The following is a 144,179-nucleotide window of genomic DNA, read 5'->3' on the forward strand; positions in this document are numbered from 1 at the left end:
ATCAGATCTTACTACAAAAGCATATACTCAACACAACTGGAGAATCTGGAGGAAATGGACAATTTCCTAGACAGATACCAAATACCAAAATTAAATCAGGACAAAATAGATCATCTAAACAGTCCCATAACCCCTAAAGAAATAGAAGGGGTCATAGAAAGCCTTCCAACCAAAAAAAAAAAAAAAAAAAAAAAAAAGCACAGGACCAGATGGCTTGAGTGCAGAATTCTATCAGATCTTCAAAGAAGACCTAACACCAATACTCTTCAAACTATTCCACAAAATAGAAACAGAAGGAACACTACCCAATTCCTTCTATGAAGCCACAATTGCGCTGATGTCAAAACCACACAAATATCAAACAAAGAAAGAGAACTTCAGACCAATTTCCCTTATGAACATCGATGCAAAAATACTCAATAAAATTCTTGTCAACCGAATCCAAGAACACATAAAAATGATCATCCACCATGATCAAGTAGGCTTTATTCCAGGGATGCAGGGTTGGTTCAATATACGGAAATCCATCAATGCAATCCACTACATAAACAAACTCAAAGAAAAAAAAAAAACACATGGTCATTTCATTGGATGATGAAAAAGCATTTGGCAAAATTCAGCATCCTTTCATGATTAAAGTCCTGGAAAGAACAGGAATTCAAGGCCCATACCTAAACATAGTGAAAGCAATATACAGCAAACTGGTAGCCAACGTCAAACTAAATGGAGAGAAACTTGAAGCAATTCCACTAAAATCAGGGTCTAGACAGGGCTGCCCACTTTCTCCTTATCTTTTCAATATTGTACTTGAGGTACTAGCTCAGGTAATTAGCCAACATAAGGAGGTCAAAGGGATACAAATTGGAAAGGAAGAAGTCAAACTATCATTATTTGCAGATGATATGATAGTCTACCTAAGTGACCCAAAATATTCCACTAGAGAACTCCTACAGCTGATAAACAACTTCAGCAAAGTGGCAGGTTATAAAATCAACTCAAGCAAATCAGTAGCCTTCCTATACTCAAAGGATAAGCAGGCTGAGAAAGAAATTAGGGAACTGACACCCTTCACAATAGCCACAAACAGTATAAAGTACCTTGGGTTGACTCTTACCAAACATGTGAAAGATCTGTATGACAAGAATTTCAAGACTCTGAAGAAGGAAATAGAGGAAGACCTCAAAAAATGGAAAAACCTCCCATGCTCCTGGATTGGCAGGATTAATATAGTTAAAATGGCCATTTTGCCAATATACAAAATACCAAAAATGGCATTTTCCTTTGCCAAAAGCAATATACAGATTCAACGCAATACCCATCAAAATCCCAACTCAATTCTTCATAGAGTTAGAAAGAGCAATTCTCAAATTCATCTAGAATAACAAAAAACCCAGGATAGCTAAAACTATTCTCAACAACAAAAGAAATTCTGGGGGAATCAGTATCCCTGACCTCAAGCAATAGTGTTAAAAACTGCATGGTATTGGTACAGTGACAGGCAGGCAGATCAATGGAACAGGATTGAAGATCCAGAAATGAACCCACACACCTATTGCCACTTGATCCTCGACAAAGGGGCTGAAAACATCCAGTGGAAAAAAGATAGCCTTTCAACAAATGGTGCTGGTTCAACTGGAGGTCAGCATGCAGAAGAATGCGAATTGATCCATCCTTGTCTCCTTGTACTAAGCTCAAATCCAAATGGATCAAGGACCTCCACATAAAGCCAGACACTCTGAAGCTAATAGAAAAGAAACTGGGGAAGACCCTTGAGGACATCGGTACAGGGAGAAAGTTTCTGAACAGAACACCAATAGCGTATGCTCTAAGAGCAAGAATTGACAAATGGGACCTCATAAAATTACAAAGTTTCTGTAAGGCAAAGCACACCATCAAAAGGATATATTGGCAACCAACAAATTGGGAAAAGATCTTCACCAACCGTACATCAGATAGAGGGCTAATATCCAACATATACAAAGAACTCAAGAAATTAGACCCCCTCAATTAGACCTTCAGCAATTATTAATTGCTCTATTCCTAGGCACTGTGCTGACTCTTTATGGTATGTATGTCACCAATTTTATAATAAATTATTCAATCAACAACCTTCCGAGTCATCATCAAATAAAGCATTAATTTCATGCCATCTTCATGTACTCATGCTCTATGACAGGTATTGATAGTTCATTTCTGACTAAAGTAACAGACATAAATAGGCTAAGTGACATGCTAATTTTGTGCATCTAAGGTTTGAATAAAGACGAATAAACTTTGTAGCCTCTAGTGTAAAAGTTCGAACTTACATGAGGTTAGAAAAAACTTTTAAATTACAATACATTAGAACCCCCAAGAAAATTAATTACTCTATTTTTTTTAATTTTTACATGTTTCTTTAGCTTCTTGTCTTTTATATTGAATGTCTGACCTCTAGAGAGTACCTTTTCCAAAGCTATTTTTCCTTACATCATTTCATTTCACATCCATGGCCTTTGTCTTGCATTCCATCATTGTTTGAACCTGCTTTGCCTAGATGTTATCAATGCCATGGGTTAAAAACATCACAGAGAATACAGAACCCAGATGTTCCTCAACAGTGGAATGGATACAGAAACTTTGGTATATATACACAATGGAGTACTATTCAGCTATTAAAAACAATGAATTCATGAAATTCTTAGGCAAATGGATGGAACTAGAAAGTGTCATCCTGAGCAATGGATGGAACTAGAAAGTGTCATCCTGAGTGACGCAACCCAATCACAAAAGAACACACATCGTATGCACTCACTAATAAGCAGATGTTAGCCCAAAAGCTAAAAACAGACAAGTTACAATTCAACCAGCTCAAGAAGAAGGACTGAAGTGAGGGTGCTTCAGTTCTTTAAAGAAAGGGAACAAAATAGTCACAGGAGCAATAAGGGAGACAATACGTGAAGCAGAGACTGAAGTAAAGGCCACCCAGAGACTGCCTTACCTGGGGATTCATACTATAAACAGCAACAAACCCTGATTCTACTATGGACTAAAAGAAGTGTATATCAAAAGAAGCATGTCATGGTTGTCTCCGGAGGGGCCCTGCCAGAGCCTTACAAATAACAGAGGCATATGCTAGCAGCCACTTATTGGACTAGGCATGGGGTCCCCAATGGAGGAGCTGGAGGATGGTCCAGAGGAGCTGAAGGGGTTTACAGCCCCATGGGAAGAACAATGATTTCGGCCACACAGATGCCCCAAGACTCTCAGGGACTGAACCATTAACCAAGGGGCACACATGTTTCCACCCAAAAATGTATCAGAGGAATGCCTTGTTGGGCATCAGTGGGAGGAATGGTCCTTGGTCAGGTAAAGGCTCAACAGAGGCCCGAACAAAGGGAAACCAAGGGATGGGGGGAGGAGGGAGAGTGTTGGGTGGAGAGGCATATAGGTGGAGGCAGGGGGAAGAAGCAGGGGGAGTTTGGGGGTCTTAGGGGAGGGGAGATATCAGGAAAGGTTTTACCATTGGCAGTGCAAATGAAGACGATATTCAATAAAAAAGAAAAAAGAAAAAGAAAAATTTGCCAGCAGAATTAAGAGGAAGATAGGATCCCACCCTTAAAAATGGATTAATGTTCTCATAGATGGGAATTAGTTATTGCAAGAAGGATTCATTTTTATGCTGGTCTCTTTGTAAAGCAATGGGCTCTCTTGTTTAGCCAGACACCCTTCTCATATTCCTCTCTACATACTTCCTTGGATGGCTTGCAGAACATATCAGCCCAGCCTTACTTCACACTGTTTATGAGCTGTTTATTCTTGTACCAACCAACCTTGAATGCGCTACTGACTTTGTTTTATCTCTTTATGGTAAGGGATATCAATTCCAAGGAACCTACAATCTCATAATAGGGAGGTGTTCCAGGGTCTGCTGTTATTGAAAGATTCTTAGTCTCAGTTGACCCTCTAGCTTGGCAACTGCATTCTGACCTGTGTTTTTAGTTGTGGATCAGTGGTTATCTGTCACATTTTTGGGGGTGGGGTGGGTGTTGGATTTGTTTTTTTTTTTCCGAGATAGGGTTTCTCTGTATAGCCCTGGCTGACCTGGAACTCACTCTGTAGACGAGGCTGGCCCAACACTGATATCAGCTAGGGTATGACAGTGAATTGGGATGGGAAACTTTATTAGGAAGTTGCCTTCTGTTTAGAACTGCATCAGGCAAGAGGAATAGGGTTTAAAATAAAATAAAAGGAGTAAACAACAACAACAATAACAAAAACAGATTTTATAAATATGAGAGAGAAGGAAAATAAATTTCAGAACTCTCCTAGGGACAGGAGGAAATCGGGAGACATCTTGCTTCTCTATGGAGCCCTACTGGAGATATTCTTATTACTGGTTGCATCAAGTTCTCTTCACTCTCTATGTGTCTTTGGCAGGCCAATCTGTCTAGGCCCATCAAAACGGACTGTTTTATGTTAAGTCTGTTTGTGTGTGTGTATGTGTGTGGTTTGCTTGAATGTGCTATGTTTCATGTTGCAAAGAGAAAATGGTAAAAACTTTATCTGCTGGATATCCATCTTTTGATTTAGTTTAGAAAGCAGTCTTAGTTTGCACAGCAGAGGCTGATTTAAGCTGCTTTGCACCCTTAGCTAGGAGTCAAGCACAGCTGGAGAAAAAGCTGCTTTTAAAAGGGGCCAGTGGTTTCTCAAGTTCTATGGCAAGTAAGATAATGCTCATTTCTACTAGAAAAATCTACAACTGTGATTATTGGGTTCTAAGTGCTTTTTCTCTTTAAATTACAGCTAGAAAAAGTAAAAACTTTACTTGGTCTAAATTTATAAGATGTATGTAGCCGTTTCAATTTTGTTTCTGATTGGTTAAAGGTATAAATACATTTTGCATGTTTTAGATATAGAGTATTGACTTATAAGTTATTGGGCGTGATTAAAAAGTGTAACATTGGAAACAATAGAGTTAGCTTAAAACTAATAAAGGGTTGGAATTATTTTAAACAACAACAGGTGGCATGAGCCAAGACAGGAAAAACAGGCCTCTAAAGATACTTCTAAATTGGCATGATATTTTATGTAATTCTTATCCTAGAAATTAGGCTTAAAAGGGATAAGATTCAAAACAACGTCTCTTTAATGAGGTATTAAAAGTTGCACTATCAGTGCATTCAGATATAAGAACTGGCAGCAAAATTGGTAATGGAAGAATAATGCTTTCAGTATTGATTTTAAAGACAATGGATTGTTTAAAATTGGGTTTTGCTTTCCAAAATTGTAGTTATACTCTAATATTGCAAGAGAAACTTAAAATTTAAGGAAAAACTACCAGTGTTCCACTGACTGCAGTTTGTAGTTTGGTCACAGGTTCAGGATTTTTAATTTGTCCATATTTGTAATTAAGGAAAAAAATCTATCAAGTGGAGGCTGCTGCTTTGCAGGAGACTACCATAAATATTTACATTTGAGTTAATGCAAAGTTCAGAGCTGCCTCAGCAAGAGTTGTGTGGCACTGCTTTGTCTTGCAAACCCTACTTAGGAAGTTTCAGACTGGAACAGCATTATTAGCAGATCTGTCCAAGTGTTTTTCAAAGTAAAGGTCAAACTTGAGATCTATGAAAGGTTAATGAAGCTATGGAACTAGTAGAGGCATTAAAATCTGGCCTACCTATTCCATATAGAATTATTATGGATTTAGAAGGATGTTTTTTTCCTTTGCATCCTGGTAATTGTAAAGGATTTGCTTCTAGTGAGCTAATTTTAAAGTTTTGCTTTTAGTGAGCCAATTTTAAAGAACCAAAGAAGCAATATCATTGTAAAGTTCTGCCTCAAGGAATGGCTAATAGTCTTATCATATTTGAGAAAATATGTTTTATCTCTGCTTCAATACAAGAAGTGAGGACTTTGAATCTTTCAGTGTATATTATTCACTACAAGCCTCTGCTCTTACAATGGGCTTTAAAAATTTTTGGAGTAGTTGTTGCTCCAGAGAAGAGTCAAAGGTAGTATCTTTTTCAATATTTTGATCATCAGTTATGTTCTAAAACAATTTGCACAAAAAATTCAACTAAAAAAAGATAATTTACTTACTCTAAATAATTTTCAAAAGTTGTTAGGATATATTAATTGGCACCTCTCCCTAAGCTCACTACAGGAATACTTAAGCCTCTGATGTTCTCAAAGGGGATGTAAATTAACTGACAAGAGACAAATAGCTTTGCAGATAGTAGAGGAAGCTTTTGTAATCAGTTACTCCTTGTTTATGTTATGTGTTCACAGCAATTCTTTGGCAAAGGGAGCATTAAGGTGGATTCATCCTTTTTTCATCTCCACATAAACTTTTAACATCCTATTATGAATCTGTTGCTGTGTTAATAAAGCATTATAGGATAGAATTATGAAAGTATTTTGAAAAGAATGTTTTAAGAACTTGATGAAACATTTTTTCCTTATTTTAAAAAACAATTAAATTGGTTATTAAAGAATGTTGATATTTGGCCCATTGCAATGCAAATTTTTTAGGCAAAATTGATAATAGGTTATTAAAATTTGCTTCCATTCATGCTTTTGAATTTCCTGTAGATTTATGCATGCATCCCATAAATAATGCATCTACTTTATTTATAAACATCTCTTCTATGCGAGAGAAGCTTATGTAATTGGATCACATGTTTCTTCTTTTGAGTTTCTCCCTGCTTCAGCACGGATAAGTGAATTGCATGCTGTAACTGCTATTTTTAAAATGTTGAAAAATCAAGCTTTTAATTTGTATATGATCCCCATATATATATATATATATATATATGTGTGTGTGTGTGTGTGTGTGTGTGTGTGTGTGAAGTCATAAATGTGGCAAAACGCTCAAATTACTTGTCTCTGTTGCTTATTTTTTTATGTATATCACTGTAAAGACATGAACTAAATACCATTAAACTTGCAGACTCCAGTGTAAGTTCCTTTGTTCCTTCCCCTCTGTGACTGTGGAAAGCCCTGTTCTTTTCAGCTTCTTTCTCTACTTGACTGGCAGCTTCTTGCTAAGTTCCAAGTATAAAGGAGAAAGTGTTTTCCAGGGCAACAGGACACAATTTCAGTGTGATCTTAAAGTAAGTGTTTTGTATGATTTGTTAACTTTTTACTGCTTACTTTTGGTAGAGTATTTTATTATAATCTGTCACAGTAGGAAGAGACTATCTAGAATTCTCTTTGTATTTCGAGACAGGGTTTCTCTGGATAGCCCTGGCTTTCCTGGAACTCACTCTGTAGACCAGCTAGCCTTGAACTCAGAAATCTACCTGCCTCCACCTCCCAAGTGCTGGGATTAGAGGCATGCACCACCACTGCCTTAGAATTCTCTTAATAATGAATTTATTTCATACATATTTGCTCATATGATAGCTTATTTTTGACACATTAACAGTGGTTTCTTTACAGAGTCTATGTTTTCCTTGATTATTGTTTTCTTGTATAATTTTCTTTTGATAAGAATATTATAAAAAAGAATATTATGTATTGTTATTCTAATTATTTTACATAATCAGAATTACATATAAGTAAATCTCTATATTCTTTCTTTCTTTCCTTCCTTCCTTCCTCTCTCTCTCCCTCCTTACCTCCCTCCTTCCTTTCTCTCTCTCTCTCTCTCTCTTTCTCTCTCTCTCTCTCTCTCTCCCTCTCTCTGTCTCTGTCTTTTTTCTGTCTTTTGAGATGGGGGTCTCACTATGCAGATTAGGTTAGCCTCCAATGTCTGTTCCTTATTAGAGGATTAGAGGAGTGTGCCACAAGATTCAACCTATATTCATTCCTTAAATTAATTAATTATTTTTAAAAGCTGCTTAAACACTTAACATTACTTATAAGTCTGTGTTGTGTGTTTTCAAATGCTCAGATGTGTGTGGATGTCATGTATCCAGAAGGTAGAAGTTGATGTTATGTGTGTTTTTTGACCCTTCTGTACTTCACTCACTGAGGCTGAACATGAGGATCACCAGTTCAGCTATCCTAAAGAGTCAGATTTCTCCGTGGATCCCTCGATGCCCTCCTGAGTGATGAGATATAGGCAGCAACCATACTCACCCACCTTCTTCTTTTTTACATTTATTTATTTATTTATTTATTTATTTATTTATTTAATATTTTTGTTTACTCACTTTACATCATGCTTTCTGCCAACTCCTGGTTACCTCCTTCCACAATCCTCTTCTTTCCCCTTCTCCTCTGAGTGATCCTTGATATTATTAATGATGCTTGCCCATGGGATGTGTCTCACATCGGGCCATTTCCTCAGTCTCTGCTACATCCAAGGTCCCTGCATTTCTCGCAGACAAGATAAATTTTGGGTTGAAAGTTTTGTGGGTAGGTTGGTGTCTCTATGGAACTCCAGCTCCAGTGGTGTTCCTGCCTGGCTACAGGAGGTGGCCTCTTCAGGTTTCATATATCCAATGCTGTGAGTCACAGGTAAGGACACCCACATTGATTCTTGGGTGTCCCATTCCCCCATATCCCAGTTCTCTGTCTCTTTCAAGGGATGCCCCCTACCTCCCTACTCCCATCACTTGCAGATTTGCCTTCATTCTCATAGCCATGTAGCCACCCCTTCTGCCCTTCCCCATACCTGATCCTGAAGAATCCCAATTCTCTCCCCATCTCTTCTCCAACCCAGTTCCCTCCCTCCATTTGCCTCTTGTTACTACTATTTCATACCCCCTTCTAAGTAATATTCAAGCATGCTTGCTTGTGCCTTCCTTCTTGTTTAGCTTCTTTGGGACTTTGGAGTATAGCTAGGTTTCCTGAATTTTATACCTAATATTCACTTATAAGTGAATGCATACCATGCATGTCCTTTTGGGACTGTGTTACCTCACTCAGGATGATATTCTCGAGATCCATCCATTTGCCTGCACAATTCATGATACCTTTTTTAAAAATAGCTGAATAGTATTCCATTGTGTAGATGTACCACATTTTCTGAATCCATTCTTCAGTTGAGGGACATCTAAGTTGTTTCCAGTTTCTGGCTATTATGAATGAAGCTGCTATGAACATAGTTGAACAAGTTTCTTTCTGGGATGGTGGAACATCTTTTGGGTCTATGTCCAGAAGTGGTATAGCTGGTTCTTGAGGTAGAACAATTCCCAGATTTCTGAGAAATTGTCAAATTGATTTCCAAAGTGCTTTTAAAAGTTTGCACTCCCACTAGCAATGGAAGAGTGTTCCCCTTGCTCCACATCCTTGAAAGTGTGTACTGTTCCTTGAATTTTATCTTAGTCATTCTGGCCACTGTAAGATGGAAACTCAGAGTTGTTTTCTTTTTTATTGCTATCTAATATTTTATTTATTTACATTCCAGAAGTTGTACCCCTTCATAGTCCCTCCTCCCCAAATTGTTCACCCCTCCCCCACACATCTGAGAGGGTGCTTCTCTACCCTTCCACCCACCCACCCACCTACACGTTATCCCCACCAGCATCACTCTTCCCTGGAGCATCAAATTTCCATAGGTTTGAGCACATTCTCTGCCACTGAGGCCAGACAAGGTAGTCCTCTGTTATACATGTGCCCAGGCAACAAAACAGCCCATGTATGTTCTTTGGTTTCTGGTTTAGTCTCTGGGAGCTCTAATGGTCCAAGTTAGTCAACACTGTTGGTCTTCCTATGGGGTTGCAATCTCCTTCAGTTCCTTTGGTCCTTCCTCTAACTCTCTCATATTGGTCCCTGACTTCAAACCAATCGTTGGCTGTAAGTATCTGTATCTATCTCAGTCTGTTTCTTATTTTTCTTATATGAGATTTAGTGTATCCTGTTTTATTTTGAGGTCATTGATCCACTTGGACTTGAGTTTTGTTCGGGATGATAAATATGGATCTATTTTCATTTTTCTATATGTAGATATCCAGTTAGACCAGCACTGTTTATTGAAGATACTTTCTTTTTCCACTGTATGATTTGACTTCTTTATTAAGTGTCCATTGGTATGTGGGTTTATTTCTGGGTCTTCAATTTGATTACATTAATCAACGTGTCTGTTCTGTTTTTATCAGTATTGCAGTTTTTTCACTGCTGCAGTTTTTGTCACTATTGCTCTGTAGTACAGCTCGAGGTCAGGGATGGTGATTCCTCCTGAAGTTGTTTTATTATTCAGGATTGTATTGGCTATCCTGATTTTTTATTTTTCCCATATGGAGTTGAGAATTGCTCTTTCAAACTCTATTAAAAATTGTGTTGGAATTTTGATGGGGATTGCATTGAATTTGTAGATTTCTTTTGGTAAGTTTGTTATTTTCAGTATATTAATCCTGCATATCCATGAGCATGGGGAATTTTTCTATCTTCTGATATTTTCTTTGCTTTTATTCTTTCAATTCTTGGAGTTCTTGTCATACAGACCTTTCCCCTGCTTGGTTAGAGTTATAACAATATATTTTATATTATGCATGGCTATTATAAAGGGTGTTGTTTCCCTAATTTCTCTCTCACCCAGTTTATCATTTGTGTAAAGGAGGGCTACTTATTTCTTTAGTTATTTTTTTTTATCTAGCCACTTTTCTGAGGCTGTTTATGAGGTAGGATTTTTGTGGTCACTTATATGTACTATCATATCATCTGCAAATAGCAATTTTTGACTAATTTTCAAATTTGTATCCACTTGATCTCCTTTAGTTGTCATATTGCTTTGGCTACAACTTCAAGTACTATATTGGATAAATAGGAAAAGAATGTGAAGCCTTGACTTGTCTGTGATTTTAGTGGAATCGCTTTAAGTTTCTCTCCATCTAGCTTGATGTTGGCTATTTCCTTTCCATATATTGCTTTGATTATGCTCAGGTATCTCTGATCTCTCTAATACTTTTAGCATTAAGGGGTTGGATATTTGTCAATGGCCTTTCACCATCTAATTAAATAATCATGTGAGTTTTCTTTCAGTTTGTTTATATGGTGGATTATGTTGACATATTTTCATATGTTGACTCATTCCTGTATCCTTGGGATGAAGGCTACTTGATCATGATGGATTATGTTTTTGATGGGTTCCTGGATTCAGTTTGTGAGTATTTTATTGAGTATTTTTGCATCTAAGATCATAAGAGAAATTTGTCTGAAGTTCTTCTTTGTTGAGTTTTTGTGTGGTTTAGGCATCAGACTAACTGTGAACTCATAGATTGAGTTTAGCAATATGGAATAGTTTGAGAAGTATTGGTATTAGCAAGAATTGTATGCTAAAACCATCTGGTTCTGGGTTTTTTGGGGGGAGGGACTTAATACTGCTCCTATTTCTTTAGGCTTCTAGTGCTTTTAGAATAGTGTATCTGACCTTGATTTAACTTTAGTAAGTGGTATCTTCCTATTAAATTGTACATTTCATTAAGATTTTTTCAATTTTGAAGAGTACAAGCTTATGAAGTAACACTGAATGATTCCTCAATGTCTGTTGTTATGTCTCCATTTCCAGTTCTGATTTTGTTTATTTGAATACTGTCTCTCAGTCTTGTGGCTAGATTGTCTAAGGGTTTCTCTATCTTGTTGATTTTACTCAAAGAAAAATGAGCTCTTCGTTGCATTGAGTCTTTAGATTGTTTTCTTTGTTTCTAACCAATTGATTTCAGGCCTCATTTAGATTATTTCCTACCTTCTACTCTTCTTTGGTTTGCTTGCTTTTTTTTTTTTTTGAGAGTTTTCACTTTTTAGTTTTAATTTGCTGGTATGAGAAAATTCTAGTTTCTTTATGGAGGTACTTGGTACTGTGAATTTCCTCTTACTAATGCTTTCATTGTGTCCTGTAAATTTAGGTATGTTATGCCTTCATTTTCATTGAATTTAATTTCTTTATTTCTTCCCTGACCCAGAGATCATTGGTAGAGAGCTCAGTTTCCAAGTGTGAGTAGACTTTCCAGTGCTTCTTTTGTTATTGAAGTCCAGCTTTAATCCATGATGGTCTGATAAGATACAAGGAATTATTTCAATTTTCTTTTATCTGTTGAGACTTGCTTTGTGAATGACTATATGATCAATTTTAGAGAATATCCCATGAGGTGCCAAGAAGAAGGTATATTCTCTTCTGTTTGCATGAAATATTCTATCTGTTATTCCTATTTGATTGAAATATATTTCCATTTCCATTAATGTCTATTAGTTTCATTGTTTCTCTAATTAATTTTTGTCTGGATGTCCTGTCAACTGGTGAGAGTAGTGTGTTGAAGTCTCCTACTATTAATGTATGTGGCTGGATGTAGATGTGTGGTTTAAACTTAAGAATGTTTCTTTTACAAATGTGGGTGCCCTGTGTTTGGGATATAAATGTTCAGAATTGAGATATTTTTCTTTTTATGAGTATGAAGTGTCCTTCCCTGTCTCTTTTGATTAATTTCGGTTGAAAGTAGAAACAACCCAGATGTCACTCAACAAAGGAATGGATACAGAAAATGTGGTACATTTACACAATGGAGTACTACTCAGACATTAAAAACAATGACTTCATGAAACCTGCAAGCAAATGGATGGAACTAGAAAATATAGTCCTGAGTGAGATAACATAGTTACACAAGAACACACATGGTATGTACTCACTGATAAGTGGATATTAGAAAAAAACTTAGAATATCCATGATATAACTTACAGACCATATGAAGCCCAAGAAGAAGAAAGACCAAAGTGTGGATGCTTCATCCTACTTAGAATGTGGAACAAAATAATCATGGGAGATAGAGGGTTGGAGAGACTTGGGAGGAAGAGAGGAGGAGGAGAGAAAAGAAAGGGGTCAGGATCAGGTATGGGAGGAGATGAAGAGAGGTGTACAAAGGGTTAAGAAATTGAACAAAGGTGTATATCATTGGGAAAGTAGGGGTAGCCAACAGAAAGTCTCAGATGCCAGGAAAGCAAGAGACTCCCAGGACCCAATGTGGATGACTTTAGCTGAAATACCCAACAAAGGGGAGGGAGAAACTATAGAGACTATAGCCAGCATGTTAAGCATGACTCCTGGTTGAGGGATGGGGCTATCCATCCTTCTCAAAATTTTAACCCAGAATTGCTCCTGTTGAAAGGAAATTCAGGGACAAAGAGTGGTGCAGAGATAGAAGGAAATGCCATCTAGAGACTGCCCCACCTGGGGATCCATCCCATATGTAGCCAACAAAACCAGTCACTATTCCCGATGCCAAGAAGTGCTTGTTGACAGGAGTCTGATATGGATGTCTCCTGAGAGTCTCTGCCAGAGCCTTACTAATACAGATACGAATGCTTGCAGCCAACCATTGGACTAAGCACAGGGATCCCAATGGAGGAGTTAGTGGAAGGACTAAAGGAGCTGAAGGGGTTTGCAACCTCATAGGAAGTACCACAATATCAACCAAACAGAACAGCCCCCTCCCCCGCCACCAGAGCTCCCAGGGAATAAACCACCAGCCAAAGAATACACATGGAGGGATCCAGGTGTCCATCTGCATATGTAGCAGAAGCTGGCATCAATGGTCCTGTGAAGGATTGCTACCCCAGCCTAGGGGAATAGTGGGTGGGTGGGTACGGGAGCACCCTCATAGGAATAGGAGGGGTGTGAAATAGGGGGTTTTCAGAGGGGAAACTGGGAAGAGGGATAACATTTGAAATGTAAACAAATAAAATAACCAATAAAAAATTTAAAAAACTAAAATCAACAACAACAACCAAAAACAAAACCAAACCAAACCAAAACCAAAGCCTATTTTATTAGATATTAGGGTGGCTACTCCAGTTTGCTTCTTGAATCCATTTGCTTAAAAAACTTTTTTTCCAGCCCTTTACCCTGAGATAATTTCTGTCTTTATGGCTGAGATGCATTTCTTATATGCATGAGAATGATGGATTCTGTTTTTGCATCCATTCTGTTAGCCTATGTCTTTTTATTGGGGAATAAATCCATTGATGTTGAGCGATATTGCCAGTGACTTATTTCCTGTTATTGAAGTTGATAGTATTAGTGTTAGTGTGCCTGTGTGTGTGTGTGTATGTGTGTGTGTGCATGTGTGTGTGTGTATGTGTCTGTGTGCATGTGTGTGTGTGTGTGAGAGAGAGAGAAAGAGAGAGAGAGAGAGAGAGAGAGAGAGAGAGAGAGAGAGAGAGAGAGAGAGAGAGAGTTTGTGATTTCTTTGTTTTTGTTTGTATGGAATAACTTTTTTTCTGTGTTTTCTTTGATGTAGTTTTCTTTCTTAGGTTGGAGTTTTCCTTCTATTATTTTCTGTAGGGCTGAATTTGTGGATAGATATTGTTTAAATTTGCTTTTGTTTTGAAATATCTTGTTTTTTCCCTTTATGGTGATTGATAGTTTTGCTGGGTATAGTAGTCCAGGGTGACACCTGTGCTTCTTTAGAGGTTGCAGTATATTTGTTTATGCCCTTCTAGCTTTTAGAGTCTCTGTTGAGAAGTTGGGTGTGATACTTATAGGTCTGTCTTTGCATGTTACCTGGCCATTTTTTGTCTTACTACCTTTAATATTCTTTCTTTGATCTGTAGATTTTGTGTTCTGATTATTATGTGCTGAGAGGATTTTCCTCTCTTGCCCAGTCTAGTTGAGGTCCTATAAGCTTCTTATATGTTTATGGGCATCTCTTTCTTTAGGTTGAGAAATCTTTTATTATTCTGTTGAAAATATTTTCTCAGCCTTGGAGTTGTGATGCTTCACCTTCTTCTATTTCTGTTATTCTTAGGTTAGGTCTTTTCATCCAGATTTCCTGCATGTTTTGTATTAGGAATTTTTTTGATTTTACATTTTCATTAACTGATATATCAACTTCTTGTATTGTTTTTTCTATTCCTGAGATATCTCTTCCATCTGTAGTATGCTGTTGGTGATGCTTGCATCCATCATTCCCATTCTTTTCCATAGATTTTAGATGTCCAGGATTCCCTCAGTTTGTGTTTCCTTTATTGCTTCTATTTCCACTTTAAACTCTTTCACCGTTGTATTTATTTGCTTCACCTGTTTAATTGCATTTTCCTGTATGTCTTTAAGGAACTTAGTTTCTCTTTAAAGGGCTCTATCATCTTTATAAGATTGAATTTAAGGTAATTTTCTTGTGCTTCAGTTGAGTTAGGATATCCAGGATTTGCTGTAGAATGGTAGCTGTCCTTTAAAGGTATCATGTTGCCCTGACTTTTGTTGATTGCGTTCTTTCGAGGGCCTTTAGCTTTGGTCCCTGAATTTTCATGTTGTAGTAGGTATTGGGAGGGAGGTTGACCTCAATGGTCCTTGTGTGGCAGGCCTCTGCTGGGTATGCTTGGACTTTATGGTTCCATATATTTAGGTCTGTATGATTCAGTAACTACAGATTCAATGAAGGTAGCTAGAGAGGTGGAAGGAGAATGGAGGTCTGCCTGAACTAGCAGGCTGCTCAGAGCATCTTGGGATGCCCAGAGGACTCAGAGAGCATGAAAGATGGGTAGGGGAAGGGAAGCTTAGCTGTATGGTTCAGGCCTAGCAGATCTGATGAAGGTGTGAGGAGAGCTGGGGAAGAATGGAGATCCCACTCAGATAGCAGACTGCTCCCCAACTTCTCCCTGAGGATTTAAATTTTGGACTTCAATGCAAGTTCACTAAGTTTACTAAGTCATTGCTGAAACCAAATTTCTATTTCCTTATAAATTATGCCCTGTACCAACCAAGGTTATATTCAACTTAATTTTGCTCCCTTCATTCTTCATGACTATTCCATTTAGTAAATTAACTTATTTTTCTTGGTTTTTAGATTTACACTTTAAAATGTGCCATGAATTCTCCCTAACACATTAGATTCAGTTGCCAAAAAAAATGTGTTTTACAAAATTGCTTTTTAGAAAAGGCAAATCTTCTGAGAACAGGGTTAGAAGAAGGTAACTCAAAACCTATGGAAACTACAAGGCTAATGAAAAAATAATTAGTTCCTGATGAAATAACTTAGAACAGAAGCAAGCAGCTGAAGGGCACCTAACACCATCACAGTGAAAATTTAAATACACAAAATAGTAACATTAGGAATGTCATTAGCACTTTAGTTCCAGTCTTTTAGGTATTGAGAGCATGTGGCTGGAATGGAGAGCGAATCTGTGTGCTGTTACTCTGTGTCTAGAAAGAGGCTGAGACTACACTCAGGGTGTAGATGCTCATTCTTAGCTTGTTCCATATGCCCGTGGGCTCCTAGTAGTAGGTTGTTGGAGAGGTTTTTATTCTTCTACTGAAATTCCTTTTTACAGTCTTATAATTCTCTTCATTGTATAACAGTCTATGTGATTTCCATACATCTTGTGCTATTCCTATAACTGAAGTTTTGTGGAAGAGTTGGGGAAAAGATCAAGGAACCCTGAAAGTATAGGGATTCCACAAAAAAGACTAACAACACTTGAGGGCTCCCAGAGACTAAAACACCAGCAAATGGCATACAAGCACTGGACCTAAGCACCCCGAATATATGTACCAGATGTACATCTTGGTCTTTATGCAGGTCCTGCAACAACTGGAGCAAAGCCTTACCCTGACTCTGTTCCCACCCTATGGATCCTGCTTCCCTAAGTGGACTGTTTTGTCTGGCCTCAGTGAGAGGATACTCCTAGTGCTGCAGTGACTTGAGGTGCCAGGGTGGATTGGTTTCTTGGGAGGGCCCTCACCCTTCTCAAGGGTGAAAGTGAGGTGGGGGGGGGGGGAGGAACCCTGTGAGGGGGAGAGGTTGGAGGAGAGGTTGGTGCTGCAGCCAGGTTTACATAAGTGAATGAATTAATTAATTAATGGAAAAAAACTATCAATCATCTCTTGGGGGGACTTGTCTTAGAATTATGCACTGTGACAGTATAATAGCATGTATGCCATTACTGCTTCAGCTGTCAACTTTAAGTGTTATTTTGACCTCCTTTTATTAATCAAACACATGAAAGGAAAGAATCCTACTTCCCAAATCTATTATGTCCCGTTCCCTTAACAATTAGCCCTTTAATGCCATTAGCATTGTTACTATATTATACAGCTTTAATTTTCATTCATTCCGTTATTCAACTTACAGTTACTTTCTCTACGTAATGTTCTTGGCTGACTGAATTCTATTTTCTCATACATTCTTTATTATGGAATTACAAAACTTGTAATTTTTGTATTATATGTGAAAATTTTGCATTTATGCTTGAATAATAGCATATGCATAAAATTTTTGAGCCTTATTTATTTTCCTAATTAATACTTGTAATTTTACTGCTTTCATCTTGTTTCTTGTTATAAGTGTGAGGCTAGTTAATTGTAATTCAACTTGTTATAAATTAAGTTTGGCAACCTATCATGGTCTATGTCCAGGAATATGTATTTTTGTTGATGGCCAGACATTTAATCTTTTATCTTTAAAACCCCATATTTTAACAGACTGTGTTTAACATTCAAACTGTCTGCCTTTCATGTCAATATAAATATATAACTCTTTCTTCTGTGGAACATTCTTAAGTAGAATACATTTTTTTATTCCTCATTATTTTGGGGTTTCATCCCTGCTTGAAACCCTAAGCAATAGGACATCTCTTCTTCCTCATTTTGTTTTCTCCATGGGGGTTTCTGATATATTATGAGGAAAGTAGCGAGTGGTTTCACTCTGGGGACTTCACCAGCTTTACTTCCTTCAGTCCCTGAATGAATGACATCTTTCCCTACCCAGAAACTTGTTCACTTTGTTGTTGCTGCTTGTTTTCGATTATTCTTTTGAAGGACGGGGCATTGTTATGTCTACTAGACTGACCTAGAACTTGTTTTACTCCTGCTCTGTCTCTGGAATGCTTGGATGATAGGCATGCACTTATAGGCTCAGAGGTGGATTTTACAATGTTCTCAATATCTCCTGCACTGGGTGTAAACCATCGTCAATGACTATTATGAGCCTTCTCCAAATTGTCCTTCTGAAATGAAGGCTTGTCTTCATTTCTATATAAAGCCCTAAGAACTTACGGCTTTATATAGAAACTATATAACTGTTATATAGAAACAGTTCTATAACTTTATATAGAAACTATAAAACTGTTATATTTCTATATAAAGCCGTAAGAACTTAGAGAAGTAAATGCTGTATATTAATTATATTTCAACAAAGTACTATGAGTGTTTGCCTCTAGCATATAATTTTATTTATCTCTTTTGGTTTTGAGACTGCTCATAGTCACCCTTTCCAATTATAGAAAAATATCAGAGATACTAAAATATCTCTGCCTTATGCAGTATCCAACTTGAGATAAAAGATATAGAAATTGGCTGGTTTCATTTATTTTATTGAGAAAAATAGATTCAACTTGTCTAGTTTGTATTCAGAAATCCTCTGCAAAAGACATCACCAATTACATATGGATATTGTCTACTTTCTTCAGTTGATTTTGAAAGATTCCATAGTTCGTGTAGAAAATTTGAAACTGGTATCACATTATATAGAACATACAACTAGACATTTGTGTATTTACACAAGGGGAGATCAGATTGTAACAAACACAGCATGCTTAGATCTGATTCCTCACTGATTAGGTATTTTTTGAGATCATTTAGTAATAAACAACCAAGCAAGCATGTTTAATTTTTCTCCCAAAGAACCAAAATAAGTGAGCTTTACCTAGTAGTCAAGTGTTCATATTATTTTTTTGAAACAAGAGCTTTCTCTGAAGCAATTTTTATTCAATGGAATAGCCAAAGGTGAGAAGAATGTCCGTACCAGTTTGCTTTAAGCATATTGAAGCAGCAGTAACAGACATGATTATGCTGGCCTTTTCATTGTGGAAATCCATACTGGGGCACAGAGAACATCAAAGGGTCAATAGGATAGGAGAGGTTTTGTGTCCCAACTTGTCTTATTCTCTTTGTTTTAGCTGATTCCCATCTGTCTCCAAGAACCCATTGTAGCTTCCTCTATTGTTAGTATTGTTCACAGGAACCTTAAGTAAAGATTAAACTTGTGGCTTCTTTTTCACATGTTCAGTCTGGTGTTAAAGTTAGATAGAGGAAATACATTCTAGTGTGCCACTGCACAGTAGAATGACTATAGATAATATTTCAGAAATGTAGAAAAATAACAGTTTTGAAAGTTTTTACCACAGGAAAAAATGATAATTGCTTGAGGATGTATAAATCTAAGCATTTATCATAAGATATATATGTATACATTTTTGTAAGACTTCATAGTTCATAATTTTGGAACAGGTATTACATTATATACAACATGCAACTAGATCTTAAATATGTATTTATATAAGGAGAAATCAGTTGGCAACAAATGATTCCACAATCATTAGATGATTTTTGTGTGTGTGCTTGTACACACACACACACACACACACACACACACAACATTTTTGAAACATTTTTGTAAAGTTTTACCACAGGAAAATGACAAATGTTTAAGGATATATATGCATATTATCTATATGTATGTGTGCATGTGATGTGCACGTGTACATGTATGCAAATGGTATATATCATATATATACATATATATGATAATACTTTACATAGTATAATATAAACTATTGTACTTAAATATAGTACAATATAACTTAGACTTAAACAGTACAATATAAACTATTGAAAACATCATGTAGTATGATATATGTGTATTTTGGGCATATTACTGAATTAGTTAAAAATGAGTTAAATATATGAATAAAAATTAAAATTAGCAGACAATTAAGATGCTTTTATAAATTATGTTACTCTATGTAATCCAGAATAATGAACACATTATTTTGAAATACCAACATTAAAAACATTTTATTTTGAGTTTATCTCCTATAGCTACATACAATTATTAATAGCAACTGTGCAGGGTGACTGTGAAGGTAGAGATTGCAACAACATGCAGAAGATGCCAAGTACAGCGACCGAAGAGCAACAAATCAAAGTTACAGTTGTTACAGCTAAGCTTCTGCCTCAATGAGCAGATCACATCGCTCTCAGTAAAAGATGTATTTTCAGATTTCAAAGAGGCACATACTTCTTTCTGCTTATTTAAATCCCAGGGCTGTAATTTCTGCATAATCATCAGTAACTGCTTCTCACATACTTTGTTATTTATCCCACATTTGTTTATCCAACATTTTCTTTAAAATTTTATGATGTGACAAACATAGGATAGAATTCTCCATTCTTGAGCATTTAGGTTTTGAATGATAAATCAGCATATATAGGAATTGAGATACAACTAGTCATTGGTTATCAGCATGCTTTTAGAAGAGAACAGTTTACACACTTTACTAGCTCCTCTTGAGGCATACCCATATTCTGAAAGAGGAGAGTCCTACATAAAACATACAGGTTCTAATGTTAATTAAACAATACATGCAAACCACCTTTCTTTTTTATTTATTTGCAATCATCGAATATACTGAAAATATTTTAGTACTTTGGTCACAGCCCAAAAGGATTGAAATGGACATTTAAAATATCTTTCAAAATTAAGCAAAACAGAAGTTAAATTTCTTTTGTGCTTTAAGAACAGCCTAGCTTTTTTCATTATTGTTAATGGGGAAGTACAAGCCATTTGATTGCTCTTTAACCTTTCACTATATTGACAATCTGTTACTGCCTTCTCAGAAGGTGGTTTGGCATTTTTGAGGTATTTTCAATCTAGGAAGATAAATCTGCTTCTCCATCTGGATTGACCAGATGAGGCTCCCTTCAGAGCCAATTAACACTTTACTGATGGGGTCATCTCTGCACAGTTGGAGGTGTTTTGTACCTCCAGGGCAACCATAAAGTGCTTCCACAAAGCCTCCAGATGCTCTAGAATTGGAAACCAATGAATCTTGGATTTAGCTGGTTAGACCTACCTTAGAGTCCCTGAAGACACACCAAGAAATGTCTATGACTTTCTAAGCAGGACCCTTTGAATATTATTTTGTCAGCCTCTTTATGGACTAAGAAAGACAAATATATATGACACAATTGAAAGGTAACCAAGGTTGGAATGAAGGCATAGATTCCCTGTTTCTCCAAGGTTTCGTTATAGGTACTTATTTGTTACCATTACTTGACTAGTTGGACTAGAGATTTCTTAAGAACCACAGTTATGGAGACTGGATGGACATAAACTGATATGGAAAGCCATCAATTTCTCAGAGCAGGAAAAGAGTTACAAGTGGTGCACCTGTGAAAACATAAAAGTCGGAGCCTGGTCACTGCTACCTTGGGAGGCTGCCTTGAGCTTCTTCTATGGTATTCTGGCTTTTATCTGAGATGTCTGTAGTTATTTGTGTATTAATTCAATTTAGGCCCATAGACATCCTAGGTTTTTCTACACAAGCATCTCATTACATGAAGCAATTCCCTTAACTCAGTGTTAGCTGGGAAAGAATGTAAATTAAATATTCTTTAATAGTAGGAATGGGGTAGATGGAGGAACAGGGGGAGGGAAGAGGGCTTATGGGACTTGCGGGGAGTGGGGACCCAGAAAAAGGGAAATCATTTGAAATGTAAATAAAAAATATATCAATAAAAAAAAGAAGAAGAAGAAAAAAAGCAAGCTGAAAAAAAATAGTAGGAATGGGAGGGGTAATAAGTGAAGGGGAAATAAAGAAAAATAAGTATAGAAGAACCCAGTGCAGGCGAGGAGCTCTCGCAGGTGACCGGATAACTAGCTCAGTCTCTGTGTAGACAGTCTGCCTGTGGGACAGAGCTCAGAGTCAGAAGAATGGTCGTCTCAAGAAGAAAGAGAGTAATTGTGGGATGCGTGTGATTAGTGTGGTAGCCAGAGAAATTAAACCAGAGTCCTGAGAATCCCCTCTTCTCTGTGGTACCTGCAGGGGGAGAGAAAAGACCTCACTGCATATTTCAGCTGGAGTCTACTCCCTGCCAGCTTGGCTTGATTGCTTTCTGGGTTACCTACTGTGGGGGTTCAGCAACTCGACCTTCCTTTCAGCAGAGCTATATTGTCCTGCTTTGAAAAAAAAAAGAAAGACAGATTAAGAATTTACAAGGATCCCTCCATCACTGGCCTCTGACAGGAGCTCTCAGGGAGCTGATTTTTCATGGTTCAATTTGTCTGGGGGGGTCAAGATTCTTATCAAAACGTATTCTATACATGTAAAGAAAGATTGGGATTTTCAGAACTATCTAACTTCCATTAAACTTGGTCATCTCTTCTGACAGTAGGTGGTATTCTTTCTGGGATACCAGACGAGAATTGTTATTCTTTGAGGATTATCTATATTGGGTTCAGGTTTATAGGTCAAGAGTAAATCCTGTGATTTAAGAAGTTTATAATTATTTTGTGGACAGTAAGCTATATTCTTATTGCTTCAAGTGTGAGTTATTCTCAGCATTAGCTAGGGTCTTTTCAGTTGCCTAATTTAAATATTTTTATTAAAATTATATGTTCACAGATTTGAAAAAATGATAGCTATTTAATTTCATCAAACTGGGAACAAATAAAATGATTAACTTTCTGTCAGTCTACTAGACTGCTTTAAAGGTCTCATTCAGACTGCAGAGAAGAAGGCTTAGTTGGATTTTTAAAATGAGTTTTGTTATTTAACAACTTTACACATGCAAATAATATAATCAGGGATAATGTTAAATACACACAAATATACATACATAGGTACATATTTTTAAATGCTTCTGATCAGGTTGAGTATTACTGTCATTTGTATTGCCTCTTTTGATTATAAGTAACTTGAAATTTAGATTTTGTTTTGTTTGTTTTCTTAGCATCCTTAATTCTATCAATACCAATAGTGTAACTTTGAGGTCATCATGGTAAATGACAGATTTGATACACTTGTTATTAGTACTTCAAACTTAGAAGTTATTCTTTAGTGCTTCATTTTCTCAGTTTTTTTCCACTGAGAAAGTAGAAATGATGATAAAGGGAGCTGTGATACCCTAGAAGGAAGAAGCAGCCCACCACTGTATTCAACTGAAATTGGTACTGCCTGGCAGACACCTCCACAGGAGAAGTCTTTACTAGCCCATGCAGCAAGGCTACTTGGCACTGGTGGTTCTCGATGTAATAAGAATCAATAAGTATAATACAATTAATATTTTCTGTCTACTTGGACAATAGATTGGGACTCACACATTCCAGTCCACTGTTGAAATCATTCATATAAAACACAGACATACCATTGTTTTGCATATGGTTACTTCATGTTGGAGGGATTCCATTGCACCCTGTTTTATTACAAGATTCTTAAACAAAATATTGCTGATTCCTGCTTTAGTATATGTTTGCTGATTTCAGATCTAGGGACAGTGTCTCAAAGAAAGGCCAAATGGTGTTCCTTGTCAGTTTGTCATCTCTCAGGCCATCTTTCAACTTTTTGTTCCTCTACACAATGTATAGAAGCTACAAGGAAGAAGGAAGTTGCCCCATTCCTTTGAATGACCTTAATTCATTCTTTAAATAAGTTATTTTCTGATATCCATTCATATTAAGTATACACAATTCAGCAGGTTTTCCGAATGAATTATACATTTTTGCCAAAAATGTATCAACAGATAAGGCTACCTTTCTTTTCACAGTCTAGCAGGTAAAACTTGAACTGTTTATATATTGAGATTGTTCAATAATACTTTTTTCTATTGTGATTAGATCATTTTAAGTTAAAGTACCAGAATCTGTACTATGATCTGTTTCTAGTAAAAAATGTCTCAGTGAGTTTTTGTGAGATGGAGAAAAACCAGGTGAATACAGTATTAATTAAAACTGGAATTTTGGTTGGTTGGTAATACATCATATTCAGAAGACAAAATATATTAGGTACAGACAGACACACAAGTATTCCAGATTACCTCTGTAGTGCTAAAGAATGATATTGGAAAACTTTCCAGAAGATAACATTGGAAATACTTATATTTCATGATCATTTTGTGAGGGGCGGGGGAAAGGAGCTGCTGAGTTGCTGCCAAGACCAAAGGAAGAATGGGCATAAACTCCAAGTTAGTCATCTGGAACAGACAGCTGTGTCCTGATGCAGAGCAGTGTCAGCATAATATGCTGTGATGTCGCCACTGTACAGCAGAGTGTGCTAGCATGATTAGAACTGAATTACACAGTGAGCCCAAGTCTGTGTTAATAGAACAGAACAGAGGAAAAAGAGAGTGAGCCAAGGGCCAGAAGGACAAATAAGGAAGCCGGCTGTTGATAGCTTGTGCACACTGTGTGCAGTCAGGGCTTTCTGATGTCTTAACTAAAGCAGTGTCTGCAGAAAATAAGGACACAGATAGACATTGATGTGTAAGTGACGCCATCATCAGAGCCAGAGTTCTGATCACAGCAGGGTTCAAAGAGACTCTAATCTTAGCCTGTTCACTTTTTTCATCCTAAGTTCTAGCCAGAATTGTAGGAAACACAGAGACACTTATTCTCGTCAGCTTTTCTTGCTAGGCCTGGAAACGGCTAAACAAAGGCTTCTCAGAATTCCTAGACTGAGGGACCAAGTTGTAAAGACATGGGCTCAGATAGATAAAAACACTTGGGAAATTAGTATTACACAGCTCTTACAAGGATCTTAGAGATATCCAGTGCTTTGAGGGATACATGATGCTGTGTCGACAGTTTATAATTAAACGTGGATTTATAAAAATGTTGTTAGAACTGTCCGTGAAAGGAGTAAGACTACTTTTCATTGCTCTGGAACATCTTTGTCTGCAGAGTCTCTCAGAAGTAATACTGACCTTGCAGAGATAACACTGAGCACTGTTTCACTGCCAGTTTTCAGCGTACAAGAAATGCTGTGTGGAGTGTACCTGCACGATCTGCTTGTTGCTATTTGAAATTCCTAGAGATCTTCTACATGCAGCGAACTGGGATTAGTGGTAGTGGTGTCTTACTCTCCTGTGCACAGGATAAGTCGCCTGGTACCTCACTGAGTATGATGAATATACTGGGAGTCAGGAAGTTTAGTACAGAAAATTCACACTGATATGTGGTGAAGTTCTCTCCCCTAAAATAAGGACCGTAAATTTGAATCTTTGCACATTTAAATTACAAGCGAGTATTACATGTTTATATAACCCAAACTAATTAGTATTAGAAATATCTGTTTTATTTCCTTTTCTCTGTAATTTATATACAAGCATGGGAGTGGCCAACAAGTGTCCTGTTCAATGTAAGCAGTGAGGAGCTGCCTCCTGTACTTTTCCTGAACTTTGTAACAGTTAAATAGGGCTATGTCCATCACGAACTTGCAAATAACTCTTGTAGTTTTTTTGTCTAGAGTGTAAAACTTTGTTTCATTTTTATTAATTGGTTATTTATTTATCAAGATTTTAAACGTTCCCCCTTTCCAGTCTCCCCTCCATAAATCCCCTTCCCCATTTTCCCTCCCCTTTGCCTCTAAGAGGGTACTCACCCATCCACCTACAAACTCCCTCCTCACCCCTGTAGCATCCCCTACGTGGGGCAACAAATCTCCATAGGACCAAGTGCCTCCCCTCCCATTATTGCCAGATAAGGCCATCTTCTGCTGCACAGATTGCTGGAGCCATGGGTCCTTCCATGTGTACTCTTTGGCTGGTGGTTTATTCCCTGGGAGCTCTGGGTAGACAGGTTATTTGATATTTTTTTTCTTCCTATAGGCTTGCAATCCCCTTCAGATCCTACAATCCTTCACCTAACTCTTCTTTTGGGGTCCCCAGGCTCAGTCTGATGGTTGGCTGCGAGTGTCTGCACCTGTCTTAGTCAGGTGCTGGCAGAGCCTCTCAGAGTACAGCCATACTAAGCTCCTGTCTGTGAGCACTTCAGCAATTGTGTCAGGGTTTGGTGTTTGCAGATGGGATGGATCCAAATGTGGGGTGTTCTCTGGGTGGCCTTTACTTTAGTCCCTGCTCCATTTTCTTTCCCCGAGTTTCCTTTAGACAGGAACAATTCTGGTTTAAAAATTTTGATTTCGGTGGGTGGCCCCATTCTTCAACTGGGGCCATGCCTATCTACTGGAGGTTGCTGCTTCAGGTTCTAGCTCCCCTTTGTTGGGTATTTCAGCTAATGTCATCCCCGTTGGGTCCTGAGAACCTCTCGCTTCCCTGGTGCCTGAGTCTTTCTAGTGGTTCTTATTTATCTTTCTACAACGTAACAGGTGCTTTAATGGACTATTAATATTAATCAAGTGTGACAATTTATTATCATTCTAAATTAACTGAGAACTCTCTCACTGTAGATCAATATATTAGCATCAGAATAGAACATATTCCTTACCTGCTACAGTATTGTAAGGCATTGTTATGGGAAATATTAAGAAGGACCGGCAGGCTTCCTGTGCTCCTTCCAGCCACTCTCTGTCCCTGTGTGGTCCCACTGGGCTACTCTCTGCCTGCCAACTCTCCAGTGGGGCCAGAGCTCCTGAGTTCCCTTTGCTGCCACTCCAGCCCCATGCAACAGCTGATCACCCTGTGGTCAGCCACCACAACACCCAGCAATCCAGTAGAAACAAAACTCTAGAAGCTTATGATTAACCAAACAGATTTATGTATCAATAAATTCTCAATTCACAAGATTCTAATACAATAATTTCATAACCAGTTGATAATGATAAAAGCAGCCCACCTAGATTAGACAAATTATCCCAATTATTCTGACCTTTATGATATCATAACTACCTGTGGCTATTTAATGCCATACTGGTTAAGGTTCTTCTTCCTGTCCATCTGTCTCCATCTTGGCCTCCTTTCTCTCCTGAGATTCTCTGTTATTCCAACTCTTAGCTCTGCCTCCTTTTCCCTGTCCAATCACAGGCCTCCTGCTGCACTAATATTTTCTTGTGATTGGACACTGAAAACCTGTCACAGGGCATTTGTAGAGATCTTCAGTAAAACTTCTCTACTCCAACTATTCAATTCTCAGCCTTGCTTTAGTTATTCATGGCAACTGTGTGGTTTTGTCTTTGGTAATATTCTCTCAAGAAGACTATATATAGATTACTTTATACATGCTAATCTAAAAGTGGCATAATGCTTGGTCAGAACTTTAGCTGAGCTACAACTCAGTAAGTCAGATGAAATATTCAGTGAACTTGTATAATATTTAGAAAAGGAAGAAATGGGAAGTTAAAATTAAAGTTCAATAATTAAGGAAAAGGGTCTTTGATAAGTGACAAAATTTGTGATAGTGTTCTCCAGAGAAACAGGACTAATGGGAGATAATAGATGATAGATAGATACACAGACAGGCAGACAAAAAATATGTAATAGATATTTATATGAATAACAAGGGGGAAATTTACTGTAAGAATTGGCTAATATATTGTGGAAGTTGATAGACTATTTGTAAATTAGATAATGATGAAATCTCTTGTATAATGATGTATGAGCCTGTAGGTCTGAAGAGAAAAAGCTGTGATGTATTAGGGCAGAAGATGATGGGTGGAGAGAGACAGAGACAGACAGACAGATGGGGGTTGAGAGAGAGAGGGAGAGAGATAAAGAGATAGAGAGATAATAAATATGTTAAAATAATTCTATTCCGAATCTTAATGGGTTGGAGGACACACATTCCTTCTGATGAATAAGGACAATCTTTCCCCAGTCTACTGATTCAATTGCTAGTCTCTTCTTGAAAGGCCTCAACCCTTTAGATATTTACAGGTTCTAAGTGGTCCTTAGCTGAGTAATGGCCACATAGAGAGTGTACTATTACAGAATGATACCTGTGAACCTGCTTCTTCCCTACTCACGAGCTTCCTGCTTTTGCTCTGTTCTCTAAGTTGATGTGTCATTGTGTAAAACTGCCCATGACAACTGTACTCTGACAAGTTCTTTTTCCCTTCCCGTTTACTTTCCTTTGCTCTCTCTTCTAATTCTGTGAAGTTAACCCAGAAAACATCCCTTGAACCTCCAGACTTATTTCTACATCTTCTTCATGCAAATTTGGAGGGTAGTTATGCATTGTCTAGGTAAGCGAGTGAACTTCAGTCTGCATAGTCTATCTACACTTGACAGAGTTCTCTAGTCCATCTCTGCCGGTCCATCTCTCTTATAAATTTGCATATATTCAAACTCAATATGCTTAGTAGTAAAAGCAGAAACATGCTGAATTTGTCATGTGGTATTTCTAATTTGAGTAGTTACTTAACTTGTCTCCCTATAAAAAATGAGACAAAAATAATCTTTGTTATTTATCTTGACTACCATTATGGCAATCAAAAAGACAGAAAGAATTTAAGAATTCTTGGAAGAAAGATAAATACAAGGATAAACTCTGTCCAGTTTTCCTGTAACCCTTCCTCACAGGGCCATCAAATGACTCTAGTTGCTCACACCAGGGGTGTGTCAGGGATGTATTTTCACAAGTGCTTAAATACTGAGATAAAAAGTAGAGTGTGAGTGGCAGAGGCGGAAATAAAGCTTAAGCTCTCCTGCTCACCAGTTTTCATAGAAGATGAATAGTTTTGCGTTGTAATAACAAAGGATCCCTACACCTCCAAGTCAGCTCTTCTTACACCTCAGGAAATTGATCTCAAGGAGGTCCCAGAGTAGAGGTGACAAGTTCTAATGATGGCTGAGTGACAGTTCTACTACAAAGACAAAGTGTGTCAAAACTCTGCACCGCCAACCAAGTTTTATACTATAGTTGATCTGAATTTGGAATTCCGTCTTACCTTGAATCTGTACAATTCTACCATTTATTTCAGCTTCCAGTTCTATTCAGGCCTAAAGTTTTTACAGTGAGTAAAGTCATGTGCTACCCAAATTCACTATGACAACTACAACAGAAAAATGTGACACTCCTATAGTTTATTATCATAAACCATAAGCCAACTAACTGATAGATATTTCTATGTGTTTTATCCTTTCCATATATGTATGTCCATTTTATTCTGTGGACAGAAGAGCTCAAAATTGCTATGATTTGGTGAACCTTCAGGTAAGTTTTCCATTTTCTAAATGCTCAGAATTTCTGTGTAACTATGAATGACAGATACCAACATGTGAAGACAGAATTTCTGTATAACTATGCTTGACAGATGTGTAAAGAAGTGTTATAAAAGTCTTGGAATTTAGGATTGTTGGAGAACAACTACTCCATTGACAGCAAAAATTATCCAAACTGGTTAAAAACCGATCAGACTTCTAAGTGTGCTAGGCATGTTGGTTGCATTATGTGCTGTCATTAAAAATTCTTTCCTTTGTAAGTAAGCATCGCCTGCTGGGGCATCTCTTTTGCTCGGCAGGACCCTGTAGTAACACATAAATTATGTGTTGTCAGCCAGAAAGGACTTCACATAAACATAATGATTATATCCTAGTTACTTCTTTTTTCTTCATCTGCTGTTTATTGACATTCAGGTGGGTACTATAGCAACAGGCTTGGAGAGTCTGCAGAATGCAAGGTGAAGAGTGGAGTCTCTGCAGTGACAGCAGTGGAGTGCACAAGGAGTGGGGAGGCCAAAGCTGTTGGGAAAGAAAGTCAGGTCCAGGGCCAAAAGTCATCTACGCTGGGACCCTGGGCACCACGCCCTCAGACCCTACTCTTGCCGTCTCCTGACTCCAGGCTAGGGAAATTCTCTGGACAACTTTCTACAGGAGCAAAGTACACAGAAAAGATGCTGCCCTTCTTTGATAAAGTCAGAGGGTTTCTAATCCTGCATTCCTCCTTCACCCCTGGCTCATGAAGGGCCATGAAAAATAGCTGGGCACTATTGTAAGTTTCAGGGGCATTAATTTTCCCTGGTGTCCCAGCCCACCAGCGCCACACTATGGCTCAGAGTAAACACTACAAGCGTTGCTGGCCTAATGAATAGAATAGGGGAGGGGAAGGGACAGGGGCTAGAAGAGGAGCCCCAGAGGGTCATCATGGTGCAGGCACTACAGGCATGGTATTGATGAAGCCAGAGCTAGGGTGTCACCGGCCAGCACAATGACCACATCTCTCTTCTTGAAGAAGCCTCGGGCCTGCCGACATCCATGGCCAAGTTTATATGAAGGTCAACATTCGCAGTACAGCATCCTTACACAGCACGAGGAAGATGCCATGGTATAGATGCACCTGGTAAGCAGTCCGGGGATTGCACGTCACAGCAATGATAGGAGCACGAGGGCGGTTCCTGGCCACTTGTTGAGAGCACTCCTGCCAGACTTGGTGAGCATAATAATGGCCCCACTGCAGCACTTGAATGAGACCTCCATAGTGTCCACGGTGGCAGCTTCTGTGGGGTCTCTGGTAATGGGCACCAGGCAGCCGAGGTCCTTGAATAACTCCAAGTGGTAGATAGCAGCTTCTGCCTCTCAGGCAATTGGGTGCTGCAATGAACAGCCTCTAGAAGGTAGTCCTCCTTGGCGGTTTCTCTGGACAGCATGATGCAGTATGTTCCATCTAGGACTGACATCACAGATGTCAGGCTTCACAGCTCCGTTGCATCATCCTCATCATCTGAGCCCTGAAGACCTTCTCTACAGGCATCTCAATGCCCAAGTTACCACGAGCCACCATGATCCCATCACTGACCTCCAGAATTTCATCAAACCTGCGGACACTTCATGGTTCTCGATTTTGTGGATGATCTTGATGTTCTTGCCTTTCTATCCCAGGACCTTCCTAACCTCATGCATGTCAGCTGACTTGCAGACTTCAGGTCCTGGATGTCCTTTTCCAACATGGCGGCGAGGTCCACAGCAGTGCCGGGCAGGTTCACACCCTTCTTGTTGCCCAAGGAGCTGCCATTGTCCACCTCTGTCACCAGGTAGTCAGCAACTTTCTCCACCTTCAGTGAGATGAGTCCATTGTCCACGAAGATCTTGCTGCCCACCTCTACCACCTTGCAGATGTTCTTAATCCAGCCATGAGATAGTCTCATCACCTTCTCCATGTAAGCGTTGTCCAGGGTGATCTTCAGGGTGGCTCTCTTCGCCAGCTCCACCTCTGCAGTGCTGCTGCCCTTGATGAGTACAGTCCGGATCTCAGGTCCCTTTGTGTGAAGAGCCACTGCAAGGGGATGCTAGAGAATGGGAACGGATGCAAAGCTTTGTGTGGCTGCACAGACATTCTTGATGGTCTCAGCATGGTACTCTCGGGTTTCATAAGAGAAATTCAGCTGAGTCACACTCATTCCAGACCTAATCATCTCCTTCAGCATCTCCACAGTTCGGGAAGCAGGGCCAGGGGTAAAATGATGCCAGTGTTGCGGGCCATGATGGGCGCGGAGCCAATTTCCAGGTGGCACTTGTGCTCCGGGAAGGTGTCAGCTATGACTGCATGGATCTACTGGGTCTGAATGACGGCAGTCCCTGCTTCACTGTGTGGTTTCAGCACGGTTCCTGAAGTCCTTGGTGTACTTCGGATCCTGCTTCGGTACCAAAAGCGGGCATTTGTTGAGTCAGGATGCGCTGCTGCTATGCCCTAGTTATTTTTCAGTAAGGGCGTGTGTTTTACTCTCATGACTTGTGTTATACGCTGTGGATTCTAACTGTGGTAAAAAAGAAAATGAAACAAAGAAACTGATCAGAGTTGTTTTTCTTTCCTTCCTACTAAAATCTTATGACTGAGGAAAAGTATGAAGAAGAAAACAAGTACAAAAAAATCAAACAAAAAACAAAAAACAAAACAGGCCCCAAATTCTGAGACGCTGGGTGATTTCATGTTGATTAGCTTCAAGCTTTTAGGATTACCTTGAAAACTATGCACATGGTTTGATCGCCCTGCTTTTCCTTTTGCTTTGAGACCCTGTCTTTACACTCACCAGAGTGCACTTAAAGAGTGTTTGTAGGGACACCAAGGCTGAATATTCTCAGACTGCTCACCAAGACATGCAGACAGAATGAGCCTGTATTCACACAGATCAAGACAGGTTTTCTTTTTCTTCTCATCTTTTTCTTTTTTCTCTTCTTTTCTTTTTTCTTTATTCTTTCTTTCTTTTCTTTCTTTTGTTCTTTCCTTCCTTCCTTCCTTCCTTCCTTCTTTCCTTCCTTCTTTCTTTCTTTCTTTCTTTCTTTCTTTCTTTCTTTCTTTCTTTCTTTCTTTCGTTCTTTCTTCCTTTTTTTCGAGAGCATCATTAAAGAAAAGCCCAGCGTTTTTTGAAGTGAAGACTGGCCGAACCCACATCTTTTCCCAAAGCTTCTGACTATGGCAACAATTGAGAGGCTCTCAGTTTCCTGTCTAATGTGTTGTTACTTATTTTCTGTGTTTGTAGAGAAGCTGTAACTTCATTTTATGGGGTAAGTATATCTCTAAAGAAAAACAAATCTGTGAATTTTGAAAAGGAAGTTGAATTTTGTCTTGGAGATTATGTGAAAGCAGACTTGAAGCTTAATCACATATATGCAATTCTGCTTCTTGCTTAATTCACTGATTGTCTGCATTTTTATTCTAGTTAGTTTTAGGGATAATTTTATAAACATTATAGTTGATATTTCTCTGATTAAAGAAGGAGGCCTCTTTACCTGAAAAATTTACATAATAGCATGGTGTATGTGTGTGTGTGTCAGTGTGCTTATGTGTGTGTGTGTGTGTGTGTATGAGAGAGAGAGAGTTTCATGCTAGTGCCTTCCTCTGTTTTCTCTCTCCTGCATATTTTGCCTCCAGTTTTTGAAGATGTTCAACACATCATTTCCAGTGAGACCATGTCTTACATCTTAAAATAATGTGAGAAGGCATACCTGAACAAAGAAACTACGCCTATTATTGAAAACATGAGAGTTGTAGTAGTAAAGAGTTGTAGTAGTAAAGAGATAGGAAACTAATTTGAATTAACCTCAAAGCAAGAGCTTCAGAGAATACTGGCCCAAGTCAGATTTCATTTTCCTCTGGAATACGAGAGACAACATTTTGCCTATTTGAAGTACAGTTTGCTGACAGCCCATCATCCCTAACACAGGAGCACATCTTCTAGACAGCCTAGCTCAGCACACTGCTGTGACTTGGGGCTTCCTGTTAGCATTCCACTTCTCATGGTTCTTCTGAAGGGAAAAGCAGAGATTACTAAGGAATCTTATATGTACATCTCAATGTCCCTTTGCTACTAAAGATTAATTATGACTTGTGATTTCCTGGAAAAGATATGGGCTGAAAAAAAATTACCCCCAATTAGAAAAACAACTCTAGAGTAAATTTTCTCCTTAGTGTAACTTCTTTCAGGAAGCCTCAGATTTCGTTCTTTAAAATAGTAATGGTTCTATCTCACTTGATGAAAACAGTTCTTGTATGGTAATTAGCGTTAATTTGAGTGTTTAAACGTGCACTGCTGTAGCTCAGAGTTTCGTCTAGCCTTGATACTGCTGTCACTTTTGCTGTTAGACCTGATTTTATATTTCATCAGAATTCATGAGTGAGATGTTTCTCTTTCCAGGTAGAATATGAATAAATGAACATGTCCTTCAATTTCCCCTGTAATATCAATGGCAGTCACAAGCCTTATTGATGTGATTAGGTCTCCCGTATTTTCTCCAGACAGGCGGTTCACTAGTTTTCAACAGAGCTGAAGGCAAACTTAATCTAGTTGTCAACTGGTGGGTCATTAAAATAATTTTTGATGATAGATCACCATGCAAATTTTGGCATGAGGAGCTGACATGGGTCAAAGAGTTCTGACATTACTGTGAAAATAACCTTTACACTCTTATATTCCTTTTTGTTAAAAACTTTTCTTGGTATTGCTTATGAAAGTGGAGAATAGGAAATAATTGATGACATGGCTTGTTTCCTTCTGGGGGAAAATAGCTATTTATGCAATGCTGAGTCAATTGCAAAAATACTCTCTCATCCATCAATCGTGGCTACTTTTGTTTAGTAATTATTTGTCAAAATTCTTAATATAGGTATTTTCACAGAATCAATACTACTAGTATTAACACCCCAATGCAAAACAAATATTTTTCACCTTAGAAAAATAAATGGGTTCCTTCATATTAGCATTTATTTTGTTTAGCAATCCAATCTATTATATCAATAAAGGTTTTCTAAGCATGAAAAATGATAAGGTAAAATTATGTTGGGGAAATGGATTCTAGTTAAGTTCTAGATGCAACCTAACAATATAAAGAACATACCTACATTTATTCAGGGTGATAAGTTGGCATATGTTCCTCTCAAGTCCTATTGTCTATCGTTGGATAATGTGGAAACCTTATTTTCAAAACCAAACGTATTTTTCCAGATAGTGCATCTTTCTCAATTATTTAGATTCATAACTAATTGAGGTAGGATGTAAGGTACTTTGAGGACTGTATTCCAAGGTGGACCCATCTTTGGTTATGATCACAACAGATATGTGCATTGGCAGGCTTATTCTCACATTGTGTTTGCACCGTTGTGAGAAATATTCTTTATATGAAGTAAAAGGAAGACAAGCAAAACACATAATGGACCACATTTTTATTAATTTAAAATAATAGCAATTTTATTGAAACCCTGGGTAGAACAATCTACACAATAAAGGATATTTGCTTTAAAAAGCAGAATATGTATGTCTCAAGAATAATAACATAAAAATATATTTGGATAACTCACATGATGGTTAGTATTTTATATCATGAACAAGAGTGACAGAATTTCTTCTCTTAATTTGGATTATTGATACACAATAAAAAGGTACAAGACATGTGCAATGGACTTGCATACTATAAGTAAAAACAATCATGGCAGTGAGGCAAAGAACACTGATTCTGCCTAAATGTTTTCTGCCTAAATGTTTCTAAATAGGAGGTGTTCTTCTGTCTCCATACATTATGAGGAAAAGTCCTGGACTGTTCTGGAACCTTAGATTACAAATGTATTAATAGGCATTAATAAGAGCACAGCTGAGTTTACATTCTCAGAAAAAAATTAAAAAGCAAGAGGAGGACAATGAAATTGGAGGAGAGTGGCAAAGAGCAGAACTAGAGAAGACAAGACACAAAGGAGTTCCTACAAGAGCACCATAAGAGATTTACTGGGCATATAAGAACTTTGAAGTTGTTCTGAATGAGCTGGAGTCATGTGATAATGAGATATTCCAGATTTTTGCTATGTAAGAAATAGATTATGAAAGTGACGTATCTAAATCAAGGTCACTGTGATTCTTACAGTAGTAATGAATAAAATCTCAGCCAGACTGATAGCTTTATACCTGACCAAACATGTCAGAGTTCAGGAGAGATTTGAATAGTATATCCAGTGAGAATTTTTAAGATGTAAAAATAGATGGAAATAACATATTTATGCACCTCTTCTTATGCATGTGTGGCTTTGATACAACACTTATGACCAACTATACCAATGGGTAAAGGAAATGGCTGTGGTGGCTCTGAAAAGAATTGACTCTAATTGAGAGTACATTCAAACAGGGGAAGTTACCAAGAAGTGACTGAAATTAATATAGCTACAAGATAGCAGCCTAGTCATGGATTATAATCAACAGAGAAGATTGTGTCCAAGTTTGCTCATGTGACTTCCTCTTAGCACTAAAATATAAAATGTGATGATGTGAGGTGCCCTTGACCGTTGCCTTAAGAAAATAATTGAAGTCTCCATGTTCTCATTTCCTGCCTTCTGGCAGAACCAGAAAATTACCGAACTGATAACAGAACTGGTACCCAATTTTAGCATCTTCCAGAAACTGATATCTTATAACTAGGAAACAAATACCTATTGCATGTGAAATTAATTTTTTACTGCTACATTTACCTAGACAAATTAGTACTGGAATATAGTTGATATTTTCAAAACTATGAAGCACTAAGTTCAACACTGGGTAATAATAAACACTGACATTAGAGTTTGGGAAAAATAAATGTGTTCAGAGTAGCATACTTTCGATAAAACAGTTCCTGTTGAAAAATTAGTTCATGCACTTTAAGGCTGTCACTCAAGGACCAGAGGTTGGAAAACAGAATATTGTAGTTTCTGCTTATTGTTATTCTTATAGTACTTTATGATCCAGTGCCAGAAAGGGATGACTTCAGATAAGAATTCTTAACTTCGAAAGCTTGAATAAAAGGAAGTATATTAAACTCCGAAATATAAAGGCTGACAAGATTGAAAATATCTTAATGCAGGTGAGCCAAAGATATCCCATAGAACTACCAGCCATGGAAGTATCCACTACAATGTACAAATATGTGGTGGATATATGGATGAGAAAGAGAGGCAGAATAGTTTGAGCATTATGAAGAGAGGTGGAACAGAAACTGGAGATGTGATGGTAGAGAGGGATAGACTGTTGTGAGTAGACTTCCCTACCACCTAAGGCCATAGTAAAGTTCCAGCCTATGTTGCTCCTGAGGGCCACATCTGAGTCCATTACCATGCAGCATCAAGGGTTTGTGTCAATGTCCATGACTCATCCCACTAAAGACCATGGTCCATCTAGGACCATCTAGATGTCTAAGGTCTGTACTTAGATGGGTCCACCATCACTGGCTACCACACTCTAGAGAGCTGGTCCCACCTCTCTCTTGGGATGCAGTACTTGGGAGACAGGGCCCTGCATCTTGCCTTGGTAGCATAGTACAGCTGGACACCATGGTGCAATTTGGGTGACTGAGCCTAGAAGGTGTAAGCTTAGGAAAGCTAATCTCACCACTTGTCTGCTATGAGGTGATACAGTTTTGGGGATAGTGCCCTCCAGCCCTGCCTCTTGCCAGCCACCTGTGGCAGTCAGCAGTTGGAAGAGCTGACATCAGGATCGTAAGAGTGGGAGAGCTGGCCCTGCCCTTCACCAGCTGTAGCACTCAGCAGAATCAGTCCTGAACTTTGACTGGCCAGCACAGTAGAACCAGATCTGGTGGAATGGGTACTAGTAAGCCAATACCAAGGGCCTGAGAGTGAGAGAGCTGATCCTGCCTACTGCCAACTGTAGGACTGCACCATTGGGTGATCTAGCCAGAGCAGTGATGGAGAGCTCTCCCTGTTGGTGTGCCTGTGGAAAGCTGGAAGACCAACCAACTCAGGTACCATATAGGCCCAGATCCAGGGTTTTGCGTTGGTCCATCCCAAGCAGCTACCTCAGTTATGATGCTGGAGTACATGAAAGGGCTGGTCCCAAAGATTCAAAGCTACAAGAGATTTCTATGCTTTGTTTTGTTAATTCTTTTACTTTTGTATTTTCTCTGGGAGGGAGGTTGCAAGAGCAGAAGACAGCAGACAGAACAGGGATATGAGTGGGATTGGGATGCTCATGTGAAATTCACAAAGAATCAACAAAAAGTTTATAAAAATATCTTAACTCTAGAAGTCAGTAGTATGAAATAGAACTGGGAAAAGCTTCATTGAAGCACTACTCTGTTCAAAGGAAAACAGGGCCAGTGTCATTACTGATTCAGACAGTTCTCTCGTAGATCAGAAGTATGGGAACTTTGAAAGAATCATTTTGACATGAAATTTTAAGTCAAAGGCTTATCATAAAGCTTTTGTCATTGCCCATATGTACACCTTTCCTGGCAGAATTTCATTAGCAAAATGAAGCAGGACTGCCATGTACTACTATACAGTCTATTCTTTGTCCACTAGGTGTTTGTACAGCAACTCTTCTGTCCCTGAAGCAACATTGCATGTTGTGTAGCATGGTATGGAAAACAGACATTTATTCACCTTGTGGTTCATGGATAAATAGACTATCAATAACTACATATGAGTGTGCTGGAGAAAATAGCATATGGCTCAGAATTGCTACAGTTTGAGCCGGGTTCTATGAATGGATCAAAGTTGATATCGCATAGTCTAGGCAGGAAAGGATGTATAGAAAGATATTTAAACGCCAAAAGATTTGGCTGGCAGTGATGGCTAGTTGTTGTCTAAACATATTTTACCTTTCCACACTGCTAAGTTAAAACGTAGGGGGAAGAGACTTCAGAAAGACCTACATCTGGCCTCTCCAGATCTATGTGCAGTGTAAAACTAATTTGACATAAGGGAATATCTATATCTATACCTATATCTATCTATCTATCTATCTATCATCTATCTATCTATCTATCTATCTATCTATCTATCTATTGATAGATATTATATAGATATAGATATGACATAGATATAGATATTCTCAATCAAAATAGACCTTACAATAATGGAACTCTATATCATTTTCTGATAGACTTGGGTCAGGGGAGTCATCGGATTTTTCAGATGTCTTTGCTACAAAATGCACACAAATTTTGTTTTTCAGTTATTATTATGAGAAAACAAATGCACCATATAACAGAAAGAGTGTGTATTGAATAACACCAAATAAGTGTACTGGATATTAAGGCACTGAATCTGAAGACTAACTATTGCTACAATTGACAGTATTTGATTACTTTTTAATAAATGTGCTCATACATGGGCTGAGAAGAGCACTTAGTTCATAAAGTACCTGCTGCTGAAGTATGAGGCGCTAAGTTTGGATTCACAGGACCCATACAAAACGCTGTTATTCTGTCTTCTGCCACTCTCTAAACGTCCCATCTCTGTCACTCTGCCCAGCCAATAGACACTGGCAACTTTATTTACCTATCAAAGCCAGGTTGGGGCAGGAACCCTTAGCATCTTACATGCAGACGCTCAGGTTCCCCTGTAATTTTGGGAGCTAAATTATCACAAGTAGAATTAGAACCAGTCCCAAAACTATACACTAATACTGTGTTATGTGTTCATATCACTAGCCAAAGATAAATAAAGTATCCCATTTTACTTCATAAATTCTTCTCTTTATTTTGGATGACTCATATTCTGAAAATCATTAATTGGCTCTTCCTGAAATTTAATCTTCCAAGTGGGAAATGGCTAGACTGAGTTTTATGAGTACATCTTTATTAAAAATAAAAGTTCATTCTACAAGAATTTTTCTGCAGTACTTCCGTGGTAACCATTGTTTACATTGTTACTCTTCAACATTGAGGAGATACCCTAATCCTAATGCTTGTCTTTTGAGTTTTAATTTTTCTCCTGAAATAATGACATCTTACTCTACCCTTCTGTATAGCATTGATCACCTGACTTGGTCTTTCTGAAAGGGGTCCTGGGTCAGAGTAATAGCACGTACCAATTGTTCCATGCCTTCATCGCAGATCCCAGACCTGCAAAAGTCATGCCAAGCTTTAGGCTTTATTTGGAGAAACTATTTGGACTGTCCGCTTTTCAGCAATCCTTGACTACACTCTGTGACACAGACTTTACGTAGACTCCCTTGCATAACTCATGGGTCTCAACCTTGGACTTTGTAGTTCTTGGTTCTAATGGATCAGGACTCACTCTGATCACATCACAGACCTCCAAAATTATTACCAAAAATGTAAAATTCTCTTGTTTCTATCCCTAAGAACTGTTGCTGGTTTCTGAGGAAGCATTATCTCTTTCAAATCTTACACTTGCCAATTTAAAGACTAAATTTAGAGAGCTAGACAGTGTGGTACATTCCTTGTAAATCATAGCATTCTGGATCTGGAGGTAGAAGGATTGGGAATTGAAGACCAGCTATGAATTCCAGACCAGCCTGGGCTGTGAGACCTGATCTCAGGGAAGCAAGCAAGCAAACAAACAAAAACCACCAAGGTAATAATAATAACAATAACAGAGAAACATGGTTTTTACTGAGCTTTCCTCACTTAAAAGTAAAGGCACCTCAAAGAGATATAGGAAAATGCTGTTTCCAAAGTGATTTTGTATCTACTCAAGTTGGTAACAAAGCTTAGCTATCATAATGAGCAATTTTAAAATAGGCTAGAAATTCCCCTGTAGCAAGCACAGCACTCCCATTCTCTTGCCATTTCCACTGGCTTTCTATTCTGTATCTTTTATTCCCTGAAGTTTTGTATGAAGCATTCCTCTCCTTATGTCTTCTAAAGATATCTAACAAAATTGAGATGTGTAAGCCTCTCTTCAGTTGAAAAAACATCCAGGGAACTCTTCAAGTGTCTAAATCCTGAATTTAATTTCATATTTCAAGTCATTTAAAAAAAAGATAAGGTAATATTTATATATCTGTAATGGCTATTCCTGCTTGTCAACTTGATTATATCTTGAATGAACTACAATCCAGAATTGGGGGGCTCATTTGTGAGCCAAAACTTGAGGTGGAAGATACAAGTTTTTGACCTGGATCTTGGCATGAAAATCTTGAGGCATAGTGGCCACAAAACATGTTTAGGATGAGACAAGGTGTTCAATCCCAGGAGACTGAGGCAAGGATATCTCTGAGTTCAAGGTCACCCTGGGTCAAAGCAAGTCCAAGATCCAGGCATGGTGGTAGACACCTTTAATCTGGGCCATACCTTCTGCTGGAGACCTACATAAGGACATTGGAAGAAGGAAGACTCACTCTTCTCTGCCTGCTTGCATTTACTTGCCAGCACATCTGTTGGAATCTACCTCAACAGAAGCCTGCAGAAACAACTACTCTGATGGGACTGAGCAACTACTAAATTCTTGGACTTTTCATTCACAGATAACCATTGTTGGGTTAGTTGGACTACAGACTAAATCATCAAAAAGAATTCCCTCAATATAGAGAGATACTCTATAAAATTCTGTAACTCTAGAAAACTCTAATTAATACAGAAGTTGGTATTAGGAGTGGGGTACTGTTGTGATAGGACTAACCATGTTTTATTTGGAAGAATGTGGATTTGGAAACTTTGGATTTGGAAAGCGTTGGAATGCTTTAACTGCGGCTTAATGGACTGACTATCCTAGAAGGAATACGGAAGACTTTATTGCTGTGAGTTGTTTTGAACTATGCTGACTTGGCCCAAGAGGTTTCAGTGGAGAAGAATTTTGGTATGTGGCATAGAGACTGTTTTTGTGTTATTTTGGTGAAGAATATGTCTGCTTTTAGAAATTGTCTGAAGAGTCTGCCTGAGGCTCAGGTGAACAGATTTAGATTAATCACTTTGAAAAAGGAAGTCTCAAAACAGCCTGATGTAAATTCTGTGGTATGGTTACTAAGGTTCACTCTTATAAAGAACATTTTAATGAAAAGGAGCAAGTTGAGAAAGAAAAAATACAAAATATATGGCTCAAAGGTTCAATTAAAGGGTCACTAGGAAAGAGAATAAAACTGAATCCTATGTTTTAGAAGATACCAGATTAAGGGAGCAGGACTTTGGGAGAAGATCCTACCCAGCTAAGTTTAGAACCAGACATGGTAGTACACAGCTTTAATCCCAGGAGTTAAACCAAGCAGACTTCTTGAATTCAAGGACAGTGTTGGATATAACCCTGTGGTCATCAGTCACATAGGGACAGAACCTTTGTGTTCTGGCTGGACTCCACCCCCACAGTCACCTGACTACAGCCTGGTTTTCCCCACCTCACAGTTACCTGGCAACAGCCAAGGAGCCCACTATAAAAGGGACTGTTTGGCCCCTCCTTAGTCTTTCACCCTTCCCTCTTGCCCTTTTCTCTCCTCTCTCTTGTCTTATCTCTTTACTTGTCTCTCATTCATCTTTCTCTTTTCTATTCTCTTCTCCCTCTTCCCATGTGGTCATGGCAGCTTTTACTTCTCTACTTCCCCTCTCTCACTGTATTTCTCTACAATAAAGCTTTAAAGTCATGGGCTGTCTCTTATCAAAACCCACTGTGCTGGAGCAATGGAACAGGTCTCATAGTGTTCCCAGCTGACAGAAAGGACCAAGGACTCCCTGCTCAGCCGGGATTCCTCTGCAGGTACTCAGGCCTTTACCCCATTGGATCAAGTCTGGATCCCCCATAGCTGAGAGGCCTTCCTCTACAGGTACACAGGCCCCCTCGACATCCCTGGGCATCCCTACCGCCCAGCCTGGGAAAGAGCAAGTTCTAGAAGGTGAAGAAAAGCTGGAGTCCAAGCATTGTGGTTCACACCTTTAATCCCAGGAGACAAGCATGAAGATGTCTGAGTTCAAGGTCCATATACAAAGCAAGATCCAGGACAGCCAATCTTAGGCAGTCAAGGAATTGGAAAACAGAAAGCTAGCGACAACATAATAGTACATAAGGAACCAGGGAATGTAAAGTGATAACTTGCATATGTTTGGCCGAGAGAGTGGCACTATTTGGAGGGTGTGGCCTTGGGAGTAGGTGTGTTACTGTGGGAATGAGCTTTAATACCCTAGTCCTAGCTGCCTGGAAGCCAGTCTTTCACTAGCAGTCTTCATATGAAGACTCTCATCTGAACTCTCAGCTCCTCCTGCATCATTCCTGCCTGGACACTACCATGCTCTTGCCATGACAATAATGGACTGAACTTTTGAATCTGTAAGCCAGCCCCAATCAAATGTCTTTATAAGAGTTGCCTTGGTAATGGTGTCTGTTCACAGCAGTAAAACCCTAAGACAACACCCAACAGCTTATCCATTGGTTTCTTTAGGTATTCCTAGTCACTCTATTGTAAAAATATTTTCTTGTTACAGTGCTTAAACTAAAATTCAGAAAGGTTAGGGTAATTTCCAGCAGTCCTATGTCATGTAAGGTATGTCTACACCTAATTTTTTTCTTTCTTAATATGTTAATTTTGTTTGTAAATTCTGATCAATATGAAAAATAAATATCACACTTACCAACATTGACAATTAAGAATTGGCTTAAAAAAATTAACTTCTAGGAAATTCTTTCTTGCTTGCAACACAAATTTCTCATGCAACCCAACTCTATCGCCCTTTTTTCATTGTCTTGAAAACCGAGTTCACTGCATGAATGGTGACTGTATCTCCTTTGTTCTCAGTCTGTTCCTGGGATTTTCACTATAATTCGACTCTAAAACATGGTTTTAATCCATGGCAGACAGTTCAAAAAACATTCTATTGCACTGACCTCTCTCCTGAGTTTGGAATTCTGCATTTAAGTGATGACATTTGCTCTATTAGACTAGTATACAATAAGATATCCAAAATAGAGCCTAGAAAATAGCCACTGATAAAATATGTATGCTTTTCATTTTCATTTTCCTTAAGTGAGACATGTCAAAAGATCATTTTAATTGACCAACAGGAAGTAGTATTGTGCTTATGGATTCTGCTGAGTTTCTTATGCGCCATTTACATTGTCAAGGTACTCAGAAATTAGTTAGATAAGAATACCAGTCAGGAAGCTGGGACGAACAGGGCATACCCACGAGCAGACACACACCTTCGAGGACTTCAGATTTCTTGCTTTCTTTACCCTTTTCCTGTTCAATCCTGAATGTGGACTTTTCAACCCTATGTTACCTTTTGTAAGTTTGGGAACCAGGAGGCTTCAATTTATTATTTCACCAAATACAAAGGTTTGTAATCTCAAATCAACAGCTTTGTTCTGCATTGACACACAGAAACACAACATGAAAATAGTTTTTTGTTTGTTCAAAGAAACATCCATGACTTACTGAAAAAATAATTGTTTTTAACTACTTGCTCTTTTTCTTTCACTTTGGAAAGATCCTGACCTTTCTGGGACTTGTATATTATGAGCAGAGGCCCTGTTACTTATAAGGCTTGGGAGTAACAGCTTGTTTTCATGGAAGATTCCATAACTGAATGTAGCTTTGTGACTGATGGAGGGGCCTCCTTTCCCTAGGGTGCTGAGAAAGTATTAAGCATTGTTGAAATATTGTTAAAATTACTGTTGATGCTGAGTTTTGATTGTGAGCACTCCATGCCTATTTGCTATAAACAAACAGAGATATTAAGTACTTGTTGATTTGTCTCCTTAGAAGTAGCTATAAGGATCTCTTTTGTTGCAGAGTTTGAATCATTGGCCTCAAAGACAGTAAGACAAGCCTTGTGCCAACCACTAAGAACACACCATGAACACATCAGTACGAGTGTGCCCGGACTGAATACCATCACTGTCAAAGGTGTAGCCTTTGCCAGGGCTGTTTAAACAATTTGTACCAGACATTTCATGCTATAAATAAGCCTTAAGGATTTCTAGATAACTCTGTAACAGTGTCCACCTTGACAGAATGGGAGCATGTTCTTTATGAGAGACTAATGATAAGGTGCAAGTCTATGATTGGCCCAGACAAGTGCCAAAGCAAATGTCTGTGATTGGCCCAAATACCCCTTTTTCAGGCCAGGCAATCTGGCTGCATAGGCTGCCTCCCAGAATCATCTGGCAGACACTGCTGGGTTAGCTTAGTCAGGTTGTTAGCTCAGGTTGTCCCCTCTTGCCAACTTTTAGTAATGTGATCTGAGCTGGATCAGCAAGAAACAGGGGTCAGCAGAAAGCAGAGGTAGTACCAAGAACACTAAGACAAGGACAATGACCAATGCAGAGACAACAGGAATAGTAGCTGCTGCAAAGCAGAGAAAAAGATCCCAGTGATCTCACAACTTGGGCTGGGTTCAAGTTGACAGTGGTGGCCTCCTGATGTCTCAGGTGTGAGCCTTAGCTTGCCAGCCAACACAGTCTGCTGTCAAACTTTTTTGGACAGCTGAACAAGCATAAGAGTTCTTAGTATGGTTGCCTAAACACAGAACAAGTGGCCACCTGGTGATGGACCTGTGTGCCTATAGTTACCACAGGCCTGGGTTCACTCATCTGACCATGGGCAGCCATGGCAGAATGATTTCTGAATGGACCCCTACGTCCTGAGTGGGTAGATATTTTGGCTCCCAACTTGATTCCACTGTGTAGTCCACACTGTGGCTGCCAACCCAGTCATGTTGTCAGGATGTAGGAGTTGCCTGATAGGAAGAAAAGAAATAAATAAAAGTAAAAAATAAGAATCGAGTTTAGAGAGTTCTAGCAGAATTAGACTTAAGTATGGAGAATGGCTTAAAGAAAGACAGCCTGAGAAGCCACAGAAGAGGACTTGCAGACCTTGTTTGCTACAAAACTCAAGAACTCAAGTCTTCATAACCAAGGATCTCAGCTACCAAGATGAGAGTGGCTGTACCTCTAATCCCTGGTAGTGTCACTGATTACGTTTGTCTACAGCAGAGTACTGCATGTGGGGCAGGGGGATCCTGTAGTCCTTGGGAGAAAATGAACCCACATGACCCAGCCAATTCCATGCACACACATCCCACGGCATCATCTCCCTTATGGCTGATGCTCTTTTGACCCTTCAGATTTCATCATCTGCTTCTGTAGTACATGCCACTACTTTCCCACAACTTCCCTCAGCTCTTATTGAATAGGATCTACAGAATACACATATTCTGAAAATGTCAAGACACAAATTACAAAAATTGTCTATTGCCATGGCCAAAAAGAAAAAAAAAAGAAAGAAAAAAGAAAAGAAAAGAAGGCAAAAGAAAAATACTTGTCTTTATCTTAGAAATTTCTCTGATGTTTTTAATAAGGTGGTTCTGCACTGAATTTGGCTTCAGGTCGCAGATGCTCTCAGGTAGCGTCTCCTTCCATTGCTGTTATATATGACACTATTGGTGCTGCTGTGTTACTAACAAATGCAGTTTATGTGCTAGATGTTGAGTGAACAGCAAGACAAATAATGTTTCCAAAATGAGTGGTTTTGGCAGGCGCCTGGCCTAGCCATCATTACTAGGAGAGGAAAAACTTTCTCTGAGTTGTTCTGCTTTTATGAGAGTCTCCTTCTTCTAGCTCTTTTTTTTTATTTATTTTTGGTATGTGTTGAAGTAGCCTTGTCTGAGACATTGAGTGGAAACTTTGGCTCGTAAAGAATAGGAATTCTTTCCTTCACTTGTTAGATATGTTTATGAAGTAGAAATTATTTGTTGGGCTGTTAGCTTTCATTACATATAACATATAACTGAGTTAATTTGAACCATGGACTTAAATAGCACTTGGGTGAGTGCCCAGGTGTGAAGAATCCTTTGGGATTAAGGGTCGATGATACTGAATTCACAATAAACTTTGTCAGCTAAAAGGGGCTTTTAATTCCTCAGGACACATTCCTAAGTCTGTTTAGTAACTATTTCATTCTGTTGATAAACATTTCAACAGATTCAGAGTTTATGCTTGAAAAACAACTCCCCAAATTTAGCACTCTTTTATCTTAATGCTGATTGGATCTATTTTAGATACATCCATAGCAATAACTTTTCCTTCTTCCTAACTTCACAGAGTACAAATTTCTTTCACAAACAAGCCTCTGGAGTGACAGATGCAGTTTTCATGTGAACTCATCATTGTCCAAAAATCAGGGACACTAAAATGACAATGAGGACAGAATTCATCTGTGTGTAGTGGGGTCAAACTGAATTTCTTTTTTTTTTTCCATTTCTTTTTTTTTTTATTTTCGATATTCTTTGTTTACATTCTAAAAGCTTTCCCCTTTACCAGCCCCCCCCCAAACTGAAATTCTTAATGTCTGATTTTGTTCTCTTGTATACATCACTGTATGCCATCTGTATTCGGCTGAGCAGAAATAAATTTGTTACTTTGATTGTGATTAACTTGTCTTATTTCATGAGTATTTTTTAAATGGAGAATATTAAAATATCATCCCTAAGACCTGTATTTTGTTAAATCTAAAATTGCTCAGTTTCCAGGAACTGTCATATCTGTGATCTTCTAGGGCCATAGTTTTCAGGGGAGAAAATATTAGGATAGAGAAAGAAAAGATAGTAAAAGTTGAAGTGCTCAGGTGGCACAGTATAAAGTCTAAGTCATGAAAGCTTACTGGTTTGTGTGAGGGCAACCTTTCCTGTGGCTGGTTTGGCAAGGCTCTGATAGATTGTGATCCAAGGCTCCCAGAGGAGCTGACAGAGTCGGCAGTACACATGGGATGGCAGACAGTGAGCAGAGAAACCATAGGACAAAGCCAGAAGCTAGAATAGAACACAGTGAGGTTACATAGCAGGAAGACTAATGGATGTTGCTACTAGGTTTAGGAAGGACAGACATTTCTGTCATATGCCTATGATAATTCTGGTACTTGATGTAAAAAGATGTGTCAGTGGATTGGTAACCATTGACTTTCAATTCAGAGACCCCAACACAGAAAGCTATCTTGGGTGATCATTGCACTGTCTCTTAAGGAAATCTCTAGTTTGCTATGGAGAGGAATGTCATACTCTCCCCAGAGATATGAGAAATGCCAGCCTGAACTGTGGAAAACACCTCTCTATCTCCATCAGTGGTGAAGTCTCTTTAATACCATTTATGTTTGGGTAATTGAAAGAGATCTTGAGCATCTATGAGAGAAAATTAGTAGGAATTGTGTAATGTGAAATTGGACAATGAAGAATAAAATAGGGCCTTGTGGGGGGAGGTCTAGGAGACAGCTTTCTTTGCTCATTATGTCTTTGTGTTTGTTTTTTTTTTCCTTGCCTGCCACACAAGATTCATCATTTGTATATTTGATCATTCTGTCAACCAAATAAATGTCCATGAAATTTATGTAGAGTATGCCTCACTTTGACAGGATGGGGGAAAATAGTTGATTTGCTTATTGGATAAATTGTTATCAATAATAATCTCAAATTGGATCTAAACAAAACATTCCAGGCAATTATGTTTTGGATATGGATACATTTTGTATATTTTGAATAATATTTCAACTTTTGCTATGCTCAAATAATGTATAAGTATCATTATGGGATGAGTATCAAGTATTTTGAGAATATTAATTTGATCATTAAATACTAGTAGTTCCTCAGATAATAAGTATTTATGTGATTTCAAGATTTGTTACTGCACTTTTTAAATGCTTTATTTTTACAAAAGCATTATTACCTTTAACTCTAAAGATATCTTTTTAAAATTTCAAACCTTTATTTTAATTTTATCTTAGGCTCTAATTATCAGACAGGTAGTTTTCAATTATTTAAAATTTATTTGTACTCCAGGTTTTTTTAAAACTAGGATTTAATGACTCAATTATTTCAGTTAATCATTTGATAACTTTTTTCCAGAAATGTGATCTGTAGATATTCCAACAATCAATTTAGACTAGTTTCTCAAAATGTAAGTCAACTGAATAGAATATGTTACATTAGGGATTCTAATATCCTGCTGCTTGTGGGTTTTCCATGTCAATGTGTGCCAAAGCTGGGCTGGATTAGTTTTGTTTTGTGTTTATATACTTTTTGTTTTGTAGTTACATACTTTTCTGTTCATAGTAAATTTATATTAAACCTTGTTGTGGCTGTCCAGCAGCTTTGGTTGAACTGCATATCTGAAAGGGAGGCTGGAAATGAAAAAGGATGGGTGGGTGAGAGAAGGATGAAGCCAAGAGAAAGGTTTCTGATCAAGGCTAAAATTTTAATTTTCAGATCTGAGTTTATACAGGGAAAACCCACAGACTGATCCTTTGTTTCAGCTGGATTGAGTTGCAAAGCAAGCTCAGCAGGTGGTCAACTCCTCAGAGCTCAGGTAGGAAATTGCAAATACATTGAGGCTAGGAGACTCCCTCTGGGTTATAAACCCATCTTGGCTTTGCTTAGCCTACTCAAGGCTGAGGAAAGGGCACACTTGTGTTTTTAACAACACATTTTTTTCAGTTGGATTTCTTTATGGAGAAGAAATGTGTGTGCTTTTAAAAATACATATTCAAAATTGAATCTCATTTTGTATTCTTTTATTTATTCATTAAACAGATGTCTGTAAGTTTTCAGGAACAGAGCTTGGGAGGGAGGTCAAGGCTGAATAAAAATTGTATTATTTCTTAATGAAGCATTTGTTATTGGGAATACCACCAAACATCACAATGAACAGATATCTTATCACAATGAAGAATTATCCAGTGCCACAGACAGCATGCTATGATCTACTCCCTGGGGTATCTCAGAAGATGGCTCACCAAATATCATATGAAAAAATGTAATAAACCTGCATCCTCTGTCTTTTCTTGAGTAACTGATAAGACTAAAGCACAAATCTCAGTGGCACGGTCACTAGACAATTCATTGGCTACATTTTTTTTCCACACTAAAAAATATGAAAGCATAGCTTTCAATAAAGATCCAATTCACTTAATCCATTCTGATGACATTTCTTTTTCTAGTCTATCACTTGTTAAAATACATTGTCAAATTAAATAAATAAATAAATAAATAAATAAATAAATAAATAAATAAATAAATAAAAATCATCAAATGTTTTCCTAAAGTCAGTATATATTTCACAGGATACACAATGTATTTTTCTCAAAGTCTGCTGAAATTGTTGGATCACTGTCCATATGCAGGCAGATTTTAATTTTTAAATATTCCCATTGATTTAAGTTTTTTTAAATATCATCTTCTGAAGTGACTTAATGCCTTGCCTTTAGATAGAATTTGTTACTGTAGAGCTTACATTTCAATGACAGGTTCTACTATTCAATGACTAGAATAGGAAAATAATTGAGAAGCATCTAATACATTTATAAATGATGCACAGAGATAGAATCCAGGTCTCCAGGGGATATCAGACAAACCTAGTTATAAGAGAAGATAGGTTAATTGACCATCCAATGAGAAATGCTTTTTCTTAATACTAATCATTCCTGTTATTTACATTTCAAATAATCAAATAATGGTATCTCACTTCCTAGTTATTCTCCACAACTCCCATCCATCTGCCCTCCCCCACTTTGTCTTTGTGAAGGTGCTCCACCACCCACCACACCAACCCCACTGCTCTAGCATCCACCTACACTGGGGCATCAAACCTCCACAGGACCAAAGGCCTCAGACTACCCTCTGCTACATATATATCTGAAGCCATGGATCCCTCCTTGGTTGGTGGTCTAGTCCCTGGGAGCAGTGGGTGATCCAACCAGCAGATATTGTTCTTCTTGTGGGGTTACAATCCCACAATCCTTCTGTCAGCTCCCCTACTGGGTTCCCCAAGCTCAGTGTGATGGTTGGCTCCAAGCATCCACATCTGCATTGGTCAAGTGCAGGCAGAATCTCCCAGGATTCTTGTCAGCAAGTGCCCCTTGGCAACAGCAATAGTGTGGGGTTTGGGGTTTGGTGTCTACAGACAGGATGGGTCCCCAGGTGGAGCAGTTTCTGGTTGGCCCTTTCTTCACTCCCTGCTCCATTTTTTGTTCCTTTTTTCCCTTTTGACAGGAACATTTCTGGGTTAAAAACTTTGAGATGGGTGGATGGCCCCATCCCTCAACTGGTGTACTGGCTAGTTTCATGTGTCAACTCGACACAGGCTGGAGGTATCACAGAGAAAGGAGTTTCAGTTGGGGGAAGTGCCTCCATGAGATCCAGCTGTGGGGCATTTTCTCAATTAGTGATCAAGTGGTGAGGGCCCCTTGTGGGTGGTGCCATCCCTGGGCTGGTGCTCTTGGGTTCTATAAGAGAGCAGGCTGAGCAAGCCAGGGGAAGCAAGCCAGTAAGTAACATTCCTCCATGGCCTCTGCATCAGCTCCTGCTTCCTGACCTGCTTGAGTTCCAGTCCTGACTTCCTTTTGTGATGAACTGCAATGTGGAAGTGTAAGCTCAATAAACCCTTTCCTCTCCAATTTGCTTCTTGGTCATGATGTTTGTGCAGGAATAGAAACCCTGACCAAGAGAAATGGGGACCATGCCTATCTACTGGAGGTGACCTCTACAGGTTCTATAGCTAGACAATGATTTTGTGTTTCAGATGTAACACATGCTACATGAATAATTGGCATAGCATGTAGTTTTAGGTGTGTTTAGAAAATATTAGGCAATGTAACCAAAAGTTTGTAGGTTGTCAGAATGAATAGGATGCAACCATCCTTGTGTCATGTTTGTGACATTTAGGATAGCAGTAACATAATTCATCCTCATGCTGCCCACTGCATTGTAACACTTACACTGTCAAAATGCAAATACAATATTTCTCAAATGAAATTTCCAGGAGCACTAACAGTGAGTTCAATCACATACAGAGAGATCTGGACAACGGTAATTTCATTATTTATGAAGTGGAATCCTATGTTAAAAATGTTCATACTTCTGATAAAGTGACTTCCTATCTTAAATGAGTACAATAACACATGCTTCTGAAAACTTTACAACAGATAGTGAAATTTGGAATCAGGGTAGATCTAGAAATGTGATCTGTGCATAGAAATATCCTTTGCCAATCCTTTGGAAGACATTAGTATAATCCATTGGAGACATGAGAATGTATCTATGCCTACATACTTCTTGATATGTATGTGTTTTAAGAGCATTTGGTGAATAATTTGCTATGCAATAGACTAGCACAAGCTTTGGTTTACTTCCATTTTAATCTACTTAATATATTTCTCCAAATTTTTTTGAGACAGTCAGTCTGTCGTTCAAGCTTCTTTGGCCCTCACCATGTAACTCAGGCTGTCTTCAAACCCTCAGCAATGTACCTATTATAGCCACCTATTGTATCCAAGCCACTGTTGGAATGCTGGGACCCTTCTTTACCTATGTCAGTGCAGTAGTAAGTAGCCTACAGATGGCACTGGGGATTCAGATTGTGGAATATATCAGTGTTGTTACTTTTCATAATAAATATGGCTGGACCTAAATAACAAAAGACTGTTGAAGAAATGAGGACCTGTGACTTCAGAAGCTGGTTTAAGAAGACAGTGTTATTTCATCTTTATTCCTCCAAAATGAGTTGGTGATGTTGCCATGCAGGAAGCTAGATAGCATATCATAATAAGAATGTTCATAAATCCCCATGGAGATATCTATGTGGTGAGAAGTTGTGGGCTAATTCTACCAGACAGCATTTTATGTGGTTACAGCTCTGAAGACATCTTTACTGCACATTCATGAGTCAGAAACACTCTGTAAAGACACTCCCAAATATTTCACACACAAACAAAGAGTTGGTGAGTGTTTTTCATTTGTACGTTTCAGGGTAGTTTGTTATGCAAAATACAATAATTTATGTAACTCACCTGTTAGAGCCTTGTGCAGAAGAATTCACCATGAGTTAGACATGTAGAATTAGAATTATATAGAGAAAGATCCTGCTATACCACTCCTGGGCATATACCCAGAGGATTCCCCAGCATGTAATAAGGATATATGCTCCACTATGTTCATAGCAGCCCTATTTATAATAGCCAGAAGCTGGAAAGAACCCAGGTATCCCTCAACAGAAGAATGGATGCAAAATATGTGGTATATATACACAATGGAGTACTATTCAGCCATTAGAAACAATGAATTCATGAAATTCTTAGGCAAATGGCTGGAGCTGGGGACCATCATACTAAATGAGGTAACCCAGTCTCAAAAGATGAATCATGGTATGCACTCACCAATAAGTGGATATTAGCCTGGAAAACTGGAATATTCAAAACATAATCCACACATCAAATGAGGTACAAGAAGAACAGAGGAGTGGCCCCTGGTTCTGGAAAGACTCAGTGTAGCAGTATAAGGCAAAACCAGAACAGGGAAGTGGGAAGGGGTGGGTGGGAGAACAGGGGGAGGGAAGGGGTCTTATGTGACTTTTGGAGAGTGGGGGACCAGAAAAGGGGAAATCATTTGAAATGTAAATAAAAAATATATTGAGTAAAATAAAAGAAATAAATGCTCAACTTATACAACCTAAAAAAAAAAAAAAAAGAAAAAGAAAAACGTCACGTTTACATTTCAAGAAGACAATGTCTCAGGTCAAACAATAGTCTCCTATCTACTTCAATCTATTTCTGAATAACAATAATAATACCATTTACAAATGTATCATTATTATTTAAAATTGTCTTTTATGTGGTGATGGATTTAAAGTATAAATACTACTCGGATGTGGTTTGCATTTTCATATTATTTTAACCATTATATCATGAATATTTCTATATAGTTTTATAAGCAGATACTGAATGCCTTATTCCCTCTTATAGGTCCTGTTTGATACCGTATCATAATAAGGATGTTCATAAATCCCCCGGAGATATCTATGTGGTGAGAAGTTGTGGGCTAATTATAAATTTTTTACCTTTCTTTTACTTGGGTTAGTCCCAGACCAAGCTCTGTATTACATATTAGAAAAATGGGGATGGTTTACTTTGTACTAAGTCCAGTAGAAGATATGTATTGCTTCTGAAATGGGTTACTGTTTTAGAATGTTTCTAAAAACAAAATAAAACACACACATAGGCACACATACTGCATAGTACATACATGAACACATATACAACACACATATATACACATATCTATCAACACAGCTTGTATTTTGTTTTAGGGAAAATCATCTTCATTTGAGTTCAAGAATAGAAGCATTTTTTTTTTTTTTGGTTTTTTGGATTTGTTTTTTTCAAGACAAGTTTTCTCTGTGTAGCCCTGGCTGTCCTGGAACTCACTCTGTAAACCAGGCTGTTCTTGAACTCAGAAATCTGCCTGCCTCTGCCTCTTAGAGTGCTGGGATTACAGGCGTGTTCCACCACCACCCGGATGAAAAGAAGCATTTTCTGGAAAATGTCAAGAAACTAACTAAAAACATGAACAATAAATACCAGAAATGAGCATTTGACCATTTTTTTTAAAAGAAACTATTTTAAAAATTTATAATGAAGGCCTTGGTTTCAATGAAAAGAATAATTTGATGTGCTCTAAAATGAAAATCTCTTTTCATGTTTACCTTGGCTTCTCTTGTAGTTGAAGAGAGTATATGGGATCAACTGGGTTGCTTCATTATCACTGGTACCCCAGGCTCAATCTGTATCTCTTCCTCCAGAAAATGACTCCTAAAGCATTCCACTCACAGTGTTTGTGTCTGCTTGTCTGTTTGTCTCGTGTGTGTGTGTGTGTGTGTGTGTACACGTGTGTGTGGTATATGTGTGTGTTTTACATGTGTGTGTGTCTGTCTCTCTCTCATGTATGTGTATGTACATGTGTATGGTATATGTGTGTTTGTATGTGGTGTATGAGTGTGTGTGTCTGTGTCTATGTGTGTCTGTGCATGTGTGTATGTTTATTGAGTAGAAGCTAATCTACATTATGGGATATTTGAGTACAAGTGACTATTATGAAAAATGAAACACCAATAAAATGGAGAGCTGATGAGACAGCTGTCTGATAAGATACAGTTTATAGGGCACCAAACTGTGTAAGACATCTTGATTTTCTGATGTTAAATTATTCTGTCTGCTCCAAGTACTCTTCCCACAAAAAGCTGGTACGGTGTTGCTGACAGGTCATTTATGAAATCTTACCATGAGCCCCATGTCTATGCTTCTGGGATGTGAATTGCATGTGCAGTGTCAACAACAGCACTGTAGTAAAATAATACTTATAACAATCTGACAGGTTCCTCCTTTCTTTTGTTCTCTTACTCAGACTGCACAGACTGTATTTAGTCACACATGACTTGTTATATTTTTGGTCGACAAGGCAAACATAGAATTTTGTACACATGCGATTTTTTCCTACAATTCTTTTGCTTTGTTGCCAATGAGCAATTTAGTACCAAATGAGGTTGAACTTGCTCTATTGACTAATATATATTTATTGAGTCTCAATAATACTTGTGTTATTATATAATACTAATATTATGTAATACTAATATACAATATATAATATATAATAATAAGTGTTATGATAAGTGTGTGGATGGTGATGGAGGGTTACTTCTTGTTTTCCTTTCCTTTGTAAAGTTTAAAAGTAGTGGAGGAGACATACTAAAATGTAAGTGTTATAAGTGGAAAATTTAGAATGATATGTATATAGGTGCAAAGAGAAAAGGAAAATTTGTAAGCTTTAAGATTGAAGCTTACTGATAATAGGTAAAATGTTCTCATGTTTGTTTTTAAAAAATAATTAAATGTATTCTTTGTCAAGTTAATGCACATATTTGAGACATACTGATTTATGTATAGGAATCACAATGTGCTTCAGGCATAATAATGTGGTTTCAGGCATAATAATGTACTAACTAATGCAGCTTATGCCAGACTGTGTAATGGTAATGCCCTCTATCTGTTGGGCATGATTATCCAAATCAAGAAGTAATGTGGAATTCCTTCAGTAAGACCTTTGAGAATGATTCCCAAGCTGACTGAACAATAGTATTAACGCCCTTGGGAGTTTTTGTTTGTTTGTTTTGTTTTTAATAATCTGATGCCTGAGATATTCTCAAAACCAATAGAATCAGAATCACCAGGGTGTGTGTGTGTGTGTGTGTGTGTGTGTGTGTGTGTGTGAAATTTAGACACCATCATTCCTTACAGTTCCCAGGTCAGTTCATGGTGAGGCTACTTAAAGCCCTCTGGGTTACAGACTCAGAGATTTCCCTCAATTCCCTACAAGGACTGCCAACTCTACCACTTTCAGAGAAGAAAACCTTTCTGTGATTATTTTAGCTAATTTGCTTGTTGCTGTGATAAAATGCATGACAAAAGTGTCTGAAAGAAGCAAGAGTTTGGGTTCACAGTCTGAGAGTCTAGTCTGTCACTACTAGGAAGGTATCATAATGTGTACCTAGAAGTGAGGTACACTTCTAGGCAGTTTATTGCTTTGTCTGTATTCAGAAATATTCAAGGAATGAATCTTGCCTGGATTTATTTTTCCTTTTTATTTCTTTTTATTTCAGAACTGCAGTCATCTGAGTGGTGCTGTCTACACTTAGGGTGTATCTTTCTACTTCATTTAGCCTAACCTCCTAACTTCCTCACAGCCTTTATTGTATCTTGGGTGATTTTGCAGCATGTGTAGATGGCAATATTAAGCATCACAGCCATTATGAGATGTTCTAAAAATAATTTTTAGGTTAAGTTATAATTATCTACAAAGATGCACAAGTCTTGAGTGTAGTTTTCGTGAATTTTGGCAAAGCATAATCCACGTAACCAGCAATGGCTGGTTATACAGAGCATTTCCATCAACACAGAGGGTTCCCTGGAGCTTCTTCAATTCATTCTCATACACACTTCATTGAGGAAAAAATTATATCTACTTTTTTCTGATAAGTCTTTGAGATTTTTTGTGTGGGTTTTTTTTTTTTATCATATTTACCTTTTGTTTCTCAGTTTCTTCAAGATCTCCCCACTTGCCATTAATGTCCTCTAGAAAAACAAACAAATGAACAAACTAAAAATAAAAACTCATCAAACTGAATTTTTGCTGCTCCTATACTGATATATTCATGTATGCATCCACTAGAGAATGTCTGACTTAGCAAGAACTATGCAATTAAAGAAAACCAACTAACCTACTGACCTTCTTGCAGAAGGTAACAATTGTCAGCAGCTCCTTAGTTATGAATGTGACTCATTGCTTTCCTCCTATTTCCATGGTGGGATTTGGTTCAGATTGATCTTGAATGGGTCTTAATAATGCTGTCATTGCCACTGTGAGCTCATGCATGTACTGTCCTGCATTGTTCAAAATACACCATTCTCTTATAGTCATACACTGTCTTTGGCTCTTCCATAATTTCATCTCTTCTTCTGCACTGATCCTTGAGCATTGTAATAAGGGAGTGTGATGCAGATGCCCACTTAGGGGTGAACAGTCTATATTCCCTAATTATTTCCAAAATTTTAAGTTGTGTGTCCCTGTGTTAATCACTATTATTGGACACAAGATTCAGAGAATTAAGAAATGCATTAATCTGTGAGTATGATTATAAGTTATCAGGAGTGGGTTTAAAACTATGTTCATTTATCAAAAAATAGTGGGAGTAGGATCTCCTTTACAGTCTATGCCCCATCTAGCCATAGGGCCAAGTATGGGTTTCATCCTCTTGAGTAGGACTTCAATCCAAAATATGTTTGGTTGCTCCCATAATGCTTATGTCACTACTGCACTAGTGGATCTTCCAGAAATCTGTTTTTACCATTTATCAGACTACAACAATAGCATGCATTATATAGTCCTTTGTTCTGAAAAAAATTTTGTTTGTGAACAATGTTTCTTCATGCAGTCGATAAAACAGATGTTTCCTCCACGTTATTCCTAGGTGACACTCTACTGATGGACAAACCACAACATTTTTGTGCTCCTATATACAGATACTAGTTCTGTTTTCAATTCTTGTAGATGCACATACGCCTCAGTGAGCATTCCAGAAGAAGTTTGTGTGTTTATATTTTTTTCATCTTTGTAGATATCTAAGGATGGATTTTCTGGATCAGTATAGTTGCAACATTAGAAAACTACCAGTTTCTTCCTGTGCTTGTATCATTTTTATATGCTCACTAGCACTGAATGAGTGAGCACAGCTGCTCTGAGTTCTCCCAGCCTTTTGTGTTGTAACTTCGTTTTAATTATCCTCTTAACTTCAGCTATTTTGTCATGGGTGTATTTGATATTCACTGTGGTTTTATTAATAGTTTCCTGAAGATTAACAGCATTGGCATCTGTATGTGTTTGTTTACTACTACATACCATTTTTACTGAACTTTCTGTCAAAGAAATTTCCACAGTTTTGTATTTTACTGGTTTCTCTTATGAATGTGTTAAAGATTGTTCAATTATCTTGATCAGTTATTTGAAGATGTAATTTCTTTCAGGTTAAATTTTGCTTTCCATTTTTTCATGGCATAGATAAACAAGAGCATTTAATTTTGATGAAAGACTAGTTAATGTATTTTTCCCATTACACTCATTGATATCCATGCCTTTTAAAGGCAATATTTCTTTTTATCTCTAGGATAAAATGTTTTCCCATAAAAGCATGTCTATTTAATATTACATATTAAATCTGAAGACTGTTCTTTTTATCATTTATTTCTGTTAATTATTTATTATTGGTCAATGGTAGCAAATTTTCTCTAAGGAAACAAAAGCATACAGGGAATGATTTTTCAACATGCTAGAGTAGATCAATAAGGGCCAGTTTTTTAAACTGACTTTGTAATTAAGGTTATTAGAGATGGGGCTGTAGTTTTGTATTTTGATATCAGATAATGGCATATCTTTTCAAATGAAGCACATTTGGTGCATGCAAAAGCAAGATAACCTTTCATCTTCTAGTAATCTGCAGTAAATGTCTAGGTTACTTGAGCAATAGAACAAAAACAAACAGAGAAGAGCCAAGAATTTAAAAATGTTCTTTCAATGCTTAAAATATGACTTATAATAAAAAATAATCTGAAGTAAAAGATGTATACTCTCAAAGTGAATACATCTTTAAGGCTAAGACATCGTTTCTGGTTAGAAAAGTGAGAAAAAAATTTACATAGAAAATTTTATAGTAATTAGTCAATCATATTTTCTCTTATTGATGTAGGCATTTGTTACCAGTTAATATTAATTTCCATTTAAGAATTTGAAGTACTTAAAATTGGAAAATTACTTAAGAATTAGATTTAGGGAGATGGTTCAATGGTTCAGAGCACTTGTTGTTCTTGCATAAGACTCAGGTTTAATTTGAAGCGCCCATGTAGTGGTTCAAACCCATCTGTAACTCCAGTTTCAGAGGGTATGATATCTTCTACTGCTGATTGCTGATACCAGACACCTCATATGATACACATATTTGCATACATGCCAAACACTCATACATGTAAAATAAAATAAATGCATCTAAATAAGAATTCAAAAAGAAAAAGAGTATACCAATAACTAAAGTGGTACAAAAGAAATTGTTCTTTATCTATTATAAAATATTACATTTAATATTTTCTGTTCTGGGACCTTCCTCATGCCACATTTTCAAGAAGAATAGTGACTTTTGTTTCATAATTGACATATAATCTAGCAAAGATAAAAAGACAAAAGTATTTATCCGCATATTCTTTATTTGCTTGCCTAATATGCTCAAATAAAATAAATTTGTCACAAATTATACTTGAATGTAATTACACTGCATTTTTAAGAGTCTATAAATATTCACTATAGTCAACTAGTTTTATGATTTTGTCAAATAATGACTGTTTTGTCATCTAGCAGTGTATGCATATTTAGAGGATGATTGTGCCCTAATGATTACCAAGAAAAAAACTCTTGCTGATATAGTAAGTCAAATTCTTATGTGATAGGTTTTATACAGTATCAATAAAAAAACAGACGAGGCTCTGATAAAGTCCAATGGGCCCATACAAGAAAGTCTGGCATTCAGGAGCTCAAGTGTATAGTTCAAGTAAGTTTTCCTCTTTCCCATAAACATTGAAATATTACTGTCAATATTTTCTGTTCTGGGACTTTCCTCATGCCACATTTTCAAGAAGAATAGTGACTTTTGTTTGGCAATTGGCATATAGTCCAGCAAAGATAAAAAAGATAAAAGAATTTTCTTAAACAGCAGCAGCAGCAAAAATAACATTGTCACTAGGTTAAAAAGTTGTAGGAGTGGAAAATACCAACATATGGTGATCCAGGCCATGTTCTCGTGTGTGTGTGTGTGTGTGTGTGTGTGTGTGTGTGTGCATGTGTGAGTACCTTCATGCATGTATATGTACCATGTGCCTGCCTGATACTTGTAGAAGACAGATTTCCCTGGAACATGAGTTTTGGGCACTTGTGATTCAGGGTGTTGTTGCTGGGAACTTAACCCAAGTCCCCTACAAGAATACCAAGTTCTTGTAACCAGTCAGTCATTTTCCCAGTCTCCTACTTGACTTTTAAAGCTTTCTTATAAAATTATTGCTTAAACTTTTAATTTAGTCTATTTCAAGGAAAAGGGGAACCTTGGGGAACAGTGAGTTTTTGTAAAAAAATAAAGGGGGTGGGGCATTACCATAAAAGCAGAGGACAGGGACCCAAAGTCAAATACGTTTTACCATTACTCCTTATCCCAAAATTTCAGCCCAAGGTTCATTATTTGGATAAGATACACATGTTGCATAGTTGGTAGCATGGGTATGCCCCAACAAAACAACAGATTGTTGTCCATTTGCATGTAAGTGACTTAAAACTTTGAAAGAAAATTTTGCTATAGAAAGTATTATAGTTGGTAAGTGGTTCCAACACAGTCTGCAAAATCCTACTTTTTCAAGCGTTTTCCAAAATAGCAAGTGTAACTACTTGGTTAGAAGTAAGATTTTAGAGGAATTTTAAAAAAGAGTGTGTATTAAAATGGAGAGTACTTAGGTTCAAATTTTGCCTCTCATGCCATCTAACTATTCACTTTGAGTGAATTCAGTTGTCCTTTATAAAATAAATTACTGATAATACCCTTATACAATATTGTTAAAAGGAAAATGTTTTTAAAAATCACTTGGTGTTAAATTAAGTCTCTTTTCTTGATTAATAATATAATATGAAGTTATTTTATGTTACACTGGTAAATATGGATTAGATACTTAACTGCAGGAGAACACTTGCTTAGAAAAAAAAATGACAATTTGAAGTGGGAGTCCGTTTCGTGGGGTCCAATCAAAACCAATTTCTGTTGATAAGATACTGTAGGCAGAAAACATGACCTAGGTTTACACACATGAATTTCCTGCATAGTAAGTAGGAAAGCATTCAATGGCTTTATCTAGAATTATCATTGACGTAGTGAGGGATATAGGAAGCAGATTCCAACAAAATCACATCATACAACAGGTCTCCCATGGAAGGTTTATTAAGAGGAAGAGGTAAAAAGGCTGCCTCTTGGGGGCAGGAAGGGAAGAAGAGGTTAATGAAGGGAAAACTTGACCTTTTATCAGGGCTATGGTGCATATATAAGAGGACATAGGACAGGGTAAGAATGGTCACCTCTGGGCAGCTAATATTGAAATGTCTTTTTATTGTTGGTTCCCTCAGGAGCTGGCTGTAAAGACAACTGATTGTTGTAGAGTCCCTTTCAAATGTCCATGGAGGTGCCTGATTGATAACATTCCTCTCTTTTTCTTCTCATAAAGAGAAGTAAAAAAGTGGAGTAATGGTGAGGCAGGGATAGGGGCAGCATATTTCTTAAACTGTTTTCTGATATCCAGGATCATCATCAATTTGGGGATGCAACTGATCCTCACCATCAGGACAATAAAATTTGTTGGCAACAGGCTCCTCTGTAGCCAGTGGTACATAATGCTATAATAGGAACCAATAGAAATTGGCTCAATCATTTTTGGATTTGTTATTGGAGGAATGTGGAGAAGAGTTTGATGAAACAGGGCACACATAATAAAAGCAGAAAAATGAGAAGAGGGTTCAGGAAGGGCAGTATTCATATCCATATGGGAGTTTTCAAAAGGACCATGGATCAGAGGCATTGATTTGTTCTTTATGGTTTTGAAGTTGTAGGATTTTGTTCTTTAATATACTTGACTGGTTAACATAGAAGCAGCATTCATTCTTCTTGGAGAAAAAGGCAAAGTCTACCCTCTTTAACTGTAAGAAGGTCTAATCCAAGTTGGTTTTGAAGAAACACTGCTACCAGGGAAATGATCTGTCATTGGAGAGTGAGTATGGTTTGCACCACCTGTTGAAGATTCTGGATAAACTTGGAAGAGACCTGATGGTACTAGGTTAGTGATGTGGCCAGTCCTCCTGTTCCTGTGGCAACACCTGAGGTTATTCCTGCAGCAGCCAAGTGGGACAAGATTTGAATTGTCTTTTTGTTATGCCGGGTGGATATTGAGTCCATAACTGGGATTGTTAGGGGTTTTTCTTCCTGTTTCATCCCTAATTCAAGGAAGAGAAACACCAATGTGCTAACTCCTGACAAATGGTCGGTAGACTATAATAGACCTGTGTACCACAAAGGATCAATGTGTTTTGGACTGTTGGGCGCTGTCGTATAGATGAGGCATCGAGAGTTATAGATTTGTAACAGTCTCCGGAACATAATGTTCCTATAGAATGTATCCTGGATGCCTTGGAACAGTCTGCTATGCCAAAGAAGGTGATATAGAAAAGGTAGAGGGTCAGGGCAACACCAGGGTCAGGGCAACACTGATAAAAGGTGAAGCAAGTATATTTGACTGAGTCACTGGGGAACCTGAAAATGGCAATTGTGAGTCTATTCCACGGGTCACACACAGCTAGAAATGTCCAAAGTAGACATTTTGGGTGATGTTAAAGAGCTGATAGAGTGCAGAGCAGAAGAAAAAATGACAACTTTGTACTGTTTAGGAGAAGGGATGTTAAAGAAGAAATGACCTCGAAGGAGTGTTTAATTATTTCCCCTATTTCTCTGATCTCTATGGGTTGGATAATTGGAGTATATTTTCTCTGGATATGAATCATGCTCATTGTGAGAACAGGTGTGTTGGTACAGTTGTTTACCGATAATGGTCATTTCATACTTGAAATTTCATGGGACATGGATATAGAAGAAGCAATGGATAGGGTTGGACAAGATGTGAGATAGTCTCCATTATGAATCAGTACTGAATGAATAATGCATTGTTAAAGCAAACAATGGAATTGAATCTGCACAAATTTGAGTGAGAAAGAAACTACTTACAAGAAGAAATATATTAAGTTGGAAAATATGGTCTAATCAATAATTGGGATTATTGGTTAACATTTTAAGTATTAAAAGCTGTCAGAACTGTGGATTTTATACAGTGTGATAAGTGTACTACAGACTATGGTGTCTGAGACAAAACATAGTTGCGTAAATATATGTGTTTGTAGACAACTTCCTGCATCATGCAGTTTTCTCCAGTTCTGTGTATGAGATAGGCACATATTACTTTTGGGCCTTCACATGATACAATATTCATGAAAATACTTAGCTTATATTTAGGTTGGACATTTGCATTGAGAGAGCACATTAGCTCATATTTTCAGTACTTGATACTTTTATGACCATGTCAGATAGAAATATTGTGTATCATGATCCTTTTTTAATTTATGCACAATAATTTTGAGTGACTTATGTAAGTTTACACTACTGCTAAGCAGTTAATCAAATCCTTAGAGCTTTTTTTCTTTATGTTTATGCTTTCAATAACTTTGCATGATACTTCCTCCCCCTTTGGTGCTTTACTACAAGGCAACAAAAGATGCTGTTTATTAATGAGCAATGTGAGTTTAAAAGTCACATCAATGTATCTGGTTTTATGTGGAGGTCTTTGATCCACTTGGTCTTGAGCTTTGTACAAGGAGATAAGAATGGATCAATTTGCTTTCTTCTGCATGCTACCGGTTGAACAAGCACCATTAGTTGAAAAGGTTACCTTTTTTTCCACTGGATGTTTTAGTTCCTTTGTCAAAGATCAAGAGAACATAGGTATGTGGGTTCATTTCTCAGTCTTCAATTCTATTCTATTGATCTATGTCCCTGTCACTGTACCAGTACCATGCAGTTTTTATCACTAGTCCTTTGTAAGACAGCTTGAGGTCAAACATGGTGATTCCCCAAGAAGTTCTTATATTGTTAGGAATAGTTTTAGATATCCTGGGTTTTTTGTTATTGCAAATGAATTTGATAATTCTTCTTTCTAAGTCTATGAAGAATTGTGTTGGAATTTTGATGGGGATTGCATTCAATCTGTAGATTGCTTTCGGTAAGAGTGCCATTTTTACTGTGTTAATCCTTCCAATCCATGAGCATGGGAGATCTTTCCATCTTCTGAGATCATCTTCTATTTCTTTCTTCAGAGACTTGAAGTACTTGTCATACAGATCTTTCACTTGGTTACTTAGAGTCACACCAAGGTAATTTATGTCATTTATGACTATTGTGAAAGGTGTTGATTCCTTAATTTCTTTCTCAGCCTGTTTTTCCTTTGAGTGGAGGAAGGCCACTTACTGATTTGAGTTAATTTTATATCCGGCCACTTTGCTGAAGTTGTTTATCAGGTTTAGGAATTCTCTGGTAGAATTTTTGGGGTCACGTAAGTATACTATCATATAATCTGCAAATAATGTTATTTTGAGTTCTTGCTTGCCAATTTATAGTCCTGTGACCTCCTTTTGTTGTCTAACTGCTCTGGCTAGGACTTCGAGTACTATATTGAGCAGGTAGGGATAGAGTGCTCAGCCTTGTTTAGTCCCTGATTTTAATGGAATTGCTTCAAGTTTCTTTCCATTTAGTTTGATGTTGGTTACTTGTTTGCTGTATATTGCTTTTATTATGTTTAGATATGGGCCTTGAATTCCTGATCTCTCCATGACTTTTTAACATGAAGGCATATTAACTTTTGTCAAATACTTTTTCAGCATCTAATAAGATGGTTATTTGTTTTTTCTTTGATTTTGTTTGTATAGTAGATTATGTTAATGCAATTCCATATATTGAACCATCCTTGCGTCCTTGGCATGAAGCCAACCTGATCATAACTCATAAAATTTAAAAGATGTAAGCAAAAGAATGCTGTCATCAGGACAAAATAGATATATGCAGACTGGGAAATGATCTTCACCAATCCCACATCCAATAAAAGACTAATATACAATATATTCAAAGAATTCAAGTAGACTCCAGAAAACCAAATAACCCTATTAAAACATGGGTTACAGAGCTAAACAAAGAATTGTCAGCCAAGGAATATCAAATGCCAGAGAAGTACCTAAAGAAATGTTCAACATTGTTATTCCTCAGGGAAATGCAAATGAAAATGACACTGAGATTCCACCTCATACCAGTCAGAATGGTTAAGAGCAAAACCTCAGTTGCCAGCAGATGCAGGCAAGGATGTGGAGAAAGGAATATTTCCCTTTTCTGGTGGGACTGCAAGCTAGTACAACCACTCTGAAAGTCTTTCTGGTTATTCGTCAGAAAACTGGACATAGTACTCCCTGAGGACCCATCTATATACATCTACTAAACATATATCCAAAACATGCTCCAAGATATAACAAAGACACATGCCCCACCTTGTTCATAGCAGTCCTGTTTATAATATCCAGATGCTGGAAACAAACCAGATGTCCCTCAACAGAGGAATGGGTACAGAAACAATGACTTTATGAAATTCACAGGCAAATGGATGAAACTAGAAAATATTATCCTATGTGAGGTAAGCCAGTCACAAAATAACACACATGATGGATAATCACTGATAAGTAGATATTAGGAAAAAAGCTTGAATACCAATCATACAACTTACAAACCATATGAAGTTCAGGAAGAAGGAAGACATACTGTGTCTGCTTCAATCCTACTCAGAAAGGGGAACAAAATAATCATGGGAAGTAAAGGGTGAGAGGGACTTGGGAGGAAGAGAAGATAGGGAAAGAAAAAGTGATAGGTAAAATCAGGTATGGGAGGAGATGGGGGAGATGTACAGAGGGTCAGGAAATTGAACCCAGGTGGAGGGTGTGGAATTGGGTGTAGCCAACAGAAAGTTCCAGATGCCAGGAAGCAAGAGGCTCCCAGGAGGATCTCACACCTGTGACCTCCATAGGCATCTGCACTCAAGCAAACATTCACATGCACACAAACTTACAAATAATTAGAAATATTGGTGAATATGTTTTTCATGACAGAGACACCACTGTAATTTTCCACATCTTTCCAAAAATAGTATGTCTTCTACTTTGTTTTGTTTTTATCTTGTTTATAATGTCCTGGATACCATTTTTTTCATTTTCATTTTTTTTATGGTTAGTGAAGTTGCCTTATATAGTGGCAACTTCACTAACTTATATGTCTGTTAGTTTGTTTCTCTGTTTAATTTTTGTCTCGATGTCCTGTCAATTGGTGAGAGTAAAGTCTCCCACTATTTTTTTGTTTGTTTTTTGGATTTGGTTTTTTCATGACATGGTTTTTCTGTATAGCCCTGGCTGTCCTGGAACACACTCTGTAGACCAGGCTGGCCTCAAACTCAGAAATCCTCCTGCCTCTGCTTCCCAGAGTGCTGGGATTACAGGCGTGTACCACCACTGCCCGGCAAGACTCCCGCTATTAATGTATGGGTGTTGTGTGATTTAAGCTTAGGAATGTTTCTTTTACAAATGTGGGTGCCCTTGTGTTTGGTACATAGATGTTCAGAATGGGGATATCATCTTGTTAGATTTTTCATTTGATGAGTATGAAGTGTCCTTCCTTGTCTCTTTTGATTAATTTTGATTGAAAGTAAAAATAATCTGGATGTCCCTCAACAGAGGAATGGATACAATGTCTTCATGAAATCTGCAGGCAAATGGATGGAGCTAGAAAATATAATCCTGATTGAGATAACACAGTTAGAAAAGAGCACATATGTACTCACTCATGTGTGGATATTAGGAAAAAATCTGAGACTATCCATGATACAACTTGCAGACCTTATGTAGCCCAAGAAGAAAGATCAAAGTGTAGATATTTCAGTCCTTCTTAGAAAAGGGGAACAAAATAATCATTGGGGAGAGAGTGTTAGAAGGATTTGGGAGGAAGAGAGGAGGGGGAGAGGAGAGAAAGGAGACAGGATCAGGTGTGGGAGGAGTTGGAGGTAGATGTACAGAGGATCAGGAAATTGAACAGAGGTGTGTAGCAATGGAGGTTGTAGCCAACAGAATTGGTGGTAGCCAACAGAAAGTCCCATATGCCCGGAAATCAAGAAGTTCCCAGGACCCAATCGGGACGATACTAGCTGAAATACACAACAAAGGGGAGAAAGAACTTGTAAAGACCATATCTAGAGGTTAGGCATGGCTCCTGGTTCAGAGATGGTTCACCTACCCTTCTCAAAAATTTTAACACAGGATTGTTCCTATCTAAAAGAAATGCAGGGACAAAAGTGAAACAGAGATTGAAGGAAAGTTCATATAGAGACTGCCCGACCTGGGGATCCATTCCATATGCAGCCGTCATTCCATATGCAAAACTGTCAGTATTGCTGATGCCAAGAATTGCTTGCTGATATTAGCATGATATGCATGTCTCCCAAGAGGCTCTGCCAGCACCTTACTGATACAGATGCAGATGCTTTCAGCCAACCATATGACTGAGCATGGGGACCCCAAAGAAAGAGTTAGGGGAAGGACTGAAGGAGCTGAAGGGATTTGCAACCCCATAGGAAGAACAACAATATCAAACAACCAGGAACTCCCCCTCCCCCCAGAGCTCCCAGGGACTAAATCACCAACCAAAGAATACACATGGCAGGACCCATGGTTACAGCTGCATATGTAGCAGAGGATGGCTTTATCTGGGATCAGTGGGAGGGGAGGCCCTTGATCCTGTAAAAGCTTGATACCCCCAGCCTAGAGGAATGGTAGGGGGGGTGGGGCATGGGTAGGTGGGTGGATGGGGGAGCACCTTCATAAATCAGGGGGAGGTAGTATTTGAGGAGGGGAAACTGGGAAGAGAGATAACATACAAAATGTAAATGAATAAAATATCCAGTAAAAGATTAAAAAACTAAAAACCACATCAAATTGTGGGCCTTGTTATGAACTATAACTTGCTCTTCAGGCCATTGGCAAATTGCAGTTTTGGCAAAGTAGAAGCCAAGTCATGAAGTTAAATGTAAATGCTGGAAGGAATAAGATCAGCATGGTAATTCTTGTTTGTAATCCCAGCATTTGTTGAGGCAGAGAAAGGAGGATCAACCTTAGCTATAAGATCAACAGGTTGGGGTAAAGATCATTTCTCAAAACAAACAAGCAAATAAACAAACAAACAAAACAAAACAAAACAAAAACCAAAACATCAAAAACTAGTAAGTCTCTTCCTTATTTCCAAAATATTTAGTTTTTTAAATAACAGAAGTTGACTCTGTAACACTAAATAATGAAGGCCTACTGAAATGTCTATACCATGTATTGCAGGGTGTAGTCTTCCTTTTACCTGTGTACTCTAGTTAAAATGTTTTTGCATGATATATAATTATATAGTAATGTGCCAGGTCAGCGGATTGAATAGAAGTAAAATGCTAGTTGTACTTTCAAATTTTATTTTAAGATAGAGTTTTGATGTAAGGATCAAATCTTTTAGATTGGCTTCATTCATCTGTCCACTGTGTTTGTTACATTCAGTGATTGAACAGTTTCATATCTACAGATATTTTGGTGTGAGATAGGCTGTCTTGTTGTATCCAGGGACAACTGAAATTCACACTTACTACTTAATACTTAGTACTCTAAATGGACTAGAATGGAGTTTGGACTAAATATCCATAAGTTCATAGAATATAACATTCATTCAAATTGCTATACAAACACACATTAGCATAAAGTCAGTTTTGCTAGGCAATAGGCTAAGTGCTTTTGGAATAGAGAAATTAACTAGAGACAATATAAACTTCCCATCTCCAAGGAATCAAATATATGTTTGGAGTCATTATTTAATACTGCTAAATGATTTTAAACACAAAGCTAATAAATAGAGAGTAAGCCCTTACTGTACTCACATTTGGCTCAACTTTTATATTTCTCTGCAACCTTCTATTCAATCTACTGACCTGGCACATTATGGAAAATTATGTATCACACAAAAATAGAAGACATTCTGAAAAAAATGATGATAGGTGATTTCATAATCACTGGAACATCATAGAGTAGATTATTGGAACTTGTATTGCATAATCTACTGCATAGTTGTGATATATGGGAGCACTGGGAGATATGCAACTTTATACTAGTTAAAATGTCATCATGTGGCATATAAATTCAGCTTGATCCTATGCTCTACAACCATACATGCTTACTGCAGAAATACAATAAAATAAGATAAAATAGGCTATATCATTTAAACAATTGCTAATTATTGAGCATCATTTTTAAGTACAAGAAATATTCTGCCTATAGTTTCTCTATGTTCTTTATTTGCCTTATATGTTGAAATTCTATCATTTAATAAAGAATATATAAAACATATCAGTGCAAAGAAAAGATGATGTATTTACTACTATGACTATTATGACTACTACTATTACTATAGAAGACTTAAAACTATTAGATATACCTAGGAAACAATAGTTAAAACAACAGAAATTAAATCAATTACAAATAATTTTTACAAGACAAATGATAAAGATAATGTTATTCAAATAATGTCAAGATAAACATAATATATTGAATCAAAATAACTACAACTTTTTACATACTACTATTGAGAAAAGGAGAAATTGGATTATAGTCTAATTCTATCATTTGTTTGTGTGCTTGTACTTATAATATTAAATTTATATTTAAATATTTGTTTTATTTAAACATTTTAGATTTAATTATCTTAAATATATTAATTTTTGAGTAGAGAAACAATTTATACTTTAATGGGACTAGTTTGTGAACTGGATTGTGACAGTTTTAATATTTATGGATAATGTGTAAAAACAAAGAAAATCAAGCAAGTGTTGGATTCATTCATATTCCATCTCTTTTAACCCATTGCTGATCTATCTGAGGCCACAATGAAAATTTAAATATATTATCCAATAGCATAAAAGTAGTAAGTGATAAGGCTGGGGTAAACCAGGTCGTTTATGTCACCCAAGGCAGGATTTTCTCCCAATGCCCCTCCAGGATGTAGGGTGAAGATTACGGAGTGGAAAAAACTAAGGTTTTAAAATTAATGAAATGATGAGTCCCATGGAATATTATGGAAGAGAGGACAGAAAAAAATGTAAGAGGTGGAGGGCAAGAAGGAGTCTCTTGGATACAATAAGGTCCTTACAATCATGAATAAGATGCAGTTATCATGCTTGCCTTCCATCAATGAAAGGGGAGGACTCGGAAGGGTGCTCCCTCTGAGTAGTCATTGGCAGTAAGCATCCTTGGGAAGGCGGAGTTATTTTCTTCAGCGATATAGTAATTTTTATGATGGCTGAGTGTTTTTAGAAATAAGCTCTCTCCATGTCCATGTAAAAAATGGGATTGAACTCACTGAGTCACATACAAGGAGACAGCAGTAGATAGAAACGCAGAGGAAGAGGTTCATGAGGAGTAGGAAGGGGAAAAGAGAGGGCAGCGTGGCTTACAAAAGCTTAACATAGTTTACATACATATGTGAAATTACGAAAGAGTTAAAGTTGTGAAAGATATTATGTGCTGAGCCTCATATTGGTGCTGAACCATGTAGAGGGGGAATGGGCAGAAGGCAGGGAGGCTTGGTACAAGAATGTGTGCCTTTCCTCAGGTTATTCATGTAAAATATTCAATAAAATTTTAAAAGTGGCTGAAAGTCACTTAAAGAGAGTGTAGAGTTAAACATCTGTGAGGATAAGCAGTCATACCACAAAAGCTCAACTGGGTGCTGGTCTATTTTTTGCTCTGGGGTTGCTTAAACTACATATCTTGGGGATAATTTCTCTAAGTCTTCATCTGATAGGTATGAGAGAGATATCAGAATCATACATTTTAAAAGGGGACATATATACATTTATGTGTGTATTTACTTACATACATACATTCATACATGTGTGTGTGTGTGTGTCTATCTGAATATGTTGAAGCCAAAAGAGTATACCTTTCAAATATTGAAGTGTAGTCAGTATTTTTCTTATGTTCTCTTTATTTCCCTCATGAGCTAGCAGAATGGGCTCCATTTTTAGGAATTCATTATTCTCAGAATATATACAAAATATTTGACACAATTTATAGCATTTTTAAGTAGAAGTTACATTTCATAGTTAACAAATACATAGGTATATATATATAATATCTGTATTCATTAATACATAGGTATATATATATATATGTATAAAATATATTACATGCCTGTAAGTATACATGTATACAGGTATATACATATATACATGTACATGCACATATGAGTGCATAGATTGATATGTATATACACCCTCTTTTTCTATTATAATTATATCACAAGTGTTAGAAATAATGATAAAAATATTTGTATTTAAAAGTAGCTGGTAAAAGCCTGGCAATGGTGGCTCTCACCTTTAATCCTTCCTGAGTTGAAATCTCAGGCTTGTTTTGATTTGCATTTTCCTGATGACTAAGGATGTTGAACATTTCTTTAGGTGCTTCTCAGCTATTCAGTATTCCTCAGTTGAGAATTGTTTAGCTCTGTACCCCATTTTTAATAGGGTTATTTGGTTCTCTGGAGTCTAGCTCTTGAGTTCTTTGTATATATTAGATATTAACCTTCTGTAGGATGTAGGGTTAGTAAAGGGCTTTTCCCATTTCTTGGCTGCCATTTTGTCCTATTGACAGTGTCCTTTACCTTACAGAAGCTTTGTAATTTTATGAGGTCCCATTTGTCAATTCTTTTTTTTTTAAATACTTATTATCATTACTTTTTTACTTTATTCACTTTTTTCGATATAATTTATTTACATTTCAAATGATTTCCCCTTTTCTAGCCCCCCCACTCCCCGAAAGTCCCGTAAGCCCCCTTCTCTTCCCCTGTCCTCCCACCCACCCCTTCCCACTTCCCCATTCTGGTTTTGCCGAATACTGTTTCACTGAGTCTTTCCAGAACCAGGGGCCACTCCTCCTTTCTTCTTGTACCTCATTTGATGTGTGGATTATGTTTTGGGTATTCCAGTTTTCTAGGTTAATATCCACTTATTAGTGAGTGCATACCATGATTCACCTTTTGAGTCTGGGTTACCTCGCTTAGTATGATGTTCTCTAGCTCCATCCATTTGCCTAAGAATTTCATGAATTCATTGTTTCTAATGGCTGAATAGTACTCTATTGTGTAGATATACCACATTTTTTGCATCCACTCTTCTGTTGAGGGATACCTGGGTTCTTTCCAGCATCTGGCAATTATAAATAGGGCTGCTATGAACATAGTAGAGCATGTATCCTTATTACATGGTGGGAAGTCTTCTGGGTATATGCCCAGGAGTGGTATAGCAGGATCTTCTGGAAATGAGGTGCCCAGTTTTCAGAGGAACCGCCAGACTGCTTTCCAGAGTGGTTGTAACAATTTGCAACCCCACCAGCAGTGGAGGAGTGTTCCTCTTTCTCCATACCCTCTCCAACACCTGCTGTCTCCTGAATTTTTAATCTTAGCCATTCTGACTGGTGTAAGATGAAATCTTAGGGTTGTTTTGATTTGCATTTCTCTAATGACTAATGAAATTGAGCATTTTTTAAGATGCTTCTCCGCCATCCGAAGTTCTTCAGGTGAGAATTCTTTGTTTAACTCTGTACCCCATTTTTAATAGGGTTGTTCGGTTTTCTGGAGTCTAACTTCTTGAGTTCTTTATATATATTGGATATTAGCCCGCTATCTGATGTAGGATTGGTGAAGATCTTTTCCCAATTTGTTGGTTGCCGATTTGTCCTCTTGATGGTGTCCTTTGCCTTAAAGAAACTTTGTAATTTTATGAGGTCCCATTTGTCAATTCTTGCTCTTAGAGCATATGCCACATGAAGGACATACTTAAAGAAATTCAAGAGAAAATGGATCAAAAGTTAGAAGCCCTTGCAAGGGAAACACAAAAATCATTGAAAGAAATCCAGGAGAATACAAAAGCCAACAAGGAGGAAATGCAAAAAACACTTAAAGAAATACAGGAGAACTTTGGTCAACAGGCTGAGGTCATGAAAGACGAAACACAAAAATCTCTTAAAGAATTACAGGAAAGCACAAACAAGCAAGTGAAGGAGCTAAGCAAAACCATCCAGGATCTAAAATCAGAAGTAGAAACAACTAAGAAAACTCAAAGGGAGACAACTTTGGAGATAGAAAGCCTTGGGAAGAAATCAGGGGACAGAGATGCAAATATCAACAACAGAATACAAGAGATAGAAGAAAGACTCTCAGATGCTGAAGATTCCATAGAAACCATGGACTCAACAGTTAAAGAAAATGCAAAATGCAAAAAACTTGTAACCCAAAATATCCAGGAAATCCAGGACACAATGAGAAGACCAAACCTAAGGATTATAGGCATAGATGAGAGTGAAGATTTACAACTTAAAGGGCCAGCAAATATCTTCAATAAAATTATGGAAGAAAACTTCCCTAACCTAAAGAGAGAGATGCCCATGAATATACAAGAAGCCTACAGAACTCCAAACAGACTGGACCGGAACAGAAATACTTCCCGTCACATAATAATCAAAACACCAAATGTACTAAACAAAGAAGGAATATTAAAGGCAGTAAGAGAAAAAGGCCAAGTAACATATAAAGGAAGACCTATCAGAATCACAGCAGACTTTTCACCTGAGACTATGAAGGCTAGAAGATCCTGGGCAGATCTCATGCAGACTCTAAGAGAACACAAATGCCAACCAAAACTACTATATCTAGTAAAACTCTCAATCACCATAGATGGAGAAACTAAGATATTTCACAACAAAACCAAGTTTACCCAATATCTATCCACAAACCCAGCCCTAAAAAGGATAATAGGAGGACAACACCATTTGTCAATTCTTGATCTTAGAGCATAAGCTATTTGTGTTCTGTTCGGGAACTTTTCCTCTGTGCCATGTGCTGAAAGCTCTTCCCCAGTTTCTTTTCTATTATTTTTAGTGTGTCTGGTTTTATGTGGAGGTCCCTGATCCACTTGGACTTGAGCTTAGTACAATGAGATAATAATGGATCAATTTGCATTCTTCTGCATGATAACCTTCACATTAGTTGAAAAGGCTATCTTTTTCCACTGGATTGTTTTAGCTCCTTTGTCAAAGATCAAGGGACCATAGGTATGTGAATTCATTTCTCAGTCTTCAATTCTATTCAATTGATCTACCTACCTGTCACTGTATAAACACCATGTAGTTTTTATCACTATTGCTCTGTAGTATTGCCTGAGGTCCAGGATGCTGATTCCCCAAAACGTTCTTTTACAGTTGGGAATAGTTTTCGATAGCCTGGGTTTTTTGTTATTCCAGATGATTTGATAATTGCTCTTTCTTACTCTATGAAGAACTGAGTTGGAATTTTGGGGATTGCACTGGATCTGAAGGTTGCTTTTGGCAAGATGGCCATTTTTACTATATTTATCCTACCAATCCATGATCATGGGAAATCCTTTCATCTTCCAAGGTCTTCTTCATTTCTTTCTTCAGAGACTTGAAGTTCTTGTCATACAGATCTTTCACTTGTTTGGTTAGAGTCACACCAAGATACTTTATATTGTTTGTGACTATTCTGAAGGTTGTCTTTTCCCTTAATTTCTTTCTCAGCCTGTTTACCCTTTGAGGATAGGAAGGCTACTGATTTATTTGAGTTAATTTTATATCTGGCCACTTTGCTGAAGTTGTTTATCAGCTGTAGGAGTTCCCTGGTGGGGTTTTTGGGGTCACTTACCTATAGGATTGTATCTGCAAATAGTGATAGTTTGACTTCTTTTCCAATTTGTATCCCTTTGATCTCCTTTTGTTGTCTGATTGCTCTAGTTAGAACTTCAAATACTATATTGAATATATATGGTGAGAGAGGGCAGTCTTATCTACTCCCTAATTTTAGTGGGATTGTTTCAAGTTTCTCTCTATTTAGTATGATGTTGGCTACTGGATTTCTTTATATTGCTTTTACTATGTTTACATATGGGCCTTGAATTCCTGATCTTTCCAAGACTTTTAACATGAAAGGATACTGAATTTTGTCAAATGCTTTTTCCAGCATCTAATGAAATGACCATGATTTTTCCCCCTGGAGTTTGTTTATGTAGTGGTTTACATTGATTGATTTCTGCATATGCATATCAAACCTTCCCTGAATCTCTGGAATGAAGCCTACTTGACCGTGGTGAGTGAACATTTTGTTGTGTTCTTGGATTTGCTTGGCAAGAATTTAATTGAGCATTTTGCATCAATATTCATAAAGGAAATCAGTCTGAAGTTCTCTTTCTTTGTCGGATCTTTGTATGGTTTTGTCATCAGTATAATTGTGGCTTTATAGAACTAGTTGGGTAATGTTCTGTCCATTTCTATTTTATAGAATAGTTTGAAGAGTATTGGTATAAGGTCTTCTTTGAAATTCTAATAGAATTCTGCACTAAAACCATCTGGTCCCATGCTTTTTTTGGTTGGTTGACATTCAATGACTACTTCTATTTCTTTATGGGTTATAAGACTATTGAGATCGTTTACCTGATCCTGATTTAACTTTGGTAATTGGTACCTGTCTAGAAAATTCTCCATTTCATCCAGATTTTCCAATTGTGTTGAGTGTAGGCTTTTGTAGTAGGATTTCATGATTTTCTAATTTCTTCAGTTTCTGTAGTTACGACTTCCTTTTCATTTCTGGTTTTGATAATTTGAATACTGTCTCTGTGCTGTCTGATTAGCCTGTCTAAGGGTTTATCTATTTTATTAATTTTCTCAAAGAACCAGCTCCTGGTTTTGTTGATTCTTTGTATAATTCTTTTTACTTCTACTTGATTGTTTTCAGCCCTGAGTTTGATTGTTTGCTGCCATCTACTCCTTTGGGTGTATTAGCTTCTTTTTATTCTAGAACTTTCAGGTGTGCTGTTAAGCTGCTATGTTTCAGAGCTATGAGTTTTCCCCTTAGCACTGATTTCATTGTGTCCCATAAGTTTGGGTATTCTGTGCCTTTGTTTTCATTAAATTCTAAAAAAAAAAAATAATCCGTGATTTCTTTCCTTATTTGTTCTTTGACAAAGTCATCTTTGAGTAGGGCATTGTTTATCTTCCATGTGTATGTGGTCTTTCTGGTTTTTTGTTGTTGTTGTTGTTTGTTTTTTGTTTTTTGTTTTGTTTTTTGCTTTATTTTATTTTATTTTATTTTATTTTATTTTATTTTATTTTTGCTATTGAAAATCAGCCTTAATCGGTAGTGATCTGATAGGAGGCATGGGATTATTTTAATCTTCTTACATCTGTTGAGATCTGGGTTTTTTTGGTGCATTATATGGTCAAATTTGGAGATGGTACCATGAGGTGCTGAGAAGAAGGTATATTCTTTTGATTTAGGATGAAATGTTCTCTTAAATCCATTTGTTCCATAACTTCTGTTAGTTTCACTGTGTCTCTGTTTAGGTTGTGTTTTGCTGCTCTGTCCATTGATGAGAGTGGGGTGTTGAAGTCCCCCACAATTATTGTGTGAGATGCAATGTGTTCTTTGAGCTTTAAAAACATTTCTTTTATGAAGGTGGGTGCCCTTGTATTTGGAGCAAAAATGTTCAGCAAAAATTTAGAGTTCTTTTTGGTAGCTTTTTCCTTTGATGAGTATGAAGTATACTTCATCTTATTGATGACTTTTGTTTGAAAGTCAATTTTTTTATATTAGAATGGCCATTGCAGCTGGTTTCTTGGGACCATTTGCTTGGAAAATTGCTTTCCAGCTCTTTACTCTGAGGTAGTGATTGTCTTTGACACTGAGGTACATTTCCTGTATTCACCAAAATGCTGCGTTCTCTTTATGTTTCCAGTCTATTAGTCAATGTCATTTTACTGAGGAATTGAGTCTATTGATGTTAAGAGATATTAAGGAATAGTGATTGTTGCTTCCTGTTATTTTTTATGTTATTTTTATGTTTGTGTGGTTACCTTCTTTTGGGTTTGTTGAAAGATTACTTTGTTGCCTTTTCTAGGGTATAGTTTCCTTCCTGGGGTTTTCCATCTATTATCCTTTGTAGGGCTGGATTTGTGGAAAGATATTGTGTAAATTTGTTTTTTGTCATAGAATATCTTGGTTTTTTCCATCTATGGTAATTGAGAGTTTTGCAGGGTATAGTAGTCTGGGCTGGCATTTGGGTTCTCTTAGGGTCTGTATGACATATGTCCAGGATCTTCTAGCTTTCATAGTCTCTGATGAGAAGTCTGGTGTAATTCTGATAGGTCTGCCTTTATGTTACTTGACCTTTTTCCCTTACTGCTTTTAATATTATTTCTTTGTTTAGTGCTTTTATTGTTTTGATTATTATGTGACAGGTTTAATCTATATGGAATTCTGTAGACTTCTTGTATGTTCATAGTCATCTCTTTCGTTAGGGAAGTTTTTTTCTATCGTCGCTGTCTTCTATACCTATAATCCTTAGGATTGGTCTTCTCATTGTGTCCTGGATTCCCTGGATGTTTTGGGTTAGGATCTTTTGGCATTTTGCATTTTCCTTGACTGTTGTGTCAATGATTTATATGGTATCTTCTGCACCTGAGATTCTTCTATCTCTTGTATTCTGTTGTTGATGTTTGCATCTATGTCTTCTGACTTCTTTCCTAGGATTTCTATCTCCAGAGTTGTTTTCCTTTGTGACTACTTTATTTTTTCTACTTCCATTTTTAGATCCTTGGTGGTTTTGTTCAATTCCTTCACATGACTGGTTGTGTTTTCCTGTAGTTCTTTAAGGAAATTACTTATGTACTTCTTAAAGTCTTCTATCAGCATCATGAGCTGTGATTTTAAATCCAAGTTTTGCTTTTCCAGTTTTTTGGTGTATTCAGGACTTGCTGTTGTGGGAGAACTGGGTTGAGATGCTGTCATGTTGCCTTGGTTTCTATTGGTAATATTCTTACATTTGCCTTTTGCCATCTGGTTATCTCCGGTGTTAGCTGGTCTTGCTGTCTCTGACTGTGGCTCATTTGTCCTGCAAGACTGTGCATCAGTACTCCTGGGAGACCAGTTCTGTCTGTGAACACAGATATGTAGGCACCCCTGGGATACCAGCTCCCTTGTGATGGTATTTGTGTATGTAGCTATGTGTCCCAGGATCATCTCTAGGCACAGATAGAAATCAGAAGACACCTGTCTCTGGCTACCCCTGTGTTCTTGTGTCCTGAGGGTTTCAGGCCTGTTCCTCTGATCAGAAGGGGTGGTCCTACCTGCACTCTCAGGCCTCTCCACACTCGTGGAAGGCTATCTCCCTGTGCCACCTGAGTATGTAGCTCTGTGGCCAAGGATGGTATCCAGAAGCAGACTAGGAACATTGTTATAACAGCAAATGAAATCATAACACAATGATAGCAACTTCCAGTGAGATACACTATAAATAAATGCAGCTGTGTCAGTATAAGAGCCAAAAATGTGACTCTGTCAAATCTCCAAATTACCTTTTCAATTTTTACTTATGTAATTCCTATAACTAAGATAATTAAGTTTTATATATTATATTGCACCTTAAAAATCATGTGTCTGAATCAACCCTTCTTCAAAATTTGCTCCCATTTTACTTCAACCCTTCTTACGAGGCCACTGTTTATCTACTCTTCTCCAATGGAATCCTCTCTTTTCTTTCCTTTTGGACCCTTTCATCATGCACGTATCAATGGGTTTTGAAAAGTCACTTAGTTCAGTTGAGTGAAAAGGAAATTGGTCAAGTCAATTGCAAATGGCATTATTTAGACACAGCCTTTGCAGTTTGGCCCTGTTCTCTTTATTGAATCTACTTTTAGTACTTCTGTGTTATGTTTCTTGGCATTCTTCTAACTTCTTCCTTTCCTGCTGGATAGCTCACACAATTCTATTTTTAAGCACATTCTTCAATTGATCTATATGATATGTGTTCTAACTGCTTTAGCACAAAGTCTATAGGCTATTTATCTTGATACCAAAGTCTATGCTCAAGTAACCTGAGTTAAAGTTTGAATTGGAATAAGACTCAAGGCCATGTGTACTAACTTGTTTACTTTTAATATCTCACCCAGGTTTTGGTATTTATAGAAACATGTGCATGATAACTGAAGTAAAGTAAAGTCAATTATCAAATACCTGGTACTAATACCTAATGATTTCCCTTCTTCTTTTCCTGAGATGCTATATTGCAGTCATGAGATTCCTATTTGATCAAAGCAGGTGCCGATTTGACAATTCTTACGTTCTAATTGAACAAAGGCAGAAAAACTTAGCTAAAGTAAAAGACAGAACTCAATTTAAATCTTGAAAAGGTATCTCCCATGGCCAGAGCATCAGTTGTCTATTGAATTCATGGTCCTGTATTTTTTCCTAATGTCTTCCCAAGCACTTCCTTTTTGACATGCATCAGATGACCTCTCAAAACAGTGAAAGACATTCAATCTGATGAAAGTGAAACCATGTTGTTATGTCATCAGCCCTCCAACACCCAGCATTAGTGCCACTTGCTCAGCACATATGCAGTGATCAATGGGGAACTGTGACTGTACCCCTGCTGCTCCATAGATTCATAGTCTCCGTCCCTCAAAAGCTTTGAGCCTATTAATGTATACCCCTTCCTTCACACTTGCACCATCAAGCTCTATTCCCTTAGTATCACACACACACACACACACACACACACACACACACACACACACACCCCTAAACATCAGCCAGTTTTTCAAACCCAAATGTATAGACTATCTTGACTCCATACTCTCCTCTGGCTACTGAACTGATTTCTCTCTAACTTTAAAATTCTCAAAAAGACTACTTTTATTCCAAAGTGATCTGATAGGAGGCATGGGATTATTTCGATCTTCTTCTTTTTTTTTTATTCGATATAATTTATTTACATTTCAAATGATTTCCCCCTTTTCTAGCCCCCCCACTCCCCGAAAGTCCCGTAAGCCCCCTTCTCTTCCCCTGTCCTCCCACCCACCCCTTCCCACTTCCCCGTTATACTGTTTCACTGAGTCTTTCCAGAACCAGGGGCCACTCCTCCTTTCTTCTTGTACCTCATTTGATGTGTGGATTATGTTTTGGGTATTTCAGGTTTCTAGGTTAATATCCACTTATTAGTGAGTGCATACCATGATTCACCTTTTGAGTCTGGGTTACCTCACTTAGTATGATGTTCTCTAGCTCCATCCATTTGCCTAAGAATTTCATGAATTCATTGTTTCTAATGGCTGAATAGTACTCCATTGTGTAGATATACCACATTTTTTGCATCCACTCTTCTGTTGAGGGATACCTGGGTTCTTTCCAGCATCTGGCAATTATAAATAGGGCTGCTATGAACATAGTAGAGCATGTATCCTTATTACATGGTGGGGAGTCTTCTGGGTATATGCCAAGGAGTGGTATAGCAGGATCTTCTGGAAGTGAGGTGCCCAGTTTTCAGAGGAACCACCAGACTGCTTTCCAGAGTGGTTGTACCAATTTGCAACCCCACCAGCAGTGGAGGAGTGTTCTTCTTTCTCCACACCCTCTCCAACACTTGCTGTCTCCTGAATTTTTAATCTTAGCCATTCTGACTGGTGTAAGATGAAATCTTAGGGTTGTTTTGATTTGCATTTCTCTAATGACTAATGAAGTTGAGCATTTTTTAAGATGCCTCTCCGCCATCCGAAGTTCTTCAGGTGAGAATTCTTTGTTTAACTCTGTACCCCCATTTTTTAATAGGGTTGTTCGGATTTCTGGAGTCTAACTTCTTGAGTTCTTTATATATATTGGATATTAGCCCGCTATCTGATGTAGGATTGGTGAAGATCTTTTCCCAATTTGTTGGTTGCCGAATTGTCCTCTTGATGGTGTCCTTTGCCTTACAGAAACTTTGTAATTTTATGAGGTCCCATTTGTCAATTCTTGCTCTTAGAGCATACGCTATTGGTGTTCTGTTCAGAAACTTTCTCCCTGTACCGATGTCCTCAAGGGTCTTCCCCAGTTTCTTTTCTAGTAGCTTCAGAGTGTCTGGCTTTATGTGGAGGTCCTTGATCCATTTGGATTTGAGCTTAGTACAAGGAGACAAGGATGGATCAATTCGCATTCTTCTGCATGCTGACCTCCAGTTGAACCAGCACCATTTGTTGAAAAGGCTATCTTTTTTCCATTGGATGGTTTCAGCCTCTTTGTCGAGGATCAAGTGGCCATAGGTGTGTGGGTTCATTTCTGGATCTTCAATCCTGTTCCATTGATCCTCCTGCCTGTCACTGTACCAATACCATGCAGTTTTTAACACTATTGCTCTGTAGTATTGCTTGAGGTCAGGGATACTGATTCCCCCAGATTTTCTTTTGTTGCTGAGAATAGTTTTAGCTATCCTGGGTTTTTTGTTGTTCCAGATGAATTTAAAAATTGCTCTTTCTAACTCTGTGAAGAATTGAGTTGGGATTTTGATGGGTATTGCATTGAATCTGTATATTGCTTTTGGCAAAATGGCCATTTTAACTATATTGATTCTACCGATCCATGAGCATGGGAGGTTTTCCCATTTTTTGAGGTCTTCTTCCATTTCCTTCTTCAGAGTCTTGAAGTTCTTGTCATACAGATCTTTCACATGTTTGGTAAGAGTCACCCCAAGATACTTTATACTGTTTGTGGCTATTGTGAAGGGGGTCATTTCCCTAATTTCTTTCTCAGCCTGCTTATCCTTTGAGTATAGGAAGGCCACTGATTTGCTTGAGTTGATTTTATAACCTGCCACTTTGCTGAAGTTGTTTATCAGCTGTAGGAGCTCACTAGTGGAGTTTTTTGGGTCACTTAGGTAGACTATCATGTCGTCTGCAAATAATGATAGTTTGACTTCTTCCTTTCCAATTTGTATCCCTTTGACCTCCTTATGTTGTCGAATTGCCCGAGCTAGTACCTCAAGTACAATATTGAAAAGATAAGGAGAAAGGGGGCAGCCTTGTCTGGTCCCTGATTTCAGTGGGATTGCTTCAAGTTTCTCTCCATTTAGTTTGATGCTGGCTACCGGTTTGCTGTATATTGCTTTTACTATGTTTAGGTATGGGCCTTGAATTCCTATTCTCTCCAAGACTTTAAGCATGAAAGAATGCTGAATTTTGTCAAATGCTTTTTCAGCATCCAATGAAATGACCATGTGGTTTTGTTCTTTGAGTTTGTTTATGTAGTGGATTATATTGATGGATTTCCGTATATTGAACCAACCCTGCATTCCCGGGATAAAGCCTACTTGATCATGGTGAATGATTGTTTTGATGTGTTCTTGGATTCAGTTGGCAAGAATTTTATTGAGTATTTTTGCATCGATGTTCATAAGGGAAATTGGTCTGAAGTTCTCTTTCTTTGTTGGATCTTTGTGTGGCTTTGGTATCAGCGTAATTGTGGCTTCGTAGAAGGAATTGGGTAGTGTTCCTTCTGTTTCTATTTTGTGGAATAGTTTGAAGAGTATTGGTGTTAACTCTTCTTTGAAGGTCTGGTAGAATTCTGCACTGAAGCCATCTGGTCCTGTCCTTTTATTGGTTGGAAGACTTTCTATGATTCCTTCTATTTCTTTAGGCATTATGGGACTGTTTAGATGGTCTAGTTGGTCCTGATTTAATTTTGGTATTTGGTATCTGTCAAGGAAATTGTCCATTTCCTCCAGATTCTCCAGTTGTGTTGAGTACAGGCTCTTGTAGTAGGATCTGATGATTTTTTGGATTTCCTCAGTTTCTGTTGTTATATCTCCCTTTTCATTTCTAAGTTTGTTAATTTGGATACTTTCTCTGTGCCCTTTGGTCAGTCTGGCTAAGGGTTTATCTATCTTGTTGATTTTCTCAAAGATCCAGCTCCTGGTTTTGTTGATTTTTTGTATGGTTCTCTTTGTTTCTACTTGATTGATTTCAGCCCTGAGTTTGATGATTTCCTGCCTTCTACTCCTCCTGGGCGAAATAGCTTCTTTTTGTTCTAGGGCTTTCAGGTGTGTCATTAAGCTGGTAATGTACGCTCTCTCCATTTTCTTTTTGGAGGCACTCAGGGCTATGAGTTTTCCTCTTAGCACTGCTTTCATTGTGTCCCATAGATTTGGGTATGTTGTGTTTTCATTTTCATTGTGTTCTAAAAAGTCTTTAATTTCTTTCTTTATTTCTTCCTTGACCAAGGTATCATTGAGTAGAGTATTGTTCAGTTTCCACGTGTATGTGGGTTTTCTGTTGTTTCTGTTGCTATTGAAGACCACTTTTACTACATAGTGATCAGATAGGAGGCATGGGATTAGTTCTATCTTTTTATATTTGTTGAGGTCTGTCTTGTGACCAATTATATGGTCGATTTTGGAGAAGGTACCATGAAGTGCTGAGAAAAAAAGGTATATTCTTTTGCTTTAGGATAGAATGTTGTATATATATCTGTTAAATCTAATTGGTCCAAAGCTTCAATTAATTTCATTATGTCCCTGTTTAGTTTCTGTTTTCCTGATCGGTCCATTGAGGAAAGTGCAGTGTTGAAGTCTCCCACAATTATTGTGTTAGGTGCAATGTGTGCTTTGAGTTTTAATAAAGTTTCTTTTACGAAAGAGGGTGCCCTTGCATTTGGGGCATAGATGTTCAGGATTGAGAGTTCTTCTTTTTGTATTTTTCCTTTGACCAGCAAGAAGTGTCCCCCAGAGTCTCTTTTGATGACTTTGGGTTGAAAGTCAATTTTATCTGATATTAAAATGGCTACTCCAGCTTGTTTCCTGAGACCATTTGCTTGTAAAATTGTCGTCCAGCCTTTTACTCTAAGGTAGTGTTTGTCTTTGACCCTGAGGTGTGTTTCCTGTAAGCAGCAAAATGTAGGGTCCTGTTTACGTATCCAGTCAGTTAGTCTGTGTCTTTTTATTGGGGCATTAAGTCCATTGATGTTAAGAGATATTAAGGAATAGTGATTGTTACTTCCTATCATTTTTGACGTTATTTTTTAAATTTGATTGGTTAACTTCTTTTGGGTTTGATGAAAGGTTACTATCTTGCTTTTTCCAGGGTGAAGTTTCCCTCCTTGTATTGGTGATGTCCTCCTATTATCCTTTTTAGGGCTGGGTTTGTGGATAGATATTGGGTAAACTTGGTTTTGTCATGAAATATCTTAGTTTCTCCATCTATGGTGATTGAGAGTTTTGCTGGGTATAGTAGTTTTGGTTGGCATTTGTGTTCTCTTAGAGTCTGCATGAGATCTGCCCAGGACCTTCTAGCCTTCATAGTCTCAGGTGAAAAGTCTGCTGTGATTCTGATAGGTCTTCCTTTATATGTTACTTGGCCTTTTTCTCTTACTGCCTTTAGTATTCTTTCTTTGTTTAGAACATTTGGTGTTTTGATTATTATGTGACGGGAAGTATTTCTGTTCTGGTCCAGACTGTTTGGAGTTCTGTAGGCTTCTTTTATATTCATGGGCATCTCTCTCTTTAGGTTAGGGAAGTTTTCTTCCATAATTTTATTGAAGATATTTGCTGGCCCTTTAAGTTGTAAATCTTCACTCTCATCTATGCCTATAATCCTTAGGTTTGGTCTTCTCATTGTGTCCTGGATTTCCTGGATATTTTGGGTTACAAGTTTTTTGCATTTTGCATTTTCTTTAACTGTTGAGTCCATGGTTTCTATGGAATCTTCAGCATCTGAGATTCTTTCTTCTATCTCTTGTATTCTGTTGTTGATATTTGCATCTCTGTCCACTGATTTCTTCCCAAGGCTTTCTATCTCCAAAGTTGTCTCCCTTTGAGTTTTCTTAGTTGTTTCTACTTCTGATTTTAGATCCTGGGTGGTTTTGCTTAGCTCCTTCACTTGCTTGTTTGTGCTTTCCTGTAATTCTTTAAGAGATTTTTGTGTTTCCTCTTTCATAACCTCAGCCTGTTGACCAAAGTTCTCCTGTATTTCTTTAAGTGTTTTTTGCATTTTCTCCTTGTTGGCTTTTGTATTCTCCTGGATTTCTTTCAATGATTTTTGTGTTTCCCTTGCAAGGGCTTCTAACTTTTGATCCATTTTCTCCTGAATTTCTTTAAGTATGTCCTTCATGTGTTCCTGTACCAGCATCATGACCAGTGATTTTAAATCCAAATCTTGTTTTACTGGTGTGATGCGGTATCCAGGACATGCTGGTAGAGGAGAATTGGGTTCAGATGTTGCCATATTGCCTAGATTTCTGTTAGTGACGTTCCTGCATTTGCCTTTTGCAATCTAGTTCTCACTGGTGTTAGTTTGTCTTGTCAGTGCTGGACTCACCAGTGCAAGCTGCCCCTTCCCCGTTGGCCTCTGGTGCACAGCTTACCCCCTGTACTGCCTGTAGACAGGGTGCTGCTGCCCAGGCTGATCAGATCCTGAAGCAGGCACCTGAAGGCTCCCGCTGGGGCCTGCTGGATTCACTGGAGCACACTGACTTCTCCCAGCTGGCCACCCGGAAGCCCAGCTAGCCTCTGGCAGGACCTGGAGATGTGGTGTGGCCGCCCAGGCTGATCTGGATCCGGAAGTGGAGAGTTGAGCTGAGGGCTTCTGCCTGAGGCCTTGCCCCAGATTGTGGACCAGATGGAGCCCGTGTGCACCTGCAGGGAGTGCCGACAGTGTATGCTGCTGTGACCTCCCCTGTGTTCTGCTCACTCCGCTGGGCAGCCGATTCCCCAACCGGGCTGGTGCACACAAGGTTAGCCTGGCCGCCCAGTCCCTGAGTCCAGGCAAAAACCTGGGAGGCCAAGGTCCGAGCAAAGCTCCCCTAGGGCTATGACTGTTAATTGGGTCTGCCAGGTGACCAGGATGGCGGCGGGCATGCACGCCTGCGCTCCCTGAAAGCGCCAGGAGAGTCTGCTGTGCTAACAACCTCCTGGGCGGGTTGACTCACAGATGGCCCACCAAGCCGCCCAGTTCTTGGGGTCAGTCCTGTGCCTTTTGGGGCCTAGACCCCCGCTTTGTTAGCCTCAGACTATGCCCATTACGGCTCTGCCCGCCAGAGCTCTCTGTTGTCCTGCAGGCAAAATGGCGGCGCGCGCGCAGGCCCGGGCAAAAAAAACCTCCTGGCTGGGTTGGCACCCCGATGGCCCCCCGATCAGCCCAGGGCCTGGGTGCAGGCCAATGCCTGTCGGGCTCAGACCACCGCGGTGTTGGCCTCGGATTATGTTTGTGTACCTCAGTCTGTCCAATCCCTGGAGTCCGAAACCAAGATGGATGAACCTCTCCTGACTTGTGGGAGGCCGAGTTCTGAAGAGGCTTCCGTGCAGGAAAGTCGCCGCACAACCGCAGCTGCTTGCTGCCCGGCTGGTCAGCGAAGGTCAGTGGTCGTGGGCGCAGGGCCTAACTGGACCCTGTGTCGCCTTGGTTCCACTGCTGATGGCCCTTCAGCTGGACCAGCCAGTTATTTCGATCTTCTTATATTTCTTGAGGTCTGTCTGGTGACCAATTATATGGTCGATTTTTGAGAAGGTACCATGAGGTGCTGAGAAAAAGGTATATTCTTTTGCTTTAGGATGAAATGTTCTACATATATATCTGTTAAATCCAATTGGTCCAATGCTTCCATGAGTTTCACTTGTCCCTGTTTAGTTTCTGTTTTCTTGATCTGTCCATTAAGGAGAGTGGTATGTTGAATTTGACCATAATTATTGTGTTAGGTGCAATGTGTGCTTTAAGCTTTAGTAAAGTTTTTTTTACAAATGAGGGTGGCCTTGAATTTGGAGCATGTATGTTCAGAATGGAGAGTTCTTCTTGGTGGATTTTTCCTTTGACCAGTAAGAAGTGTCCAGTGGACAAAACAGCAACCAATAAATTGGAAAAGGATCTTCACCAACCCTACATCTGACAGAGGGCTAATATCCAATATACACAATGAACTCAAGAAGCTAGATGTCAGAGAGCCAAATAACCCTATTAAAAATGGGGTATAGAGCTAAACAAAGAATTTTCACAGGAAGAACTTCAAATGGCTGAGAAGCACCTTAAGAAATGTTCAACATCATTAGTCATTAGGGAAATGCAAATCAAAACAACCCTGAGATTTCACCTTATACCAGTTAGAATGGCTAAGATTAAAAACTCAGGAGATAGTAGGTGTTGGCAAGGATGTGGAAAAAGAGGAACACTCCTCCACTGCTGGTGGGAATGCAAGTTGGTACAACCATTATGGAAATGAGTCTGGCTGTTCCTCTGAAAACTGGGCATAGCACATCCAGAGGACCCTGCAATACCACTCCTGGGCATATACCCAGAGGATTCCCTAGCATGCAATAAGGACGCATGCTCCACTATGTTCATAGCAGCCCTATTTATAATAGCCAGAAGCTGGAAAGGACCCAGATATCCCTCAATGGAGGAATGGATACAGAAAATGTGGTATATTTACACAATGGAATACTACTCAGCAATTAAAAACAATGAATTCATGAATTCTTAGGCAAATGGTTGGATCTGGAAAATATCATCCTAAGTGAGGTAACCCAGTCACAAAAGAACACTCATGGAATACAGTCACTGATAAGTGGATATTAGCTCAGAAACTCTGAATACCTAATTCACATAATCAACTGACTCCCAAGAAGAAGGAAGGAGATGTCCTGGATCCTGAAAAGGCTTATTCCAGCATTGTAGGGGAGCACCAGAACAGAGAAGTCAGAGGGGGTTGATAGGAGAATGGGCGGAGGGAAAAGGGCTTAGGGAACTTATGGGGAGGGGGAACCGGAAAAGGGAAAATCTTTTGGAATGTAAACAGAATATAGGGGAAAAAAGTTAAAAAAAAATAAAGAATTCTATTAAGTGTTTAATGGAATTTAGTCAAAAATGTATGTATCTTATTTCAAAGTATATTACTGGGTAAAATAAAACGCTCAAAAATAAAAAAGTTCTCAAAAAGTAGATTATTACACCTCTGTCTTTGTATTGTCTTACATTCATTCTTAAGTCTGTTATTTTTTCGTTATTATTTATAGAGAATCACTGAAGCAGAAGCAAGTTGGTTAAATGTTGATTAGGAAACAAAGTGTAAAGAGTATTTAAAATATTTTTTAAGTGCTAGAGAGATGGTTTTGAAGTTAAGAGCACTTGTTGCGTTCCCAGAGAATCTGGGTGTGGTCCCCAGCACCTACATTCAGTGCTTCATAACTCTTATAACTCCAGCTTTCAGGAATCCAATGCCTTCTTCTGGCCTCCATAGGAACCTATACTAACCTGGCAGTCACAGAGGCACACACACACACACACACACACAAAACTAAAAATAAAATAAATCTTTTAAAACTACATTTCTTAAAATGTCCTGTAACACAATTTCTTCAGAACATATTCTTCTTAGCTGAATGTTCTAGAAATATTCTTTTCTAAGAAGTAAAGCTCTCCAGAACTGTCTTGCAGTGTTATCACAGTATAGAAGGGCATTTTACAACTGTTTCAATAAGACAGTGTGTCTATGGTTCTTGTGGAAAATATGTTGGTATGTGAAGAGTACATTTTTTCCCACATGATTTTAATGTTAAGTAGGTTTGTGGTAACCCTCTCCATGTTCGTCCATGTCCCCAATCTTAAATAACCTTTCTGAGTGACTGTCAAGTTCAAGGAGTCCAGAATACTTACTGCCAGATTTGTAGAAGAGTGGTTTGGAAAAGAAAAAAAAAAACATGAAACCATGACTGTTGTTTCTGCCTTGTTGAAACAATACTTGGTAATGTTCTCTGTGTCACAGGCCACATGAACATGCTGCAGGTCCTATATCCCTGGCTGTGGTATGTTTTCTTTCTTATTCTAAATCTCATCCTCCATCCCAGAGGTGGTCATTAAACATCTTCATAGCAGGTTCCGAGGAAGAATCTCCATTGCTTTCACACATTCAGCATTGCAAGGACTGCGCTTTCTTTAAGTACTTCCACTAGGCAGGGGAGGATGTGGACCTACCTGTGGACCTTCCTCATTTCTCATTTGACTTCTCTTTTGCCTGGTGTAAAAGTAACTCTTATTCATCAAATGCAATTGTTAACTTAGAGGCTTAATCCTGAATATACTTACCCTTTCTAGTTTGTTTGTTTGTTTGTTTTTCCTGAACTCTGACTTGCTGGTTCAACTCAATTTGTTCTGGCTCAAAATTTTCTTCTGAGTGATTCAAACTGGCTTCTTTTGACTTCTCTCTCTCTATCTCTCTTTATTCAATATATTCTTTATTTAAGTTTCAAGTGATTTTCCCTTTCCTGGATGCCCCTCCCCAAAAGTCCCATAAGCCCTCTTCCCTCCCCCTGTTCCCCAATCCACCCCTTCCCGCTTCACTGTCCTGTATTCCCCTACACTGCTGCACTGAGCCTTTCCAGGTCCAGGGACCACTCCTTCCTTCTTCTTGGGCATCATTTGATATTCGAATTGTGTCTTGAGTATTCTAAGCTTCTAGGCTAATATCCGTTTATCAGTGAGTGCATACCATGAGTGTTCTTTTGAGATTGGGTTACCTCACTTAGGATGACTTCTCAATGAATTTCTCTGATTTGCCTCAACCTAACTCTGTCAATCTGTTCTAATCTTCTGGTTCCTTCTCGTTCTCTGGCATTAACTGACTCAACTCCACTGGACTATACTCACTGGACCGACTCCCAACCAATGCACCAAACTCAGCCCCATTCAGTTGAACTAACTGAACTATTTCCCTAAGCTGCTGTTAAGTATTGTTACACCAGAGAGTTGGTTAAGTTCTATCTCTGACTCATTCTGTCAAATCTTTATCTGATTCATCACTTTTGATTTTCAAACATGGCTGCTTCCTTCTACACACTAGTTTTACTTTACAGGTGTGTACCAAGGGAATGTCTGTATTCCAGCAAAAGAGATTAAAGGAGTGTGGCATGTCTGCATTCCAGCTGAATCACACAGACACAGGTTTTTGGAAGTGATTCCTTGTCAAAGAGGCCATGTTGCTCGATTAAAATTCCTCTGCAGTCTGGCACAAGTAATCAGCAGGTGCTGCTCTTTTCTGAAATGGGATTCATCTTGCCTGGATTTCAGACTGTGTCCTTTATTCTAATAAGCAATCTAGAGCTTTAATTAGACATGCATGTTGAAAGAGAATTATGTGGGAAGAGGAAGAGAAGTAGAGGTAGTAGAAAAAATATACCAGAAAAGGTCATGGATAAATATGATCAAAGTTCAGTATATACACACTTGAAATATCTCAATGCAACAAATTATTTTGAACAATTAATACATGGTAATTAAATGTTAAACAACACACAAAGAATGTCATTCAAGTAGTCCAGTTTATGTTCAATGTAATGTAGTACTAAAGAAACATTACGGACATCTTGTATGAGTATTTACAAAGTTTTTCCCTCCTAATTTTTTTTTCCTGACTTACCTGCAATTTCTCCATGAGCTGCATGGTGTCCTCTTTCTTTCTTTCTTTCTTTCTTTCTTTCTTTCTTTCTTTCTTTCTTTCTTTCTTTCTTTCTTTCTTTCTTTCTTTTTTTTGAGACTTTTTTTTTTTTTTTTTTTTTTTTTTTGGTGCAGCCCTGGCTGTCCTGGAACTCACTCTGTAGACCAGACTGGCCTCGAACTCAGAAATCCACCTGCCTCTGCCTCCCAAGTTCTGGGATTAAAGGTGAGGTGTGCGCCTGTGCGCCACCACCGCCTGGCATGGTGTCCTTTTACAATTGTCAGTGGTGTGCCTCCATGCCAGCCTTCCATCAGTCAACTGGGTCACTTGCTGGTATTACTTCTATATCTCCTTTAAAGTTCCAGCACTACTGCTTCTATTTATGCGTGTGTGTGTGTGTGTGTGTGTGTGTGTGTGTGTGTGTATACCTGTGAGAGTGCATGCAGAGTTCAGTGATTAGCATCAGGTGTCTTCTATTCCTATTTTTTGAAACAAAGCTGTTCCTCTCTCTGGGAACCGAAAGTTCATGGATTAAGTCAGAACTGTTGGACACCAAGCTCTTGGCTCTGAACCTAGTGCTGGATTCACATGCCTCCATGAGTGTTGGGAATCTGATCAGTCCTAATTCTTACCCAGAAAGTGCTTTATTCACTCAGCCATTTCCTTAGCCACTAGCCCTGCTTTTACATTGCTCTAGCTTTATAAGCAAGGTCGTATTATTTAGCTTCAGGGAGAGCACTTTGCTAATGTAGATTAAGAGGACATTCAGCTTGTTTAGCTCCATTTGCTTGTTAGCACAGATACTCTACTTGTAGTATTAGTGTGCAGCAGACTAGTGCTTGGAAGACCAAAGCATGAGCAACTGATCAAAGTGTGGTGTTGTTCTGATCATTACAGGAGGCAATGCTGTGTAGCTCCACAGAGGCATGGTTCTTGTACTTCCACAGCGTGGCTACTTCAAATCTGAAATGAGATAATGAGGATCCCGATCTATTAGATCTATTGAAGTGAGACAAAGTAATAGATATGGTACCAGAAGAAATATTCCCCTAGGTCTTGATAAAAGGCTCAGTGGTTGCTGTGCAGTCATAAAGTCCATAGTTCAGATTTCCACACCCATGTAACAAACTGAGTATCTCGAAAACACCTGTAATCCAGCTCTGTGGGATACCAAACCCTCCTCTTGCCTCCACGTGCAAAGATCTGTGAGCATGCATTAATTAATTAATTAAATTAATATTTTTAAAAAGGAATATTATGTATTAGATACATTTATCTTATGGAAAATATTCACCAGGTTTGCACTGAAAAGGATTTGAAAACTGTGTTAGATGTGTATTTACAATATTGAGTTGTTTAAGTATATTTGTTCTTAGGGAAATAGCACAGTAAAATATATATTATCATAATTTTGTTCCTTGAAGTTGACCCTATTCATTGACTCATATGTTCTCAAATTGAATTGGCATTATTTCAAGAATTTGAGACTAAAATGCATTCTACATGAATATTTCAGCCTAGGTTGTCATATACAAAGTGGATGGTCCAAAAGAACCCTGGTGCTTATTTTTTTACTTAATCTGTAGAGTAACAGACACATACATACACACCCACCCTACCCCCATACACACACACACACACACACACACACACACACACACACCACTGGCTTATAGTAAAGTAAGGTACATTAAAGTTAGTCTAGATTGCCAATGTAATCATATTTTTTACTTTAAATGTAAGGTCCTAAGTATTTTAATGTAGAGCATAAAACAACAGTAGTCCTATGCTCTGAATTTACTAGAATTTCTTGATTAGCTAAGGCCCTTAACTTCTCTGCCAAAACAGTCAAGGAAACATAGTCACAGTAAATACACGGATTTTCAGGCCTCATAAACAACTTACCATTTCCTAGTATACAAGTATTCAAGATCCTGTGAAATTTTAGTATTAGTTATTCAAAAAAGCAAGAGTACCGGATCTATTGAATCTTGACATAGTCTCTGAGTAGCAAATATGTTAATATGCTAAATGAGACTCCCAAGAGAGTCTGGGATTAGAGCAGAGCTTGTGCGGGGTCTCCTAGGAGCTACTATCACAATAATAACACACTTTTGTTACTGCACCATCCTGAGCTGACCCACCAACAGCTATATTTGAGAACATATTGTAACTGTCAAAAGCAGAGTGAGCTCTTTCTAATGGTGGAGAGGTCAGCTACAGTGCAGTTCAAACTATTAGCAGTAAATAAACACTATCCATTCTGGAATAAATTCTACTACCATCTACTAAACATTATGAAACTGTCTGTCTTATAAATTTGGTGTCATAGTTGTCTTATAGAAAGCAGCTTTCCTGTTGTATGTGGCTCAGCTTCCAAGAAGGTGAAACCTTTACTTCCTCTCTCAAACAAACCAATTGTGGAGTATTATTTGAGTCTATGAATCTCTGTGAGTTGACAGTGAGATTTATTTTAACAAAGTGAGTCATTTAATTTCAAAATTCTTTGACTTAATATTTTATGACTATCTGAGAAATGACAAACCAAATGATTTCAGAGTCCATCTCTACTACATAGCCATTTGGGATTTTTTTCTTTGATACAATGAAGCTTGCTAAAAGAAATGAACCAAAGGCCATTTGACTAAAAGGCTGCCCTAATTTTCTCCTGAATACAGACTATTTACTTTCATATGTGGAAATGAGGAGCAAGCAAATTCTGTACAGACCTGAACTCACATTTAAATCATTTAAGTAAAACAAAAGTTCAAGTATTTTGTGATAACAGATAGCCAAATAAATGAATTTATAACATACTCCATTATGAAGAGAAGGAGATTATTTTTAATATTTAAATTCTTGTGTTACTACATTATAGATTCCATGAGGAATGATTAATATTGAGAGTTAGTCTTGCATAGGGTTTTAAAGCCAGCTATAATAAATGATGAGTTAGAAGCAAGAGATATTGCTGTTTATTTTACTGTCTTACCATAGAGAACTTTAGACTAGTAAAGCTTTTGTAATTTGAAAAAGTCCTAATGTAAAACTGAGCCAAATTTATGCCCTGCATTTGACAGTCATAATCTTCCCATGAAGTTTCCCAGGTCATCAGGGTAGCAAGATCCCTTTTAGCTTTCTCCATTCCTCACTAACCATCATGTCTATCCTTTCATTTCCTCCACCTCTACAGTCATCAGCAAACACATATTATAGGGTTCCTGGGTAAAGCTAGTACACAGTATAATTTGGTGCATTAGAAGCTAATACTGTCATGAGTCTTGATTTGTAATTTTTTTAAACATGCAATCTAATATCCATAATAAACATTAAGCATGAGAATGTCTATGTCAAAGTGTCAACTTATTGGTTTTCTACTACACAAATGGAATTTATTTCATTATTGAACAGAGAAACAAAATCAGTGGGATGAGAGATGCGAGAAAGGCGGTACTCATTTATTTAGAAGGTAGAAACAAAAATTTGCTTGACTATCTACCACATGGACCTGAGAGCCTTGTTAACCTTCTGACAGTTAACACACTTCTCAAGTAAATTTTTTCTGATGCTCAGTGTCTTCATGTTTGCTTCTTCTACAGGGATATTTGTGCCTTCATTTTTGTGTGGGATGAAGTTATAGCTGGGAAAAACATCATTTGGCTTCATCGAGACGTCTAGTATCTGCCTCTCACTGAGTCTCTCCTCTCCACAGATGTGCTTCTCCTGTTTCTCTTCAGGAGAAAGCAGGCCTCCCAGCGACATCCACTGAACATAGCATCTCAATCACCATATATGGAGAAACTAAGATATTCCCTGACAAAACAAAGTTTACCCAATATCTATCCACAAACCCAGCCCTACAAAGAATAATAGGAGGAAAACCCCAATACAAGGAGGGAAACTTCACCCTGGAAAAAGCAAGATAGTAACCTTTTCTCATCAAACCCAAAAGAAGTTAACCAATCAAATTTAAAAAATAACATCAAAAATGACAGGAAGTAAAAATCACTATTCCTTAATATCTCTTAGCATCAATGGACTCAATGCCCCAATAAAAAGACATAGACTAACCGACTGGATATGTAAACAGGACCCTACATTTTGCTGCATACAGGAAACACAGCTCAGTGTCAAAGACAAACACTACCTTAGAGTAAAAGGCTGGAAGACAATTTTACAAGCAAATGGTCTTAAGAAACAAGCTGAAGTAGCCGTTCTAATATCAGATAAAATTGACTTTCAACACAAAGTCATCAAAAGAGACTCTGAGGGACACTTCGTGCTGGTCAAAGGAAAAATACAACAAGAAGAACTCTCAATCCTGAACATCTATGCTCCAAATGCAAGGGCACCCTCATTCATAAAAGAAACTTTATTAAAGCACAAAGCACACATTGCACCTAACACAATAATTGTGGGTGACTTCAACACTGCACTTTCCTCAATGTACCAATCAGGAAAACAGAAACTTAACAGGGACACAATGAAACTAATTGAAGCTTTGCACGAATTAGATTTAACAGATATATAAAGATCATTCTATCCTAAAGCAAAAGAATATACCTTTTTCTCAGCACCTCATGGTACCTTCTCCAAAATCGACCATATAATTGGTCACAAGACAGACCTCAACAAATATAAGAAGATCGAACTAATCCCATGGCTCCTATCAGATCACTATGGAGTAAAAGTGGTATTCAATAGCAACAAAAACAACAGAAAACCCACATACACATGGAAACTGAACAATATTCTACTCAATGATACCTTGGTCAAGGAAGAAATAAAGAAAGAAATTAAAGACTTTTTAGAACTTAATGAAAATGAAGACACAACATACCCAAATCTATGGGACACAATGAAAGCAGTGCTAAGAGGAAAACTCATAGCCCTGAGTGCCTCCAAAAAGAAAATGGAGAGAGCATACACTAACAGCTTAATGACACACCTGAAAGCCCTGGAACAAAAAGAAGCTATTTCACCCAGGAGGAGTAGAAGGCAGGAAATCATCAAACTCAGGGCCGAAATCAATCAAGTAGAAACAAAGAGAACCATACAAAAAATCAACAAAACCAGGAGCTGGTTCTTTGAGAAAATCAACAAGATAGATAAACCCTTAGTCAGACTAACCAAAAGACACAGAGACAGTATCCAGATTAACAAACTTAGAAATGAAAAGGGAGATATAACAACAGAAACTGAGGAAATTCAAAAAATCATTAGATCCTACTACAAAAGCCTATACTCAACACAACTGGAGAATCTGGAGGAAATGGACAGTTTCCTAGACAGATATCCAACACCAAAACTAAATCAGGATCAAATAGATCAACTAAACAGTCCCATAACACCTGAAGAAATAAAAAGGGTCATAGAAAGTCTCCCAACCAAAAAAAGCACGGGACCAGATGGCTTCAGTGCAGAATTCTATCAGACCTTCATAGAAGACCTAACACCAATACTCTTCAAACTATTACACAAAATAGAAACAGAAGGAACTCTACTCAACTCGTTCTATGAAGCCACAATTACGCTGATACCAAAACCACACAAAGATCCAACAAAGAAAGAGAACTTCAGGCCAATTTCTCTTATGAATATTGATGCAAAAATACTTAATAAAATTCTTGCGAACCGAATCCAAGAACACATAAAAACGATCATCCACCATGATCAAGTAGGCTTCATCCCAGGGATGCAGGGATGGTTCAATATAAGGAAATCCATCAATGCTATCCACTACATAAACAAACTCAAAGAAAAAACCATATGATCATCTCATTAGATGCAGAAAAAGCATTTGACAAAATTCAGCATCCTCGCATGCTAAAAGTCTTGCAAAGAAGAGGAATTCAAGGCCCATGCCTAAACATCGTTAAAGCAATATACAGCAAACCGGTAGCCAACATCAAACTAAACGGAGAGAAACTTGAAGCAATCCCACTAAAATCAGGGACTAGACAAGGCTGTCCTCTCTCTCCATATCTTTTCAATATAGTACTTGAAGTTCTAGCTAGAGCAATTAGACAACATAAGAAGGTCAAGTGGATACAAATTGGAAAGGAAGAAGTCAAATTATCACTATTTGCAGATGACATAATAGTCTACTTAAGTGACCCGAAAACCTCCACCAGAGAACTCCTACAGCTGATAAACAACTTCAGCAAAGTGGCTTGTTATAAAATCAACTCAAGCAAATCAGTTGCCTTCCTATACTCAAAGGATAAACAGGCTGAGAAAGAAGTTAGGGAAATGACACCCTTCACAATAGCCACAAACAATATAAAGTATCTTGGTGTGACTCTAACCAAACAAGTGAAAGATCTATATGACAAGAACTTCAGGTCTCTGAAGAAGGAAATTGAAGAAGACCTCAGAAAATGGGAAAATCTGCCATGCTCGTGGATCGGCAGGATTAATATAGTTAAAATGGCCATCTTGTCAAAAGCAATCTACAGATTCAATGCAATCCTCATCAAAATCCCAACTCAGTTCTTCACAGAGTTAGAAAAAGCAATTCTCAAATTCATCTGGAATAACAAAAAACCCAGGATAGCTAAAACTATTCTCAACAACAAAAGAAATTCTGGGGGAATCAGTATCCCTGACTTCAAACAAGATACAATAAGACTAATTATAAACCCTCATATCAAGGGTGGTGATGGCAACCCAGTAGGAGGAAAGGAGCTTCAAGAGCACATGGAAGTGAGAGCAACCACCTTTCCCACTGTTAGGAGTCCTACAAAAATACCAAGATACCAAGCATAACATATATGAAAAGATCCTAGCTCAGGCTCTTGCAGGTGTTTTGATGGCAACTTCAATGTCTATGAGCATTGCTTAGGTGATTCTATGTACCATGTTTCCCAGGTGTCCTCGACCCCTCTGGCTCATACAATCCTTTCTCCCCCTCTTCTCTGATCCCCTATCTCCAAGTGGAGGGACCAGATGGTGATCTCTAATTTAGACTCTTTCCCCCTAATGTTTAGCTGTGGATTTCCACATTTGTTCTCATCAATTACTGGTAGAAACCTCTCTGAGAACCATTGGGCTTGACACTGACGAGTATATATTAACATCAATTTTAGGAGAAGCAAACTCACCTTTTACTAGTTTGGAAGTACTTTCAACTCAGTCTGATATTTGATGCAAACAATGTTTTCTATAAACTAGATAACCAGATATTCAGCCTGAATATCTTAAGCAAATACTAGAGCTTCTGGTACAGTGATTGTTCTTTGTTGTAGGATTTTTATATATTTAACTCTAGTTTTTAATTCTTTTAGAGACTTATACAGAAACACTAAATTCCACATTTCAGAAACTTGATCACATGATAGGCACTGAAGAGAGTCTAAGCAGTGAGGACATTGTCTGCAATCTTTTGCAGGGTGAAGATGAAGCAGTAATTACCTTGTTTTGGGATAGTATGGGAATGCTGCTGTGCATCGTTATGAATATGCTAATGTTGTAGTAATATGCTGTAGTGACTTAAATGTCATTAGATTAGTCTTTGGGGTATGCACAAAAGACAGGAATTTTCACTATTACAAAGAATAAGAAATTACAGAGAGAATAAATGTCCCTCAGTCATGCTTTCAAGAGAACTGCAGTTAGGCTACAATTGTACAGGATTCTCTTAAACAATTAATTGATTATTTTTTTCTGAGAAGGTCTGCTCTCTCAGCCCATTACTCCCTTCCTTCCCTGGTCATTCAAATGAATTGACCAGGAAAATATCTTCAATGAAACAGCCTGGGATCAATTGTTGCAGAGAAAGGGAGCACTGCGATTCCAAAAGGAGACAAGAACGTGGTTGGTATGAGGGAGGAGAAAAGCTATGAACCATTTTCTTCTGTTTATTTATGTAGATTTTTCTTAAAGGAGCCTAGATGCTTAGGATCATGTTTGATTTGGTGGGTGAGACAATGAAGTGCCTAATATAGTAAATAATTAAGCTTGAGAAAGATGTTTTTATATCAGTAAAAATAAATGTTTTGCCAGAAAGTTAGTCTATATCAGTATCATGAGGAGATTATGTTTTAGTGTAGCAAGTTCAGAAAAGGATATGCAAATAAGATAATATAGAGTTATAAGAATAAATGGATAATGGTTAGACTGAGTCCTGGAGAAAAGAATATCTGGAGTTTGGAAAGGAAGACATGGTATTACATAGGAACCTTCTTTCCTAGAAACTTTATGAGCCACCTCAGGGTAGCAGTAACAGAAAACTTTCGTTTTTTTGAAGATCTGGGAATGTGGTTGTTGCTTTCATTCTCCTTGTGGGAATTAGCATGTGTTTGTAAGGCTTATTAGAGGTGCATGTGTGTGGGGGGAAATGAAATGAAACACAGTGTTGACAAGAGCTGTCTGTAAGTGTCTAGGTTTGGATTGGCTCCCTTGCTCTTGGCTTCAGACCTCTGGCATACTCAGCACAGGTCAGAAACAGTTGCTGAAAGGCTTAAAGCAACAATTCTTAAACAAGAAAACTACAAATACACTTGATCAGTTAAAATAGGAAGTGATTTACATGAAATGTCTCGGTGGCTTCTTGATTATGTGAATGTTATAGTAAGATGTGCAGTGCTTTCAGACTGATAATGTTCATGTTTCTAAGATTAGACCTCCAGCCTATGCTGGCCAAGAACTCTCTATGTAGCTAAAAGATGACCTTGGCCTTCTGGCTATCCTGCCTCTATACCTGGAAGGTTGGAATTTTGTGAAATTATGAGGATTAAACTAGCACATCGACATTCTCAGCCCATATGGAAAGCCTCTCAGGCATTCTGAAAAGTAGTGGTAATCAGCGGGAACAAAGGGAAAGCAAGCACTCACCACAGGTCTCTCCAAATGCAATGTCTGTTAAGGTTTTGTAAATTTGTGAGCACATGTTTATCCAATAGACATCTACCGTACCAAACTGAGAACACTTTCATTTGGGAAGCTGCATGTTTGTCAACAAAAGGGTTTTTGAATAGAGTAGAAAGGAAAAAAAATGTGTGGTTCTCATATATTGAAGCTATGAGGATTTTTTTTCCTACAGAAAATCTTTATAACTATCCTTATCAAACTATTAACAGCTCCATATAGAGGGAACAAATAGGGTAATAAGAGAGAACACACACACATACACACACACACACACACACACACACACACACACACACACACACACATAGACATACCCCTTCTATTTAAAACATGCCAAATTACTTCTCATAGTAAAAATAAAACTCAAAATCCAAGACCTAAATCCTCTTGATTGTATCTTTAATTAATTCAATATGAAAATAAATTACCAACTAAATAGCTCTACATAATAATTTCTATACAAATAGCTAAGAAGTAGTTACTTTACTTTGAGAATACTGGAAAAAATTGAAAAGTGTGTGCAAAAATGATTGTGTATCACCAGGAAGTTAAAGTGACTAAATTGAGACTAAAACAAAAAATGGGTGAAATGAATTTTGTTTTTATGTGGTTGATTGTGCTTCTGGCTCCCAGGGGTGATGTAACTGTGACGTGCTAGATACGACTGTTTTTTCAGATGGTTTTTAAGAAATGAAAGTAAAGCTATTGTGGCTTTTATGTAAAGTAGCAGAAAATATAGACCTTATTATTCTCTCCTATTTGAGATTGACCAAAACATATTATAAGCATTCTACAATTAGTTCCAAGAGCCTAACACAATTTTAGGCCATGTGGGTAATGACTGAATGTCATGCTTGAGCAAAAGGCCAGGCATTTTACAGTCTATAGACCTCTTGAACTACTTCACAACAGAAAGATGCTCAGTCACTGATTCATTAGAATCAGTACCTTACTTCTTTCTGTTCAGAGAGAAAAATAATTTATATTTAAGAAAGAAAATTTAATAATGTTAATATGATAAAGATACAAAAGGGTCAAAGAGACAAGTCTGAATTTTATAAGGAAATATATGTATAGCTAGAAATAATAAGATTATATTAATAGTCAAATTTACGAAGAAATAATTTGCTGATTATAAAATGCAAAAAATAAAAAACCCATTGTCTTAATTACTTTCCCATTGCTATAATGAATTGCCTGAGAAAGGCAGCTTCAAGGAGACAGATTATTTTCATTTGAAGTTTCAGAAAGATAGAGTCCATCTTGGTAGGGAAAACATGGCAGCAAGCAGGAAAGGCATAATGGCAGGAACAGGAGACTATTTTCACTTTTCACCTCCAATCAGAGAAAAAGCACGAGAGGAGTCAGTCTGTAAAGCCTCAAGGCCTATCCTGAGTTTCTCATTTCTTTTTTAATATTATTAAATATTTTCTTTATTTGCATTTCAAATGTTATTTCCTCTCCACATTTCCCCTCCAACCCCCCCATTCCCCCTCCCCCTTCTCACTAACCCACCTGCTCCCACTTCCCTGTCCTGGCATTCCCATACACTGGGGAATCAAGCCTTTATAGGACCAAGAGCTCCTCTCATTGATGTCTGACAAGACCATCCTCTGCTACCTATGTGACTGGAGCCATGGGTCGCTCCATGTACACTCTTTGGTTGGTGGTTTAGTCCCTGGGAGCTCTGGGGATACTGGTTGGCTCATATTGTTGTTCCTCCTATGGGGTTGCAAACCCCTTCAGCTCCTTGGGTTCTTTCTCTAGCTCCTCCACTGGGGACACTGTGCTCAGTTCAATTGTTGGCTGAGAGCATCCACCTATATATTTGTCAGGCACTGGCAGGGCCTCTCAGGAAACAGCTATATTAGGATCCTGTCAGCAAGCACTTATTGGCATCCATGATAGTGTCTGGGTTTGGTAACGGTATGTGGGATGGATTCCTAGGTCAGGCTGCTCAGTAGGATGGCTCCTTGGTGTCTCTGGCAGATTCTCCAGAATGAGCTTTCTGCATTCTGTCTGTAGAGTTGCCAACAAGTACATTATCATCTTCATTATCCTCTGAAAATGTTTAGTTTTCCCACCAAATTTAAAGTGTTAGGTATTTAGTACTAATCTCAGATTTGATAAAAATCACTTGTCCCTGACAGGTATGGTGGTATAAATCTTTTTTATTCCAGCACTCAGGAGGAAGATGTGGACAGGTCTCTTGAATTTAAGGCTAGTCTGTTCTAGCTGATACAAGTTTGGCCAGTTCAGACCAGCTAAGGGTATATCATAAGGAATTCTGTTTTAGCAACAACAACAACAAAAGAATAAAACAAACAACAACAAACCTTGTTTCCCAAATTTTGGCAGAGATGCTGGGGAAGATAAAGAGCGTGTTCTCCAAAGCAAGGGAGAATGTGCATTCTGGGATTTCTTTGTTATTAGGTTAGGATTAAGAATCAGCTCATGAAAAATGGACTCAATGGACTCTAAATGAAAGAAATATTAATATATTTATACTTAGTCTTTTATCTCTGAAAGACATGTATAGATTGAAATGATTTGAAAAATATAATGTGTACTAAATGGGATGAACTGCATCTGTTAGGAAACTGACAATTCCCGTACATGGAGGCTCAAAAGCTTTTTAAACTAGCTAACATATCTTGACTATATTTTAGATTTTGGAAACAATTCCAGGAATGTAAAAAGAAGAACAAATATGAAGAATAATAGATAATAGATTTGCTATTCTTCTAAATCTTAAAATCTTACCAGCTGAAATTGTTCAAAAGTGTTAGTAGAGTCAAAAGAACATTAAATTGGTTACGTGTTCATATATATATGTATGAAAGATCTAGGTGTTTATAATATGTAAAACCACTCAAAATGTTTTAATACAACATTATTATTTTTTTTTTAAAGCAAAGAGGTGAGAGGCCACAGCTCTATGGCAAAGCATCCACCATTTTTTTTAAAGATTTATTTATTTATTATATGTAAGTACACTGTAGCTGTCTTCAGATACACCAGAAGAGGGCATCAGATCTCATTGTGGGTGGTTGTGAGCCACCATGTGGTTGCTGGGATTTGAACTCAGAACCTCTGGAAGAGCAGTCAGTGCTCTTACCTGCTGAGCCATCTCTCCAGCCCCCTTAATACAACATTATTAAATTAATAATATTTATAGTCATTGTGTGTAATACCTATAATCATATACTGCAGCAGGCTGACTGAGAAAGATAACAAGTTTAAGACTAGCTTGGGATCCACAGTGGATACCAGAAAAACCAGTGCTACACAGCAAGACCTTATTTCAAAAACATAAAAATAAAGTGAGAACAAAACAATACATGTCAAAATATAAAACTCATTCAACAGTCCATGTTACTCACATATTTACATATGTGAACTATATACAGATTGTCAGATGAAATTCATTCCATTTACTATATATATATATTTCACTCAACTCATATATATATACCCCAAATAGAGTTTATAACAATTAGGGGTTTTTATTGGTTTGGTTTTTCAAGACAGGGTTTCTCTGTGTGGTCCTGGCTGTCCTGGAACTTACTCTGTAGACTCATATATATATATATATATATATATATATATATGAGAGTATACTTGGAAGAAATATTAAATAATATTTGCCAATATTAATGTGGCTGCTTCTGTATGACAGTTATTACATGAGATATTTATTTTATTAAATATATATTTTTCTAGACCAGTTATCAATGTTCATTTCTGAAAGGAATGTTTTATAATTTGCGTCAGTAACATATTTTATTTGACTATTAGTGACCATTGTGGGCCCTCACTGGCTTAGGAATGAGAGGGAATCGTGACATGGTCTCTTATGTCATAGAACTTACTATGCATGGGAATGACAACAGAGAACATTTGACAAAAGCTCATTTTATCAACTTGATAATAACAAATTGTTATAAATGTTGGGCAGTGGTGACACATGCCTTTAATCCCAGCAGTGGCATTGGATTTCTGAGTTCGAGGCCAGCCTAGTCTACAGAGTGAGTTCCAGGACAACCAGGGCTACACAGAGAAACCCTGTCTTGGCAAACAAAACAAAACAAAACAAAACAAAACAAAACAAAACAAAACAAACAAACAAGAAAAAATTGTTATAAGATCTATTTGGGACATGTAGTCAAAAAATAAGATCAGTTGTATGTCAATATTTAACTGATTCTCAGAAATAAATGCGTAAGGAAGCAAATAAGGTCACATATACAGGATTTCAAGTTTACATAACTCAAGTACTACCAAGGCATGTATCAAGCTACTCACCTGTGGTGACACAGTATGATTCTGAGAATAGAAGGTAACCACCCAAAGAGAGGAGCTTATGCGTGCAGCCCCAACACACAAATAAATGAGGAACTATAGGGTGCCGTGCTCCACAGTAGGAAGGAACCTGGAAAGTTTCTAAGAAGGTAACAGATAGATGAACCACTGAAGGTAAGTGAGAAATCCTGCAGAGACGGTAGTTAGAGAGGTGGTGAGAAGAGAGGCACCGTGCTGAAGGTTGTAGGAGGGAACAGGTCATGTTAGAGTCTGTATGACTGTACTGGGGTGGAGTGGATATTGTTGAAGAGTATGCCAGACATATTTAAGTTATAAAAACAAATGCTGTCTATCTGCTTATCTGTCTGTCTGTCTGTCTGTCTGTCTATCTATCTATTATCTATCTATCTATCTATCTATGTATCTACCTATCTATGTATCTATCTATCTATGTATCTATCATCTATCTATCTATCTATCTATCTATCTATCTATCTATCTATCTACCTATCTATCATCTATCAATCATCTGATTAATGGATATGTGTATTAATGGCATGAGCTAAGGAACCTAGATTATGAATTTATTTTGCCTTAATTGCATTTGAAATGTTTCAAATCTGAGCATTTAGTTAGAATGGCATATGGATACAAATGTGGAAAAGAAATGAGAAATACTATTGAAATACTTTTACAAATATTGAATATTTTTACAAATATTGAATATTAAATATTGAATATGTTAAAAAATACTTTTACAAATATTGAATACTTTTACAAATCACTCAAAGGAACTCCAGTTTTTGTATATTTACAGCCACTTTGAAAGAGGTCAGTATTGTATACTTGGCACCAGAAAAAGGAATATTAAAGAGAAAGTGACTGTCCACTCTAAACAGCACTCAGAGCATTTGTCCCACATCTGTCCTCACACTCAGTTGCTCTCTGATTCTTGTCCCTTCTCTCCAGCACTTTTTCTAAGATTGGCTTCTCTGCCAACTTCGATATGATAGATTTTGTTTCAGCTTATTTTATTTTATTATATTTTTAAATGAAAGAATGAATGAATGGAAACCTACCTACTATTTAACAAGTTCCATGACAGGGAGGAATACTTAGTGAGGTCCTGTCAAAAAAAGAAAGGGAGGAAGGAAGGAGAGAAAAAGAAAGGAAGAGGGAGGAAAAGAAGGTTTGTAAGAGAGCTCCTTGGGTAAAAGTGATTTCTTTATAGTTTTAAACCAACTACTTAATTGCCCTCTGACCTCCACCTTCCTCCCTCCCTCACACACACATACACACACACACACACACACACACACACACACCACACCACACAAAATCACATGAATAAATAAATAAATTTAAAGAGAGAATTGAATAAAAGTTTGACAATAACTTTCCTCAGCTCCTAAACTTTCTAGATAAGAAAAGCAATTTCTCTGCCACATCCTATTTCATTAACAGTGGATGGATTTTAGAAGCTACTTTGTTACTTTAGGGCAATTCTCCCTTAAATGAATGTAAGAGCAAAGCTTCTCTAAGTTCAAGTTCAGGGCATGTGTAGCCCATAAGAAACAACCCCAAGCTTTAGAAGTACTGTGGAATGAGCTGCAGCAGGCTGGGATGCTACAGTTGTGGAGACTAATTACAACGGGGTGCATCCGACCCTTTAACACAGTGCCTCCTATTGTGGTAGCCCCCAACCATAAAATTATTTTTGTTACTACTTGATAACTATAATTTTGCTACTATTACAAATTGTAACAGTAATAAATATCTGGCATGCAGAATATAGGAGACACAATTCCCAACAGGGTCATGACTCACAGACTGAAAATCGCTCAGAGGCTTCTGTAACTTAGATAGGGGTTCAGAAATTTCAAAGGATTTCCAACTCTCCCATAATTTCAGACTCCTCTACTTGTGTTATATTGAGCCAGTAAGGCAGGAGTGTGACGACCATTATCTCTACAAGGAACTGAGGAATCAAATGGAAAACTTTCTTCTGATATTTAAGTTTCATGTTTGGACAGAGAGGAACATGATTGATTACGATGACAACTCAAGGTGATACAAGATAGATTTCAAGCACATTCTATTTTTATTTTTACAATCCTTTAACTGTCAAATTTTAGTTATCATGGACAATCTAAAAATGTTTCCACACTTGGGTTTGATAAAGATCTTGAAGACCAAAACAGTGTTACTTTCATATTATTTTCATCAGACTCAGAAGGCCTTTAATTATCTTCCTGAGTAGATCCTGTTGTTTAAAACAGTTTTTACTCTAGCATGTTGATTTAGGGACAACTAGTCCAAACTGTTATTTGACAACACTACTTCCTATAGTATAACTAAATTAGTCATTTCTATTAGTTCACTATTTTCATACACAAAAAATTGTAGAATGAAATGGGAAAAATCATTGGACAACCCCAAATCAGAAAATCCCAAGAAAACAATGAGACTGGTATTGGAAACAGGCATGGGTTGGCCCTTTATTTTGTGCCAAGCTTAAATAGAGCAAACTATGTTATAAACATAAATCATACATGAATGATTAGGTTAAGCCAGGGTCTGTATAATTCAAAACAATATTGTAAATAAAGAGAATCTTCTGGTTGTACTGCAAGTTACTACTGTGAATACTAAATCATTGTTAGCAAGAGGGATATTCACAAGAGGTATGTGGTACTATACATCTTTATTGTGGTCATGTGATATTTTGTGTGCAAGGAGTTGGAGTTTTTGAAGAACACATGAGAAGTTTAATAGCTAGTTTTAGCTTGAGCTTTCTGGAAGTTGTTGAAACCTCAACTGGAATAAAGTAATGTAAACTCTGGAATTTAAGTTTTTTCATTGTTATTACTTGAGGGGGCCCTTATTTTATCATGCTAAGCTTAAAATAACTACATGAGGGAAGGCAGTAGGAGTAGACTTGATCTTAATATGAGGAGGAAGAGGGAAAAAATGCCATGCTTCTAAGCTGTCCATAATATGCAAAATATCATTAGGCTCTTTAGGGGGATAATATTACTAAGATTATTTGGTTTTATTTTGCTTGTTAATTTTTAGCTGCTGTGTTTTAATTTATATCCATATGGTACCTCTGATGTGACCATAAATTACCCTGGAGCATATTACTTGCACTGTAGACACAAATGCAGGTACCATTAGTTGTTACATAAGAATAGCTGATGTAATCATATTGTGATGTCCCATTTCCTATCAGTGTTTTGCTAAAAGTACGGACTTGTAAACATCCATAATGTCCATGTATGGTACTAACTATCCACTAGAACATTAAGGTTTATACGTGGGGATGTGTGGATTTTACAGTGAACTATAGTTATTTCCCTGTAGTCGTGGATAATCATCCAGCCGTACTTTAGGTGTGATATATCATGTTGGTTGTAGAAACTTTTTCAACCAGCAGAACACTACAAGTCATTTACTCTGGACTTGGTTATATAAAGTTTTCATCCATTAGGCACTAAATATATTATGAAATGTGTAGAAATAAATAAGATATTTTACTACAATCAATAAGTGTGATTTTTTTTTATATTCTTGTATCTTTCAGTTGCCTTATTTTTTATTACTTTTATTCTTTTACACTTCAGTAGTTGCCCCACTCACAGTCCCCAATGCCACAGTTCCTCATCCTATTCCTCCTCCCCAGTCTCCTAAAGCTGCCCTCACCACCAGGCCTTCCCATTACCTGAGATTTCAAGTTTCTTGATGGTTAGGCATATCTTCTCCCACTGAGGCCAAACTAGGTAGTCCCCTGCTGTATATGAGTGAGGGGCCTCAGATCAGGATGCTAGTGTATGCAGCCGGGTTGATGGCTCACTGAGAGATTGTAGGGGTCTGAGTTAGTTGAAACTTTTTGTCTTCCTATGGGGTTGCCCTCCTCCTCAGCTTCTTCCATCCTTTCCCTAATTCAACTACAGTGGTTCCCAACTTCAGTCCATTGATTGTGTGTAATTTATCTGTGTCTGTCTTAGTGAGCTGCTTCTTGGGCCTCTCAGAGGACAGCCATGTCAGGAGGCTCCTGTCTGTAAGCATGCCATAGCATCAGTAATAGTCTCAGGCCTTGGAGCTTCCCCTTGAGATGGACCCCAAGTTAGGCTGGTCAGTGGACCACCTTTTCCTCAATCTCTTAACCATTTTTGTCCCTGCAGTTATTTTAGACAGGAACAATTCTGGGTTAGAAGTTTTTATTGTGGGATGGCAAACTCATTTCTTACTAGATGACCTGTCTTTCTATGAGCTCCCTCTCCTCCGTCGGACATTTCATCCAAGGTCCCTCCATTTGAGTCCTAAGAGTCTCCTACCTCCTAGGTCTCTTGTCCTTCTAGAGGATTATCACCACAAAGGTTGCATATTTCCATTCATTCTGCAGGCCCTCATGGCTTTTCTCCTGTTCCCCCCAAACCTAATTGTGTTCCCCTTTTCTTCTCCTCTTCCCCTCTCCTACCCAGATCCATCCCTCCCTCTACCTCCCATGATTGTTTTCTTCTCCTTTCCAAGTGGGAATGAAGCATCCTTACTTGGGCCCTTCTGCTTATTAACTTCCCTGAGTTCTGTGGATTGTATCCTAGGTATTCTGTACTTTTTTGGCTAATATCCACTTATTAATGAGTATATACCATGCACTGTAGGCCTTAGTATAAAGGCTATCTGCAGAAATCTCTGTCCCAGCCAGGTGGGAGGGTTGAAGTGAAGGGGAAAAGGTGTGAACAGGGAGGGGGAATTGTCTCCACCTCATTGTTGCTGTTGCCGCTGCCATCCCTGCTGCAGTAGCTGCTGTTACTCCAAGACACCATCCTGACTGCACTGAGTGGAGCTGGGCTGAGCTGGTGAAAGGCTGGGTAGCTATTGAGTGAATGTCAGGGAGCTTTAAGTGGTAAAAGTTTCAGGAGAGCAGTTCTCTTCTCTGCCAGTGTTACAGCTTTTATGACAGATGCTCTCAAACAATGGAGTAATTCTCACACATTCCTTCTGGATAGGATCTTATATACAGTTTTGGGGTGGGTTGGGTCCTGACAGTAGATACTTCCTACTGACTTGGTCTGAGATGTTAGGGCTGCCTCATCTACATGTGGAAGGGACTGGAGCTTTGCCTATATGTGACTGGTGGCCACAAATCTCTTTATAAGGGGCTGCAGCTATGTGACAGGGGCCTGGTGGTGGGAACAGGCAAAGCTCCTACCATCCCTTCAGGGTTCTCAGGGCTTCTAGCCTCAGTTAGACTTTACCAGGCTTCCTGTCACCCTCTCACGGTCCACCGTTGTCCTGCAATAGATGTCCTTTTGAGTCTGAGTTACCTCACTCAGGATAATATTTTCTAGTTCCATTCATTTGCCTGCAGATCTCATGATGTCCTCATATTCCATTTTGCAAATGAATCACATTTTCTGTATCCATTCTTCCTTTGTTGGGCATCTGGGTTGTTTCCAGCTTCTGGACATCACAGATGTCCAGAAGTGTCCCTGTGGAATGATGGGGCATCATTTGGACATATGCCCACGAATATAGCTGGGCCTTCAGGCAGATCATTCCCAATTTTGTAACAAACCTCCAGATTGATTTCCAGAATGGTTGTACAAGTTTGCAATCCCACCAGCAATAGAGGAGTGTTCCTCTTTCTCCACATCCTTGCCAACATGTGCTGTCACCTGAGTGATCTTAGCTGTTCTGATTGGTGTAACGTGGAATCTCAGGGTCATTTTGATTTGTATTTCCCTGATGACTCAGAATTTTGAACACTTCCTTAAGTGCTTCTCAGCTATTTGAGATTCCTCTCTAGGTAGAACTTCAAGTACTATATTAAATAGATATGGGGAGAGTGGGCATTCTTGTCCCTGATTTTAGTGGGATTGCTTCAAGTGTCTGTCCATTTAATTTGATATTTGCTGTTGGTTTGATGTTTATTGCTTTTACTATGTTTAGGCATGGGGCTTGAATTCCTGGTCCTTCCAATACTTTTAACACGAAGGGGTATTGTATTTTGTCAAATGATTTTTAGTGTCTAATGAGATGAAGTTGTGAATTTTAGTGAATTTCTGTATATTGAACCAAACTTGCATCCCTGGTATAAAGCCTACTTGATTGTGGTGAATGATGGTTTTGATGTGTTCTTGGATCCTGTTGTTGGAATTTTATTGAGTATTTTGCATTGATATTCATAAGCAAATTTGGTTTGAAGGTCTCTTTCTTTGTTGGGTCTTTGTGTGGTTTAGATATCAATGATCATGGCTTCATAGAATGAATTAGGTAATGTTCCTTCTGTTCCAGTTTTTTAGAAGTTTGAGTATTGGTATTGTCTCTTTTTTGAAGGTCTGATAGAATTACATGCTAAGGCTATCTGGCCCTGGCTTTTTTTCTTTTTCTTTTTTCTTTTTTTCTTTTCTTTTTTTTTTTTTTTTTCTGGTTGGGAGGATCTTAATGACTTCTGATTTTATGGTTTTATATGTATAGGCTTTTGTAGTAGGATCTGATGATTGTTTTCAATATACTCAATTTCTTTTGGTATGTTTCTCTTTTCATTTCAGATTTTGTTCATTTGGATACTGTCTCTGTGCCCTTCAGCTAGTTCTGGTAATAGTTTATTTATTTCATTGATTTTCCCAAAGAACCAGCTCTTGAGGTTGTTGATTCTTTATATAGTTCTCTTTGTTTCTATTTGGTTGGTTTAGGCCTGAGTTTGACTATTTCTGGCTGTCTACTCCTCTTGGGTATGGTATATTTGTTTTTTGTTCGAGGGATTTCAGGTGTGTTGTTAAGTTGCTAGTATTATTCTCTTCAGTTTCTTTATGAGTGCTCTTAATGCTATAAATTTTTCCTTTTAGCACAGCTTTCATAGTGTCCCATAAGTTTGGGTATTCTGTCAATATTTTCATTGAATTCTAGGAAGTCTTTAATTTGATTCTTTATTTCTTCCCCGTCAAAGTTATCATTGTGTAGAGCATTGTTCAGTTTCCACAGGCATGTAGGTTTTCTGTTGTTTTTGTTGTTACTGAAGTCTAGCCTTTAGTCTGTGGTGGTCTGATAAAGATGCATGAAATTATTTCAATCTTCTTGTATCTGTTGAGGCTTGCTGCTTTGTGACTGATTATATGGTCAATTTTGGAGAAGGTACCATGAGGTGCTGAGAATGTATATTCTTCTGTTTTAGGGAGAAATGGTCTATAGATATCTGTTAAATCCATTTGGTTCATAACTTCTCTTAGTTTCACTGTGTCTCTGTTTAATTTCTGTTTCCACCATCTGTCTATTGATGAGACTGGGGTGTTGAAGTTTTCCCCTATTATTCTGTGGGATTCAATGTGTGTTTTGAGCTTTAGCTTTTTTTAATATGGGTGCCTTGCATTTGGGGCATAGATGGTGTGTGCTAAGAAGAGGGGAGAAAGAAAATGAGAGAAGAAAGCGAGAAAGAAAATGTTAGATGCACTAACTGAATTAAGTTCTTCATGCATCACTTTCCATTTTACCTTTTAAAAACATTCATGAAAGGTAGGCACTCATCATTTTGACTTTATGAATGAAATAGAAGCTCTAAAGCTTATCTGCATATAGTTACAAATTAGGCTACAGTCTGACTTTATAGCTTGGACTTAATTCATAGCATACAAAGATTCTCCTTTTCTCATTAAGACATAATGAAGACAAGAGCAGGGACTATTAGACTAGGACACCAGGTAATGATGCCTAATTATCACTGGGTGTAGCAGATTTCGTCTCTGCTTCTATTTCTTTCATTTTCTTACTTTGTATACGATGCTTGGCTTATTACAAAAATATCTCCTTGAACTTTAAATATTAATAACATTTGTATTATTTTCAGTTGTTAGAAAACATTGAGGAAATTGAAGGCAGAAAAGAATCAGTGCATTGTTGACAGCTGTCCTGTTCTTGCTTCAGTTTATCAGGGTGGGAATTGTGACTGTGCCCTGGGCTGCACCTGAAGCCTTTACCCAGCCACCATACTCTCTAAAGTTTCATATGGTCTGTAGCTTTGGAACTGCCATGTGCTAAAATTTAAACACAAACCATGAGTCTTGGTGTTGAAAGCTGTACTAACACAGCCAGGCAGGTCCTTGACTATCTGAGTCTTGCCAGTAAACCCAGCCAAAAATAATCTTTTTAATAGTTTTATGAATAAATTGTATTATGTGAAGACACCCACACAGAAAGGAGAGGTATAGGGAAAGATCAAACTTTGAAGGGTTTAATACAGGGAGTTTGCTTTCTCTGTTAAACTCCACCTGCAGCCTAAGTGAGGGGGCTGGTTAGGACTCAGCTATAGCACCACACCACATGCTTCCTTTCTCTACTGTGTGGGATCTGATAAGTTTTCAGGATCCAGTCCAGCTGTGCTCTCATCATGTTGATTTAATGGCCCTTAAGAGAAACCATAAAAGTGCTTTCTATTTAGTGGGACCCAGCTGTTTCTCGTGCAATTGCATAAGAGAGCAAGCTGAGTTAGCTATAGATTATTATTAAAAATTAAGGACTTTCCATGACTTTTCTTTTTGTACCCCAAAAGACTTAGATTACATGTATGATTGGTTAAGTTAAATTGTTAGGCACACAGGGAAAAGTCTTAAATGTAATATCTGATTTGATTCAAATAAGCTTATTGGGCCACTCCAAAAGCATTGGGTCTAATTAATGTAGTATGTGTGTGCCTGTGTTCTCAGTATAAGATGAAGGATCAATTCCTGCAAAGAAGACTCTGTTTTCATTAGCAGGCAGCAATATAAGAAGCCAAGAAAATTATTGGCAGATTATCAGGCTTTCTGATGAGGTTATAAATGGTGGAAGTTGGTACTGAACAAATGGCTGTGTCGATTTACAGTGGCAATCTTGTTATCTGAGCCATTTGGTTTCTGCAAACAGAAGGGTGACTGATTGCACTAACAGCAAATCTGTTTAGTGTTAAATCAGGCTATGAAGCAGTCTGTATTGCAAACCAGACATGAAGCACGTAGAGCCTTTGAATATCAGGTATTATTAGTCAATGGAGTATTCCAAAATAGAGTAGAATTAAATGTAAATAAAAAATATATCGAATGAAATAAAAAAATAAAAAAGTTAGATTATTCAAATGCATGTGAGGAAACAATATAAGAGTAGTTTTTACTATAAAATAAATATTGTTCTTTGTTCACAAAAAAAATAGGGTAGAATGTGTTCTTTTCCCTTTTAAGCAGTGAGGGACATTGGCTTGGGAAGGATGAAATACTGATACTTAGAGCCATGATTTTTGTATTGAACCACATTATAGTTGCTATGTTCAAGGAGTGAACTCATATAAATAAAATCTCATGCAAAAAATAACCCTGGAGAATTAATATTTATTAATTTTCATTGATCATGCTTTACTTCCATTGCTTTTACTTAAAATTGACCATGTAAAAGCTACTTATTGCTATATTTGTACAATCACAGAATTCCATATTGAAAACTACTAAAAATTAAGAAATATTTGCTTTTTACCCTCTCACTCAAAAGCACACTGTGACCTATAGACAGTATTGTCTTAGAGAACTAACTTACACAAATTTGAACCATTTGTTTAAATGTAGAGCTTAGTAACCATTTAAAACATGCATGCAGATGTTTTAGTATCTACTCATTAATGGGTCCTACTGTTGGAATATGCACTCAAGAAAATTCATGTGTTAGAAGCTTTATTCTCTTTTATTTTTTCATACATTCAATCATTCGTTTATTATATTTTGGAGGAAAGCCCTGGGACATAATTGGGGTTAGATGATGTCATGATGATGGGGCACCAATAATTCAGTTAGTGGCTTTAATAAAATACGAAGGAAAACCTGAGCTAACATGTTCCAGAGATTTCCCTATGTAGCATCCTTTGTCATGTTAGGACAGCAAGAAGGCCAAGCAGATATCCATGTCATGTCCTTAGACTTCTGGCCTCCAGAACTGTGAGAAATAAATTTCTTTTCTTTGTAAATTATCCAGGCTGTGGCATTCAGTTATAAAAAAGAAAACAGACCAAGACAATGTGGTTTCCAATAATAACACTTCTATAACCCATTTCAAACTTCATTTGATTTAAAAACATCTAAAAGTTGTATATTTCCAACTTAAGAATTCTTTTCACCACTAACTGAAACACTGTTTTTTTAGACGTTGTTCTTGGCTTACATTAGTTGTTTTGAAAAAATACCTGTTGAATATCTATGAGAAACCTAATAAAGAACTCATAGTACTGTTCCTATGATAAGGAAATGGTATAGTTGCATGGTATTATATGGTGATTGGAGGATATGCAGAACTGACATGCGTGTTAGGGTCTATAGCAGACAGAGCTACAACAGGATAAATACTATAACCAGAGGCATCTTCATGCCAGTATTTCAATAGCTGCTGTTTCTGTGTAAGTGGCATGTAAACTGGAGTTCTTCTGTACTAAATAACATTAACTTGAGAAATCAAAGGATTAGTCGCTCAAAGGGACACCAATAACCAGGATCTTAACTTTGCCAGATGGTTCTGTGAGAAACAGTAGGCTATGCCAATATTTGCCACTATTATAATTCTAGCCAATGCCCTAAAGGCAGAATAGTGTGGCCCCCACCCTGTGCTCTGCCTAGATCCAGCAGGCAAGTTTTCTTTTGCTAGCAGGAAAAGTGCAGCCCAGGCTCTCTGTAGCTCTATGGTTTGCTGATTTAGAGTTCAGAATAAAAAAGGGGTTGGCAACCAACATTAAGCAAGTCAGAAAAATGCCAGGCTGATGTAACACAGGCTTCTCTTTCACTTGAGAATGAGAGTTTAATGTTCCCTGAGACTGTTACAGGGTAACACATTATGGTTATCTTATGAATGATGGCTTTTGAAAAGTAGTGTTTGTGCTACATATTTTTGTGCTATTTTAGAAAATGTATTACAAGGGGCAAACAGCCAACAGCACAGACCAAGCTTCAGATGAAGTAGGACTGGTTTTGTGTAAACTTGAGTTAGGGTTTATTTTTTTCTTTTAGGTCAAAGGGAAAATGTATCATGCTGAACATGCATTTTTGGGATGCGTGCCTGGTCAGGCATGGTTCATTAAAAATAATAATAATAGTAAGGTTTTCTACTCCTTTCTTTTCTTTCATTATTGTCAACTGACTTGTTCTGAAACCTTGATGATCAGCATTTTTCTATTTGATCACTTAAAAAATAGAAAAGAAAAGGGAAGGAGATATTTGACAACACATATACTGCTACTGGTATCATAATGTTATATCTGTCTCCTTCTAGCATGTCTTCCTGTGGGTAGGCCCCAAACAAAAGATGGTCATGCCAGTAGCTTACCAACATAGGCCTGGATTACCAGCAATACTGGGTTGCTTGTTATTTATTTCTGTGGCACAAGAATGCTATGTATAGAAAAGAGTAGTTTCCCAAGTTCTCCGTAACATTAATACCCAAAGAATAATACATCAGCATCCTCCATTGTTTAATGTGAGGGTATGGAAAGGTGCTTATGCTTGCTATCCCATCTGATAGTCACAAGCTTAATGTTCTGCCCATGTAAGATGCACTCATCTGTGGCCATCTACTGTTACTTTGTAATTACCTTCACTTGGTCTGTCCAGACAGCCACACTTTGGCAATGACCATACGCTTATTTTTCTAAATAAAAGGTAATTCTAGGCAATTAACAGTGATGAAATTTCTTTCATATTTTTGTTTTACCAGATAACACAATGTAAAAAGGAAACAAAATATAAACACTGAAAAAGTATTTTATATTATATTGAGGAAGATAATTTTAGTCCTGATGTACTCATAGGAGCCTTAAGACCATTTTAGTAATCATCAATCTCATCAATCCACTCTCTCTCTCTCTCTCTCGCTCTCTCTCTCTCTCTCTCTCTCTATATATATATATATATATACATATATATGTATATATGTATGTATATGTATATATGTATATATATGTATATATGTATATATGTATATGTAAATATGTATATATGTATATATGTATATGTTTATGTATATATGTATGTATATGTATGTATATGTATATATGTATATATGTATATGTATATATGTATGCATATGTATATGTATATATGTATGCATATGTATATATGTATGCATATGTATATATGTATATATGTATATATGTATATATGTATATATGTATATATGTATATATGTATATGTGTATATGTGTATATGTGTATATGTGCATATGTGTATATATGTATTTATATATATGCATGTGTATATGTATGTGTATATGACTATTTACATACATACATAAATATATCTATATAATCTATCTGTCCTATCTATCATCAATTGATTATATGTCTAGTATCAATCTTATACAACACACACACACACACACACACACACACACCTATCTATCTGTATATCATTTAGTCAGGATCTTATACTGTAGCTCAGTCTGACCCGAAATGTGATATCCTCTTTGTTTAGGCTTCAGAGTGATGAGCTTACAAGCATATATACTCTCCCTGACTCAGGTTTTCATTTGAAAATGAATTCTTGTGTGTGAGTGTGTGTGTGTAAAGTTTTTTTATATTCTGATGTGTGTACTACTGATATTGATAGTACACACATCAGAATTATATTATTGCTTGATATTATTTGCTCACAAATTCACCCAGAACATTTTCTAAGATCTCCTATTAGGAATACTCTCCTCTTCCATTTAATAGTCAGTGAGTGTTTATTTTCTATTTCCACTTGAGTTAATTTGATAGATTAGATTTTTCTAGGAACTTGTTCCTTCAGTCTAATGTTTCTGTCTGATGAAGATATTATATTACTTGGTTCATATTCACATTTGCTGTACTCTCCCTCTTTGATTTGCCCCTCTCATTTTCTTAAGGCTTTCTGTGTTTAGTGTGTCACATGTTCTTTAGTAAAACTTGCAAAGTTCATAAATTGACCATGAATAAACTCTATGACTTTATTTGTATATACCACAAATCCCTGGACTTTTGCTCATTATTTCGTTTCTTCTATCATATGTAGGTACTGTTTTATTATAATTGTGCTATCCAAATCTTTCATTAACTTTTAGCCCTTACCCTTTCCCAGTTGAAATAAAGTTCTATTTCTTCCCTAAAATGTCCTTACCTGTGCCCATCTGTTTCTATTAGTGATTGAAAAGTTATCTTTATCATATTAAAGTATTTTTTTGGCTCTAAATCTTTTTCAACTTCTATGAAATTTTGTAATTCCCCACTATGATTCTAACAGGCCACTGCTCTGATTTCCTGCTGTGTGTGTGTGTGTGTGTGTGTGTGTGTGTGTGTGTCTGCCTGCCTGCCTGTCTCTGTTTGTGTCATTCTCTGTGTCTGTTTTCTATCTCTGTCTCTGTATCTCTCTCTCTGTGTATCTATCTCTCTGTTTTTCTGTCTATCTCTCTGTATCTATCTCTCGCTGTCTCTCTGTTTCTGGCTCACTCTGTGTGTGTGGGGGGGGTGTGTGTTTGACTGTCTGTTCCTTTCTCTGTGTCTGTCTCTTGGTCTCTGTCTCTGGGTATATCTGTCTTTGTCTGTCTGTCTGTTTGTCTGTCTGTCTCTGTCTCCCTGTCTCTCTCTATCTCTATCTCTATCTCTATCTCTATCTATAATCTATCTATATATACATATGTATGTGTGTGTGTATGTGTATTTGTGTATGTGTCACATATGCATGTGTACATATGCATGTACACATAGGTACTATAGGAACTAATTAGTCCTAAGCTCTTCCCCCATCCCTGATGAAATGTGAAGGGAACAAGCTTGTGTAGGTCTTTTTGATGTAGCTACCAGGTCCAGTCATTTCATGATGTAAGGGTAATGTCATGTCCAATTTTTGTCTTTTGCAGCCCACCTCCTTGAGTTTTTACATTCTTTCTGCCTCTTCATCCACTGTGTTCCCTGAGCCTTAGAAGGGATGACATAGGTATTTTATTTAGTGTTGAACATTCCTCCATTATTTATTCTTGAAGCTTCGAATATTAGGAGTTTGCTAAACTTCTATCTACAACCATAAGACATTTTTTTTTCTGATGAAGGGTGAGAATAGCACTGACCTATGAAGATAAACATGAGTGCTTAAGAGGAAATTTACCAGTATGGCCATTTAATAAAGCTAGTATTAAGTTCTTCTCTAGGGTCTATGACATAGAGCCACAGTCATGGTCTCTCTACATTTAAGAATTCTCAAGTCCAATCATAAAGTGGTTGGTTGCAATCATTACAGTAATGCCATTGTTGCACTAAATTTCATATCTTGTTTGTCTGGAAGTTTGGTATTATGACTCACAAGTTACACAGCTGAATAAGGTTTCTGGTGCCTTTTCTTTCTAAGTAACTAAAATAAAACATTTCTGCACCATGAAAGCTCGCCAGCAGGAAGGAAGTCTCCAACTTAGATCCATTTTAACCATCTGTGCTCTGCCTACAAAAGCATGTGGTTGATGTCTTTATACGTAGCTTTTTACCACCAAATTCTAGTGGGCAATCAAGAGTAGTATCAGTTGCATATATTGTTTGAATGCCTCTGCAGCCTCTCTGGCCAACAACTTATTGGGTAGTATCTCAAGCTGGTCCTGGGATTTTCATCTAATTGACTATGGCCTCTCAGAGGAGCATTGCCCACTAATATGGGGTACTTCTGTTTAAATGCTTCTAATTTTAGGTTTTTGTTTTATTTGATGAGCTTACAAATCTGTAGATTTCCTACTTTTTTTTTCATACATCACTAGTTTTGGCTACTCTTCTCTCCTCTCCTCTACTTAGAAAGTGTTTTCTCAAATAGGCTATTCTAGTAATTTTTCATTATTTCCTAAATTTATTAATAATATGTAGAATTGTATATTATTCAGTTGTATGACATAGAACATATTATAGTGATCTTATGTTCTTTTATTCAGATATTGCCTTACTTTTAAAATTACCTTGTAAATAGATAGGTTTCCACATAAGATTTTTATATGTATTTCATTTTGCCTGACTCTTCCTTATCACTTCCCCCTTTCCCTCTTACCTTTCTATTCCTACTTTGCCTGTTATGCCTAGAATTATTCCTTTTTACTCTGTTTTATTATCTATGAACACTTCTTCCTTAAAATCTCCCCTTTTCCATTTGTATCCCCTTTTAGTTCCTGGTTATTATTTATAATCGTTCCTACTTGTATATACATATTTGACATTTAGGGTCTAAAATCAACAAATAAGAGAAAATATACCATATATGATTCAAGGTTATTTTTGTTTTTCTGATTTTAATGTTTTCTACTTCTATCTGTCTCATAATTCATCACTCTATATAATTCCATTGTCCTTATTACCACATTTTCATTATCCATTGGTTTGTTGATGGGAATCTAGGTGGATTTTATTTTCTTGCTGTTATAAAAAGAGAAATGATGACCATGCTTGTAAAAGTATTTCTCTAGTAAGATTTAGATTCCTTTGGGTAAGTGCCAAGGAATGGTAATGATGGGTCACATGGAAGTTCTATATTTTAGTTGTTTTTTTTTTTAACTCTACACTGATTTCCATAGTGATTTTACTACTTTATATTATCAACAACAGACAAAAAATTGTCCCTATGACTTTGCCTGAATATGTTATCATCTTTTATTGTTCTTTCTTTTATTTTCTTTTTTTTCTTTTCTTTTCTTTTTCTTTTCTTGATAGTGATCATTCTAACTGGTGTGAGACAGAATCTCAAAGTGGATTTAGTTTATCTTTACTGTCTAGACATGCTATATATATATACATTTTAAAGATTTTGTTGGCTATTTGTATTTATTTTTTTAAGACTCATATATCCAGTGGCTCATTTATTGTTTAGCATGGCATATTTTTCATGTTTAAGTTTTACAGTTCTTTATATATTCTAGATACAAAGCCCCTTTTGGAAGAATATATGGCAGAATTTTTTTTTCCTTTCTGAGAGCTCTCAGTTCATTCTGTTGATAGTTTATTTTGTGATACAGAAGTTAATTAAATTTATGTAATTCCCTTTGTCAATCTTGGGTCTGTTTACTGAACCACTGTGATTCTATTTAGAAAGTTTTGTTTATCCTTATGTCCTAAAGCATCTTTTTTCTATTTTCCTTTAGTGATTTCAGCATTTCCAGTCTAAGTCAATATCTTCAATAGGTTTGAATTTATTTCTGTGAGAGATATAGGTCAAATTCCATCCACAGTAATGGATATACAGTCTTGCACACAACATTTATTGCAAAGAGTATCTTTTTTTCATTCATATTTTGACAGCCTTTTTGTTTTTAAATATATAGGCTCTCTAGAGCCGTGTGGTTTAACATGTGGGTCTTTTTAATCTTCTATTGGTCAGATTGCTCTTGTGCTAATATCACATTTCTTGATGCCATGGCTCTGCGGTATAGTCTGAAGTCAAGTCTGATGGTGGCTCCAGCTGTATTCCTTCTGTTTGTAATGGCTTTGGCAATCCACAGATTCTTGTGTTTCTATATGAATTTCATGGCAGTTTTTCTAGCTCTATGAAAAAATCACTGAGATTCTAATTAATATATCATTGACTCTTTATATTGATTTTCACAATATAGCCATATTTTTAAAATAATATTGACCCTTCCAATCTATAATCATGGAAGGTTTTTCTGTTGTTTAGTGTCCTATTCAAATTGTTTTTCGGTGTCTTAATGTTTTCCTTATAAAGACCATTCATCTTTGTGTTTAAGTTTATTTAGAGGTACTTTTTAGACTACTATGAATGGGACATTTTTCTCATTTTTTCTCAGTTTGTTCATTATGGCTGCATGTAAAAGCTATGAATCCTAAATGTTGATTTTGAATGCTGCTACTTTCCTGAAAGTATTCACTAGCCTCAGGAGGTTTTGGTGGAGCCCATGATGTTTTTTAAGCATAAAATTAAATCATTTGAGAATATAGGTACTTTAATTTCTTATTTTACATTCTTATTTCTTTTGCTAAGAATTCAAATACTATATTAATAAGAGTAGTTAGAATGGGCATTCTTGTCCACTGCACATGTTTAAGTAGTCTTGGTTTTTCCTCATACATATTACATTGTCTATGGGTTTGTCATATATACCCATTATTATGTTGTATTCTATTATTATTATATATATAGTATTATTATAAAATTTTATATTCGTCTTGTATTATTATAACATTGATAACAGCTTTGTAGAATATAGCTACTAACATTCCTTCTCTTTCTGTTTTGTGAAACTTTTAAAGAACATGCCTTGAAAGTTTAGTAGACTTTTGTAATAAGTCCATCTGGCCCTGGATTTTTCTTTGGCATAAGAATTTCAGTTACTGATGTAGCCTTCTTTCTTGCTGTGTGTCTCTTTAGATCATTTAAATCACCTAGCTTCAATTTCAGTAATTCAGATTATTTAATTTCACATAATTTAAAATAATCTTGATTTTCCACTTTGTTGCTATATTAGATTTCAAATAATTCCCTGTTATCTTCTGGATTCCTTTGGAAGTCATTTGAAAAACTCCCCCTGTTGTCTCCAATTTTACAAACATGGGTTTTTTTCTCTTTTTGTTAGTTTGTCTGTGGGTTGGTCCATCATGTTACTCTCTCCAAAGAGCTACTTAATTCCTTGTACTTAATTCTTTGCACTGTTTTTATAGTTTCTATTTAATTAATTTCTGACTTGATCTGTCTTATTTTCTACTGAATTTAAGTTTGGTATTTTGCTTTTCTGAAGCTTTGTAATGCTTCACTATGATGTTTGAGATTGTTCTGATTTTTTTTTAATGTGAATACTTACAGCTATAAACTGTCCTCTTACAAATCCCTTGGTTATGTCCCAAGCTATGATATACTTTGATTTTTTTTCAACCTAGGAATTTTTAAAATTGTTCCCCGTTTTCTTCAGTGAACCACTGTTCACTGAAAATTATTCTATTTCGTTTCGAAGTATTTGTGTGTTTTCTGAGGTTAGCTTTCTTGATTTCGTATTTTATTCCTCTGTGGTTTCATTGGAACTAGTAAATTAACTTGATTTTTTAACCTATTGAGGCTTGCTTTGGGTCAGCTTATGGTATCTCTACACTGCTAAGAGACTCTGTTTCCCCCTACCTGTTGGATAGCATGTCCTGTAAATATCTATCAAGTCCAAATTATCTCTTGGGAAAACCTGCAATTAAGGTTGCCATCTACCTGATAGCTCCCTGACTCCCTTTTCCATCAGGGCTTCTTCTTCTCTGCCTGACCTTATCTGAGAAGGCTGAAATCACACATCCTCTACCTGAGGAATGCCACATAGTCTGTGCTTCATCTCCCTTTTCCCTGATAAGAGCCTTCTCAGCAAGCACTTGGAATGTCTTCCCATGCATGTGAGGCATTCCCAGTACCTTAAGTCACAGCCAAGGTACACTCACCTGAAAAATACCTTCTAACTCTCTGAGGTTTATAGTATCCCTTGTTTACCCCAAATGAAATATTTGTGCATGCTGTTTCACTGAATATCGTCCAAGAGCACTGTTTCAATGAATATCATCTAGAACTGCTGTAACACTAAAATTTTTGGAGAATGCTTTTTTCTCTCTGGCATTGACAGCCATACAAAGATCCTGATGAAGAACTCATTCCAGGCACTGCCTAATCCAATGTGCAACAGTGCCTGCACACCCCAAAGGAGGAAGCAGAACATGGGACCAAAATGGCAATGGAGTAGTTTACATTTGATGATACATTTACTATTTTTATTTTTTGATAGAGGATGTATCTAGACATGAGACTAGGATATTGAAGTCTTCTACTATTATTGCATTATGAATTTGGAGACCTGATTATTCATGGCATACTTAATAGATGCAACTTTTTGTTGCATTGTATCTTTTAGTTACACATAATAGCCATCTTTACTTCTTTTGATTAGTTTTGGTTTGAAATCTATTTGGTCAGATGTGAGAATTGATTTACCAGCTTTATTTCCACTTCCATTTGATTGGTAGCTTGCTGTCCAACCTTTGATTCAAAGTTTCTGGATTATTTTCCTTAGTTAAAACTATTCTCAGCAACAAAAGAAAGTCTGGGGGAATCAGTATCCCTGACCTCAAGCAATACTACAGAGCAATAGTGTCAAAGGACACTGTCAAAAGGACAAAACAGAAACTTAGAGATTGGGAAAAGATCTTAGCTAACGCTACATCTGATAGAAGGCTAATATTCAATATGTACAAAGAACTCGAGATGTTAAGCTCCAGAGAACCAAATAATCCTATTTAAAATTGTGGTATAGAGCTAAACAAAGAATTAACAACGGAGGAATCTTGAATGGCCAAGAAGAACCTAAAGAAATGTTCAATATCCTTAGTCATCAGGGAAATACAAATTATCATCAGATCCAACTACAAAAGCATTTATTCAACAAAACTGGATAATATGGATGAAATGGACAATTTCCTAGACAGATACCAGGTACCAAAATTAAATCAGGATTAGATAAGTGATCTAAACAGTCCCATAACCCCTAATGAAATAGAAGCAATCAGCAATAGTCTCCCAACCAAGAAAATCCTAGGACCAGATGGGTTTAATGCAGAGTTCTATCAGACCTTCAAAGAAGACCCAATACCAATACTCTCTAAACTATTTCACAAAATAGAAACAGAGGGAACACTACCCAATAAATTCTCTGAAGCCACAATTACTCTGATACCTAAACCACACAAAGACCCTACAAAGAGAATTTCGGACAAATTTCCCTTATGAATATTGATGAAAAAACACTCAAAGAAATTCTTGCCAACAGAATCCAAGAACACATCAAATGATCATTCATCATGGTCAAGTAGGCTTCATCCCAGGGATGCATGGATGGTTTAATATAAGGAAATCAATCAATGTTATCCACTGCATAAACAAACTCAAAGGGAAAAAAACCACATGGTTTTGCTTAAGCAGCGGCGGCGGCGGCAGCAGCAGCAGCAGCGGCTGGTCCAGAGGAAGGGCCATCAGCAGTAGAACCAAGCTGACAGGGTCCAGACAGACACTGCGCCCACGACCACTGACCTTCGCTGGCCAGCCAGGCTGCAAGCAGCGGAGGATTTACGGTGCCTTTCACCACACAGAAGCCAATCAGAACTCTGCCTCCATATTGGTTTTCGGACGCCAGAGAAATCAGACAGACTGAGGCACGTAAATACAACCCGAGACCAACATCGCGGGGGTCTAAGCCCGACGGGCGTTGGCCTGCACCCAGGCCCTGGGCTGGTTGGGGGAGCCACCGGGATGCAAACCCCGCCAGGAGGTTGTTTGCCCAGGCCAGCACGCACGCCCCCGCCATTTTGCCTACAGGATGCCAGAGAGTCCTAGCAGGCAAAACCAAACTGGCTAACAGGCTAGCCTGAGGCAGACATAGCAGGGGTCTCAGATGGTCAGGCCCTGGACTGCCCCCAGGCCCTGGGCTGCTCGGTGGGCCATCTGTGTGCCGACCCGGTCAGGAGGTTGTTAGCTCAGGCCTGCTCGCACTCATGCGAGCACTGCGGCCATTTTGCCTACAGGAAGCCAGATAGTGCTAGCAGGCAAAACCAGCTAACAGGCTAGCCCGAGGCTGACATAGCTGGGGTCTAAGATGGTCAGGCCCTGGACTGCCCCAGACCCTGGGCTGCTCGGTGGGCCATCTGTGTGCCGACCCGGCCAGGAGGTTGTCAGCCCAGCAGGCTCTCCCAGCACTCTCAGGGAGGGTGCACACGCCGCCATCCTGGCCACCTGAAAGACCGAATTAACACTCACAGCTGAGGGGAACTTTGCTCGGACATTGGCCTGCCAGGCTTTTGCCTAGACTCAGGGCCTGAGCAGCAAGGCTAGCCTTGTGTGCACCAACCCGGTTGGGAGTTCCGCTGGCCAGCAGAGTGATCAGCAAGCAGAAAAGGTCCCCGCAGCATACACCCCTCAGCACTCCCTGAAGGAGCAAACAGGCACCATCTGGTTCACAGTCACAATCTGGGGCAAAACACACTAGGGCTGCAAAAGAACCCAAGAGGAGGATAGCACATCAGCAATCTGCAACAGGGGAAACCCTGCCATCCAGTGTTGCAGAAATAGCCCTAGAGCCTCTCAGGAGGCTGAAACACCAGACAGAGACAAGACCAACTAGCTCCAGAGAACAAGATGGCAAAGGGCAAATGCAGGAACGCTACTAACAGAAATCTAGGCAATATGGCAGCATCTGAACCAAACTCTCCAACAACAGCAAGTCCTGATTATGCCAACACACCAGAGAAACAAGATTTGGATTTAAAATCACTGTTCATGATGCTGCTATAAGAACACAAAAAGGACATGAATGAATCTCTTAAAGAAATACAGGGGAACATGAATAAGCTAGAAACCCATATAATGGAAACACAAAAATCTCTTAAAGAAATGCAGGAGAATAAGGCCCAAGAGATAGAAACCAATAAAGAAGAAAGGCAAAAAAAAAAAAAAAAAAAAAAAAAAAACCTTAAAGAAATGCAGTAGAACTTGAGTCAACAGGCAGAAGTCATGAAAGAGGAAACACAAAAATCTCTTAAAGAATTACAGGAAAACACAAACAAACAAATGATGGAACTGAGCAAAACCATCCTGGATCTAAAAACAGAAGTAGAAACAGCTAAGAAATCACAAAGGGAGACAACTTTGGAGATAGAAAACCTTCAGAAGAAATCAGGGGCCATAGATGCAAATATAAACAACAGAAAACAACAGATGGAAGAAAGAATTTCAGATGCTGAAGATACCATAGAAACCATTGACTCAACTGTCAAAGAAAATGCAAAATGCAAAAAGCTTGCATCCCAGAAAATCCAGGAAATCCAGGATACAATGAGAAGACCAAACCTAAGGATTATAGGTATAGATGAGAGTGAAGATTTACAACAGAAAGGGCCAGCAAATATCTTCAACAAGATTATGGAAGAAAACTTTCCTAACTTAAAGAGAGAGATGCCTATGAATATATAAGAAGCCTACAGAACTCCAAACAGACTGGTCCTGAGCAGAAATACCTCCTGTCACATAATAATTAAAACCTCAAATGCACTAAACAAAGAAAGAATATTAAAGGCAGTAAGAGAAAAAGGCCAAGTAACATATAAAGGAAGACCTATCAGAATCACACCAGACTTCTCACCAGAGACCATGAAAGCTAGAAGATCCTGGGCAGATCGCATGCAGACTCTAAGAGAACACAAATGTCAGCCAAGACTACTATACCCAGCAAAACTCTCATTCACCATAGATGGAGAAACCAAGACATTCCATGACAAAACCAAATTTACACAATATCTTTCCACAAACCCAGCTCTGCAAAGAATAATAGGAGGAAAACTCCAATACAAGTAGGGGAAACTACACCCTGGAAAAAGCAAGATAGTTACCTTCCTTCATCAAACCCAAAAGAAGATAACCACTCAAATATAAAAAGAACATCAAAAATGACAGGAAATAATAATCACTATTCCTTAATATCTCTTAACATCAATGGTCTCAATTCCCCAATAAAAAGACATAGACTAACAGACTGGATAAGGAAACAGGACCCTACAATTTGCTGCATACAGGAGACACACCTCAGTGTCAAAGATAAAAAATACCTTAGAGTAAAAGGCTGGAAGACAATCTTACAAGCCAATGGTCACAGGAAACGAGCAGGAGTAGCCATCCTAATATCAGATAAAATTGACTTTCAACGTAAAGTCATCAATAGAGACACAGAAGGACACTTCTTTCTGGTCAAAGAAAAAATCCACCAAGAAGAACTTTCAATTCTGAACATCTATGTGCCAAATGCAAGGGCACCCTCATTCGTAAAAGAAACTTTACTAAAGCTCAAAACACACATTACACCTAACACAATAATTGTGGGGTACTTCAACACTCCACTCTCCTCAATGGACCGATCGGGAAAACAGAAACTAAACAGGGACACAGTAAAACTATTTGAAGCTTTGGACCAATTGGATTTGACTGATATTTATAGAACATTTCACCCTAAAGCAAAAGAATATACCTTTTTCTCAGCACCTCATGGTTCCTTCTCCAAAATCGACCATATAATTGGTCACAAGACAGACCTCAACAAATATAAGATGATCAAACTAATCCCATGCCTCTTATCAGATCACTATGGAGTAAGAGTGGTTTTCAATAGCAACAAAAGCAACAGAAAGCCCACATACAAATGGAGGCTGAACAATACTCTACTCATTGACACCTTGGCCAAAGAAGAATAAGGAAAGAAATCAGAGACTTTTTAGAATTTAATGAAAATGAAGGCACAACATACCCAAATCTTTGGGACACACTGAAAGCAGTGCTAAGAGGAAAACTCATAGCGCTGAGTGCCTCCAAAAAGAAAATGGAGAGAGCATACACTAGCAGCTTAACGACACACCTGAAAGTCCTGGAACAAAAAGAAGCCAATTCACCCAGGAGGAGTAGAAGACAGGAAATCATCAAACTCAAGGCTGAAATCAATCAATTGGAAATAAAGAGAACCGTACAAAGAATCAACGAATCCAGGAGCTGGTTCTTTGAGAAAATCAACAAGATAGATAAACACTTAGCCAGACTGACCAAAGGGCACAGAGAAAGTATCCAAATTAACAAACTTAGAAATGAAAAGGGGGATATAACAACAAAAACTGAGGAAATCAAAAAAATCATCAGATGCTACTACAAGAGCCTGTACTCAACACAGCTGGAGAATCTGGAGGAAATGGACAATTTCCTTGACAGATACCAAATACCAAAATTAAATCAGGAACAAATAGATCATCTAAACAATCCCATAACGCCTAATGAAATAGAAGGAGTCATAGAAAGTCTTCCAACCAAAAAAAGCACAGGACCAGATGGTTTTAGTGCAGAATTCTATCAGACCTTCAAAGAAGACTTAACAACAATACTCTTCAAACTATTCCACAAAATAGAAACAGAAGGAACACTACCCAATTCCTTCTATGAAGCCACAATTACGCTGATACCAAAACCACACAAAGATGCCACAAAGAAAGAGAACTTCAGGCCAATTTCCCTTATAAACATCGATGCAAAAATACTCAATAAAAATCTTGCCAACCGAATCCAAGAACACATCAAAATGATCATCCACCACGATCCCAGGAATGCAGGGTTGGTTCAATATACAGAAATCCATCAATGCAATCCACTACATAAACAAACTCAAAGAAAAAAACCACATGGTCATTTCATTGGATGCTGAAAAAGCATTTGACAAAATTCAGCATCCTTTCATGCTTAAAGTATTGGAAAGAACAGGAATTCAAGTCCCATAACTAAACATAGTAAAAGCAATATACAGCAAACCGGTAGCCAGCATCAAACTAAATGGAGAGAAACTTGAAGCAATCCCACTAAAATCAGGGACTAGACAGGGCTGCCCCCTCTCTCCTTATCTTTTCAATATTGTACTTGAGGTACTAGCTCGGGCAATTCGACAACATAAGGAGGTCAAAGGGATACAAATTGGAAAGGAAGAAGTCAAACTATCATTATTTGCAGACGACATGATAGTCTACCTAAGTGACCCAAAAAACTCCACTAGAGAACACCTACAGCTGATAAACAACTTCAGCAAAGTAGCAGGTTATAAAATCAACTCAAGCAAATCAGTGGCCTTCCTGTACTCAAAGGATAAGCAGGCTGAGAAAGAAATTAGGGAAATGACCCCCTTCACAATAGCCACAAAAAGTATAAAGTATCTTGGGGTGACTCTTACCAAACATGTGAAAGATCTGTATGACAAGAACTTCAAGACTCTGAAGAAGGAAATGGAAGAAGACCTCAAAAAATGGGAAAACCTCCCATGCTCATGGATCAGTAGAATCAATATAGTTAAAATGGCCATTTTGCCAAAAGCAATATACAGATTCAATGCAATACCCATCAAAATCCCAACTCAATTCTTCACAGAATTAGAAAGAGCAATTCTCAAATTCATCTGGAATAACAAAAAACCCAGGATAGCTAAAACCATTCTCAGCAACAAAAGAAATTCTGGGGGAATCAGTATCCCTGACCTCAAGTAATACTACAGAGCAATAGTGTTAAAAACTGCATGGTATTGGTACAGTGACAGGCAGGCGGATCAATGGAACAGGATTGAAGATCCAGAAATGAACCCACACACCTATGGCCACTTGATCCTCGACAAAGGGGCTGAAAACATCCAATGGAAAAAAGATAGCCTTTTCAACAAATGGTGCTGGTTCAACTGGAGGTCAGCATGCAGAAGAATGCAAATTGATCCATCCTCGTCTCCTTGTACTAAGCTCAAATCCAAATGGATCAAGGACCTCCACATAAAGCCAGACACTCTGAAGCTAATAGAAAAGAAACTAATAGACACTCTGAAGCTAATAGAAAAGAATGCTCTAAGCTAAAAAAATTGACAAATGGGACCTCATAAAATTACAAAGTTTCTGTAAGGCAAAGGACACCATCAAAAGGACAAATCGGCAACCAACAAATTGGGAAAAGATCTTCATCAATCCTACATCAGATAGAGGGCTAATATCCAATATATATAAAGAACTCAAGAAGTTAGACACCAGAAAACGAAACAACCCTATTAAAAATGGGGTACAGAGTTAAACAAAGAATTCTCACCTGAAGAACTTTGGATGGTGAAGAAGCATCTTTAAAAATGCTCAACTTCATTAATCATTAGGGAAATGCAAATCAAAACAACCCTGAGATTTCACCTTACACCAGTCAGAATGGCTAAGATTAAAAATTCAGGAGACAGCAGGTGTTGGCGAGGATGTGGAGAAAGAGGAACACTCCTCCATTGCTGGTGGGGTTGCAAATTGGTACAACCAGTCTGGAAATCAGTCTGGCGGTTCCTCCGAAAACTGGGCACCTCACTTCCAGAAGATCCTGCTATACCACTCCTGGGCATATACCCAGAGGATTCCCCACCATGTAATAAGGATACATGCTCTACTATGTTCATAGCAGCCCTATTTATAATTGCCAGATGCTGGAAAGAACCCAGGTATCCCTCAACAGAAGAGTGGATGCAAAAAATGTGGTATATCTACACAATGGAGTACTATTCAGCCATTAGAAACAATGAATTCATGAAATTCTTAGGCAAATGGATAGAGCTAGAGAACATCATACTAAGTGAGGTAACCCAGACTCAAAAGGTGAATCATGGTATGCACTCACTAATAAGTGGATATTAACCTAGAAAATTGGAATACCCAAAACATAATCCACACATCAAATGAGATACAAGAAGAAAGGAGGAGTGGCCCCTTGTTCTGGAAAGTCTCAGTGAAGCAGTATTCGGCAAAACCAGAACGGGGGAATTGGAATGGATGGGTGGGAGGACAGGGGGAGAGAAGGGGGCTTATGGGACTTTCGGGGAGTGGGGGGCTAGAAAATGGGAAATCATTTGAAATGTAAATAAAAAATATATCGAATAAAAAAAAAAACAAAAAAAACCACATGGTCATCTCATTAGATGCCGAAAAAGCATTTGACAAAAATTCAGCACCCTTTCATGATAAAAGTCTTGGAAAGATCAGGAATTCAAGGCCCATACTTAAACACAGTAAAAGCAATATACTGCAAACCAGTAGCCATCATCAAACTAAATGGAGAGAAAGTTGAAGCAATTCCACTAAAATCAGGGATGAGACAAGGCTGTCCACTCTCTTCATACCTGTTCAATATAATACTCGAAGTTGTAGTCAGAGCAATTAAACAACAAAAACAGGTCAAAGGGATACAAATTGGAAAGGAAGAAGTCAAAATATCATTAATTGTAGATGATATGATAGTATATTTAACTGGTCCCCAAAATTCCACCTGAGAACTTCTAAAGCTGATGAACAAGTTCAACAAAGTAGGTGGATATAAAATTAGCTCAAACATATCAGTGGCCTTCCTCTACTCAAATGATAAACTGGTTGAGAAAGAAATTAGAGAAACAACTCCCTTCACAATAGTCACAAATAATATAAAATACCTTGCTGTGACTCTCACTAAACCAGAGAAAGATCTGTATGACAAGAACTTCAAGTCTTTGAAGAAAAAAATCAAAGATCCCAGAAGATGGAAAGATCTCCCATGCTCATGGATTGGCAGAATTTAATATAGTAAAAATGGCAATCTTGCCAAAAGCAATCTACAGATTCAATGCAATCCACATCAGAATTCCAACTCAATTCTTCATAGAGCTATAATGAGTAATTTGCAAATTCACCTAGAATGCCAAAAACAAAAACAAAAAAACAATTCCAGAATAATGAAAACTATTCTCAACAATAAAAGAACTTCTGGTGGAATCACCATCACGGACCTCAAGCTGTATTACATAGCAATCATTATAATAACTATATGGTATTGGTACAGAGAGAGACAGGAAGATAAATGGAATAAAATTGAAGGCCCAGAAATGAACCCACAAACCTATGGTCACTTGATCTTTGACAAAGGAGCTAAAACCATCCTGTGGAAAAATGACAGCATTTTCAACAGATGGTGCTGGTTCCACTGTTGATAAGAATGTAGAAGAATGCAAATTGATCCATTCTTATCCTGTTGTACAAGGCTTAAGTCCAAGTGGATCAAGGACCTCCATACAAAACCAGATACATTGAAACTAATAGAAGAGAAAGTAAGAAAGACCCTTGAGCATATAGGCAGAGGGAAAATTTTCCTGAACAGAATACCAGTAGCTTAGTCTCTAAGATCAAGAATTGACAGATGGGACCTCATGAAATTGCAACGCTTTGGTAAGGCAAAGAACACTGTCAATAGGACTAAAGAGCAAACAATAGATTGAGAAAAGATCTTTACAATCCTACATCCGATAGAGGACTAATATCAAATATACACAAAGAACTCAATAAGTTAGACTCCAGAGAACCAAATAACCCTATTAAAAATAGGGTACAGAGCTAAACAAAGAATTCTCAACTAAGGAAACTTGAATGGCTGAGAAACACCTAAAGAAATGTTCACCATCCTTAGTCATAAAGGAAATACAAATCAAAACAATCTTGAGATTCCACCTCACACCAGTCAGAATGGCTAAGTTCAAAAACTCAGGTGACAGTAGATGATGGAGAGGATGTGGAGATGAGGAACTCCCCTCCATTACTGGTGGGATTGCAAGTTAGTTCAACCACTCTGGAAATCAGTATGACAGTATATTAGAAAATTGGACATAGAGGGCCAAGCTATACCAGAGGACCCAGCTATACCACTCCTGGGCATATACCCAGAAGATGCTCCAACATGTAATAAGGACACATGCTCCACTATGTTCATAGAAGCCTTATTTATAATAGTTAGAATCTGGAAAGAATCCAGATGTCCCTCAACAGAGGAATGGAGTACTACTCAGCTATTAAAAACATGAATTCTTTAAATTCTTAGGCAAGTGGATGGAAATAAAAAACTATCATCCTGAGTGAAGTAACCAAATCACAAAAGAACATACATGGTATGTACTCCCTGATAAGTGGATATTAACCCAGATGCTTGGAATACCAAAGATATAATTCACAGACCACATGAAGCTTAAGAAGGAAGACCAAAGTGTGGAAACTTTGGTCCTTCTTAGATAGGGTACAAAATACCTATGGAAGGAAATACAGTGATAATGTGTGGAGCAGAGACTGAAGGAAAGACCATCCAGAAAGTGCCCAACCTGTGGATCCATCCCAAATATAGTTACCAAACCCAGACAATATTGTGGATGCCAACAAGTGCGTGCTGATAGGAACCTGATGTAGCTGTTTCCAGAGAGTCCTTGCCAGTGCCTGACAAATACAGAGGGGGATGCTGTCTCATAAACTGAGCACAGGGTCCCCAATGTAGGAGGTAAAGAAAGGACCTAAGTAGCTGAAGGAGTTTTACAGACCCATAGGAGGAACAATAATATGAACCAATCAGTACCTCAAGAGCTCCCAGGGACTTAACCACCAACCAAAGAGTACACATGGAAGGACCCATGGCTCTAGCCACATGGGTAGCAGAGGATGGCCTTGTCAAATATAAATTAGAGGAGAGGCCCTCAGACCAGTGAAGGCTCATTGCCCTAGGGGAATGCCAGGTCAGGGAACTGGAAGTGGTGGGTAAGTGAACAGGGGGAGTGGAAGGGGATAGGGGGGTTTTGGAGGGTAAACAAGTAAAGGGAATGGCATTTGAAATGCAAAAAAAAAAAAAAAGAAAATGTCTAATAAAAAAAGGACAATGACTTCATGAAATTCACAGGCAAATGGATAGAACTAGAAAATATCATCCTGACTCAGGTAACCCAGACACAAAAGAACACACATGGCATGTACTCACTGGTAAGTGGATATTAGGCAAAAAGTTCAGAATACCCATGATACAATTCACAGAACGTATGAAGCTCAAGAAGAAGGAAGACAAAAGTGTGGATGCTTCAGTTCGCTTAGAAAGGGGAACAAAATTATCATTGGTGGTAGAGGGATGGAGGGATTTGGGAGGGAGAGGAAAAGGGAGGAAAAAAGGGGGTCAAGAACAGGTGTGGTAGGAGATGCTGGAAAAGTATACAGGGCCAGGAAATTGAATAGCAGTCGAGGAGGGCAATCTGGGGTGGCCACTAGAAACTCCCAGATGCCAGGAAAGCAAGAGTCTCCAAGGAACTAACAGGGATGACATTAGCTGAAATACCCAACAAAGGGGAGAGAGAACCTATATACACCCCCTCCAGAGGTTATGCATGGCCTCCAGTTGAGGGATGGGGCCACCCACCTCTCTCAAAAATATTAAACTAGAATTGCTCCTGTCTAAGGGAAATGCAGGGACATAGAATGGAACAGAAACTGAAGGAAAGGCTATCCAGAGATTGCACCTTCTAGGAATCCAACCCATCTGCAGACACCCAACCCAGACTTTATTGCTGATGCCAAAAGGGTCTTGTAGACAGGAGCCTGGTATGGCTGTCCCCTGAGAGGCTCTGCCAGAGCCTGATCAATACAGATGTGGATGCTCACTGCTAACCATCAGACTGAGCAGGGGGACACCAATGGAGGAGTTAGGGGAAGGACTGAAGGAGCTGAAGGGGTTTGCAACCCCATAGGAAGAACAACAACCAGACCCTCCAGAGCTTCCAGGGACCAAACCACAAATTACACATGGAGGGACCCATGGCTCCCGCTCTATATGTAGCAGAGAATCTCCTTGTCAGACATCAATGGGAAGAGAGGCCCTTGGTCCTGCGGAGACTTGATGCCCCAATGTAGGGGAATTCTAGGGCACTAAGTGGGGAGTGGGTGGCTGGGTGGGGGAGAGTGGATGGGATAGAGAGTTTGTAGAGGGGAAACAGGCAAGGGGGATAACATTTGAAATGTAAATAAGTAAATTAACCAATAATAATATAAAAGAGAACAGTAATCTCCCAGCAGATATCCTGGTTCTCTGGATCTTATAATCTTTCTGCCCCCTTTACATGATGTTACCCAAGCCTTAGATATAGTATGTTGTAGATAAATCAAATGTGTCTGGGCACCTCATGGCCATTTATTTTCTGTATTCTGGAAAAAATATGTCTTTCTGTAATGATTTCAATTTGTTCTACTAAAAAGCTGTGTTAAAGAATGAAAGTTATGTTTATCTGTGGATATTAAGATGTATATTTAGCATGTTGTTAGAAATTATACTTATTTAAGAATGTTTAGGATGGTAATAAATTTTCTTCTAGGTTCCATGGCCTACCATTCATGTGTATTAAACTATGTTTGCTGTATGTAGGATCAAATTCCCCTTTTTTTAAATTATATATATATATAATTTTCTTTATTCTTTGTTTACAATCCAAAAGGTTTCCCCTTTCCCAGTTCCCCCCCCATATGTCCCATAAGTCCTCTTCTCTCCATCCATTCTCCTATCTTTCCCCCTCCCTTTTCTCTGTCCTGGTACTCCCCTACAATGCTGGATCAAGCCTTTCCAGGATTAGGGCCCTTTTCTTCCTTCTTCATGGGAATCATTTGACATGCTAATTGTATCTTCAGTATTCAGAGCTTCAGGGCTAATTAATATCCACTTATCAATGATTGCATTCCATGTGTATTCTTTTGTGATTGTGTTACCTTGCTTAGAATGATATTTTCCAGTTCCATCCATTTGCCTAAAAAATTCATGAATTCATTATTTTTAATTGCTGAATAGTACTCCATTGTGTATATATACCACATTTTCTGTATCCATTCCTCCATTGAGAGATATCTGGGTACTTTCCAGCTTCTGGCTATTATAAATAAGGCAGTTATGAGCATAATGAAGCATGTGTCCTTATGGCATGCTGGGGAATCCTCTGGGTATATGCCCAGGAGAGGTATAGCAGGGTCCTCTGGAAGTTTCATGTCCAGTTTTAGGAACCGCCAGACTGATACCATCTTACAATCCCACCAGCAGTGAAGGAGTGTTCCTCTTTCTCCACATCCTTGCCAACACCTGCTGTCTCCTGAGTTTTTAAACTTAGCCATTCTGACTGGTGTGAGGTAAAATCTCAGGGTTGTTTTGATTTGCATTTCCCTAATGGCTGATGATGTTGAGCATTTCTTAAGGTGCTTCTCGGCCATCCGAATTTCTTCACGTGAAAATTCTTTGTTTAGGTCTGTACTCCATTTTTAATAGGGTTATTTGGTTCCCTGGGGTCTAACTTCTTGAGTTCTTTGTATATATTGGATATTAGCCCTCTATCGGATGCAGGATTGGTGAAGATCTTTTCCCAATTTGTTGGTTGCTGTTTTGTCCTTTTGACAGTGTCCTTTGCCTTACAGAAACTTTGTAATTTTATGAGATCCCATTTGTCAATTCTTGATCTTAGAGCATAAGCTATTGGTGTTCTGTTCAGGAACGTTTCCCCTGTGCCCATGTCTTCAAGGGTTTAGGCCTCAAGTCCAGGTGGAGAGCTGTTGCTTACTCCCAAAGATATAAGTACCACTACAATATATTTTGTGATATCTGTCTGTATCTTCAGTTTGGTGTGTTAAGGCTGTTTGTACTCTTGATTATAACTGAGAAAAGTTTGCTATGATAATGATTTTGTTGTCTGCTCTTATTGTTAAATGGTTAATCAGTAGTTCTTTTCATCCTTTTCTGGTGCTGTTGGGGGTTTGTTGGTCAGCTCTGTTAAATACAGTTGGCTCTCTCCCTAGCTCTTCTACTTATTTGTTATGTTCATGTACTTTATTATGTTTTGTGTACTTATGTAAAAGATGAAACTTTCTTCTTCTTCTTCTTCTTCTTCTTCTTCTTCTTCTTCTTCTTCTTCTTCTTCTTCTTCTTCTTCTTCTTCTTCTTCTTCTTCCTCTTCCTCCTCCTCCTCCTCCTCCTTTTCCTCTTCCTCCTCTTCCTCCTCCTCTTATTCCTCCTCCTTCTTCTCCTCCTTTTCTTCCTCTTCTTCTTCCTCTTCCTCTTCCTCCTCCTCCTCATCCCACTCCTCCTCCTCCTCTTCTTCTTCCTCCTCCTCCTTTTCCTCTTCTTCCTTCTCCTCCTCTTCTTCCTCTTCCTCCTCCTCTTCTTCATCCTCCTTCTCTTCTTCTTCTCCTTCTTCTTCTTCCTCCTCCTCCTCTTCCTCCTCCTACTCTTCCTCTCGTTCTCCTCCTTCTCCTCCTCCTTCTCCCTCTTCCTCCTCTTCTTCTTCATCCTCCTCCTATTCCTCCTCTTCTTCTTCCTTCTCCTCCTCTTCTCCTTCTTCTCCTTCTTTTCTTCTTGTCTTCTTCTGTGTAGATTATTCATTTAAATATTCTCTGCAGTGCTGCAGAATTGCGTGAATTGCATTACCTTGTGTTTGTCTTTAAATGTTGTTTCTCCATCTATTTCAACAAAAAAATTTGCAAAGTTATCATAATCTTGTTTGACCAATATTGACTTTCAATGCTTGGAATATATTAGTCCATGCCCTCCTGGCTCTTAGCATTGCTGAAGATAGACCCCTTCTTAGCAATAGTGCTTTTAAAATACTATCCAGCTTCCTTGTCCTCAATAGGCTTCCATTTAACACTGCTTTCAGTGGCTATTCTTGTATCTTTAATTTGTTCTCCAGTCCTTTGCTTTGAATGCCCTAGTAATTCTGTCACTCCTGTAACACAGTCTCTCCTCAAAGTTTGCTCGTTTCCCTTACTATTGTGACCACTCATTGTTCTGTGCCTTGCCACTCATGTTTCAGCTCACCCCAGGTCTACCTGCTGCTTAGTCTTCAAATCTTTTGGAAACTATTGAAATATGACTTGCGGTTTGTCATGTAGACAACTTTAAAAAATATATTTATGTAATTGAAAAGAGTAAAAGTCCTACAATTGTGGGATGCAGTACTTTCACTATATTTTCAATAGTTTAATGCTGTTCAAGTTGCTCTTTAAAATGTTTATGGAGATTTTTCCTGTAAGTATGTCTGTGTATCAGGTGTGTACCTGGAACCTGTGAATGCCATGAGAAGGCACTGGGTCCCTGGTTTGGCATTATGAATAGTTTCAAACCTCCATGTGAGTACTGAGAGTTAAACTCAGGTCCTTTGGAATAGCAGCAAGTGCATATAACATATGAGTCATGTCTCCAGACCCTTCTTAGTAGATTTCTTTCACTTTCAGGAGCTCTGTGCAGTAAATTCAACAACCTTGCTTCAAATTGAATGGCTTCAGAAGACTTCTAGGTCCTCAGGGAAGGTCTCCATAAGTGTCTGACTCTTGCATTCTGCTTGTTTGCAGTACCAGCACTATTTGTAAAATTATGTCAAGTTCTCTTGCCCATTCTAAATGAGACCCATGTCTTTGTAATTTCTTTTTTATCATGAATTTGGAGAGGAAAGAGTTTGATTTGGCTTACAGTGCTATTCATAGTCTATCACTGAAGTAAGTCAAAGCAAGAGTTCAAAATAGAAACTTGAAATAAGATGCTTGCCATTCCACAAATTGCATCTGAACAAGTCAGTCACTTCACAGACAAAAATATATAGCAGGAAAAACAGAAAATGATACTGGTTGGCTTGCTTTCAGACCAGCTTACATTCAGCTAGGTTCCTCATATAGTTTAACGCAACTTGTAAAAGACAGTAGTGCCCAAATGGGACTCTCCTATATCATTTATCAGTCAACATAACACTCCCCTCAAAGACATTTCTGCAACCTAATCTAGGCAGTTTCTCAATTAAGGTTCTCCCTTTGGATGATTCTAGGTCATGTCAGATTGATCTTTCAACCAAATTTAATAACACGTGTGATTCCACTGAAATTGTACATTTTTTAATGACTTTTCATTATCTTTCAAATTTTAGAAGTTTGGCTTAAAATTATTAGCAATGAAAAAACTGGTCATGTGTGCTCTGTCAACTCTCTCATGTCACTCATATCATTCACCCTCACATTTCTGGTTTTCTAGTGTGAGACAAAAAAACAAAAACAACAAAAACAAAAACAAACAAAATCTTAATGAATCTCTGTAGTAGTCATATATCAATAGCTCTCTTTTTTGTTTTGTTTGTTTGTTTGGTTGTTTGGTTGTTTTTTTTTTTTTCAAGAAAGGGTTTCTCTGCATAGCCCTTGCTGTCCTGGAACTCACTCTGTAGACTAGCAGGCTGGCCTCCAATTTAGAAATCCGCCTGCCTCTGCCTCCCAGAGTGCTGGGGTTACAGGTGTGTGCCACCACCACCCAGCAACAATAGCTCTCTTTACCTTCGTTTACCTCGATGACAAGGCCAGAAATGTTCCAAAAACAAAAGTTGATCATTTGGATTTTCAAATGCAAACCTATATCTATAGCACACAGATATATGATGAACACAATAATAAGAAATATGTAATATATTTATGTAATTTATTATTGCAATATAACTCAGTTTTGGATAACATATATTTTGATCTTAGTTTCTGTGTTACCTTTGAGAATAATTAGACTCAATTTGAACTATTATGTTATCTTTTCAGTTCTAAAAACTTAGCTGTTGTTGTAAAAGACTACTTCCATCTACTTTCAAACTTCTTCTTCTGGTATTCAAATAGAAATATGTTCACTTGCTTATTATATTCTCTTCATCTTTTAGCCTCTTTCATCTCTCCCATATGGATGACTCTGTGTGTCACATTCTGACTAATTCCCTCCATCTGTCTTCTATTTCATCTTTGTCTATCATTCCTGCTAACTGTTCTTTATCTCATGACTATTTTCCCCTATGTTCTTTCTACTTGCTTTAAGAACAAAACAAACACATTATGTTTTGTTAACTTCCCCTTTCACTTGCATTCCTGGATCTTAACTCACTGGCGATATACTTGTTACGTATTGTTCATAATTTATTTCTACTATTCTGATGTTAAAGTTCTTCTGTATTTTAATTTCACTTAACCTTTTTCAAAGATTATTATTTTGCCATATAGAAGCAGTTTTAACCGTGACATATCTGCAATGGAATTCTCCCCTTTAGGAAAGTTCTGCACAGTAAATTACAATAGTACTATTTGATAATATTTCCACATTTGCATTTCCAGGTGCTAGAGAATTCATGAATCTAGTATTAATTAATCCAAGAATACATTTTAGCTGAAGAAAGACACACTATGTTATAAAATTTAGATTCCCATAAATATGGGGCTTTGATTTTTCTTCACAGAAAATTTTCTTCACCTAGAGTCCCAAACACAAACAAGAATTATCCAGGGCACAATTTCATTATAAAGAGGTTATTCAGGCTTTCATTTTGCTGAAATAATATTCTTCCCAAAGCCCTGCCTTTACATAAATATATCCTACCCTTACCATTACATGTTCTATGAAACTTAAACAATCATTGCATATCAGTTAAGTATTTTTCTATATTTGACAGATATTAAAACTACATATTATTAAGTATTATTCACAAAGTCTTGAGTCAACTGACATCTTACCACTCAGGCTATTTGCAAATGGGTATCTCGGTCTGCAAGTTCAAATCTCATTTTTTTGTATGAAATGTAGTTTTTAGCTCACTTTTTCTTTTGCCACAGTTTGTGTGATCATAATTGTCAGTTAACTCAGTCTGAGGATTCACATATAACTACAGGCAAGTACTTTGTGTCCCATATAGATTGTAACATTTTGAAACCAGGCAGCTCATTTATATTGGCTTTGCATCCACATGAGCAGGTAAAACAGTGTGTGTGTGTGTGTGTGTGTGTGTGTGTATATGTTTGTGTGTGCACATAATTTATTCTTCTATCATATTTTACATCCTGACCACAGTTTCCACTCCCCTGGTACCCTGCACCCCACTCCCCCTCTCTCAGATTCACTCCTTTGTTTCCCTCCAGAAAAAAAATAGGCCTCCCACAGATATCAACTAAATAGGGCATAACAAGGCTTGATGAGGCATCCTAGTAGGAGGAAAAGTATTCCAAAAACAGGCAAAATAGTCAGAGACAACCTTGCTCTCTCTGTTAGGAGTCCCACAAGAACATCGAACAACACAACCATAACATAGATGCAGAGGGCTTAGGTCCAACTCCTGCAGGTTCCCTGATTGTTGATTCCATCTCTGTATGCTCCTATGAGCAGAACTTGGTTGGTTTTGTGGGGCTTTGTTGGTTTCTTTAATGACAATTCTTCCTCCCTACAACTCCCCTACTTCCAAAGTAGTCTGTGAGCTCTGCCTAATATTTGGCTGTGGGTCTCTACATCTGTGATCATCAGTTGCTGGATGAAGCCTCTCTGATGATGATTACACTAGATTCTAATCTATGAGTATAGAAGAATATCATTAGAAACCATGGAATCAATTCATTGCCTTTTATTTTTGTTGATGATGATGTTGTTGTTGTTGCTGCTGCTGCTGTTGTTTTGCTAGTCTTGTATTGTTCTATCCTAGGGCTCTTGAGTTATCTAGCTTTCAGTTCCTGGCCATGCAGCCTGTGGCAGGGATAGGCTCCCTCTAAAGTATAGGTCTCAAGCTGGACAAGGCATTGATTGGGCGTTCCCACAAGTTCTACTCTACAATGATCCTAGCATATCTTACAGGCAGGTCAAATTGTAGGTCAGAGGTTTTGTGGCTTGATGGAGTTCCCAGTCCCACCAAGAGATATCTTGATTGGTGACAGAGCTCAGCCAATTCAGGCCTTGTTTCCTCCATTGCCAGGAGACTTTATTAGATTGTAGAGTCCAGGGTATTTCCATTGCACTAGGTTTCCACATTGCCCTGAAATTGACCTTGGCCCCATTCCAGTTGTCTCCCCCTACTTTTCTCATCCCTACCCACCCATAGTCTATACAAAAATATCCCTTAGCCAGGGAGATCCACATGTCTCAACTTGAGCCCTTTTTTGTTACTTAACCTTTCTGTCTTTATGGATTGAAATATGATTATTCTTTACTTAACAACTAATACCAACTTATATGTGAGTCCATACCATGTTTGCTTTTGTGGGTCTGACTTACCTTACTCAGGATGCTTTGCTGTCTAGTTTTATCCTTTTTCCTGCAAATTTCATGATGTCATTTTTAACAGCTGAGTAATACTCCATTATACATATTCTTGGGGAAGGTTTATATCACAGGGGGTCCATCTGGCTTTTTCAAAATATCCATGTAATAATAAATTACAGAAGCAAAAAATTCAAAGTCAAAGGTAAATTAATTGAAAGAAAATGTACTAACAAAAATAATGAGAAAAATAAATAAATATAACATATGATATTTTTATATATCAACTGCTGATATGTATTCCTGCTTGTATTAATAATTCTATTGCGGTATAATAGTGTACAATGAATTGTATGTATTTTGAGTGTCAAATTTTATGAAATCGGACATATATATGTAAAATATTACTGCAATTATAATAATATACATCTATCATCACTTGAAATTTGCTATATGTTCTTTGTATGTGTGCATGCCCGCATTTATGCATGTGTGTGTGTATGTGTGCATATATATGTGTGCACGTGTGTTTTTCAGAAACATATAACTACTACCTAAAAATTTCAAACACAAAAATACTGATACTTTTTGGTATAGCAGATTTCTAAAACATACTAAATAATTTGAGCTTTTAAAAATTAATGAATTAGTTCTTTGACAATGTTATAAATGTATTATAATGTATTTTGGTTAGTTGGTACCCTACCCCATCCTCTGTTACCTTTCTCCCATCCCCTGTGAGTCTCATTTCATCTTGATAAAAATTTTTTCCCACATTTGTAACATTTTATTTTGTTTAGTGATCCATGCAGGTGAACCTTCTTTGCAACTAATCATCAGAATCTGGTGAGGTTATGAGTGGATACATAACTGAAGACAGTGACTTCCTCTTTTCCAGAATGTTCCAGTCACCCAGACATCAGCAACACATGTTGAGTCACTTTGAGCCTTTTTCACAGGCATGGCTAAGAGGTAGGAGGAGCATTCTTGTGGAACTTCGTGCCAGTGAGCTTGTGCTGTGAGCTAATGATAGCAGTGGCTACGTAACACCCAGGATATATCACTTTGTAGCCCTTCTGGCTCTTCAAAGATTTTTCTCACCTCTCATCTGCAGTGTTCCCTGAACCTTAAAGGGAATGATATCAATGCTTAGAATTGAGCCCTAAGTTTTCCTTTAAGTCTCTGCATGCATCCATTTAAATATGCATACATATGCATACACATACATATTCTTCCTTTCCCCCTACTCTCTGCTCTGGAAACTACTATGTTCTGTTCTGTGAGCTCAATAATTCTTTAGATAAATAGAACACTGCAGGGTTTGTTGAAATAATGTTTTCTTCTCTTTAAAGACTAGACAATATTACATTGTATGTGTAAACTGGATGTTCTTGATATGGTCATTTGTCAATTAAAAATATATTTCTTGGTCATAGTGAGTAAATCTGACAACATGAATGGAGAGCATATCTCTTGAAAAAACCAGTTTAAGGAGCTGAGTATATAGATTGGCAGTTTAAGACATTTGTTCCCTTCCCAGAGGACCTGAATTGTTAGGTTCCTATCATCGATGCTAGGTAATTCACAGATTTCTTAAGTTTGAGCATGGATGTGGCCTCCATGGACATCCATGCTAATTCAAACATGCACATGCACACAAAGTTACAAAGAATTAAAAATATTAATGAATATTTTAAATACCTAATTTCAATTATTTGAATATATTTGAGAAGTAGAATTACTGGATCACCTGGTAATTATAATTTTATTTTTCTTATATTTTATGGATGTGAGCCTAGCCTTTAATGACTGAGCCAGGAACTCAAGAAGTTAGGCCCCAGAAAACCAAATAACCCTATTAAAAACTGGGGTACAGTGTTAAACAAAGAATTCTCACCTGAAGAACATCGGATGGCGGAGAAACATCTTAAAAAATGCTCAACTTCATTAGTCATCAGGGAAATGCAAATCAAAACAACCCTGAGATTTCACCTTACACCAGTCAGAATGGCTAAGATTAAAAATTCAGGAGACAGCAGGTGTTGGCGAGGATGTGGAGAAAGAGGAATACTCCTCCACTGCTGGTGGAGTGGTGTTCAGTACAACCACTCTGGAAATCAGTCTGGCAGTTCCTCCGAAAACTGGGCACCTCACTTCCAGAAGATCCTGCTATACCACTCCTGGGCATATACCCAGAGGATTCCCCAGCATGTAATAAGGATATATATTCCACTATGTTCATAGCAGCCCTATTTATAATAGCCAGAAGCTGGAAAGAACCCAGGTATCCTTCAACAGAAGAGTGGATGCAAAAAATGTGGTATATATACACAATGGAGGACTATTCAGCCATTAGAAACAATGATTTCAAGAAATTCTTAGGCAAATGGATGGAGCTGGAGAACATCCTACTAAGTGAGGTGACCCAGTCTCAAAAGACCAATCATGGTATGCACTCACTAATAAGTGGATATTAGCCTGGAAAACTGGAATACCCAAAACATAATCCACACATCAAATGAGGGACAAGAACAGAGGAGTGGCCCCTGGTTCTGGAAAGACTCAGTGTAGCAGTATAGGGCAAAACCAGAACAGGGAAGTGGGAAGGGGTGGGTGGGAGAACAGGGGGAGGGATGGGGGCTTATGTGACTTTCAGGGAGTAGGGGACCAGAAAAGGGAAAATCATTTGAAATGTAAATAAAAAATATATCGAATAAAATAAAAAAATAATTTTATTTTCAAAACTCCCCATGCTCTTTTCCATGACAGATATCCCAGTGTAATTTCCCACATCTTTCCAAAAATGATGTGTCTTCTACTTTGTTTTGTTTTTATCTTGTTTATAAGGTCCCAGATACCATGTTTTTCATTTTAATTTTTTAATGGCTAGTGGTGTTGCATGCTTTCTTATATACTTGTCAGCCATTTGTGAATCTTCTTTGGAAAAATCTGTTTTATTTTCCCATGAGGCTTTTCACTTTCAATTATCCCATAAAATTCTCTGCTTTCCCATTTGGCTCATTGAGTTTTCAAAAATTTATGGTGATACCTTGTGCCTTAATCTACTGTTTCTTCTGTATATGTTTTATGTGTTTTTCTTTGTGGTTTTAAGTCTTAAATAAAATGCTTAACAGTCATAATAAGGTATTTTAAGTTATTAACAACTATGGTTATTTGAAAATAATGTCCCCCATAGGCTCACATATTTGAATACTCAGTAATGAAACTGTTTGAGAAGAATTTAGAGGTGTGGCATTGATGAAGGAAGTGTGTGAAAAAGCTTGACACCAGTCCTAGTGTGCACTCTCTTCCTCTCCCTTGTGGATCAAGGTGTGTCCTCTTATCTATTCCTGCTGCAATGCCTTTGCTCCATGGACTCCAATATCCTGAAACTATAAATGAATTAGATGCTTTATTTTAAAATTTTCCCTGATCATGGTGTTTTGTCACAGCCATGGAAAAGTAACTAAGATAACTACTTTGAATTTTAAGATTTTCAAAGACAGGGACTTTAAATTTTAATGTGTTTGAATTTGTAAAGACTATGTGACTGACTTTTTGTCTTTAATGTGAGATCTTAGGGATGGATATGTCTTAACTATGGCTTACGAGTGATATGCTTGTGTTTCAAGCTGGCAAGGAGTCAACTGTACTGGCTGCTTTTATGTAGCAATTTGACCCAAGCTAGAGTAATCAGAGAGGTAGGAGTCTCAGTTGGTTGTGTGTGTGTGTGTGTGTGTGTGTGTGTGTGTGTGTGTGTTTAATGCTTATTTGGTTTTGGAATACAGTTTTGTTGAATATAACATTTCTGGTCAATATATTTCTTCTATCAGCTCTTTAAATAAATCCTAGTTTGCAAGTCTTGCAAAACTTACTGAAAGTCATGCATAGTCCTTTTTATGCAATAACTTGATTCACCTTTGCCACATTTAAACTATCTTTGCTACAGGCTTAATTACAGGGCTAGAATGAGTCCATCAACATTCTGTCTCATTACTTGAGGATTCTTTTGTCTATTGGAAACTAAATGATTGTTGTCAAGTACATGTCAGGAAATGTCATAGGTTTTTTTACTTAATCTTTTGAGGTCTCGCCCACTATGTCTCTCTTCTCTGCAGTGTGCACCTGTACAAGTGGTTCATTAAGTAGAATTTCATAAGTCCTTCTAAGTTTCTGCAGCAGTTTTCATTTTTTTTTTTTTTTGCTTTTGGGTTTACTTAATACTCTCCCTGATTGAGACTGCTGTCAAAGTTGTATTTGTGTTTGTTTTGTTTTGTTTTGTTTTCTGTTTTATTATTATAAAACCGTCCAGGTCAATAATTGTGCTTTTTCACCTTTTTCAAATTTTCTTTTCTTTTAGGATTCATTTGTCTCTATTGATATTCTTTTATATATGACTTACTTTATTCCATTAT

General features: G+C 37.8%; 1 pseudogene; it reads right to left on the reverse strand.

Annotated features, from left to right (window-relative positions):
• Positions 1–29,724: 29,724 nt before the first annotated feature.
• Positions 29,725–89,172, reverse strand: LOC127674235 (pyruvate kinase PKM-like; annotated as a pseudogene).
• Positions 89,173–144,179: the final 55,007 nt, after the last annotated feature.

This window comes from Apodemus sylvaticus, chromosome 23, assembly GCF_947179515.1.
Source record: "Apodemus sylvaticus chromosome 23, mApoSyl1.1, whole genome shotgun sequence".
Lineage (NCBI taxonomy): Eukaryota > Metazoa > Chordata > Mammalia > Rodentia > Muridae > Apodemus > Apodemus sylvaticus.